General features: G+C 37.1%; 21 protein-coding genes and 6 long non-coding RNA genes across 48 annotated transcripts; 18 read left to right on the top strand and 9 right to left on the bottom strand.

The window, feature by feature from the left end:
* The first annotated feature begins 1,975 nt into the window (after nucleotides 1-1,975).
* On the top strand, nucleotides 1,976-2,699 carry LOC118438078. The gene is made up of 2 exons (XR_004836587.1): nucleotides 1,976-2,283; nucleotides 2,357-2,699. It is a non-coding gene; the product is annotated as an uncharacterized LOC118438078 (long non-coding RNA).
* A 3,637-nt stretch (nucleotides 2,700-6,336) lies between these two features.
* On the top strand, nucleotides 6,337-7,882 carry LOC110857169 (zinc finger protein 160). The gene is made up of 3 exons (XM_022105774.2): nucleotides 6,337-6,719; nucleotides 6,785-7,192; nucleotides 7,257-7,882. The coding sequence occupies exons 1-3, from the start codon at nucleotides 6,600-6,602 to the stop codon at nucleotides 7,629-7,631; spliced, it is 903 nt and encodes a 300-aa protein (XP_021961466.1). The 5' UTR covers nucleotides 6,337-6,599; the 3' UTR covers nucleotides 7,632-7,882.
* A 574-nt stretch (nucleotides 7,883-8,456) lies between these two features.
* LOC110857171 (zinc finger protein 99) lies at nucleotides 8,457-10,033 on the bottom strand. Of its 2 annotated transcripts, none has more exons than XM_022105775.2 (4): nucleotides 9,917-10,033; nucleotides 9,522-9,647; nucleotides 9,056-9,463; nucleotides 8,457-8,992 (listed from the first exon to the last, which is right to left on the bottom strand). In XM_022105775.2, the coding sequence occupies exons 2-4, from the start codon at nucleotides 9,633-9,635 to the stop codon at nucleotides 8,738-8,740; spliced, it is 777 nt and encodes a 258-aa protein (XP_021961467.1). In that variant the 5' UTR covers nucleotides 9,636-9,647; nucleotides 9,917-10,033; the 3' UTR covers nucleotides 8,457-8,737. The 2 variants fall into 2 exon arrangements, with proteins under 2 accessions (XP_021961467.1, XP_035713714.1); XM_035857821.1 differs by having other exon boundaries at nucleotides 9,803-9,933.
* Nucleotides 10,034-10,694: 661 nt separating this feature from the next.
* LOC118438077 lies at nucleotides 10,695-11,511 on the top strand. The gene is made up of 3 exons (XR_004836586.1): nucleotides 10,695-10,824; nucleotides 10,895-11,031; nucleotides 11,111-11,511. It is a non-coding gene; the product is annotated as an uncharacterized LOC118438077 (long non-coding RNA).
* An 11,613-nt stretch (nucleotides 11,512-23,124) lies between these two features.
* On the top strand, nucleotides 23,125-24,021 carry LOC110857117 (oocyte zinc finger protein XlCOF15-like). The gene is made up of 3 exons (XM_022105720.1): nucleotides 23,125-23,244; nucleotides 23,335-23,742; nucleotides 23,803-24,021. The coding sequence occupies exons 1-3, from the start codon at nucleotides 23,125-23,127 to the stop codon at nucleotides 24,019-24,021; spliced, it is 747 nt and encodes a 248-aa protein (XP_021961412.1).
* A 6,326-nt stretch (nucleotides 24,022-30,347) lies between these two features.
* LOC118438125 lies at nucleotides 30,348-32,487 on the bottom strand. The gene is made up of 2 exons (XM_035857910.1): nucleotides 32,295-32,487; nucleotides 30,348-32,014 (listed from the first exon to the last, which is right to left on the bottom strand). Exons 1-2 carry the CDS (start codon nucleotides 32,353-32,355, stop codon nucleotides 30,348-30,350), a joined length of 1,728 nt encoding a protein of 575 aa, XP_035713803.1. The 5' UTR covers nucleotides 32,356-32,487.
* Nucleotides 32,488-39,465: 6,978 nt separating this feature from the next.
* On the top strand, nucleotides 39,466-41,013 carry LOC118438069. The gene is made up of 3 exons (XR_004836583.1): nucleotides 39,466-39,834; nucleotides 39,899-40,086; nucleotides 40,165-41,013. It is a non-coding gene; the product is annotated as an uncharacterized LOC118438069 (long non-coding RNA).
* Nucleotides 41,014-43,799: 2,786 nt separating this feature from the next.
* On the top strand, nucleotides 43,800-46,004 carry LOC118438067 (zinc finger protein 184-like). Of its 2 annotated transcripts, none has more exons than XM_035857777.1 (4): nucleotides 43,800-43,932; nucleotides 44,728-44,934; nucleotides 45,012-45,419; nucleotides 45,485-46,004. In XM_035857777.1, exons 2-4 carry the CDS (start codon nucleotides 44,809-44,811, stop codon nucleotides 45,866-45,868), a joined length of 918 nt encoding a protein of 305 aa, XP_035713670.1. In that variant the 5' UTR covers nucleotides 43,800-43,932; nucleotides 44,728-44,808; the 3' UTR covers nucleotides 45,869-46,004. The 2 variants fall into 2 exon arrangements, with proteins under 2 accessions (XP_035713670.1, XP_035713669.1); XM_035857776.1 differs by having other exon boundaries at nucleotides 43,827-43,975.
* A 1,633-nt stretch (nucleotides 46,005-47,637) lies between these two features.
* On the bottom strand, nucleotides 47,638-49,207 carry LOC118438071. The gene is made up of 4 exons (XR_004836584.1): nucleotides 49,147-49,207; nucleotides 48,765-48,924; nucleotides 48,287-48,694; nucleotides 47,638-48,229 (listed from the first exon to the last, which is right to left on the bottom strand). It is a non-coding gene; the product is annotated as an uncharacterized LOC118438071 (long non-coding RNA).
* A 169-nt stretch (nucleotides 49,208-49,376) lies between these two features.
* Nucleotides 49,377-51,857, top strand: LOC118438068 (zinc finger protein 596-like). Its single transcript, XM_035857778.1, has 4 exons — nucleotides 49,377-49,531; nucleotides 50,505-50,631; nucleotides 50,854-51,261; nucleotides 51,334-51,857. Exons 2-4 carry the CDS (start codon nucleotides 50,512-50,514, stop codon nucleotides 51,715-51,717), a joined length of 912 nt encoding a protein of 303 aa, XP_035713671.1. The 5' UTR covers nucleotides 49,377-49,531; nucleotides 50,505-50,511; the 3' UTR covers nucleotides 51,718-51,857.
* Nucleotides 51,858-58,192: 6,335 nt separating this feature from the next.
* Nucleotides 58,193-60,300, top strand: LOC110857115 (zinc finger protein 816-like). The gene is made up of 3 exons (XM_035857779.1): nucleotides 58,193-59,057; nucleotides 59,155-59,562; nucleotides 59,621-60,300. The coding sequence occupies exons 1-3, from the start codon at nucleotides 58,959-58,961 to the stop codon at nucleotides 60,002-60,004; spliced, it is 891 nt and encodes a 296-aa protein (XP_035713672.1). The 5' UTR covers nucleotides 58,193-58,958; the 3' UTR covers nucleotides 60,005-60,300.
* A 52-nt stretch (nucleotides 60,301-60,352) lies between these two features.
* On the bottom strand, nucleotides 60,353-62,560 carry LOC118438040. Its single transcript, XM_035857727.1, has 4 exons — nucleotides 62,354-62,560; nucleotides 61,562-62,181; nucleotides 61,087-61,199; nucleotides 60,353-60,779 (listed from the first exon to the last, which is right to left on the bottom strand). The coding sequence occupies exons 2-4, from the start codon at nucleotides 62,172-62,174 to the stop codon at nucleotides 60,504-60,506; spliced, it is 1,002 nt and encodes a 333-aa protein (XP_035713620.1). The 5' UTR covers nucleotides 62,175-62,181; nucleotides 62,354-62,560; the 3' UTR covers nucleotides 60,353-60,503.
* A 952-nt stretch (nucleotides 62,561-63,512) lies between these two features.
* Nucleotides 63,513-65,431, top strand: LOC118438147 (zinc finger protein 525-like). The gene is made up of 3 exons (XM_035857961.1): nucleotides 63,513-63,866; nucleotides 63,945-64,352; nucleotides 64,796-65,431. Exons 1-3 carry the CDS (start codon nucleotides 63,768-63,770, stop codon nucleotides 65,177-65,179), a joined length of 891 nt encoding a protein of 296 aa, XP_035713854.1. The 5' UTR covers nucleotides 63,513-63,767; the 3' UTR covers nucleotides 65,180-65,431.
* A 7,170-nt stretch (nucleotides 65,432-72,601) lies between these two features.
* LOC110857114 (zinc finger protein 431) lies at nucleotides 72,602-73,970 on the top strand. The gene is made up of 3 exons (XM_035857672.1): nucleotides 72,602-72,785; nucleotides 72,906-73,313; nucleotides 73,376-73,970. The coding sequence occupies exons 2-3, from the start codon at nucleotides 72,936-72,938 to the stop codon at nucleotides 73,757-73,759; spliced, it is 762 nt and encodes a 253-aa protein (XP_035713565.1). The 5' UTR covers nucleotides 72,602-72,785; nucleotides 72,906-72,935; the 3' UTR covers nucleotides 73,760-73,970.
* Nucleotides 73,971-74,044: 74 nt separating this feature from the next.
* On the top strand, nucleotides 74,045-75,858 carry LOC110857307 (zinc finger protein 816). Its single transcript, XM_022105922.2, has 3 exons — nucleotides 74,045-74,246; nucleotides 74,323-74,730; nucleotides 75,228-75,858. The coding sequence occupies exons 1-3, from the start codon at nucleotides 74,127-74,129 to the stop codon at nucleotides 75,609-75,611; spliced, it is 912 nt and encodes a 303-aa protein (XP_021961614.1). The 5' UTR covers nucleotides 74,045-74,126; the 3' UTR covers nucleotides 75,612-75,858.
* A 652-nt stretch (nucleotides 75,859-76,510) lies between these two features.
* On the bottom strand, nucleotides 76,511-78,525 carry LOC110857212 (pancreatic triacylglycerol lipase). The gene is made up of 6 exons (XM_022105824.2): nucleotides 78,334-78,525; nucleotides 78,113-78,258; nucleotides 77,784-78,038; nucleotides 76,984-77,232; nucleotides 76,735-76,912; nucleotides 76,511-76,662 (listed from the first exon to the last, which is right to left on the bottom strand). Exons 1-6 carry the CDS (start codon nucleotides 78,441-78,443, stop codon nucleotides 76,617-76,619), a joined length of 984 nt encoding a protein of 327 aa, XP_021961516.1. The 5' UTR covers nucleotides 78,444-78,525; the 3' UTR covers nucleotides 76,511-76,616.
* An 11-nt stretch (nucleotides 78,526-78,536) lies between these two features.
* On the bottom strand, nucleotides 78,537-81,519 carry LOC110857355 (zinc finger protein 724-like). Of its 5 annotated transcripts, none has more exons than XM_035857611.1 (7): nucleotides 81,379-81,519; nucleotides 81,229-81,304; nucleotides 80,619-80,815; nucleotides 80,321-80,548; nucleotides 79,963-80,255; nucleotides 79,163-79,183; nucleotides 78,537-78,651 (listed from the first exon to the last, which is right to left on the bottom strand). In XM_035857611.1, exons 3-7 carry the CDS (start codon nucleotides 80,736-80,738, stop codon nucleotides 78,570-78,572), a joined length of 744 nt encoding a protein of 247 aa, XP_035713504.1. In that variant the 5' UTR covers nucleotides 80,739-80,815; nucleotides 81,229-81,304; nucleotides 81,379-81,519; the 3' UTR covers nucleotides 78,537-78,569. The 5 variants fall into 5 exon arrangements, with proteins under 5 accessions (XP_035713504.1, XP_035713503.1, XP_035713505.1 ...); XM_035857610.1 differs by having other exon boundaries at nucleotides 80,619-80,803; XM_035857612.1 differs by having other exon boundaries at nucleotides 80,619-80,755.
* A 67-nt stretch (nucleotides 81,520-81,586) lies between these two features.
* Nucleotides 81,587-86,248, top strand: LOC110857364. 11 transcript variants are annotated; one of them, XR_004836530.1, is made up of 6 exons: nucleotides 81,587-81,646; nucleotides 82,753-82,802; nucleotides 82,973-83,071; nucleotides 83,249-83,334; nucleotides 83,422-83,596; nucleotides 83,696-86,248. It is a non-coding gene; the product is annotated as an uncharacterized LOC110857364 (long non-coding RNA). The 11 variants fall into 11 exon arrangements; XR_004836532.1 differs by having other exon boundaries at nucleotides 81,595-81,630; XR_004836534.1 differs by having other exon boundaries at nucleotides 81,595-81,630; nucleotides 82,753-82,806.
* Nucleotides 86,249-86,955: 707 nt separating this feature from the next.
* LOC118438005 (gastrula zinc finger protein XlCGF71.1-like) lies at nucleotides 86,956-88,626 on the top strand. Its single transcript, XM_035857660.1, has 3 exons — nucleotides 86,956-87,275; nucleotides 87,356-87,763; nucleotides 87,824-88,626. Exons 1-3 carry the CDS (start codon nucleotides 87,156-87,158, stop codon nucleotides 88,046-88,048), a joined length of 753 nt encoding a protein of 250 aa, XP_035713553.1. The 5' UTR covers nucleotides 86,956-87,155; the 3' UTR covers nucleotides 88,049-88,626.
* An 887-nt stretch (nucleotides 88,627-89,513) lies between these two features.
* On the top strand, nucleotides 89,514-104,282 carry LOC110857113 (putative agmatine deiminase). Of its 3 annotated transcripts, XR_004836562.1 has the most exons (8): nucleotides 89,514-89,625; nucleotides 89,712-90,094; nucleotides 91,849-92,192; nucleotides 92,649-93,245; nucleotides 93,562-93,840; nucleotides 103,088-103,250; nucleotides 103,373-103,481; nucleotides 103,560-104,282. XR_004836562.1 is itself a non-coding variant. In XM_035857649.1 (4 exons), the coding sequence occupies exons 1-4, from the start codon at nucleotides 89,562-89,564 to the stop codon at nucleotides 92,689-92,691; spliced, it is 834 nt and encodes a 277-aa protein (XP_035713542.1). In that variant the 5' UTR covers nucleotides 89,514-89,561; the 3' UTR covers nucleotides 92,692-94,378. The 3 variants fall into 3 exon arrangements, 1 of the variants encoding a protein (XP_035713542.1); XR_004836561.1 differs by having other exon boundaries at nucleotides 92,649-93,840; XM_035857649.1 differs by lacking the exons at nucleotides 103,088-103,250; nucleotides 103,373-103,481; nucleotides 103,560-104,282 and having other exon boundaries at nucleotides 92,649-94,378.
* LOC118438001 (zinc finger protein 135-like) lies at nucleotides 94,422-96,492 on the bottom strand. 2 transcript variants are annotated; one of them, XM_035857650.1, is made up of 4 exons: nucleotides 95,748-96,492; nucleotides 95,433-95,543; nucleotides 94,942-95,358; nucleotides 94,422-94,878 (listed from the first exon to the last, which is right to left on the bottom strand). In XM_035857650.1, the coding sequence occupies exons 2-4, from the start codon at nucleotides 95,472-95,474 to the stop codon at nucleotides 94,504-94,506; spliced, it is 834 nt and encodes a 277-aa protein (XP_035713543.1). In that variant the 5' UTR covers nucleotides 95,475-95,543; nucleotides 95,748-96,492; the 3' UTR covers nucleotides 94,422-94,503. The 2 variants fall into 2 exon arrangements, with proteins under 2 accessions (XP_035713543.1, XP_035713544.1); XM_035857651.1 differs by lacking the exon at nucleotides 95,748-96,492 and having other exon boundaries at nucleotides 95,433-95,718.
* Nucleotides 100,289-102,333, bottom strand: LOC110857351 (zinc finger protein 749). Of its 3 annotated transcripts, none has more exons than XM_035857646.1 (4): nucleotides 102,230-102,333; nucleotides 101,794-102,002; nucleotides 101,307-101,714; nucleotides 100,289-101,234 (listed from the first exon to the last, which is right to left on the bottom strand). In XM_035857646.1, the coding sequence occupies exons 2-4, from the start codon at nucleotides 101,911-101,913 to the stop codon at nucleotides 100,848-100,850; spliced, it is 915 nt and encodes a 304-aa protein (XP_035713539.1). In that variant the 5' UTR covers nucleotides 101,914-102,002; nucleotides 102,230-102,333; the 3' UTR covers nucleotides 100,289-100,847. The 3 variants fall into 3 exon arrangements, with proteins under 3 accessions (XP_035713539.1, XP_035713538.1, XP_035713537.1); XM_035857645.1 differs by lacking the exon at nucleotides 102,230-102,333 and having other exon boundaries at nucleotides 100,289-100,569; nucleotides 100,893-101,234; nucleotides 101,794-102,207; XM_035857644.1 differs by lacking the exon at nucleotides 102,230-102,333 and having other exon boundaries at nucleotides 101,794-102,206.
* Nucleotides 104,283-105,545: 1,263 nt separating the features above from the next.
* LOC118438002 lies at nucleotides 105,546-106,482 on the top strand. Its single transcript, XM_035857652.1, has 4 exons — nucleotides 105,546-105,756; nucleotides 105,894-106,059; nucleotides 106,145-106,253; nucleotides 106,344-106,482. Exons 1-4 carry the CDS (start codon nucleotides 105,689-105,691, stop codon nucleotides 106,421-106,423), a joined length of 423 nt encoding a protein of 140 aa, XP_035713545.1. The 5' UTR covers nucleotides 105,546-105,688; the 3' UTR covers nucleotides 106,424-106,482.
* Nucleotides 106,483-107,721: 1,239 nt separating this feature from the next.
* Nucleotides 107,722-108,444, top strand: LOC118438004. The gene is made up of 3 exons (XR_004836563.1): nucleotides 107,722-107,872; nucleotides 107,992-108,223; nucleotides 108,318-108,444. It is a non-coding gene; the product is annotated as an uncharacterized LOC118438004 (long non-coding RNA).
* A 1,750-nt stretch (nucleotides 108,445-110,194) lies between these two features.
* On the bottom strand, nucleotides 110,195-112,325 carry LOC110857325 (oocyte zinc finger protein XlCOF19-like). The gene is made up of 4 exons (XM_035857648.1): nucleotides 112,152-112,325; nucleotides 111,587-111,756; nucleotides 111,107-111,514; nucleotides 110,195-110,881 (listed from the first exon to the last, which is right to left on the bottom strand). Exons 2-4 carry the CDS (start codon nucleotides 111,695-111,697, stop codon nucleotides 110,480-110,482), a joined length of 921 nt encoding a protein of 306 aa, XP_035713541.1. The 5' UTR covers nucleotides 111,698-111,756; nucleotides 112,152-112,325; the 3' UTR covers nucleotides 110,195-110,479.
* Nucleotides 112,326-113,021: 696 nt separating this feature from the next.
* Nucleotides 113,022-115,126, top strand: LOC118438003. Its single transcript, XM_035857653.1, has 4 exons — nucleotides 113,022-113,414; nucleotides 113,546-113,708; nucleotides 114,793-114,901; nucleotides 114,985-115,126. The coding sequence occupies exons 1-4, from the start codon at nucleotides 113,365-113,367 to the stop codon at nucleotides 115,062-115,064; spliced, it is 402 nt and encodes a 133-aa protein (XP_035713546.1). The 5' UTR covers nucleotides 113,022-113,364; the 3' UTR covers nucleotides 115,065-115,126.
* A 9,378-nt stretch (nucleotides 115,127-124,504) lies between these two features.
* LOC110857111 lies at nucleotides 124,505-125,676 on the top strand. The gene is made up of 4 exons (XM_022105715.2): nucleotides 124,505-124,763; nucleotides 124,914-125,076; nucleotides 125,187-125,298; nucleotides 125,384-125,676. Exons 1-4 carry the CDS (start codon nucleotides 124,714-124,716, stop codon nucleotides 125,458-125,460), a joined length of 402 nt encoding a protein of 133 aa, XP_021961407.1. The 5' UTR covers nucleotides 124,505-124,713; the 3' UTR covers nucleotides 125,461-125,676.
* Nucleotides 125,677-126,517: the final 841 nt, after the last annotated feature.

Below are 126,517 nucleotides of genomic sequence, written 5' to 3'. Positions count from 1 at the left end.
TTTACATACGTAAAAAAACCGAATTTTCGAATTTTGAAACTCTTGATGCATCAAAATGTTCGTATTCCAGGGGGAAGTCATATTGCAAATGCAAGTATAGGTCTAACTCTTGTTCTACAAGATCTACATAGACTTTCTCATTTTTCCAAACTTTCTTCTTTTATTTTTACAGGGGGTGTGGTTGTACATTATTCAAAAAATTCTATGAGACATTACTCATTGTACCCACAATTTCATTTACAATTAATTTCATTTAATTCAATGAAATCGATGCGAAAAGCTATGGAACCTATCCGTCATTTTATCTGTACAGACATCAAGTACGAACTTCAATTTTTAGAAATGTTAATTTTTAAAGATGATTAAAATATCAAACTCATTCCGGTATTTTTTTAGTGAAGCAAATTCCTAGCAGCGAGAAAAGTACTAAAAATTGATTGTCCTGAGGTAGGTATTTCGGATTTTGACCTGACTAATTTTAAATTCTTCACGCTCACAGATAAGAGGAACTGTTACATTATTACTTGTTTTCGCTTGTGGCAGAATTTGAAAATAAAATTTCACCAAAATCAGTATTTTTCAAAACGCTCTAACTTTTCTGATCATTTTAAAATAGTTTTAATTATTTTCAATGCTTTTTGTATTGTTAATGATGCAGATATAGCATGAAAATCTCAGATTTTAGAAATTTTAAAATGAATTTTAATAATTGCAGGGGAGTAATTCTGAGCAAGAATTGTGCTTAATTTTTGAAATCGGGTTAAAATTCGAAAAGTGTATTTAATAAATTTAATAATTCCGCTACAGGGGAAAATGAAATACAAATTCTAGAAAACAAAAAAAATATTGGTCAGTTTATGTTGATGCTGCAACAATAAAAATTAGTCCGGTCGAAATAGGAGATAACCAACTTACAGCTCTGCTCTGTAATCCCAAGTCGATAACACACAATTCGATTTCTTGGCCATTTATCTAGCGATATTGATTAAGTTTTGAACAAGGCCAGTGGGAAAAATGTATGAGCCAAATTCCATTTTCCTGGTAATGTGAGTTTCTACCAGTCGAAACCCTGATTTTGGCCGGACAGGTATTAAATTATAATGGTTATAAAAAAGGCCGTACAATTCTTCAAAAATCCAGGCCCATCATTGGCTTGTCGCGGCACTGTAAGTATTGAATACATATTTTAGTGATTTTTTCTAATTACATATCCGCCCTCTGCATATTATGCAACTAGACGTAAAATAGTTTGGCTTAAAGTCCACCAGCCAATTCTCTGGAATGTTTCCTTTGTTATACAATTAATTCAAATAGGATAATAAATTTGTTTGGTTTTAATTTCATCCGGAAAGTCACGTACATATTTAGTTCGCCACATTTTTTTGCCCTTTTGACTTCTTTTGTTTTCTACAGAATGGTATATGTATAAATAAGCTACGGTGCAAATAAAAAGCAAAAACAATGTATCTTTCGACGCAGTGTCGAACTTATATAAACTTAGGCTGTATGTATGTAAATACGTGTAACCACCGTGCACATGAGAAGGGTTCACGCCAAGTGGACACGACCCAGTTATGACATGTGTCATCTGGTGTTTTTCAATTCGGCCAAATTACGAGAACATATTAAATCACATGAAAACGCTCCACACCACCAGTTGCGACATTTACCACCCGGTGTCCTCCTCCACTACAAATTTGCCGATGGATATTGAAGCTGTCCACAACACGGGGGAACGGCCTCGTTCCCCATGTTCATTTCCCGGCTGTGAAAAATCCTACCTGAACAAATACGACGCTAAGAAACACCTGAGAATTGAGCATTCAAGAAAAGATATTTTAAGGCATTGGCTATTTTGGTCTACAGGATGGTAATAACTATTTTTCGCTCAGTTGTACACCTGTTGGTTCTAATTAAAAAATCAACCTTTTTCGTGCCATGCAGCCCACTACTCATTTTATTTAACACGCAATCTTCCTCTGAGCACTGCCAGACTGATGTGGCCAAAATAAAACCAGTAATCTGTAACGCATTTTAACCCACTTAATTATTTATTAAACACTTTCTCACAAACTCGGAAATATATTTATAGATTGAACTCTGGCCGTTTTTACTCAAAGTTTTGGACTAGTAAATATATATTACATAACAACCCGAATACAGATGGATTATAAGCCTGAAACGAATTGAGAACGTCTCAAGTGCTCAAAAACGGTCAAATCTAATAAGAATTGTGCTCAGCGTCCCGTCACGCATGACCCCGACACAAAGCTGGAATGTGAGGTGAGGAATTAAATTTAGAAGACGGACGCTTATTTTATTTTTACTTATCTTCACTAATCTTACAAACCTCTAGTTTAGATTTGCAGCAATAGCCCGTCTACCTTATGTGCTCACATGGAAAATCTCCACACCAACGGGGAACAACAAAGTAGCGACATTTGCCACCAGTTGTGTTTGTCCACCACAAAATTACCGAACATGAAACCCGTCCAAAGCACGGTGGAACGACCCCGTTTCCCATGTACGTTTTCCGGCTGTGAAAAATCCTACCTGAAAAAATCTGAAGTTGCAAGACACCACTTAAGAGTTGACTATATTTTATGTTAAACCAATCCTCATAAATCACATAGTGGCGAAACTGACGAACTCGGTGGGGTATAAAGTTCACAAGTTTCGGTGGGAATTTTGAATTTTTTGCAAAAAACTGCAAATACCATCTGGCATTGTTTATGTTTTTAGTGGTTTCCAGTGGGAAGAGTATGTGTGGTGGTGGCTTCCCACCACGCATACTCTTTGACAAGTTGAGACGAATCAGGAAAAAATGCATTTTTTGAGCTTCTCAATCTTATACCGAGATTAAATGTGCACTCAAAAATGTGAAATTTGTTGAATTATAACTATTGATAGTTGGGCAACAAGGGAGCAGGCCCTTTAAGGAATTAATATGCTACTTTTATTTATATTAAATGACGAACTCGAGAGTAAACAAAATTTTGATGGAAATTGATATTCGGCATTTAATATAAATAAAAGTAGCATATCAATTCCTTAAAGGGCCTGCTCCCTTGTTGCCCAACTATCAATAGTTATAATTCAACAAACTTCACATTTTTGAGTGCACATTTAATCTCGGTATAAGATTGAGAAGCTCAAAAAGCTGTGCAAAAAATTATGCATGTTGTAAACATACGGAGAAATATTGAGCGAGAGACTGTATTGGCTGATAGAGCGGCCAGAGCAAACTATCACGCCCCGTTAACTAAGCATTCCGAGATTCCTGCCCGATTTCCATGCACCGTTTGCGGGAAAGAATTCAAAACGGAGTCACATCTTAGAAAACATAGTTCCATCCATACGAAAGAGAAAGTTTACAAGTGTGCCACTTGTGGGAAGAGTTTCCCGTACAAATCGACCCTGACGCGTCACGAGGTAAATATTTTATCCGGGAACAATGACCCAGCAAATTATGGCTTGAGTGTTTACACGCATGGCAGTGTCTTCTTTAAAAAATCAAATCAGACCAATATACATATGTCTAAATATTTACAGATTTACAGATTTCACACCTTGAAAAATCTAACGAGAAGCCGTATAAATGTGCCACATGTGGGAGGAGTTTTGCCCAAAAATCGGGCCTGAAAAATCACCAGGTAAATCAATATTTTATCCGGGAATAAATGATAGCAAAATATGGTTTGATGTTTTAAGTTAGAGACTTTTTACACGCATATCTTCTAGCGGTCTCTTATTTAAGAAATCAAATCATGCCGCCCCATGTTTATTTACAGATGACATACTTAGGAAAATCAAGGCGGGAGATTTTCAAGTGTCCCCTTTGTCCAGCGACTTTCTTCCGGAGATTTAATTTAAAACGCCACATCCGAGCTGCGCATGAAAAGGAGAGGAATTACCCGTGCTCATTTTGTGACAGGAGATTCTCCAACGCATCAAATTTGAAGGTTCACGTGGAGATGAAACACTCCGAAAACGAAGAGTTTCATCATTGCGATAAATGCGAGTACAAAAGCCACTCGAAGCATAATTTAGCACAACACGTGAGAAATCACCATCCTCTCGATTGTTACTTCTGCAAAAGGAGGTTTCACAAATTTGATTCTTTTGTTTTTCACTACGGGAAAATGCATACCAAGGAAAAGCAAGATTTAAGTTTAGACAAGTTGGTATGTTTTGAAATATAATTAAGATATTTTCAAGGGATGTTTGTTTTCTTCAAACGTATTTTTATATTAAATAGTTCTGACTTTCATAATCCCTTGAGCAGCACAAGGCTATGTACTGGTTGAAGGCAAAACTAATTCCTATAGCCCACAAGTTGTGGGCCACAACGGACATAAATATTATCAGATGCATATACACATATCTTTATTTTGAACTTTTTCATTTGATGACAAACTTTGTGCGTATGTTGTCTAACTCTTGCAAGTAGATCACAAAAATTTCAAAACATGTTTAGCTATTTGTTATATATTTCTAGGTTTTCAGACATTTATTAGAGTAGAGTAGAGTAGGGTTTTTATTCAAAGATTGATGTAGCGTAAGCCTTTACAATCATACTCATTCATTCGTTTCATACAAAAATGCCTTCATGTACATACATAGTTTCATTTTATACTACACAAATCAATCAATTCAATAGAGTATGTCTCTAGTTGAGGTCGTGATCCTCAAGTAGCACCCGGCATCCCAATACAGGCTAGTTGCATACAGTAACAAATAACATGACAAGTATATAATTAATGATAATATATATGTATAAGTAGTACGGATGCAGAGGGAAAACCGAACATTGTGGGTTCGGAAAACCCCTACATGTCCTGGGAAGGTTGCCCAGAACACCATTTGGTCCCTGCTACATATTCACCCAGGTAGGAGAATGTATGGCAGAGATCATAGGCGGATTCCGTGGGGTTGGAGATATCCAAATGAGGACGGAGACGGCATGGCGAAGCAGATAGTTGAAGGTTGTTGGGCGGGGGCTGTCCACGGACCGCGGGATCTTGCCCACGTCCCCCATGGAAGCCGTAGCCGGGACCGACGACACCCCCACTTGCCCCTTCCCCCATCTCAACATAACCAGGTCATGGGACCCCCGTAGACCCAACTATGCTGCCCTCCGCCATGCACGACCCCCCCGTCACTCTTCCATCAACCACTCCCCACGGTCACCACCCCGATTTACCAAACAAAAAACCTACCTGGGGGAGTCCCTCCAAGGCGTAGATCCTCCTGAGCACTGGGTCCATCGAAATCCATCTTCGCCTGGTGGCTCAGCTTGTCGTTGCTGGGACGGGTGTGGCAGGGGGTGTCACTTGGCACGCAGGTGGGAGTGTGAGTGGACGAGGCTCACTTGGCGAAAAGCCTTGGACACACTTTACTTGCCCTGGCACACCCGCGACCCAGATGGAAGAGGATCCAGATGCAGAGCGAGAGAGATACGTGGTGCCCAAGAGGAAGCCAAAGAGGAACTTTCAGACATTTATTAATTGTTGCTTAATTAATTAATTAATTGTTATAATTAATTGTTAATTGATTAATTGTTAATATTACCTTGCATATTAGATACAAGGTAACTAAATACGTAAATCTTTTAGATTAGCTTTAGCTATATTTTGGTAATACTCTGGCGTTTTTGTCGTAAATATTAAATTCACATTTCAGCGATTTTTCTTAAATATATTGCCGTCCTCTGCATATTATGTCTTAAAGTTGGTCGGCTTAAAGTGTACCAGGCAAGCAAGCCCCTTAACTGAAATTATTCACTAATTATACAAATTTTATTTTCGCACGATAATAAATATTATAGTTTTAATTTCATCCTGAATGTCACATATTTAGTTCTTCGTATTTTATACCCGTTCGATATCACTTTTTTGTATGTACCCACCTGTAGAAATAAATACCGTACTTTGTCTTTCTCCATAAGGTGTTGAACTTGTGCATACATATGAAAATATTTACATATGTATCCACCGTACAAATATTTATTTATTTACTTATGTATGCATGTCACCTTAAGTTCGCATAATCTCAACCACCAATATTTTAAAATATTTGTGAACAATGTTTTCACATCTTTACACATGTTGATCCATCCATCCATCCATGAAAAGTATTTCATTATTTAGAAATATGTAATAAACAAAGTTTTATTTTAAGTAATATCCCTCGAAGTAGTCAAGGTTCGAGTCTTTAGCATGCTAATTTTAGCTTGAGACGATAAATCAGGTTGGTTCAGGGTAGTGGTTTACGTATTGTGTGGTTAGTTATTTTTATTCCAAGCAGGATCCCTCAGTCCACGCTATCGCTAAAAAATCCAACCTTTCTGTCAAACATACCAGCCACCACGCACTTAACCATTCACGCTCAGTCAATAAACTCCAAAATTATACAGAAAACCTCGAACACATTGTAGTCAATCAATAACTGAAGCAAATTAAAAATATTTGGGGGAATATATTGTTAATTTTCGCCACTGCTTTCATAATTCTGTGAGTACAAGTAAATTTCTCGGACCTATACAATAAATTTCAGCCGAAACCCATAAGCCAACGTGTTGTATAATACGTCGAATCGAGATGGATCTCACACCAAGGAAGACTTTTAAATGTTCCACGTGCTGCAAAACGTTCAATTTCAAGTCGAATCTTACCAAGCACGTGGTCACGCACGATACTAACGCCCAAGTGAAACGCAAGGTGCGAGATTATATTTGCTTCAATCCGTGACCATTCTAACTTTACCAAATTTTAATTTTTTTTAGATGTGCGGGAAAATTTCGAAAAACTCAGTCACCCTATATCGACACATGGAAAGACTTCACACTACCCGGAACCGACCCAGGTGCGACACGTGTCACCGGGTATTTTCTAACTTAGCCACTTTACGGAGACATACTGAAGCCGTCCACAACACGAGCGAACGACCCCGTTTGCCATGTGGATTTCCCAGCTGTGACAAAACCTTCCTGAGCAAATACCATGTTTCAAGACACGAAAAAACTGAGCATGCCGAGAACCCGGTTCGATTTCGGTGCACACCTTGTGGGAAAGAATTCAAAATAAAGGCACATCTTGGGCAACACATTCCCACCCACACGAAGGAGAAGCCGTACAATTGTGCCACTTGTGGGAAGAGTTTTTCACACAAGGCAACCATGAAATTTCACGAGGTAAATAAGCATGTTGTGGGGAAAACCTGGCAAAAAATTAAAAATATTCATACTAATTTCACAGGAAATGCATAAATCTACCCGAGAGGTTTTCAAGTGCCAACTTTGCTTTAAACTACTCTCCACTAAATTATGTTTGCATCGCCACATCAAAGCTGTCCATGAAAATGAGAGGAATTATCCGTGCACATTTTGTGACAAAACATTTTCTCACTCATCACACGTGAAACGTCACGTGGAAGCGAGGCACCCTGTGGACAAGGAGAAGATTCACTCCTGCGACAAATTCGAGTACAAAAGTCACTCGAAAGTCAATTTAGCTCTGCACGTGAAACGTCACTTTTCTGGGAAGCATGGATGTTACTTTTGTGAGAGGAAATATGTCACTTTTCCTGAATTGGTTAAACACTGTGGTCGATTTCATACCCTCGAAAAGTGAAAATACTATGTACGTTTGTAATAAGCTAGCAAATTTTTCTAAATTTGCGACATTTAGCAACTCGGCTAATGTGTCTAAAATTCCGTTATTATCTATTGTTATCTACACCGTGGGAATCTGCACGAGCGACATCATGGCTTCTTGTATATTTGGCCAAATATTTTTTTAATTTTCAAATTTGTATCCGTTATTTAACATTTTAGATAATTTCAACACAATGAAATCATGTTAATAAATTAATTTTAATTGATCGTGTGTGCATTATGTTTGGTCGTGAACAATTCCGGCGTAAGAGTCAAAAAATCGAATGGTCATTTCCATTCGATTTGTGACCCGTGAGACACACCCCCCGGAAGAGAGTATTTACTGCAATAAAATTCGTTTACACCCACTCTGAATGGTGTTCATCCCTTGTCCAACGCTGGGGTAATCGTAAGTTGTACCTGAGAGTTACTTATGTATGTATGTACATATAGCAGGTTTGGGTTTTGTCTAGATTTCTGTTTGACTTCATATATATGTATGCGTAGAATTTGAAGTTATGCATGCATACAAATATTCATCGCCATACGGTGAATCTTGTCATTACCGATTCTGGTGGCGTTATATATGTATACCGACTGGTAATGATTTCCTACCATATAATTTAGTGCGGACAATGCTCACGCAAGAATTTATCTACAAACATATATGTACATATTTATTATAACCATAGAAATGCTGACTAATAAAGAAAGACAAAATCATGTATTATTTGCTACAATACATGTGTAAGCAGTACTGCTTAATACGGTATTTATAAATGTTACGCAAAATCCTAACACGTTTAAAAGGAACGTACTTGCAATATTGTGTTTATTTTGCATATATCAATAGAATAACATGTCAAGTTACTAGGTACTTACATAAATTTGTTAATAAAATCCCATTTCTTTCTACCACAAAGTTTCGCTAAATTTCTCATAGTTAGTGAAAATTCGTAAACTTTTCTAGTGTATGAACTCGACCACAATGTCTCACCAATTCGTGAAAAGTGTAGAATTTCTTCTCGCAGAAGTAACATTTATGCTTCATTGCATTGGACGGATTCTGTGAACGACCAAATATTATTTCGAGTGGCTCTTGTACTCGCATTTGTCGCAGGCATGAATCAGCTGTCTATTCGCGGCATGTCTCGCATCCACGTGACCTTTCAAACTTGATAAGTAGCAGAATCTCTTATCACACAATGAGCACGGATAATTCTTCTGATTTTCATGCACAATTCGGATGTGGTTTTGTAAACCTTCCCTACGTAAGAAGGTCCGAGGACAGAGGTGACACTGCAACAAGTCTCGGCTGGATTTGTCCAAATGTGTCATCTGTAAAATGAATATGCACATTGGTAATTTTCACCTAGTTTTTCCCTTAAGAAGCTTATTTACCTCATGGCTTTTCATGTCAAATTCCTGGGTGAAACTCCTCCCACAAATGGCACAATTGTACGGTTTCTCCGTCGTGTGGGTGGAAATGTGTTTCCTAAGGTCATTCCTCGTTTTAAATTCATTTCTGCAAAGTCTGCATGAAAATCGAACCAGATTCTCGGCATGTTCAGTCTTCGCGTGTTGCGAAAGGTGTCTCTTGTTTTTGTAGGTTTTCTCACATCCGGGAAATTCACATGGAAAACGGGGTCGGTCGATCAGACTGTGGAAGGGGTTAACATGTTGGCGCAAAGAGACGAAGTTGGAAAACTGCCCGTGACAAGTGTCACAACTTGGTCGTTTCCGGTTGGTGTGACTACTCGACATGTGGTCAGATAAGGCATGAGGGTTTTTCGAAATTTTGCCACAAACCTAGACAACAGAGGGTTATACATAAACCTAGTTGCGCTTTGCAAATTTACCCTCTCACCTCACATTTGACCTTGGCATCCGGATCGTGCGTGACCATGTGTCGAGTTAATGATCTATTGGTTTTAAACGTTTTTGTACACTTTGGACATTTCTTTCCTGGGTTGTGATCCATCGGATTTCGTATCTGTTAAGTTTGTAGATTTATACAAAAAGTATTTAGTTTGGTATCTCAAGAAAAACTCTATATCCGCACAATAATTGTACAATTTTTTGCTAATAATCCAGACATTTTAAAAGGATTGAAGAACAGGAAGCACATTTCCAGAAATGCTTACTTACAGGTAATAATATGTAAATATTATTAATACTATTAATATGACAACAAATAAAATTTGTACTATTTTTTTAGTCATTTGCCCAACTGTTGTAACCGTAATGTGTTAAACTGCTTACCGTACGGTGTGTCGGATTTCTTAATTATTACTCATTTATAAATGTATGGAGATGTAGCTTAAGAATAACATAAAGTAAATGTTGATTCGTGGCGTGTGAAAAAAGGTTGCGTTTTGTAACCATAGCAACGAGTGAAACCTTGACAAAAATAACCATCCCTTGGGGGTCATACATACATAAAGCATGCGATTAATTTTGAGTTTTTGGGAGGAGTTTCGCCCACACGAAAGTTTAATCACGAGGCGTTATTTATTTTGTACAAAATGAATTGTATACAGAGGAGCTTCTCCAATTATACCGTCGTTGAATTTATTTGTTCGTAGTAGTCTCAATTTGCCATGATAGTTTCATTTAATTCTGGCTGGCATTTTTAATTTTAGCATCCCAACCGGCTATCATGTTGAAATTGATAATTAGATATGCACATGAGACATATAAAATTGCCCTTGAAAATTTTAGTGTCCCGTAAATCACGCCATATTTTCCGCCGCTGTCCAAGTCCTGCCTACATATATTAGAATTAGACGCAATTAACACATGTCGTATAATCCAAGGGGCACTAGAATAGAATTGTCTAAATATATTCATTTCAGATTTACATACATATGTGTATGTATCAGGGTAAGACAGACATGGGTCCCTAAATTCTCCGAAAATCGGACACATGCTTTGTGCATGAGTTATTTTTATTCAAAGCAGGGTCCTACATTGGATGGCATCGTTAAAAAATTCAACCCGAACACTCGAACCACCACGCACTTCACCATTCACACTCACTCAATAAACTCCAAAATTATACAGAAAACCTCGCACACACAGTAATCAATCAATAACTGAAGCAAATTTTAAATATTGGGAGAAATATATTACTAATTTCCGTCACCGATTTAAAAATTGTGAAAGTACAGGTAAAGTTTTCCTGTGCGATACCATTAAAAGAGAAGTCAAACCATAATTTTTCAAATTGAAACTCAACAGGTTTTAAAATATATCGAACCCAGATGAATCTCACACCAAGGAAGACGTTCGAATGTCCAAAGTGCTTCAAAACGTACAAATTCAAGTCGAAATTTACCTCGCACCTCATCAGACACGAACCCAAAGTGAAATGCAAGGTGTATATCTTTATGAAATTTAAAATATTTTCCATCATCCGCGATCTCACTTTAGCAGGTTTTACCTGTTTTTTTTTAGATATGCGGAAAAATTTCGAAAAACCCAGTCGCCTTGTCCAAGCATATCAGAAACCTTCACACTAATCGGGAACGTCCTAGTTGCGCCCTTTGTCGCAGGGAGTTTCATGACCCCGTCGCTTTACGGAAACACATTAAAGTCATCCACGGAACGAGTGAAAGACCCCGATTGCCATGTGGATTTCTCGGTTGTGAGAAAACCTTCCTGGATAAATATCAAGTTTCGCAACACGTAATAACTGACCATGCCGAGAACCGGTCCGATATCCGTGCACACTTTGTGGAAAAGAATTCAAAACGAAAGGACACCTTGAGGGCCACATTCCCACCCACACGACGGAGAAGCCGTTTAAGTGTACAAACTGTGGGATTAGTTTCCCCAGCAGACGAAACCTTAAAGGTCACGAGGTAAATATTCAAATATTTGGTAGGAAATATGAAAAAATTAAGTTACTAAAAAATTTGTTTAGAAAGTCCACCTGGAAAAATCTACTCGAGAAATGTTCAAGTGTCAAGTTTGTCGTCGGACATTCGCAAGTAGACCTGGCTTACAATACCATATTCGTGTGAGTCATGAAGATCGGAGGGATTTTGCCTGCCAATTTTGTGAAAAGATGTTCGCGAATTCTTCAAACTTGAGGCGTCACGTGGATGTGAGGCACGCTGCGAACAAGGAGCAGATTCATTCCTGCGACAAATGCGAGTATAAGAGTCACTCGAAATTCAATTTAGTAGAGCACACGAGACGACACAATGTTGCGAATTGGCGAGAGTGTTACTTTTGTAAAAAGCAGTTTGCCACCTTCCAAATGTTGGTCAGACACTGCGGCAGGATTCATTGCCTCGAGAAATAAAGGAGTAAAACTGTTTCGGTGTGAGTATAATTTTATTCGCATTTTGTATTGTCCAATCCTTCAATTATGCTTTGTTTGTGCTGCCGAAAGGTCTAGAGACTTGAGAAAGCTTTCACAATTTTGTCCACGTTTATCCGTTTTTAATTGTTTTAGAAATTTTAATAAAATATAAGCGTGTTAAAGAATTAATTTTAATGGATAGTTTACATACATAATGTTTTATCATGAACAATTGAAGCATGATAATAATTCCGATTGATTTTTCACCCATGGCACACACCATGTTAATATATGATAAGATTGTTACTGCATGCAAAATTCTGTGCCAAGCCCTGAATGTATTTATGAATCTAATTGTCCAACGCTGTTCCAAATTTCTACCTGAAAATTAGCAGCCTTTTGTGCCTCCTGGATTTTTGTGTGACTTCATATTTCCATACACGTAGAATTTGAACGAATAATTTTTAGAGTTATTCTTATTCCGTTTTAAAATAAAATTAACTTTTCTCCTCCAGCTTGAAAAGGACGTTGGACAAGGACTTGGCCAAATTTTATGTGCCGGTGTAAATGAGTAGGGGATGCTCAAAAATTCGTACTTGTCATCCAATTCATTCATATTTAATTTTACAATACTCTTGACAAAATTAATGAGAGCTTCGTAGCAAAAAAGGCTTCATAGCTTTTCCCAAGTAAATTATGCACATCATTTGCACCACAGTTCTTAAAAACGGTATCAAATTTGATAATGAAGGATTCAAAGTTGATCGTCCAGTGGTTGCCAGCCAACAGATTCAGGGCAAATTTTTGCATAGAGCGCCGTTGTGGATTTTTGCGAAATTAATTACAGTGACACGTTGTACCAATAAGAACCCAAAACAATAGCGAAATTTTTCCAAACTCTCAAGTTATGTTTGCAATAAAATACTCAAGCAAATACACTCATATACCCATCGAATATACTCATATTTTATGCTTAAAACATTATTTATAATGCGTTTGTCCTCAATTTAAATAATTATTCTGGTAAATTTTATCTCATTTCCCCTTTCCGTCACCTTCTTTATGGACGGATTTTGACCGATTTTTATGCATGCAGGATAAATTCGAGCCTTTTCCCGAAATTTCACAAGAATTGGGAGAAATTTGATATTTATAAAATTTCTAGAAATAAAATAAACATTAATTTAGGGTTTTGATGCAATTAACTTTCCTTTTCTGCATGACTAACTAATACCTAGTCGTAATTTAGTCTGTAAGATAATCCACTTATTTTTTATAATGTGATAAATTGTGATAATATAAAGTTACGTATAGATTTTACTATTTTTTGATACAATTTGATAAGATTAACGATATTTTATGAATTATGAAACTGTCCAAAATAACCAAAAAATTGTAACCTTTTAAGAGGCAAGAAGATAAATAGCCAAATTTTGCCAAGCTTCCCATGAAGCCGTGGAGGCGAGGCACCCCGCGGACAAGGGAACGATTCACCCCTGTGACAAATGTGAGTACAAAAGTCATTTGAAAAATTGAAAGTGAATGTAGCATCGAAGGCGTCACTTTTCTGGGAAGCATGGATGTTACTTTTGTGGGAAGAAATTTGTCAAGTTCACAGAATTGGTTAGACAATGCAATCGAGTATGGTATATTCTCGAAAAGTGACAATATGGCAAATCTGCTGAAATTGGTCACACCTGTGAAATCTTCATGTGTGACATCCCGGTTTCTACCGCGGATACATTTTAACCTACTATTTTTTAAATTTGCAAATTTTTATTGATCTTTTAGCATTTTAGAAAATTTTAACACAATAATTAGAAGCATTTTAACAAATGGATTTCAATTTATCCCGTGCATAATGTTTACCATGAAGAATTCCGGCGTAATAGTTCCGTCCAATTTTTTGACCTATGGCACAACCCGAAGAGCATCTTTGTTTGTAGCACATACATACACCGAAAAGATCGTTACTGACTGCACACGAAATTCGGTGCCACTCCCTGAATGGTATTTATCTCCAACGAGGAAACAAATTTCTACGTCAAAATTGCAGGCTTGGATGTTCCCTCAACTTTAGTTTGACATTGTACTTCCATCCGCGTAGAATTTAAAGTTATTTCAGAACACGGATTTACCTGCGGTTACGAAAATTGGTAAATCACAAATCCAGAATTCGTAAATCGCACATGTACTGACCATGCACTCAGCATTATGTTAAGTTTGGAACTGAAATTATTGTTATCCAGATTAACCATATAGTTGCATAGTACACTCTTAACAACTTGGTAAAGAATTCTTAATAACCGTCTTTACCGAGCTCTTGGTAATAACGCGTGCTACAAAAATTATACGGGGTTATTACCGTATCAATACCAAACGGGTAACTAGCCTTCCACCGCAATGTTTTAAGTTATCTTTATAATTTTGGTAATAAATTCCTACGAGCCGGTAATTATATCCTACAAATTTAGATAACACTCTTTACCATAATTTTCATTAAGTGTAGTAAAAAATTTTCCCGTTGTGGTGCTGATGAGATCTACATTTTGGTGTAGTTTATTACCATAGAGTCGGGCATTTTAATACATCAGAACCAAGAATTGTGCAGTGGTGTGTGTTACCAGTTGAACTTGGCGCTTGGTTACACACGTGTCTCACATTGTCCAAGCCACCGTCACCTAGCGGCAGTATGGGCACTATCTTGCATTTTCCGTTTCTAGAGGGCGTTTCTCGCTCAAGTGCTAAAACGTTTCTAAAACGATGACGAACACTAGGAAAACGAAACACACCCATTAGATCTGCCTACACTTGATCAAATGAACAGGCTCACCCCCTGGAGTTGACATTTGACCTGTGACATGCGCACACCCCCTAAAATTGACACTACCTATGACCGGGGTACACCCACTACACTTGACATTTGCCCTATTCCCTGGGCACACCCACCGTACTTGAGATTTGACCTTTGACCTGGGCACACCCACTAGACGTTAGAACAATGGCACACCTTAGAGTTGTGACCGAACGTTTTTCGTGGTGACACCCTTTAGAGTCGTGACTGAACGGTTTTCGTGGTCACACCCTTTAGAGCCGTGACAGAACGTTTTTCGTTGTCACACCCTTTAGAGTCGTGACTGAACGGTTTTCGTGGTCACACCATTCAGAGTCGTGACAGAACGTTTTTCGTGGTCACACGCTTTAGAGTCGTGACTGAACGGTTTTCGTGGTCACACCATTAAGAGTCGTGACTGAACGTTTTTCGCTGTCACGCCCTTTGGAGCCGTGACTGAACATTTTTCGTGGTCACACCCTTTAGAGTCGTGACTGACCGGTTTTCGTGGTCACACCATTCAGAGTCGTGACAGAACGTTTTTCGTGGTCACACGCTTTAGAGTCGTGATTGAACGGTTTTCGTGGTCACACCCCTTCGAGTCGTGACTGAAGGTTTTTCGTGGTCACTCCCATAGGGTCGTGACTGAAGGTTTTTCGTGGTCGCACCCTTTAGAATCGTGACTGAAGGTTTTTCGTGGTCGCACCCTTTAGAGTCGTAGCAGGACGTTTTTCGTGGTTAGACAAGTTGGAATCGTGACGTGACGAACTCTATTATTAAACGTCGTGCTGTACAACGTGACAATCAGGTCAACGCTCCTTTGCTCTGTGTGACTGTAAATATGTAACAATTATTCATCAGACGTTTGTATCGCTGACTAAATAAAATCGTTTTGCTTAGAGCCCGCATTGCGGGCTTAAGAGACTAGTTTGGTATGAATTGTGAGACGCTACTCAGTGGCGCATTTTTCACTTTTAGTTTTCGCTCAGCTCAACTCGAGTCAACATGGCGAAATTAATTCGCGTGTCCAATTCTGCCAGTGGAAAAAAACTGATAAAAACATCTGGAAATTATACGGAATTTTTGGAAACAGGTAAGTATAAAATTATCATATGTATACACCATCTTAATAGGTAGTAAAGTAAGCAAGAAAATAATCTCTAGTAAATAACAATATCATGTTTTTATTTTTTCAGTGAGCCAAAAATTTGAGTTGGAAATTGGAACAGAGATTTTTCTGCAAGACGACCAGGGGGCGGAGATCGACGACGAAGCTTTCCCTATCCTTGCTGAAAGCCTTATCACCCCAAATATTGAATTCTTTGTGAAGGGCGAAACACAAACCGAAGTAGAATTGGATCCGGCCTCTCCAGTTTCATCAATAATTTACGGTGAGCAATTTATCAAATTTAAATTATTTCTAGTCTGCAGCTTAAACAATTTATCGTATCTTTTTAGTTGCACGTCCTGATGAGTCGCCGATGTCCAGTAATGGTTTCCGAAGAACACAAATTTTCTGTTAAATCTCATTTTAGTTTAGCATAGAGTAAGAATTTGAGCTTCGTTTCAGAATGAGAGTGCAAAGAGTTTTTGGTGTGTGTGAGAGAGAGAAGGCATGACCGTGTGTAATTATTTTAATCTCTTCTCAATTTAATAAATAGTTTAATTAATTTTCGTGATTAGTGGTCACTATTAAATGATAAGTCAGCCGATTCATGTTATATATTTGTTGGTGGAATTTGGACAATAAAATCAGTTTAAAGTGAGCTAGTCATCGAGTCTTGTGTCACTTCATATAACGACAGGATAAGCCAATTTTCCGAGACGGGTCCCAACGGGTAGTTGGATAAATCGCGGTCTCAACATTTTCAATGAAGTTGATATTTTCACACAGGTTACAATCAGTTAATGATATTTATAGCTGTCTGAAAATAATTATCTAAAATTTTAATTTTTGAAGATTGTGAACGCTGCAGTGACTGAAAGCGCCGAGATTTCCCGTTTAGTTGCAGAGTGCAATGAGAACAACTGCGTCGATAAAACGTCGTCGACAACTTTAATTAATGAATTTGTTGCAAAGCTAATAGAGGTGAAAGGGTGAGTCGCTAAAGCATTCTTAATATTTAATAATAGATTTAAGTTGACAAATTTAATTTCAGGCTTTCTCCTACAACCTCTGACCAGAAACACTTAGCAGCTGCAATAATTAAGCTACTGCCTTCATTGAGATATTCCAAGTCAGTAGAGGGTCTGGTGAGTGAAGATTTCGTGAATTATTTAAATGTGCTCTTGTATCGAGAATTTTTAGAAATTCTCAATACAAGAGCATTTTTAATCTGCAAGACATTTTGTTTGATGACGTCAACCGATGTGGACTCATCCAAAATCGACTGAAGACGATTCATCGGAATTTGAAGGGGGAACAGAAGAGTGTCAGTAAAAAGCGGGAGTCGACTACTTCAAATTCCGGCCCTAAAAAGAAATTCTCAAGACCAGTTCCCGAGAATTTCGAATTTAATCAGGAACTAGTCGACGAGCTCAACTCTACTTGCACAAAGGACGGAGTTGTGAAAATAAAGCAGCTGATGACGGATACGCTAGGTCATCGTAATATTTTAAGAAGCGCTGGGGATAAGTCCATCTTAAAAATTTACAGAAAATTTTCCGAATGTAACTTCATGGTATTTACATATTTTTGGAAATTTCCAAAACAATTTGAGTTGACTATTGTCTAATTTAGCACTTAAATAATTTCGCAGATTAACTACGAGTTTTCTCTGCTACATTCTGATGCAGAGAATCTATTTATCGAAAACTGGCCTGGATTAGCAGAAGGAATTGTCAAGAAAGCCAAGGAGATCAGCAAGTCACCAGCGCTTTTAAAGTTTTTGTCGGAAGAACACGGTATTTTTTAAATATGTATTTAACGTTGGATTAGGTGACTCTTCGCCTGTGACGTCATGTGTGTAAAAATCTGCACATTTTTACTCATTTCTCTGTTCTGGGATTTTATATAAAAATTCTATCAAGTGATTTCGTAGTCAGCAAGCTGATTAATAGAATGGCGATAAGATTTTTAAAGATGATAAGCCAAATCTGTTGAAACCTAATTTTTCTCCTCCTTCAGAACGTATTAAAACCTAGAGTGCATATTTTTAATAAATTGGTGCTGACTTGCTCTACAAAATGACCTGATAGAATTTTTAAATAAAATCCGAGAACAAAGAAATGAGTCAAGATTTTTACACCAGTGACGTCACATGCGATGTATTACCTAATCCAACGTTAAACAGCTACTAAAACTACAAGAGAACACTACCAGTACTGGGACAATTAATTTACGACGTCTCTTTTCAGGTAATTGGGACAAGAGCATTTTTGGCTTTCTGACTTTGTCGTACTTGATCCCGCGCACCGCACAAGGAAAAGGGAACGGAAACCGTTGCAAAACCAGTGACGCTAAGGGTCGAATTTTATCTTTCTATAAAGTATGCTAAGTAACTAAGGAATTATTCATTAATTAATTCCATGTCATAGTCAAAATGTTTCTTCTGGTCAGACTGGAACACCTCTTCACTCAATTCTTGACACGTGGAATAAGGAGACAACTCAGCCGAACTTACTTTGCATTGGAGACGATTCAGCAAATCTGACCAACTTTTTCATCGTCTGCGATGGCGTAAGTCTTCCGCTGGACTCGAAAAATTCGACAGAAGCCATTGACTCCCTTTTCAAAGCCCATTATGTTTTTGGCACAGATTATGACGTCAACCTGAAGGGTTTGTGGAAATTCGTCCAAGTATACATTTACAAGTTAGAGGCGGATTCGCAGCTCCCAAGAAGAGTCAAGGAGGTCTTCAGCCAATTGCAGCAGTTATTTTAGTGTGAACTTTTGGAAATGTCTGTCTGTTGATTGTGACAAGGTAGTGTTAGGCAATAAGGAATTTCAGGCACATGTTAAATATGTACATAACTATGCGGAATTTAGTTTTAGGAAAATTGTATGTCCTCACGCTAATTGCTTTATAGAAATTTTTACCTGGAGTGGGTTTTTGAGGCATATTAAGATGCACAAAGATGTCAATCCACCGATAGAGATTGATATCCCAGTAGAATCAAATGTTAGTAGTCAATTAGGTTTGTTCGGTGAAGATGAAAATGAGGATGTAGCCGGAGGTATCGAAAATATTTCCGTAGAGACAGGAATCGAATTTATGATAGAACAACTTAGTGAATTTTGCTCTTCGTTACTTGCAACTGGCCTTACTAATTCCAGTATAGACGTCCCAGCAACGACAAGCTGAGCCATCAGGCGAAGATGGATTCGCCGGACCCAGTGCACGGGAGGATCTACGCCTTGGAGGGACTCCGCAGGTAGGTTTTTGTTTGGTATATCGGGGTGGTGACCGTGGGGAGTGGTTGTTTGAAAAGTGGCGGAGGGGGTCGTGCATGACGGGGGGCGGCATGGTCAGGTCTACGGGGGTCCCATGACCTGATTGTGTTGTGATGGGGGAAGGGGCAAGTGGGGGTGTCGTCGGCCCCGGCTACGGCTACCATGGGGGACGTGGGCAAGATCCCGCGGTCCGTGGACAGCCCCCGCCCAACAACCTTCACCTGTCTACTTCCGCATGCAGACGCCACCCTCATTTGGATATCACCACCACCACGGAATCCGCCTATGTGTCACTGCCATACATTTTCCTACCTGGTGTCGAGCAGTTATGGGCCGAATGGTGTATTGGGCCACATTCCCAATACATGTAGAGGTTTTCCGAGACCATCTCCGGTTTTCCCTCTACACCCATACTGCTAATATCTACTGCTAATATCTACTGCTAATATCTATCTAAATGTTTTGTATGAAATGAAAATGATGATTGTAAAAGCTAATGCTACATCAATCTTGAATAAATACCTACCTACCTACCTACCTACCTTGTTAAACAATTGTCACACACCTTTTCTCAGAGTTTTGATTTAATTTTAAAAATTGTGAAGCCATTTTGTGAACAGGAGTATGACACACTAAATTTGAAAATAAGATCATTGTTGCAAGCTTTCCTGAAGGTAAAATCTGTCTATCAAAGGCAAAAACTGTTTGCAGACAAAGATAAGTTACTTTTCCCTGTAGAAATTTCGTTGGGCTGTAGAGAGGAATTAAGAATTAGTAATTATAAAAGGAAGCAAGTATTTGTAGCTGAAACATTTATGTACGTACCCTTACTCAAAACTTTGGAGAAAATTCTTTCTGTTCCACATTTCAAAAATTATTTTCAGTCTGATCAATGCTTAAGTGACAAAAATTATTCATGCTACAGTGCGTCTCAAAGTTTTAAAGAAAATTTAGTATATTCAGGTCACCCAAACTCTTTACAACTTCAAATTTTCTACGATGACTTTGAAACTGTCAACCCGTTAGGATCTAAGCGGGGTGTTCACAAATTAGGGGGGATTTATTTTGTATTACGAAATCTACCAGACTTTTTGAATTCTGAATTAAGCCAAAATAATTTATTAGCGCTTTTTTATTCTGAAGATGCAAAGAAATACGGAATTAATTCAATATTTAAATATTTGCTTCCAGATTTGCAAAAGCTAGAGCGTGATGGAATTACGGTAGCAGGACTTGGGACAATTTTTGGTAGTTTGTGTACATTAGTGTTTGATAACTTAGGGGGTAATTCTCTTCTAGGATTTTCAGAATCTTTCAATTCAAATCACTATTGTCGAATCTGCTGTATTTCCAAAGACGAAGCTCAAAAAAATTTCAGACATGAAGACATGATAGTTAGGAATAGAGAAAATTATGCTTATCATTTATTGCAAAAAAGTCACGGGGTACAACGTCCTTGTATTTTTAATGAGCTGCAATATTTTAATTTTCTCGATTCTCCAACTGTTGACATCATGCACGACCTGTTAGAGGGCGTAGTGCCTTATGAAATTAAACTTGTTTTGCAAAAATTAATAAATTTAGGATGCTTTACAGTATAAATTTTGAATCAACGGATATTAGCGTATAATTTCGGATATATTGACTCAAAAAATAAGCCCAGTCCCATAAGGCTAGATATGGTAGGGAACAAAATAGGTCAAAAAGCTGCGCAATCATGGTGCTTGATTCGCCATTTGCCAATTATTATCGGCGATCTCATTTCCGATGAAAAGCATCTAAAATTTTGGGAATTACTTCTACAACTTTTAGAAATAATGAGTTTGGTTTTCTGTAGACAATTTTCTGAGATAAGTTTGGATACGCTGAACAATTTAGTGTGCTCCCATCACAAATTGTTTGTAGAAATTTTCCCAGAAAGTCGTCTAATTCCCAAGCACCATTTCATGTGCCACTATGCATATGTAATTAGACGCTCTGGGCCACTAATTTCTCTTTGGACTATGAGGTTTGAAGGAAAACACAATTATTTCACACAGCTTGCAAGTAATCTCAAAAACTTCAAAAATATTTGTTATTCTTTGGCAATGCGGCACCAGCAGTATAGCTCAGTTATGTTCAAAAATACTGCATCTGAAGAAATAAGATGTGACAACATTTATTGTGTAAAATTATCCCATTTTTCAAACTCATTTGACGTAATTGAGTTGTTAAGAAAGGTTCCAGAGTTTGTAAATTGTGATTTAGAAACTGATATATTTACATCAAATCAAATATGGTACCGACATTATAATTATAAATTAAACTTTGTGATATGTCTTAGCATGGGAGATATTTATCCAAACTTTGCATTAATTTCTGAAATTATATTAACAAACGATGACAATTGTTTCTTCGTCGTCCAGGAATTGCATGTAGATTACTTCGATCGACATTATTTTTCATTTAAAGTTAAATACTCGGATTCTATGTTTAGTATTGCTAACGTGAAAGAGTTATATATACATGATTGCTTTGAAATAATGCAAAATTGTAAAACGGTTGGTAATTATATAAGTGTACGACAAAAACTCTAAAATATTTAGCTTAATTTAAATTTTATGTAAATCTGTATACATGTGTATGTATGTAACACAATAGTTTGCATTATACTTTAATTTTATAATTTAAGTATTTTATAATTTGAGTTTTTTAATTTAATAATTTAATAATATATGTAATTATGCAAGCATGTTTCAAAATGATTTTGCAATAAATATAATTGATTGAAAGATTATTGTAAAGAGAAACAAAAAAAGCTATTCTTTTCGGTGGAAATCTGTACAACATTTGGTAATAATGGGGTATACGTAATACAAAGCATTAATACCGGGGTGAATAGCACACCGTGCACAAAGTGGTATGGTTTATTACCAGGCGGTAGATATTTTACTACATATTGTAGTACATCTGTCATACATCATGGTATTAATTTTATCCCAAAAAGTGTTCTTTATTACCACTTCGGGTTCAATAAATTTCTTTACCAGCCGATGGTTATTATTACCGTTTCTGCAGAGTCATATACGTGTGCATTTTGGTAATGATTTGGTAATGATTTTATTTTAATTATAATTAAAATTTTCATCGCATTTGTAAAGGCAAAAATTTCAGCGTAGTTTGTTGACGATCTGTACTTTTTAGGAATTTTTTATCGCGTTTCTTGCGAGAGCAAATCTCAAATACTTTTTTGTCAGACTGAGACAGCTCTCCCTGAACGAGCCAAAATTTTGCAGTTTGAGTTCTCGTCCTCCGGAATTGACATTAAGGTCTCCCAAGTTTGTAAAAAAGATCTAAAAAAGCGAAAAGCTAAAAAATCTGAAATCCGCTTTTTCGCTCAATACTTGACTGTCCCGATTTTTTATCGCTTGAATACTCAGGAGCAGAGAATGGGTGGTCAGGAAACTTTCGAGTTTCTTTTAAAATTTAAATTTGATTCATGTTGGATATGATAAAACAACTATCTAAGATCATGTAAATCCAAAAATTACCAAAATGGAATGAAAATAGGATTTTTGGCAAAAGGTTTGAATGCGGTAGTTTTAGTGGTCGCAATGCTTTTCAGGGGGTGTGGCGGGCGCAGGTGGAGCCATGGAGTAAAATCCTCCTTCACTTTTCATACACTCACCTGCTATTGCAATATATTCCATCAAAATCGGGTGATGTCCCCTTATACATGTCTCTGAGAGACTGATTTTTCACTCAAAGTAGTAAAAAGAGCGAAAAAATCATCTTAAAGTAGATTTTATTTTTGAGCAGAAAAAGCTGAAAAAAGATCGGAATTGCATGCGCAGTGCGGTTTACAAAAAGAGCGAAAAAATCGTGAGCGGAAAAAGCGATTTTTTTTACAAAGTTGGGACACCCTATTATTCTACTTTGTATCCATTTTAATCGAAATGGATCCAAACCCAGAAAAGAAGTGGAAATGCCTTCATTGCTCGTTGGCATTTAAAGGCAAAGGGGACTTTAACCGTCATCTCGTGACACACGACCCTAACGCAAAAGTAAAATGCAAGGTATTTCTTTTTTAATTTAAACATATTCTAATTACAAAGCTACAAACTAATAAACAAATCCTCCTCCTTTGTTGCCATGCATTTATTTAGGATTGTGGGAAGATTTTGAAGAATCATGTCACCTTATCTGCCCACGTGTCACATATGCACACCAACCGGATCCGACCCTCTTGCAATATTTGTAGCGACACGTTTTCGAATCGTGCCCATTTACGAAGACACATTAGCACCGTCCACGCCAAGAAGGAGAGACCTCGTTTACCATGTCGATTTCCTGGTTGTGACAAAACCTTCCTGGACAAAGAACATGTTTTGAGACACGTGAGAACTGAACATGACGAGAATGCTGTCCGATTTCCGTGCACGCTTTGCGGAAAGGAGTTCAAAACCAGAAGTGAACTTGGACAACACATTCCCACCCACACGACGGAGAAGCCATTTAAATGTGCTACTTGTGGGAGGAGTTTCGCCCACAGGGGAGGCCTCAAACGTCACGAGGTACTTATTTTACAAGAAACAAATTAGTAAACAAAACATTAATTCATACTTATTTTATAGAAGACACATATTGAAAAGGCTGGTCGGAAAACCTTCAAATGCCAACTTTGCCTGCAGACTTTCGTCACTAGAGACGGATTGCAGGGCCACATTCGAGTTACTCATGAAAATCAGAGGAACCATCGGTGCACATTTTGCGATAAGCGTTTCGGGAGTGCCACAGATTTGAGGCGTCACGGGGAAGCAAAACACGACACGGATAAGAAGGTCAAGATTTAGGAAGAAATTTGTCACTTTTTATGAATTAGTAAAACACTGTGGTCAAGTTCATACCCTCGAAAAGTGAAAATACTATGTATGTACGTGTTTCAGAAAATTTCATTAAATTTGAGTAAATTAAATTCCAATTAAATTTCGGTCAGTTTGGTGTGCATTTTTTACTTCTTCATGAGGCAACTAAATACGTGACTTGAGAAATAGTGACCCCCTCCCAGTGAGGACTGAAATATAGACTTAAGATATACGCACATGTCGTACATATAATCTAAGGGGCACTAGAATGGTCTAAATATATTCATTTCATATTTACATACATGCATACAAGTGGCAGCAAGATAACCTTACCCCGCCGAATCGCAAGTTTTTGAACGCACAATCTCAGGCTGAATTCCGCACACATCGCCTAAAAATGATGGTCTCGTTTTTACACTCTGACCGTAATATTTGACCGTTTGAGGTCATATTTGGCACACATATTGTCAATCATATTCTCCAGGGTAGTTTTCAAGGATCTTGACCTAGGTCACCTGCGTGACCTTCCTGAAACCACCAATCCTGCAAAACGCACGATATTTAACACACTGTGGTCAAGACTTTGCAGTAAAATAATAACTGACAGTGCAAAATTTAGTCTCTGCTGCTATGGTTAAAAATTCGTTTAGACATACGTGTTTCGTGTTCGTGAATCCTTTAAAACCGTGTTGAAATACTTCTTGAACACACTTACGATTAGTGAATATGTATATGTTCGCATAGACACCAAACCATTTTTTTAAGCGTATCAATTCTTTCAACAACATATACCGAGCTCACATGGATCAGAAGTCAGGAAAGAAATGGGAATGTTCAAAGTGCTCTAAAACGTTTAAAAGGGGTATAGATTTGACTAACCACATGCTGACGCACGATCCCGATGCCAAAGTCAAATGTGAGGTGAGCGTGTAAACTTGTAAAAGAGGAAGGCCGAGTGTACTGTACAACCCCTTTTCGCCTCGATGTCACCGAATTTCGCATAAAAAATTGGAACCTTATATTTTGGTGAAAGGATCAATATAACGTAGCTATTATTAATTTATATGCAACCACACCCCCTTCAAAAATTGCGGAAGAAAATTGGGAAAAGTGAGAAAATAAATGTACACTCGGTACAAAAAGATTTAGACCCCAAGTTGCATTTGACATTTGACTTCCCCCTTGAATACGAACATTTTGATGCATCAAGAGTTTCAAAATTCGAAAATTGGCGGTTTTTTCACATACACATAAATCGTTAAAAAAATCATGGTAGCGGCCATTTTTAGTCTGACAACCTGATGCCAGATTTTTCTTCATGAGAAGAGCTACATTTTCAGCCTTGGTTGTCCGACTAAAAATGGCCGCTACCATGAGTTTTTTGGGGTCAAAGTTTCTGGGGGAGGCGCTTCATAAGGCAAGAGCCGTAGCAAGGCAGCTTATGCAATAATGACATGTATATAATAAATAGCCAAAAAATTTAAAACTTAAGCTTTTCTGAATATATAATGATAATGTGCACTCAAATTTTTACGCTACAGTGCTTATCAGTGCACTTATCAATTTCTAAGATAAGCAAATTTAGTCTGTCCAAACCGCCCCAAATTTAAAACTTAAGCGTTTCTGAATTTATAATGATACTATGCACTCGAGAATTAACGCTACAGTGCTTATCAGTGTACTTATCAATTTTTAAGATAAGCAAATTTAGTCTGTCCAAACCGCCCCAAATTTAAAACTTACGCGTTTCGGAATTTATAATGATACTATGCGCTCGAAAATTAACGCTACAGTGCTTATCAGTGTACTTATCAATTTTTCAGATAAGCACATTAAGCACATTAAGCACATGAATGCATTACATATTACATTAAATGAGATGCTCGTTGGTAAGAAAATGTTCACCATAAAATGTTTGTCAGAGAGAGACAAAGACTGGTGAGTTTCATACGCCCCTTCTGCGAGCGGGTAGTGACACCTGCGAGAATCAGCCTGAATCTCTGTCTCTCTCTGAAAAATGGAATCAGGGAAAGTTGTACACATCCAGTGGAATGCCTCAAAAGTGAAAGTAATAATTTTGCAATCTGCATTTTCCCACTTCTGTCTTGCTTAGGTTTGCGGCAAAATTTCCAAAAACGAAGTCACCTTATCTTCCCACATCCGGTATATGCATACGAGTCGGAAGCGCCCAAGTTGTGACACTTGTCACCAGATGTTTTCCACCATTGGTACGTTAGGACGACATATTGACGCCGTCCACAACACGAAGGAACGACCTCGCTTCCCATGTACGTTTCCCCACTGTGAGAAAACCTATCTAAACAAGGACAAAATTACGTGGCACGTGAAAACTGAACACGCCCAAAATCCGGTCCGATATCCGTGCACCCTTTGCGGTGAAGAGTTCAAAAGGAGGGCTCACCTTGAGAGCCATATACCCACCCACACGACGGAGAAGCCGTACATGTGCACCACTTGTGGAAGGGGTTTCTCCCAGATCACCGCCATGAAACGTCACGAGGTAAATAAGCATGTTGTGGGAAAACTATAATTTAAAAATACTAGAAAAGTGTGTGAAAAATTCGAAATGTGCTGATTGATTTTGCAGATGACGCATTTGGAAAAATCTGCCCGAGCCCGGTCAAAGTGTGACGTCTGCCCTCAGGCCTTCTTAACTAGGGCCGGTCTGCAAAACCACATCAGAATTGCACATGAAAATCAGATAAAACATCCGTGCTCATTTTGTGATAAGAGTTTCTCGGATACCAGAGACTTGAAGCGTCACGTGGAGGCGAGACATGCCACGAATAAAGGGCTGAATATCCATTCCTGTAAGAAGTGCGAGTACAAGAGCCACTCGAAGCACAATTTTGCCACGCACCTAAGCCGACACGAAGATCCGAAGCATGAATGTTACTTTTGCTGGAAGAAATTTGTAATTTTTCAAAATTTGGTACGACACCTTAATTGCACTCATACGTTGGAAAAATAGGAACGATTTTTATTTTTAGGTTGGGTACGATTTAGTGCGTCAATCTTTAAATTGTAATAAATAATATGCATTATGTTTTAGTAGGTAATTAATAAATATCGACACAATATTTAAATGGAATTTTGACAACCAAATTAAGTCTCGCCCCGCGGGAGACGCGCTTATTCGCTATATATTAAATAATGTGCACCATGTTTTTAGTAGGTAATTATAAAATTATCGTTTCTATTTACATCAGTAATAGTGGCGGGGCCAGCAGTAGGCACAAGTGGGCCGTGCCTCGTGTAATTGTTACTCGATATTATTGAAATTGGTTCAAACGCAAATGACATTTTGTACTAATTATTACGGCAAAAAAATGAGTTAACCTTTTCTGTGCTCGCTCACACGCAGTATAAATAGATCTGGGAAGACTACATCGAGAATTGAAACTATCTGTTAAAATGTTAGAATAATAAATTTCTTTAAGAAATTCAAGCATTTGAATAGGTAATTCCGTTTTTTACAAAATTAAAAAAAATTGCTCTTTTGTGACAATTTAACAAAGTTTCAGTAATTGTGAAATTATTGTTATTGTAGTCAAATGGCAATGAAAATGCATCAGCCGAGTCGAAATTATGGAAATTTGGTTAGCTAAACAGTTAAAATATGACATTTTCAAAATTCTGTGAAACCGTAGTTTTTTTACTAGCGCATTATTTACAAATCCATGCACACAAATGTAATCTCCCATTAATTTTGAGAGTTTTGTTTTGTAATATCAAAAAATTTGTAAAAACTTTTGTTATAACTGCAACTTTTCCGTCGGGAAAGCTGTAAAACCACATCTCCTCAATCTCCTCTGCACGATTGCTCTTTACACCATTTGCGTAGGATTAACCGTTTAGGCTCTAGCCTTGTCAACAGTTTCAAAGGGTGTATACGAAAGCATACTTAGGCTTCGCTGTAACCATGGTGACGCTTTTTTTATGGGCACCCATTGTTACTTTTGCCTCACCTAAGAATAAGGGATAATGACGAATGTATTGGACCGTCCTTTAAGACGCGCGTTGGGCGGGAACACAGTGAAATTAATTTTCGAAAAAATTATTTTTGAATAGACCAAAGTATAAGCTTTCCATTGATATATGTCACCAATTATTGAGTCATGGCTAAGACTAGAAAAACTTGGGTTGAAAGGCAAGAGTTGGGAAAAAGAGTAATTGAGTTTCATAAAAATGACGCAAACATTGATTCCAAAACTACGTGGCATTTTTTTAAACAAGAAAGTATTTCTGAATCCAACATCTACTAATACGTAAAAAAGTGTCATAGTGTGTCATAGTTTTTAAACCAGTTTTGTAAACTGATAACTATTAACACGTGAATAAAGGTTTAAATCAAAAATTAAATCAAATCAGTACGGGAAATCCAATGACTTCAAATTCAAAGTCCCTACTGGTCGACGTGTAAAGCCAGCGATGACAAGAGTCACTCGAAATTCAATTTAGTAGAGCACAGGAGACGACACAATTTTGCTAATTGGCGAGAGTGTTACTTTTGTAGTAAGTAGTTTGCCACCTTCCAAATATTGGTCACATAATAATGGTCACTACAGTAGGAGTCATTGCCTCGAGAAATAAAGGAGTAAAACTGTTTCGTTGTGGGTATCATTTTATTCGCAGTTTTTATTCACAAATCTTTCAATATTGTGTTGTTTGCTTCAATTTACTTTGTGACCCAGGCGGAAGGTCACTTAAGAGATTTGAGGAAGCTTTCCCAATTATCTTTAAGTCTCGTTAATCCATTTTTTAACTGTTTAAGAAATTTTAATGCAATAAAAACCTGTTAAAGAATTTATTTTAATGGAGAATTTACATTATGTTTAATCATTAATAATTCCAGCATAATAATATATCCGATTGAATTTTCACCCATGGCACAAACAACGAATAGATTCTTGCTGCACCCAAAATTCGGTGCCACGCACTGAATAATAATGTTTATCCTATCGTCCAAAGCTGTTCCAAATTTCTACCTGAAAATTAGGAGCCTTTTGTGCCCCCTGGATTCTTGTGACTTCATATTTCCATACACGTAGAATTTGACCGAATCGTTTTCAAGAGTTATTCTTATTCCGTTTTAAAATTAACTTTTCTCCTCCAGTTTGACAAGGAAGTTAGACAAATGGCTTGGCCAAATTTTATGTGCCGGTGTACGAGTAGGCGATTCTCGAAATTTAGGACTTGAAAAATCTGGCGAATAAGCTAATGCGTAATTCTCATCCAATTCATACAAACTTAGATATGTACATACAAATATTTACTTCAATTCTACAATACTCTTGACTAAATAAACTGCGGCAACGCAGGGTACACAAGTAGCGCAAGAGTGCTGAGAATGCGATACAAAATAAAGGAATCTAAATTATTTAAAAATAACAAAATAATTGAGATTTCCTCATTCTATGTTGCTACTCTGAAGAATTATGCATCTTACATGTTTTACTGTTTTATCAATCCTTATTAATTAATCAATCCTACTGTTTCATATGTCCTACATGTTAGTTTCAATTTTTGAAAATTCTCATTTTGCTCCAACCACACCCCCTGGGTGCGAGGCGGTGTGGCACAACTCGGGGACACTTAATTTAACTCTATTTCATACATAGATCCAACTTTTGTAAAAATCTTATTTTCCCCCGACCACACCCCCTGACGCCCGAGGGGTGTGACACAACTCGGGAACACTTAATTCAACTCTACTTCATCAATAGATTCAATTTTTCTAAAAATCTGATTTTGCCCCAACCACACCCACTGGGCGCGAGGGGGTGTGGCACAACTTGGGAACACTTAATTTAACTGCCCTTCATCCATAGATTCAATTTTTGTAAAAATCTCATTTTGCCCCAACCACACCCACTGGCACCCGGGGGGTGTGGTCCGGCCGCCCCCAAAAGCTTAGGGGATCCTCCCCCTAGGGTCATACGTATGATGGCGAAAACCGATTTCGATTATCTGGATCCGTTCTCCTGTTATCGTGTTGACGGACAGACAGACAGACAGACAGACAGACAGACTAACTAAGTCATCGCATAAAGTAGCTTGCGCTACTTAATAAATGTATGCTTCAAAACAAATGTTCCCCTAAGTGAATTATGCACACCATTTACACCACTTGATAGTTCTTTAAAACGTTATCAAATTTGATTATCAAGAATTTTTAAAATTCTTCAGTAAAATATTTAGATATGTAAATTATCAAATGACAAAATGACTTCTATCTTACACACAAGTACATACATAGATATGATATTGATTAATATTGAATATACATAAAACTATGCCTCGATAAGTATTCTATCTAAAAGTCCATTCCCAAAAACCCTCCAAGGATCATACCTCTCTAGAATCTCGACTCCTAAATTCCACTCTGATAGTTCTTTCGAAGACGAAAATACGTAGGGAAAGGTGTTAAAAATTGTCCTATTATCCCACGCCTGTTCCCCCGTGTGAGCCCACCCCTTCGCCCACTCTGCCCTCAATACGCCATGGACCTGATGAATATCACGATATAAACGCGACTGCAAACTCGCCAGAAATTCCTGAGCTTTTCTCGTCTCAGGAAACGTGGCAAATTCGAACCAAATCACGATATCATACTCGGGATGACTTGGCACTAGTTTTGCCGGTGAAAAAATGGGTGGTTCTGCATCTGCCCCTTCTGCCAAAATATTTTCGGGATCTTCTACCCCCGAGACTCTAATATCGAACGTGCCCGCATTCGGATATTCTCCCCGGACATGCCATTCCGAGGCCAAATCGTCATAATCTTTCCTTATTATTGAGACAACTGTTTGAAAATTTTGGCGGGATGTGACCACCACGAAGGAATTTGCCCTCAAGATTGGCGAATTCTTTGGAACGTATAAAAAATGGTTTTTTGACAAACCCCAATAATCCCGGGATCCATTGAGATACGAGACAACAACAACTACACGAAATACTAGACGAGAAAGAAACTCCCAAATGTGCGGAACCCTGGTGAGCACCAACCTCAAAATTGTATTAAAAACTGGGGGATAATTGTCGAAATGGTAATTATACGGTGTATCTTTGAATTTTGACGTGGTCTGCTTTTCTGGTTCGGAATGCCACGCAAACAGAAATGCATTTGAGTCACCCCCTGTTCCCAAGCTGAAAGCATGTATTCGTCCATACAAGTCCAAAAAGTCGGCCAAATTTGGTTTATCGTCATCTCTCACAGTGCCAAATAATTGGCGAACAGTTGTGAAAAAAGTTTGCGATCTTAACATCTGATCTGCACCAACTCGTATTTTCACCCTGGTTACAAAAGTTCTCCCCAAATTGACGAGGAAAGCTTTCGTGTCGGGATGCGATCTTGGTAGAGTTTTGACGACGTATTTTCGAGTATGGTTGTCCCACGCGATGACGTCCATCTCGAGGACGAGGTTGCTAAATGTTCCGTATGCATGGCCCAAAGATTTGGGGTGGGTGGCTGTCTTTATGCCGGATCCGTGCGCCCCAACGGCCAGCATTCCGCCGACGGTAAGGTCATCGTGCGCGGGACAGGAGAAAAGTCCGAGTTGATGGGATTCCAAGGTTTTTAAGAGGCGTCCCAATGTGACCCCTGGGCCAAGAGTGACGCTGTGGAGGGACGTGTTAAAATCAGTCGTGACTTTTATGTCGGTTAAATATTTGGTGGTGTCGACTAGGAGAAATTTGGGACAAATGTTGCCTGGCTCGTATTTCGAGAGGGTGATGGGACTCCAACTGTGCATCCGGCCCACGCCACGGACCCGATAACCCGCATTCTTCGCCCAGTTGGCGAGACTTAAAACTTCAGGAGTATCCCGTGGAGAAGAAAAATAGCAGAATGGGATGACCACGTCGGACGCGTAGGTTTTGAAGGGTCGTAAGGTATAGGTGGAAGTTGGGGGGAAATCTGGTAATGGGGGACATGGACCCAAACTGGTGGCAGTCATTCCTGCAAACCGGTTAATTTGGTAATATTGAGTTAAGCAGTTACATATATATTAAATATGCATGTACATATCTGTATGTATACATATACAGTGGAATTATTTGTGCGTGTCACCTCATTTGCATAAACCTCACTATGTCCATTTTCAGTGATACGGGCTTTCCATGTTGAATGAACTCTATTTATGTCTCTAACGAATGCGTCAAATGAGGTGACCAGTACAAATAATTCCACTGTACGCACTTGTGTTGCTTTGTTTGAATAATGTAAATAATGTAGTCACCCTGCGATTGAAGCCCACGTATTACAGCAAATGTTATTATACTTATCACGTTCGGTTTCATTTTTTATGAAATTAAGATTGAAATACGTATATATTTCTCTTGCACTTGTGATGCGTAATTCCAGGTTATTCGCGGTTCAAATGAATAGAAAGTGAAATTTGAAATTTGTGTAATCTTGTAGCCAAATAAATATGTACTAGTTCTTAAGGCGAGGAAGTTTGTATATGAAGAAAAATACGAGCAGGAATTTATTGAGAGCAATAATGGCAATAAATAATCCTCAGGTACCCTCAGTGCTGCAGAAAGGTATCGGGTACAACTTGATTTCCGTGATAAAGATTTTGTAGACATACTAAAAATGTTAATTACTTCATATTATGTATGTAATATTTCAGGTGCAACTACTCCGTGGGTATTCCCCAGAGGTTTACATCGTACGAGTACTTATAGCTTCATTGTTTCAGAATACATGATTATCCAGTGTTTAGGTGAAAATCCACAATATAATATATCCACTTTGTAATAGTTCGAGAGATGGGATTTCAGATAAAAATATATTATCAGTAGAAATCCCCAACACAAAACAACCATCTTATAATTAAAATATGGATTTGTGCAAACTATGGAAATACATATTTATCTCTGAACATCTTTTGTATATATGCACGAGCCAGTTAATTAGATATAATTTTGTATATCAATTCGGCTAAGGTGGTCCCGAACTCATCCTGATATTGACCACACTACGCGATAAATAGATTGTGATTCCTCATTTTTTCTAAATACATGCATTGTCAAACATATGTACAGGGTGGTTTAAATGTCAGCTTACAATTGAAATATTTTCAATGGGAAAAATCGTAAATTTCCATAAGGTACGGATTTGGGATTGAGATTTGTATCAAAACTTATGCAACACTGATGACAAAGTTCTTAAAGTATTGAATTTCACAGGCAAAATTTCAGTAACTAATGGAGATTTGCGAATTTTTCTCATTGCAACCTGACATTTAAAGACCACCCTGTACATGCATATGTAACTCCACTAGATTCTTAAGAGTGTAGTGGTAGAATACATAAAAACGTAGGGATTAAATTGTAGTCGGTTTTTGCGATATCGTGCATTGTATAGTTTTGATTTTTTGATGAGCATAAATCGGACCCATATATGTATGTGTTGCTTGACTATATGCAACATTTAAAATTCCCCGTTTACAATGGTCACGTCAACTTTCTCATATCGCGCAGATTGAGCACAGGATGTCAAGTTGTGAGATTTCGCATAACCTTTGCTGGAAAACCATGAGATTTTCTTTGCAAATTTACTCAGCGAGGCCTTCACGCTTGTTTCCTTCCCTTTTTCATCATCAAGAAAAGAAGTTCATTTATGTAAATACACTTATGTAAAAACACACATCTGTATACACACATATTTAGATACATACATAAACATTCTGAAAAATTTAAATAAGTACCTTATAGAATATCCGGTAGAGTCATACGAGAATATTTGTACGGGATCATGCATAAAGCATGTGATCTGTTGGAGTTAGGAATCCAAAAATAGCGTACAATCTATGTGTGTACATACATTTATATACATACATATACCACCGCACCCCTGGAGGGTCAAAACCCTTTAACAATGTGTGCTTTTTATACGGTTCAGCGAATGTGGTTAGTTATTTTTATCCAAGGGAACTTTTGTAACCGACCCTTCCTTTGTGGCATGCAGCTCGATGACTTATTGTGTCATTTTCCAAATCTACCATTCACTTCACCAAATGAGTAACTTACACATTCAACATTCAACATATTGTGAAAAATCCTTCGTGAATATATTGTTGCGCTTTTGCTACCTATTTCAAATTTGTGAGAGTGAACACATACACAGGAGCAATTATTTTAAGTAAATTTCTCCAATTAAGGGGGTTTGAGAAATATATAACTAGCTTAATTTAGTGAAAAGAAATTATTTACCCCTGATTTGAAATCGGAGGAATTATCCGTGAGCATTTTGTAACAAAAGATTTTCCAACTCATCAACCTTGAAGCGTCACGTGGAGGCGAAACATGTCACAAATAAAGAGCTGATGCATTCCTGCGACGGCTGCGACAAATGCGAGTTCAAGAGTCACTCGAAAGCCAATTTGGTAGCTCACAGAGTACGGCACAACGCAGCGAGGCAAGAATGTTACTTCTGTGTGAAGAACTTTGTCACTTTTCCTGAATTGGTGAGCCACTGCGGTCGGATTCATACTTCGGAAAAGTTAAAATATTAATGCATGTAAAACTATGTATATACTTATTTATGAATCTAAACTATATAAAGCAGGCGAGTGTATCGCTGCTGGGTCGGTGGCTTAGTTGAGAAGTTAGCCTCTCCTTTTCTCTCCCCACGCTGCAGAGAGAACAGGAGAGGCTAACTTCAATAATGTTGGGGTAACGGGCTTATCGACGGGCCTATTTTGCACGTCAATTGACGGGCTTCTACACTTGTGTAAACATAATTTGGCGATGAACGTAAAATGAGGCAAGTTTGTGAATTATGAATGTTACGTATCTACTTCTGTCGGAAGAAGTTTGACCTGGTATGACACCGTTTACAAATATCATTATAGTTTTTAGTATTATAGTTTTTAGCATTATAAAATAAGTTCGCATTTAAGTAAAGACATTTAAATACGTACATATACAGTCAAAAATGCGTACAATCGCCAAATTGATTTTATTTGGAAGATGTTAGGATGACCAAGTTTTATCAACATAACATTATTTTGTCATAGCTAAAGCTCATCACGCGTTCATTATTTAGTAAATGATTCTCAATACGTATGTATGACAGTAACAAATCCTGTAGCTACATATGTATGTAGGCAAATATGTATTCGCATACTATGTACGAGATACGGATACGAGATACTATACGAGATACTATATACGAGATACATACGTATGATGTCTATAGCACATAATCAATTAAGTATATGTATAAAGGTTGTATTGTACAATGAAAATAGCCTTATTTATGAAATAAACTTGTATATATATGTACATATATTTTATTAAAGTATGTATGTATTACCAGACGCAGCCAACCTCTCACCATCCAGCCAACAAAATTACTGTGGGTTTCTATATTTCCCGTAAGACGAGACATGGTGAAGTGAGATCAAGTTGGCCTTAATGGATGATTTGCTGGATGGTGAGACAATGGCTGCGTATGGTAATATATGTGCATACAAAAAATTACATTTCAAAAAATTAAAAATACATATTTCACACATGCATGCTATTACAGGTTGTGTCAGTTTTTCGAGTTCTAAAAAAACTAAAAAATCCGTACATGGAAAATTCCTCAACTTACACTCTATTTGTTTATGTTGTCATAATAAGTTAAAAATTACTTAAAAATAGAGGGTAAATTTAGTGTACTCACTCAAGAATTTATATATATACATACCTACTACCTACATATATTTATTTACAGACATTATAATCATACAAATGCTTACTAATAAAGAAAAGCCAAAATTAATATTTGCTAAAATACCAATGTTGGTCAATTAAAGTTATTAATTTTGTTGAATACGGTAGTTATCAATGTTACGCATGTATGAATGTGTAAGGCTGACACGTTTAAGAGGGACGTACTCACAACAACACCTTATCTTTAGCACATCAATCGAGAAACATTAGTAAGTAAGTAGGTACAGAAATTTGTTAATAAAATCCCATTTCATTCTACCACAAAGTTTTACGAAATTTCGCAAATTTAGTGAAAATCCGCAAATTACTATATAGTATGCTCATTATAAACGTGAGTATTTCAACTTTACTAGAGTATGAACCCGACCACAATGTATTACCAATTCGTTAAAGGTGTGGAATTTCTTCGCACAGAAATAACATTAGTGCTTCATTGCATCGTGACGAATTCTGTGACGGACCAAACAGGCTTTCGAATGAGTTTTACAAAAGGCGTTAGGACATGGTTTTGACGAATTCATACTTTAATTGCGGGATGGTTTTTAGTCGTAGAGATTTCTAACTTGTTTTATGTGAAAGCCCATGTCTCAAACTATAGGTAAGCATATCTGGCTTCCGATTTTGTGTACTCTGCGAAATGAGGCAAGGTCAAATTTGGAGAGGTGTCCTTTTTTAGTTTTCCAAACCAGTGTTCTTATAAAATGGCGTTGAACTAAGTATTTTTTTCTTAGGTCCTGATGCAAAAATCGTCTTTGCGACTATTTTTAAGGGACTTAGCATGCTTTTCACTATATAAAACCACGTTTGCCTTATGCGTATCTTTTAAGTCCGTTTTGCAGTCTAATTTCATACTTGTCTTAATGGAATGCGCTCTTTAACGCAACTCTTCCACTTTTAAGGCCCCATCATTTTACGACTTTGATGCTAAAAATCCCTAACGTGGTTTTTATCCAAGGTACATATAGTATATTGCACTGTAAGTACTTTTGACAAAATTTTGATAAGTGGTTATACCCCACGGACTGAGTTTTCATCAGACCTTATAAAATTTTTGGAAAAGTTCCCGTCGTTTTCGATGTCGAACTTCAGAAATAATTTAACTAACCAAAACGCAATAATTTTATTATTTTGTCACTTGTACCTTGTAGATAAAATAGTTCTGCAGTAGGGGACACAAAAAGATTAGTAAAATTTATTTTCTAAAAAATTTGACCATTAATTTTCCAAATAAGTTCACGAGTTTTTTAGGATTCCGCGACAGCTGATTAGCTAGGGTCGTTCTCCAAAACTGTTTACACAAAATCTTCACTGTTTAATTTAATATTATTAGGGACACTTAGGAGGGGAGCTTGCGAGGTTGATAATAACAGATCTTGATGCCCTTTGGATATGTGGTAGGGTCCCATGAGTGAACTAAAACCCTGAAGTGGTTTGACTCCATGGCCCCATTTGCGCCCGCCACACCCACTCAAAAATGTCCAAAAAACGCTTTCACTCCAGTTTTCACTCATTCAAATCCACGCCAAAAATCCAATTTTACTCGGATTTTGAAATTTCTTTCACCATTACACTCCCAGATAGTTGCTTTCTGCAATCCAATATCAAACTCAATTTTGCTGATGACTATTTCGCAGGCATAATTTGCGTTGTTGACTACTACAACAATCCTCATTCCGAATTGCAATTTTTAAAAATACTAAAAATTTCGAAAAAATGCCCCGGGTAGTGGCACTACCCGGTACCCGGCTACCCGGTACTCGGCCTAAACTTTTTGCCGGGTACCCGGCTACCCGGCCGGGTACCGGGTAATTTTTAAATATTAAAAATAAGGGCAATTTTCTACTTTTTTTTAGAATTTGCAACAATTTTATAAGTTTTAAAAATTACAAGCTAAATTTCTACAGTGCAGATATCATTTTTACCCTCCGTACCAAATTTCAGGTGAAAGTAATTTATTGTAAAAATTGGTACGGGTCGCATTCTCTAATGTTGGATTCACTATGGTTACACTTTGCTCCAATACGACCCCCTACCAAAGGCCAACTTGGTGACCGATGTAGCCTATCTTTGAACTTGTTTGCCATGTCTTTGTCCAATATGCATGTGCTAAGAATTTCAACTTCTCAGACTAATGAATCGGGCTAGAAAGTGGATATTACATAAATGAAAGAATCATATTTGACACCCAAAGAGCGTACCCACGACAATGTCTTGTTTATCATCGCAATCATTTAGCAAGCTTGTTAGGCGTCACAAAGTTATTTCTTAAGGGTTTACCTCACAAAACAAATTTTGCGAGACTTTCAATGTGATATCTTGCGAATCGATTAGCGAGATAACACTTCGAAAGTCTCTCAAATCAACTAAATCTATTTTGATTTTTTAGTCATGGGGTTGGCAATTTCTCTCGCTGATGATCACGAGGATGAGTCTGCGAAATAATTTTACGAAAAAACAATGGCTTTTTAGCAAAAGCTTTGAGTGATCTTGCAAATTTCTAAAAACTTCGCAAGTTATGCTTAATGTTCGAAATATGCAAATTCACTGATTGATAATTCGCTCACGTGAGTGCGCTCAAACTAATTTTGAAATTTGTATCATAATTTCCAAATAAGTGTTGGCCAAGGTTGTACCCATTGTTTTCAAATATATTATTTTATACCAAGTAGAAAAATGAACTCCGACGGATTATATTTTTTGTAAGATTTTTGCATTTTAAGTAAGAAAATTGAATATTTAAATTACCCGGCCGGGTAGACCGGGTACTTAAGTGTACCCGGCCGGGTACCGGGTATCCCAAAACAGGCCGGGTATGCCGGGTACCGGGTAGTTACCCGGTACCCGGGGCAACCCTAATAATTTGACCCACCTCACATTTGACCTTGGCGTCGGGATCGTGCGTGACCATGTGTCGAGTCAACTCGTAATTGATTTTAAACGTTTTTAAACACTTTGCACATTCGAATTTCTTCCCTGGCTTCAAATCCATCGGATTGCGTGGCTGTGGAGCTTGTAGATTTGTACAAGAATTATTTAATTTGGTATCTGTAAGAAAAAAACTTCTTATAATCGCACAATAATTCTACAATTTTTTGCTAATAACTCGACTGAAAACCCGTTTAAATGTGCCAAATGTGGGAGGAGTTTCGCCCGCAGGGCAGACATGAAAAAGGCTAAAAATAGAGGATTTAAGGTATTATTAATTACCTTTTCTAAAGTATGAACTCTTAAATGCTGGACCAATTCTCGAAAAGTGAAGAATATCTTCGCACAGAAGTAACATCCATGCCTTGCTGCATTGTGACTCATTCTATGACTTGCTCTTGTACCCGCACTTGTCGTAGTAATGAATCTTCTCTTTGTTCGTGGGATGAAGAGGTTATGGACTAAAATAAGGTATACATATGAACCTACATATGAGTAAATACATCCGTACACATGTCGCATACATACATAATCCAACGGGAACCAGCATGGGCGAAATACGTATACAGATTTTATATTTATGCATACATATCACGATAAGAGATGAGTGTGTCAAAATTCTCAGAAAATCGTTCCCATGCTTTTTAATCAAAGCAGGATCCCTAAGTGCATGGCATCGTTAAAAAATGCAGCCTTTTTATAAGGCATACAAGCGTAAATGTACGTAGGAATCACATCATACACCATTCACACTCATTCAGTAAACTTCAGTAATACGTACCTTAAATATATGTACATATTTACTAGATGAACTTGAACACACAGTAACCAATCAATAACTGTAGACAGAATCTTAGATACTAAAGAAACACATTATTAATTTTCGCCACCGATTTTGAAAATTCTGATTAATTTTCCCTCAACGATACATACCTATTAAAGGGAAATCAAAAACGTACTTATTTAATTTGAAACCCAGCAGGTTCCATAATACATCGAATCGAGATGGATCTCACACTAAGAAAGACGTTTGAATGTCCAAAGTGCTGCAAAAAGTTCAATTTCATGTCGCAACTTACTAAGCATCTCTTCACACACGATCCCGACGCCAAAGTGAAATGCAATGTTTGTGAAATTGATAATATTTTGACCATCCGCGTTCTAACTTTATTAATTTTTGCTTGCTTAGATATGCTTGAAAATTTCGAAACACCCAGCCGCCTTGCATCAGCACATGTGGAGTATTCACAGTAACCGGAAACGCCCCAGTTGCGACATTTGTCGCAGGGAATTTCATAACTCCGTCGCTTTACGGGGACACTGAAGCCATCCACAGCACGACTGAACGACCCCGGTTTCCATGTGGATTTCCCGGCTGTGAGAAAACCTACAAAAGACGATTTCCATGAGCTATCAGCAGTAAAAAACATGATATTTTATTTTACGGTGTTTTAGCTCAAAAACCTGTTCACCAGGATTGAACTATTCGATTTAATCAGTTTTTAAAATTTGCATGACCCCCTACATGTAATGGCATGGGAGACAGCACTACCTTTTTCGATAAAACTTGTCAACTTTCTCCCTTCGTTGTAAAGCAACCAAAAGGCCCACTGCGGGCAAACTTCGCATGGACAATCCCCAGGGCATGCTTTTGGGTCGTTCGGAAGCGCCAGGCCCTATTCGTACTCTATGACCTTGAAATGACATGAGGTCAACTTACAAAGTTGACTCGTTCATAACTATTCTTTAAATCGCTACTATTTCTTCAATCGTGGACAGATTTTCTTCATATTTGGTACAAACTGATCTGAATGGATTGTATTATCATATTCGTCAAAAATTTTGAACTTTTTCCAAGGTCAAAAAATTTTGCGCACTAACGGAAAAGGTTAGTAGGTCAAGTCTCACATAACCCCATAAGTGGGGTATCGTTGGAAAGGTCTTGGCGGGAGGATTCAGAATATATCAGATGCATATGAAACCTTATTAAACCTTAAACCTTATTCTGAAAATATGCATCATATTTTCAGAATAAGGTCGGTTTAGCTGATCATGGGAAACGTCACTTTTCTGGAAAGCATGGATGTTACTTTTGTGGGAAGGAATTTTTCATCTTCAAAGAATTGGTTAGGCATTGCAATCGAGTTCATATTCTCGAAAAGTGAGGAGATAGCAAATCTGTTAAATTTTTTTGGAAATCTGCATCAGTGACATCGTAGGTTTTGTATATTTTAATCGAATATTTTTTTGGTTGCAAATTTATTTCCCCATCTTTTAACATTTTAGAAAATTTCAACAGAATAAAAGCAGGTTAACGAATTACTTTTAATTGCCCATTAGGTTCCAGCGTATTAATTCTATTTGATTTTTTACCCATTATTTACGAACACCGACACGCATCTCAGTATACCACACATGAAATTAGGTGTCACGCACTAAATATTTATCCCTATTTGGGGAATCGACATCCGCCAAATCCTGCGACAAGTTGGTTCCGTTTCTCTGTAACTTGCATAACTAAAAACTCCAGGGAATCGGAACTTTTGGGTGACGTTTCCCCTGAACTAACAATGGAACCTTTTTTCAAGCTACATCGGAATCGACTAGCGAGCTATGTCAAAAAATCAAGCCAAAACTTGGAGTCACGTGACACTTCTCCTTCCGTTGAAGGGCCCTTTTGAAGAAAAATATTATCGGTCCGATTTCCATGCCCACTTTGCGGGAAAGAATTAAAAACGAGGGTAAAATTTGACAATCACATTCCAACCCACAAGCCGTTTAAGTGCGCCACTTTTGGGACTAGATAAAAACCAGGCCAAATGTAACACAAAATCATTTCCCATATTTCGCAGGAGAAGATGAGACAGAGTGAGAAAAGTAGTTGGCGGTGGGTATCCACCACCATCGTGCGTTAGGATCGTATGCGCGATCCATTTTCTCACTCTGTTTCTCTCTCTCTGTACTCATTAGTGGCCAGAGTTTGTTATGGCTCTTGCTGTATAAGCCCCTCCCTCAGAAACTTTGACCCCAAAAAAGTCATGGTAGCGGTCATTTCGCAGCGGACAACAAAAGCGGAAAATGTGGCACTTCTGACGAAGAAAAATCTGGCATCAGGTTGTCAGCCGCAAAATGACCGCTAAGGTCACTTTTTTAACGATTTATATGTAGGTCGAAAAACCGCCAATTTTCGAATTTTGAAAGTCTTGATGCATCAAAATGTTCATACTCATGAGGGAAGTCAAATGTCAAATGCAAGTTGGTATCTACTTCTTTCTGTACCGAGTGTACATTGACCTTCTCATTTTTCTCAATTTTCTTCCCCAATTTTTGAAGGGGGTGTGGTTGAATATAATTCAAAAAAGCTATGCTATATTAATCCCCCCACCCAAAACTGAATTTGTAATTTTTTATGTGCAATTTGGTGAAATCGATGCGAAAAAGACTTGCACTTTTGGCTCATTTTGTACCACTAGTTTCACCCGCAGGAGACTCATGCTACTTCACGAGGTAATTGATTAAATGTAAAACTTCGATGAAAAAAAGGCTGAAAATAATTTGCTCTTCAGGAAGTTCACTTGGAAAAATCTACTCGAGAAATGTTCAAGTGTCAAGTTTGTCCTCGGACCTTGGCATGAAGAGATGGCTTACAAAATCATATTCGTGTAAGCCATGAAAATCGGATTATGCTTGCGCATTTTGTGACAGATTTTCTAGGTTTTCACACTTGAAGGGTCATCTGGAGGCGAGGCACCTAAATGAGAAGAGTCATTCCTGTGACAAGTGCGAGTTCAAAGGTGGCTCGAAACTCAGTTTGGCTCGACATGCGAAACATCACAAGAATACGAATCGATACGAATGCCATGCACTTTTGTGGGAAGCAGTTTGTGTACCTACTTTGGTCAACTGGTCAATCACTGCGATCGAGCTCACACTCTTGAAAAGTTAAAATGAAAAGTAGTCGGGGTTATGAAATATGAATTTCTTTCGGTTGACCGCAGTAATTTTATTCACCAAGTAAAATCGTGGCTTTTATTAGAGTAAGTAAATTTCATTGAGCTGATCCTTTTTCGATTATTGTAAGTAATCTTTGAGTCTATCAGATTGAAATCTGTGGCGGCTTCAGACAAGTTTTTGGTAGCTCATCACCATTGCAGTCATTAAACGTGTGGTTAAATAAAATTTCACGTAATTATTTAGTAGTGGATTAATTAATGATTTGTTAAAATAATTGGTTGTGTTATTATTCTTTTTAAATTTTAATGTATTAATAATGATTACAAATCTGCAGTATTTTCGCCATTAAAATATCTTTATGAAATTAGTATTACTCCCATACATTTTAAATATTACGTAATCTTAACTTAGTGTATAGAGTTATTTATTTAAATACCTTGTTTACCCCATTTTAGTCTGAATGTACGTATGAATTTAGTGATGTAGTGGTGGACACTCATAATGTTTTTTTTTAAATTGTCACTTGCCATGAATTTAGAAATCATGATGGATTTACTTATTAAAGAAGAATTATTACTTTATTATTTTTTCTAAATAATTCATTAACTCATTTTTGTAGAAGAGCTATAACTACTCGCTTTTAAAATAGTGTTTTATTTACTTTCTCCAACTTTTTAGGAAGTCGTGCACATGGCTTGGTACAATTTTATGGTTGGAAAAATCTAATTTTAATGATTAAGATAGGCCATTCAAAAATTAGTTTAAAAGTCGGGCGAACGAGATACCTAATGCGTACTTATTGCGGTGCATCGAAGTCAACCGGATGGATTTGATTTGAATTTCGGCCCGCCTCCAATGTTAATCAAATGGGCACGTGATTTTGGCGCGTAGAAATTCTGTCCGGTTGACTTCGATCCACCGCAATACCATCCCATATATACATACAAACGAATGTATATATTCTATATACATAGAATATATGAAGGGAAAAAGACTGAATGGCTGAATTAGGTAAGTAATACATGAAGGGCCCCATATTCCTATTAAATATTATCTATTTAAGTCCACCTTAAGGGAACCGAAGGGTCAACTGGTGACAGAAATATGCTTGTGCCCATGCCTTGCTACCCTGTCGTGAAAACCATTCCTCTGCATTCGTTTCCGGCCGTTAGTGATCCTCGACCTTCTCTCAATAAAAATATGTACCCTTTGTCTTAAATGGGAGAGAAAAACTGGTTTATTTCCAATTTGAACTCGAACAAGATAAACGTGAGTAATCAGCTAAACAAAATCACTACAGTTTCTCCATTTCGTAAGATTTTATAATTTTGCTATCCATCCCTTGTCAATTTGAAATTTCACGATTAGCATAATTTTTCTAACTTTTCTGCCTCGTACGGTACGAGTTGTATCTAACATTTAAAGTGACTAGAAAACTTCTAGAAGACTGTTTAACAAAAATTAATTCACGACCTATTTATTCGCGTTACTAAATACCTCTTCATGCTTCTCACCAATTACCCATACATAAGCGTTAAAGAAGAAGCTAAGTGCGAAACTCGTGCATTCCGTGCAGTATACTTTTTTGCATAGCTTATAGTCTAATTAACACAATACTATCGTGGAAATTTATTTAATCATTGCAACATGAACCAAATTCAATGAGTAGTATTCGAAAATTTCAAATATCTTGATAAGTATGTGCATATATATTATATACAATTTGCTTACAAATCTAGGAATAAGTACGTCGGTAACCCAATAAGTATCTACTGTTCATCCAGTATTATTAGTCGCAAAAAATTCTGAAAGGTTACCTGGCAGGTAAAATAAAAGTTTGTGAACAGAAATTTGTACATCATCCTCTTCTTTTTTATTTTACAACAGTCTTGCTATTGTCGCAAATGACGAAATTATTTAAATAATATATGGCCAAATAACTTCTCAGAAAAATTATCGGCCTTTTGCGACTAATAATAATGGACGAACAGTAGTTGAAGTTTGGCGATCAATTATGTACATTTATTTGTGTATATGTAATTTGTGAAATTGGTATACTTCCAGATATCCGAAAGTTTTCACTCCCTCTGACAAAATCTTGTGCACATTTAACGCCTGAATTTGTTTAGTGGAGGCCAGTCGAAAATGAAAATGGATCTCCAACCAGGGAAGACATGGAAATGTTCCAAGTGCTCAAAAACGTTCGCACTCAAATGTAATTTTACGAAGCACGTGATCACGCACGACCCCGACGCCAAAGTGAAATGCAAGGTGTGCTATTACATTGCTAAATTGAAAATATTTTCGACCATCCGCGTTCTCAATTTGACCATTTTTTATTTGTTTAGATATGCGGGAAAATTTTGAAAAACCCAGACACCTTATCTCACCACATGACGGGCATTCACACTAACCGGAAACGGCCCAGTTGCGACATTTGTCACCGGGTGTTTAATAACTCTGTCACTTTGCGTAAACACACTGAAGTTATCCACAGCACGAGTGAACGACCCCGTTTGCCATGTGGATTTCTCGGCTGTGAGAAAACCTTCCTTGATAAAGGCAGTGCTTCGAGACACATAAAAATTGATCATGCCGAGAATCCCGTCCGATTTCCCTGCACACTTTGCGGAAACCAATTTAAATCGAGGGCCGACCTAGAGAAGCACATTGCGACCCATACGACGGAGAAGCCGTACAATTGTGCCACTTGTGGAAGGGGTTTCTCCCAGATGGGAAGCATGAAAAGTCACGAGGTATTATTTCGTATTTCGTAGGAAAGATATTGGAAATATTAAATTTCTGAAAATGTGATTTTCAGAGGGTTCACTTGGAAAAATCCACTCGAGAAATTTTCAAGTGTGACGTCTGTCCTCAGACCTTCTTAGGAAGGGATGGCCTACAACGCCATATCCGACAGGTGCATGACAATCAGAGGAATTATCCATGCGCATTTGGTGGCCAGAGATTCTCATGCGCATACAATTTGAAGCGTCACGTGGAGGCGGTACATGCCACGAATGAAGAGAAGATTCATTCCTGCGACAAATGCCAGTACAAGAGCAACTCGAAAACAAATTTAGCGCAACACGTGCGAAGTCACAATGTTGCGAATTGGCGAGAGTGTTACTTTTGCAAGAAACATTTGGCCACCTTCCACACATTGGTCAGACACTGCAGTCGTATTCATTGTCTCGAGAAGTAAAGCATTACATGTATTTCATTCTGCTTATAATTGTATTCGCAGTTTATTGTAGTAATTTGCATGTGGAAGCTATGTACAATATTTATAGATTGGGTGTGATTACTACTTTAAGGCGATTAGGCTTTAGCGATTATATGGAACGAAGTAAAAAAAAATATGGTACTCAAAAAGGTGTTTCCCAACCATTTCTGCTTCACTTACGAGCCTATGTAGCTGCGTGGTTGTTCGTTCATGTGCGCACATGAGCCACCAGTCACTGATCTCCATCTTGAGCACGACAGTAATAAGAAAACAATCCTTAATACTATTTAACGATAAGCGAAATGGAGTGATAAATAAACAGTGTTTATTTAGAGCATACAAATTTGTGACTAAATGTCGGTGCATATTTTTTGCAAATATTTTTAAATGATCACCAATGTATGCAAAATACAATTTATTTTCATTGAGCATTTTCCTTATGTTTTATCATGAAAAATGCAGGCATGACAATACATAACTCGGTCTGATTTTTCACCCATGGCTCACACCCTTAGAGCATAATCTTTACTGCACGCACATGAAATTTTGTGTCACCCAATGAATGATATTTATTTCATGTTCAACACTGTTCCAATTTCTACCAAAATTTTCCAGCATCCTATTTCTGTCCCAGCGTGAAGAAAGGTTCACTCGTGGAAGGGATATGTACAGGGTGGTTAAAATGTCACGCCACAATGGAAAATTTTTCGATGGGAAAAATTCGTAAATTTCCATTAGTTACCGAAATTTTCTCTCTAAAATTCAATAATTTACGAATTTCGTCATCAGTTTTCCATCAGTTTTGAAAATAATTATAAAAATCTCAATCCAAAATCTTGTAACTATTGGAGATTTAGAGGGCTTTCCCCTTAAAAAATTTTCCATTGTAGCGTGACATTTAAACCACCCTGTATGCACATGTATATTTTTATTTTTAAGGTGGTAAATTGTTTTAACAGTCTGCTGCACTCCCTCAAGACTTTCCTAGTACAGCAGACTGACTGATTCATTTTCGACCCTTTTCTCGCCATAAACTTTTCACGTGGTCCTAAATTTATCTAGTGAAACAATTCGGTTTAAATTCGTAAGGTTGAACCAGAACCATTAACTCTAAATAAAATCTCACCTTGAAGAAAAATTGGTTTTTACATAGTTTAAAGAATCATTAACAAATTAGTTTGATGAATATTTAATAGTTATCACGTATCACGGGAGGGAATTTTTCTTAGGGTCCGGCGTGAATTCGGACGAATTCAGATTTTCCACGAATGCATGATTTTTTGTGACCTTTTGACTGTTCCCTTAAACTTTTGTTTAACTCGTCAACACTGCTAGTGTCCATGGATGATTTTATTGTGCGATCGACCAGCTTGCGATCAGTTTCGATTTTAATTGAGCAACTGAAAAATGACAAATTTGTTTGTTTACCAAAATGTTGCTGAAAAATTGCAATACGTTGTTTTTGACAAGCCATCATTTTGCCACCTTGGGTTACAAAAAATTTAGAAACATGGTTTATGACAGACAATTTCATGGGGATTTCGATAAAAAATAGTAAAACTCTCTTAAATAAGTCTAAATAATTTTATCTTCTAGCGGAAGGCGTTGGACATAACAATTGGCGGTACTGGGTAATGCCTGCATTCTTGAACGACTTTTGCATAAAGCTGTTCATATCCTTGTTTGCCCCAAAGGTGCCAAAAATGAACGATGGGACCACGTTGGTTTCATAACAAGAACCGCTCTGACCTTTATTTGTCCCAACAGGACTTTTCACTTGTATTTCCCTAATGTATAAAATAACATGTCCAGTTAATAGGTATGTACATACATACTACATAACTAGTTAACGAAATCCCATTTCATTCTCCCACAAAGTTTTACTACAAACACGTCGCAACTCTACAGATAGTCACAATACTTGAAATATTGGCATGCTCATTACAAACGAAAGAATTTTAATTTTTCTAGAGTATGAACTCGACCACAATGTCTTACCAATTCGTTAAAAGTGTGGAATCTCTTCACACAAAAATAACATCCATGCTTCGCTGCAATGTGACGTATTCCGTGGTTGGCCAAATAGCGTTTGGAGTGGCTCTTGTACGCGCATTTGTCGCAGGAATGGACCAGTTCTTTATTCGTGGGGTGTATCGCCTCCACGTGAGCTTTTAAATTTGATGAGATGGAGAATCTTTTGTCACAAAATGCGCACGGATAATTCCTCTGATTTTCATGCACCACTCGGATGTGGCTATGTAGACCAGCCCTACTCACAAAGATCTGAGGACAGACGGCACAGTGGACCACGTCTCGTGTAGATTTTTTCAAATGCGTCATCTGTCATATGCACATTGGTAATTTTCAAACCAGTTTTTCTACAACAGACTGACTTACCTCATGAACCTTCATACTTCTCATATGGGCGAAACTCCTCCCACAAGTGGGACAATTGTACGGCTTCTCCGTCGTGTGGGTGGGAATATGTTTCTCAAGGTCAGCCCTCGTTTTAAATTCCTTTCCGCAAAGTGTGCACGGGTATCGGACCGGATTCTCGGCGTGTTCTTATTTCACGTGTTGCGAAAGATCTCTCTTATTTAAGTAGATTTTCTCACATCCGGGAAACGTACATGGGAAGCGAGGTCGATCCATCGTGCTGTGAAGGGCGTCAATATGTCGCCGTAAGTAAGACGAACTGGAAAACTCCCGGTGACAAGTGTCACAACTGGGTCGCTTTTGGTTGGTGTGAAAACTTGACATGTGGTAAGATAAGGTGCGTTTGTTTTTTGAAATTTCGCCACAAACCTGAGGAAGACGGAAGTGAAAAAGTCACTGTTGTAAAATTAGTTGTACTTTTGCAAATTTATACCCTCACCTCACACTTGACCTTGGCATCTGGATCGTGCGTGATGATGTGTCTAGTCAATGTGTGATTCGTTTTAAACGTTTTTAGACACTTTGGACATTCTCGTTTTTTCCTTAGCTTCAGATCCATTTGTATTCCGTGGTTACTGAGGTTGCGGATGTATATGCACCTATTTACAAATGAATGTATATTCATAAACAATTAAGTTAATTTGGTATCTGCAAGAAAAACATATCTTATGTCCACACAATTTTGGAACATTTTTTTGATACCAAAAACTCAAGCATTTTCAGAGGATTGACGGGTACGAAACACATTTACAGATATGATTAGTGATAATCATATACTTATGGCAACAAATAAAGTGTGTACTTTTTAGCTATTCATTTACCGAACTGCTGTAACCGCAGTGTGTTAAGCTTCCTACGGTGTGTGGTGTCGGATTGTTTAATTGTTACTGATGTAAATATGTAGGTGCAGCTAGGAGTAAGTGAACAAGTAAGGTAAATGTGCATCGTGACGTGTGAAAAGGGTTCGTTTTGTAACCATAGCAACGAGTGGAGCCTTGAATTCCTGGATAAAAATAACCAACCATCCCTTCGGGTTCGGAACCATAATTTAAGTCTAAAGTCGCTGCCCTTGTGTTAAACCATTCACCTCGGCTCGGGCTTTTACCACGCACAGTTCACCCTCGACCTTCTCTAAAAAAATACCCTCGGTCTCAAATGTGAGAAGAAAACTGAGATATCTCTGATTTAAACTCGAACAGGATAAACGTGAGTAACTTGTTAAATAGATATTCATTTCATTATATATTCATTTTGTGGTAGCGATTATTTTCTAGTTTTTTTAAAGATTTATTTCTCGTCAAGATTTATAATCCGATGAGAAGCGTAATTTAACCCTTTAATCTGTAAGGAAGACAATTGCCGTTTAAACAATAAGAAATGGTTTAATTAGGGAATAAGACAAAAGTCGTCCTAAAAAATCGTGGTCATGACGAGGAAGGAAGACAATTGTCGTTTCTAGGAGATCATTGATTTTCACCATTTTCTCTCCGCGACCTAAAATTTGTTGCAATTTTGAGGGATTTCTCCTATGGCAACACAATGCTAAATTTGAAGATTTTCTTCCCGAAAATTTTGATATTTCCCTATACAACGCAATGTTAAATTTTTGATTTTTCAGTTTTATTAAAACTCTTGAATTTCTCCTCCCGCGCCATGACCACAACATACTTATAGCGTCCCCGATTTAATGCATGTTCTTGCTGTTAATCATACACGTTAAGGGGTTAAGTCGAGATCATTTCTCACGTCCACACTTCGGCCTCGTAATTTGTCATGTAACTCTATAATCAGAAGGCGGAATATATTTTTTTTCACTTTTACATTTTATTTATGACAACCAACGGTCAAACTTTGCATGTGTGTTCTTTAACTCTCATTCATGCATCTCAAATATTACATACCTTTCCTAGGTTTTGCGATACATACTCTTGAAAAATGCATATTTTGTAGATATTTAAACGACTTGAGAAAAAAATTCTTATCTATGTATTTTTTCGTATTTCATAAATATTTTAGAATTTTTACATAAATATTCAATACATACATACGTCAAGAATTTTTCGTAAATGCACACTTCAGTATTTTCACCATTTATTTATATAAGCTCTAAATAGCTACACGCTCATGAAGATGGCAGGTACATAATATTTTACACCGTCATATTTAATCGATTTTTTAGAATCCAAATGGATCCATCAAGACGAAATTTATTGGAATGCTCCAAGTGCAAAAAAACTTTCAAAACTAACCACGACTTCAAAAGACACGTCAAGACGCACGACCCCGGTGCCAAAGTGAAATGCAAAGTGAGTACAGCGTAGAATTGATTTACGTATTAGTTTGTGATTTTAGGATATCTATTTGCGAAATCATAATACTACATATGAATTCCTGGCGATGTTTTGTTTTTTATGGAAACGTAAATATTTCCATTCATCAATTTTAATTCTATTTAATTTATGTAGTGAATTTGCATCCATCTGAAAATAATGGAACCTTAATAACCGAATCAAATTAAAATTATCTAGGTCTGCGGAAAAATTTCGAAGCATCCGGCAACACTTTCTCGCCATATGGCAAACATTCACGGTAAAAGGGACCCCTCAATTTGCCACATTTGTGAAAAACCTTTCTCATCATCTCAACATCTGAAAAGACATATCAATGAAATCCACAGCACCGTGGATCGACCCCGGATGACCTGCATATTCCCCGGCTGTGAAAAATCCTACCTTTGCAAATACGAAGCTATGAAACATCATAGAATAGAGCATTCGGAAAATCCTATTCAATTTCCGTGCATACTTTGCGGAAAATGGTTTAACCTTAGGTCGAAACTTCACCAACACATTCCCACCCACACAACGGAGAAGCCATATAATTGTCCCATTTGTGGGAGGAGTTTCCCCCACAAGGCGTCCATGAAACGTCACGAGGTACATACATAGATAAGCATAGAGTGAGAAAAGCTAGTGCAAAATTACCAACATGCATATTTATTTTTACAGAAGACGCATTTGGCGCAATCTGACCGGGACGTGTTCCAGTGTGACGTCTGTCCTCAGACCTTCGTACGTAGGGATGCTTTACAGCACCACATCCGAGTTGTGCACGAAAATCAAAGGAATTATCCGTGCTCTATTTGTGGTAAAAGATTCTCGGTATCAGCCGAGGTGAGAAATCACATGGAGGCGAGACACTCCGCACACAAGGGGAAGATTCATTCCTGCGACAAATGCGAGTACAAAAGTCACTCGAAAGCCTATTTAGCTCGACACGTTAGAAATCACAAAATTGGGAAGAGGCACGAGTGTTACTTTTGCAGGAAGAAGGTTGCCAGTTTCCAAATTTTGGTCAGACATTGCAGTCGATTTCATACTCTTGAGAAGTAAAATAATAAATCTGTTTCAAAAATGGGTATGGGTATTATGACCATGCGATTCAGTTGATGCATTGATGATTGAACCCTTTAATTTAACTTGCCCGTAATATTTTAACGCTTTCCAAAGTTACAATAAAATTTAAAAAATGTTCACGAAAAACAATAAAAATTATTTTACTGTAATTGTGAAAAAGTTGATATTATCAAAAACCTTTCAGGTACTTCGCCTGCATTTTGATTGGTTTTGAACACATGTCGACGAGCTATTATTGTTCACTTTTTAAATAGAAAAAAGGTACCCACATCAACAAAAAAGGTCCATTTTTGTTACCCTTTTTCCTACTGTATCAATACGACTTTGGACAAAGGGTTTGGTAAAATTTTATGCATCAACCTTTTGGAGGTGGAAAAATATCTATGTACCACCAGCGCATTGATATTTGGAAAAGAGTAATTTACCTGATTAGGCGCCGTTCAAAATTTAAGGCTCCAAAACTCTCGCGAATAAGATAACAATAATGTGTACTCTCCTCGTCCTCGTCCCACGTATACAAACGTACAAACACTCTTAGCAAAATAGTGTTGAATCATCACCGATCAGACTGCATACACTTCACGGTAATAACGGGCATTACCGTGTAGTAATAGAAGTACACTGTTGTAACGATGTAAGCTGATGAAAATCATTCTGAACCAAGCTATGGGGGACGTTCTCACTATTACGGAGTGATAAATTTGAAATACATTAATCTAGAAACATCCTCTATAGAATCCAAATGGATCCGTTAAGACGAAATTTATTGGAATGCTCAGAGTGCAAAAAAACGTTCCCGACTACTCATCAATTCAAGCAGCACGTCAACACGCACGACCCCGATGCTAAAGTAAAATGCAAAGTGAGTAACTAAATACATACAGATATAGCATAGAATTGGGCATAACATTACATACATACGTACGAACTCTTTGACATGTTTTGCTCTTTCATCCCAATGTAAATATTTCCACCAGCAATTTCATCAACAATAATTGCGAATTTCCATCCTTTTTAACCAGTTCTTAACTTATTTAATAAGCAATTCTAATTATAATATTTTCCAGGTTTGCGGAAAGTTTTCAAAAAATCCTGCCTCCCTTTCTTGCCATATGACAAGAATGCATCGCAACCAGGTTCGCCCACTTTGCAATATTTGTGACAAGACTTTTTCGTCATCCGACCATCTGCAAAGGCATATTAACCACGTCCACAGCACAGTGGATCGACCTCGGATAGCCTGCACATTTCCCGGTTGTGAAAAATCCTACCTCAGGGAATACGAAGTTACGAAACACCATAAAATTGAGCATTCCGAGAATCCTGTCCGTTTTCCGTGCCCACTTTGCTGGAAAGAATTCAAAAGGAGGGCAGAACTTGAGAGTCACATTTTCACCCATACGACGGAGAAGCCATTTAGGTGTACCATTTGTGGGAGAAGGTTCGCCCAAAAAGCTTACATGAAACGCCACGAGGTAAACAAGTAAATACATATTTTAATGAGTAAACCAAGGTAGCTGATTGATGTATTGTATAGGTGACACATTTGGATAAATCTAGCAGAGAGACTTTCACCTGCCAACATTGCTCCCTGACTTTCTTAAGTAGAATTAGTTTACACGATCACATTTCGGTAGTGCATAAAAATCAGAGGGATTATCCTTGCAGATTTTGTGGTAAGAAATTCACGACATCATCCTGTTTGAGATGTCACGTGGAGGCGAGACATCTCGCAAGTCAAGAGATTATTCATTCCTGCGACAAATGCGAGTACAGGACCCACTCAAAGGTCAATTTATCTCAACACGTGAGACGTATCCATTTTGCGATTTGGCACGAGTGTTACTTTTGCAAGAAACAGTTTGCCGGATTCAAACGATTGGTACAACACTGCAGTCAACATCATTGCCTCGAGAAGTGAAAGAGTGAATGTGCTTCATTGTGCTTATAATTTTACGCTCAGCTTATTCTACTAATTTTCATGTGCATGCAAAGCGATGAATTATTGTCGAGGCATTAAAATTAAGCGCATTTCTGTATAATTTTTATTTTAAGTATTTTGTTACGCAAACCACATCATTTAAAATCTAATTATTCCGTTATGTGTAGTAAATAAATTGGTTGGACCTTTTATGATTGGACGAATTATTAATTTCGGTTGGGATAAAATACATTTTTGCCGGCCCGTTAAATTGGCACCCTTTGGGTTCATCGATACCTTGATTTAACCTTCGGAAATTTGCCGATAAATGCATATTTTAAAAATTTCCAAAATTGTGAGTGAGAGTAAAAGAATGTTGAGGAAAGGAAACAATGATGATTTTATTGAAGTATGTAATTTCATCGGCATCGGAACACATTTCCTCGAAATATGTGGTTTATTGCGAGCTATCTTTAACATACGTGAGCTTCGTCAGGCAAAGTTAAAATAGAAAATTCTATGATGATGCTGATTTTAATTTATTACAAGCAATTTCAAACATTTATCCAATCTGATTTGATTTACAAAAATGTCAAATCTTAGGGAATACAAAGACGGTTTTCAAGTTCTACTTAATAAAACAAACCTTCTCGGAGCCAATAATAAATGTTTCTTATTGTTAAGAGAGGAATTATTTGCTCTGAAATAACTACCTTAATCATTCCAGAGTTTACATTTAATTTGGTTTTCTAATGAATTTCAGCTTACTGTTGTTTCAAGCCTTGAAACCTTGTTTCAAGTAGCAGTTAAACTGATTTAAAACCAGCTTTTCACAGAATCTAAAATTGGTTTACTAAAAATTGGTTTGTACCAATGCGTCATAAATATGTATGTCGACTGGTAATTATTTCTTACCAAATAACTTAGTGCGGATAATGCTGACCCAAGAATTTATATACATGTATTTATTTGATATTCTATGTGGAATAATAAAAAAATTATTTGCTAAAATACCTGTTTTTGTAAATTACAGTAATCAGTTCGCTTCAATACGGTATTCATCAATGTTACGTATGTATGTATACGCCTAACACGTTTAAGAGGAACGTACTCACAACATCGTATTTATTTCGCATATGAATAAAATAACATGCCCAGTTACTAGATTCCCATTTCATTCTACAACAAGCCTTTGTAAATGTCGCAAATTTAGTGACAAATTTCTAAATTATTGGCATTCCCATTACTTGCGCAAGGATTTTAACTTTTCTAGGGTATGAACTGGACTACAATGTCTGGCCAGTTCAGAAAAAGTGAAGCATTCCTTCCCACAGAAATAACACTTATGCTTCATTGGATTATGACGACGTGTTCTGTGAGCGGTCAAATTGGCTTTTGAGTAGCTCTTGTACTCGCATTTGTCGCAGGAGTGGACCAGATCTTTATTCTTGGCATGTACCGCCTCCACGTGGACCTTTAAATTTGATGAGATGGAGAATCTCTTGTCACAAAGCGAACACGGATAATTCCTCCGATTTTCATGCAATACTCGGATGTGGCGTTGTAGAGCACGACTACTCAAAAAGGTCTGAGGACAGAGGGGACAATGTGACACGTCGCGGACAGATTTTTCGAAATGCGTCATCTGTAAACATACCTAATATGCACATTGGTAATTTTCAAACCAGTTTTTCTACAACAGACTGACTTACCTCATGAACCTTCATACTTCTCATATGGGCGAAACTCCTCCCACAAGTGGGACAATTGTACGGCTTCTCCGTCGTGTGGGTGGGAATATGTTTCTCAAGGTCAGCCCTCGTTTTAAATTCCTTTCCGCAAAGTGTGCACGGGTATCGGACCGGATTCTCGGCGTGTTCTTATTTCACGTGTTGCGAAAGATCTCTCTTATTTAAGTAGATTTTCTCACATCCGGGAAACGTACATGGGAAGCGAGGTCGATCCATCGTGCTGTGAAGGGCGTCAATATGTCGCCGTAAGTAAGACGAACTGGAAAACTCCCGGTGACAAGTGTCACAACTGGGTCGCTTTTGGTTGGTGTGAAAACTTGACATGTGGTAAGATAAAGCGCGTCGGTTTTTTGAAATTTCGCTACAAACCTAAGGAAGGCAGAAGTGAAGAAAAGCCTCCGTTGTAAAATTAGTTTCGCATTTGCCAATTTAAATTTGACTCACCTCACATTTGACCTTGGCATCGGGATCGTGCGTGACCATGTATCTGGTCAGCGTGAAATTGGTTGTAAACGTTTTTGAGCACTTTGAGCATTCCCATTTCTTTCCTGGGTTCAGATCCATCTGGATTTCTTACTTGTTGAGTTTGTAAATTAATATAAAATGTATTTAATTTGATATCTGTAAGAAAGAACTCTATTATAATCGCACAATAATTCTACAATTTTTTGCTAGCAATTTGTAAAGGAGTGACGAACACCAACAAACACATCTCTAGACTTTTAGGGGTAATAGTATGCACTTATTATAAAGACATATAAAATTTGTAGTATTTGCATAGTTGCTCATTTACCGAACTTTGGTAACCGTAATTTGTTAAACTTCTTACCGTGTGTTGTGTCGGGTTGCTTAATCGCGAAGCGAAGTCTGACCTTGCCGGCCACATTATCACCCACACGACTGAGAAGCCATTTAAATGTGCCACTTGTGGGAAACTTTTCGCTTTCAGGAAAACCTTGAAAAATCACGATGTAATTATCTATTTTGTAGCAAATAAATTAGTGAGCAAAAAGATAATGCGTATTCATTTTGCAGAGGAAACATTCCAAAATCTAGCCGAGAAACATTCAAATGTCAATTTTGTCTACAGACTTTCGTCACTAGAGTAGGCTTGCGGAAGCACATTCAGGTAATTCATGAAAATCAGAGGAACAACTATAAATGACTAGGTTCAGAAAAACCGGTACGCACTGGTAGCGGCACAATGTTTTTTCCCAGTATTTGGGGCGAAATGAAAAATTTGGGGCACCTTGAGAAAAAACGCGCGAACACGTGTACCTGTGTACGTGTAATTTTTGATTCTATTAGACACGTGTAAGAGCGTTTTGAGTTTTGCGACAACTCGTCCAACACCATGTACCGGTTTTTCTGAACCTAGTCAAATGCACATTTTGCAAGAAGGGTTTCTCGAGTCATTCAGATTTGAAGAATCACGTGGAGGCGATACACCTCGTAGACAAGGAGAGGATTCATTTCTGCGACAAATGCGAGTACAAAAGCCACTCGAAACATAATTTAAAACAACATTTGAGACGTCACAATGTTGCAAATTGGCGCGACTGTTATTTTTGCAATAAACAGTTTACCAGCTTCCAAAAATTGGTCAGACACTGCAGTCGCGTTCATTGTCTCGAGAAGTAAAAGAGTTTAACTGTTTTTCATTTTAAAAATAAATAATTTGATTCTTGATTTACTCAACCAATTTTCATTTGGAAATTTTTTTTAGATTGGGTTGAATATTATATTCAACCCAATTGTTCATATTTGAGTTTGTTTTCAAAATTTTAGAAATACAAATCACGACCGCTGTTAGTTAGTGCAAAAGTCGCCGGTTGAGAAAGCCAGATGGAAACATAAGTTGTCGGTTCCTAAACATAAGTTGTCGGTCGATTTTATGAAATATGAGGCTGCGTAATTATAACATGGTGTCTCATTTTTCCCACATTTTCATCTTGTAATCAACAACTCTTTCACGAACAGGGACGAAATGCATTTTTCTAAAACAACAAAATTTAATTTATTTAACCGCACCCTCTGAAATTGTAATTTCTGGAATATTTAAAAAGCTCAATACAAACATAGAATACAGTTACACTGAAAAGACCAATCTAGAAATGTACCATGCTAATTTTAGCATAACAAGTTAAATCATTTTTGCGCTGGCTGGGACTCAAAATTCTAAGAAAATCCATGTATATTTATTACTAAATAGAAATACAGCGACAATAAATTGTGGCTATTTGTATGCATGCCTCTTGGTTCTGGTTGAAAAATGTAACCTTTTTCTGACCACATATTTTCAAACCACCATTCACTTACTTCTCTTAAAACTTTCGTAGTTAAACGATACTATGTAATAAACAAGGCCCCAAAAAATGGGAAATCTTAGTGAGTCAGAGCAATCACAGTTAATAAATAAAATTAGATTGAATAACTTTTTCATCACCGCTCATTTTTCCTGGAAGCATTAATTAATCATTTAGAATAATTGCCCCCCCCCTCAAAGGGTCTGGAGATTTCATCAGAATAGGAATTAATAGGATATCCAAATTTATATATCGAAATTGTAGATTTTCAACTCTACTTCAACTTTTCAACTCTCAAATTCGCAGTTCACAATTATATTTAATATCGATTAATTTAGCCAACTCTCGTTCAATAGTAAAAACGTCATCTTGTAAGCTCAATTAATTTAATGAATGTAAGAGTTCATGCGTATGCAAAACTAAATTTACAATGGACCCAGTAAAAATTATCCCGAGAGCGGTGATGCAAAAGTTATTCAATCTAATTTTATTTATTAACTGTGATTGCGCTGACTCACTAAGATTTCCCATTTTTTGGGGCCTTGTTTATTTAAAACTTGTAATTGGTTGTCAAAGACATTATTTTTACTGCACAACCGCCGTTATTATCGGCACCCTGAATATATTCATTAAATTTTTGATTTTCAAACTTGAATAACGCCGTTATTTCTCAACCGATTTAAGTCATTTTGCGCTTAAAATGTCCGGAATGACTTTGACTAAAATATTTTCAATAAGCGAGCATGCTGAGATGCACCACTTATGAATCATAAAAATAAATATGTTTTCAGGGGAAAATTTTTGCACATTTTGGCACATAACTTGGGTAAACATCAAAAATTCGCCAAGTCGACTAGCAAATCTTTTCTAAATTACCTAACAATGATCTGTGCAAAATTTCATCACAATCGGTTGAGAAACGGCCGAGAAATCGACTTATATCGCTTTTTTTGGGTGGGGTAAATGCATACTTAGCAATTTTTTTTCGTTGTCAGGTATTTGCCTCACTAAGAAAAACTGGACATAAATGAGTGGACACCTTCTCCCCGTTTTTATATTTAAATAAGCCAGATTCAAACTATTGCTCAAAGTTTATTGAAAATAAATTAGTACAGCTAACATGCGAAAGTGGGAATTTGTGCTTCCAGATTCCAAATAAGGTTCGGTTTCGAGAAGTATAATTTTTAACGATTACTTAGTAATCCGTAAGTTCATAAACTTCCGTAAAACTTTGTCTACATGGATATTAAGCCAGTTAAAAAATCCGGATGTCCCAAGTTCTCTAAAAAGTCCAAAGAAAAGGCGGACGTTGCCACACTTGCGAAACTGAAATGTCAGGTGAGGGTTTAGATTTTAAAATTTTAAACTTATTCCATAAATTCAAGTTTCCACATACATATGTAACCAAGTCACAATTTGCACATGTTTTGCTCAGATTTGCAGGAAAATTTTTAAAAATCCAAACACCCTACGCCTTCACATGGCGAGGATTCACACCAGCCGAGAACGACCCAGGTGTCCCACGTGTCATCGCGTGTTCTTCATTTCTGGCAACCTACGAGAGCATATTAAAGCCGTCCACGGCACGAAGGAACGACCTCGTTTCCCATGCACGTTCCCAGGCTGTGACAAAACCTACCTACAAAAGAGTGAAGCTGTGAGACACGCAAAAATTGAACATGCCCAAAATCCGGTCCGATTTCGGTGCACACTTTGCGAAAAAGAGTTTAAAACTAAGGGAAAACTTGGGAGACATATTCTCAGCCATACTACAGAAAAACCGCACAATTGTGCCACCTGCGGGAGGAGTTTCGCCGAGGTGGAAACCCTGAAATCTCACGAGGTAAATATTAGTTAAAAAAAACGTGCGTTAAAATTAAATACGCATTATAAATTTGCAGACAACACATTTGGACAAATCTGCCCGAGACGTGTTCCAGTGTCGCATTTGTCCTCAGATCTTTCTAACTAAAAGTGGACTACGACGCCACATCCGCGATGCGCATGAAAATCAGAGGAATTACCCGTGCGCATTTTGTGACAAGAGATACTCGTGCGCATCATACTTGAAGGGTCACGTGGAGAGAAAACATGCCACGAATAAAGAGCTGATTCATTCCTGCGACAAATGCGAGTACAAAGGTCATGCAAAACGCAATTTAGCTCAACACGTACGAATCCATAATGTTGAGAGTTGGAGGGAGTGTTATTTTTGCCAGAAGAAGTTTGCCAGATTCGCGGATTTGGTCAAACACTGTAGTCGAATTCATTGTCTGGAGAAATGAGAGAGTTAATTTGTTTCATTTGTGCTTATACTAAAGTTTCCTCTTGGTTTATTGTAGTAATTTTCATGTAAAAATGTGTTTTAGCTTTAGTTTGAATATTACGTTTTTGTAATTTTTGAGTTAATCCCATTCAGAAATTGGCGACATCCCCCATTCTGTATTTTGTATGGTAGTCTGAGTCAGAATTTCTGCTCATAATTCGGCTGGCGCATCGAGGCGTTTATTTGACGGAAATTTGCCCATGAATACTTTAACGCTGTCCAAAAATTGCAACAAAATCAGAACATATTTATTGATTAAAGAATTACAACTGATTTGAATTTCATACAAATGTTTATTATCCATAAATTTTATTACTTAATCTGCTATGACTCCTACATAAATCTCACTCATAACTTATGAGTCCTAAGTAACTATGTACACATGGACGACGCGGAATCTAAGTATGTAAATTTAAATTGAATAGCGTTTAAATGTTCAATATAGTTATAACATGACATCAAAGGTAAATTTGTATCCGTTGTGTAATTGCTTTACGACAAATGGGACAATTTGACAATCCCACGGAGCACCTCGTACAGCAGAGATGTCCACATTGAAAGGCCATATTTTTCCTGTGCACCATGCAGATGGGGCAAAGAGGATCCACTTCTTTGACGGGTGATGAAGCTTCCGGTACGTTTTCGTTCGTTGATGAAGTGGGCGTTTGACGATCGGGGGAAAATTCGGTTCCACTGCTTTGGAAAGACAAGTTGTAATTTTCTCGTGTTGCTTCCTGTTTGCAATGAAGGATAACATAATATCACAACTTGTCATTGATCCCAGATAAATTACTTTTGAAATTTTGATTAATTAATTAATTTATTAATTCATCCACTAACCAAACTGCCCTGTGAAAGAAAATTTCGAAATGATGTACTGAATTTTAGAAGTAGAGGTGGGACTTATGTTTGTCATAATAAATAGTTAACTAGGAATACGATTATTGACTCGTAATATATAGGTGCAAACTTATCAAAACTTTGCTCATATATACACGCTCACTTGTCGTCATATTTGTCTTGCGACAAATATTTTCATACCTGTCTCAGCCTCCTTGCCTTTCGATCGAGCTCCGCGTAATCATTGGTAGGAAACATGATAACAATGAATTTCCTTATGTCCTCATTATACTGTTCCGCAAAGGCGACGAGACCTGAAAGATAAGTTCATATGTAAGTGGGTGCATGTACTTAAAATGTTTCAATCCTTTCTTGTGAATAAACACGTATGATGCATATGCGCATTGGGTATATACATAGATTTAGGTATAAAATCAAAGCTATTTTACCCTATGCCACCCTATGCCACTACGATCTATTACGATCACCCTGGAATTTGACTACTCAAATACCCAGGCTTATTTTTATTGTTAAATGATTTTAAGATATCTTTTAAAATATCCACAGAATTGGAATGAAGATAATTTCAACCCTTCATAGTGACCTTATAGTGGCCATATCTTTCACCGAAATTGGTCGCAAATCCTTCGCATATCAATAATAAAAAATTGTTCACCTTTTCCCGCATAGAATGACGCTTCCGACGATGGAGGCTCGACTTCAAACGGAATTTTACGATCGTCCTTAGCGTATGCCAATCCACGCCCAACGATAAAACCAGCATTTCCATTAGTTTCAAACCCATGGACCCCGTTTGCCAAGGAAATTGTCCCCTGGTTAAAGAAAATCTTTCCAATGGAGCACGACTCTCCGAAAGCGATCACTTTTTCGTTAAAATGAACAGCTTCTATTTCGCACTCATTTGAAATAAAAATTGTCCCTTTGTTGTTTGCAATTTCAGAAATTTTTGAACCCGTTCCGATACTGATAACGGCCTTGTTTGCCTTCATATGAACGATCTTTACATTATTTTCGGTATTAATTATCCCAGAGTTACGATAACACGAGGCTATCGAGGAACCCGCACCAACAGTTATGGTTCCCTTGTTAGCTTCCATATCCGAAATTTTACATGCCCCCAGGAACGTTATGGATCCCTCGTTATAATTGCAGTACTCTATAGAACATCCAGCTCCAACGATGATGTCGCCCGAATTTACGTTGATCGTGCGGATTTTAGTTTTTGGGGGAATTTGTAAAGTTGTGGTGTTTCCGTTGTACGTGGCCATGATGTGTCTAGATAAATGCGATTATTAATGTGTTTTTTTTAATTTCTTAATAACCTTAGAAGCAAACACAAAGTGATACACAATTTCACTACAGCCCTTGATCACAAAATTCTTACCAATGTGTTTGCACTTATAAATATTAAAATGCTTTCCTGAAATGTCGATGCAAAAATGCTTACTAGAATTTTGTAATTCCAATCTTTTAATCGGCGTTGTGTTTCATAACATAAGCAAATAGATGGCTATATACCAGCACGACACGATGTAACTAAATGTGGTAAAACGTAAAGAAATAGGTGACCAAATGTATGCAGGTTGTACAAATTTCTGAAATATAAAACGGGTTTGAAAGTTAGAAAGTTACATTAACTGGAATTTTTATTATGTATATGCTGTGACGGTGGAGAATCGATTAATTTAAAACCATTTGCACGTTTACATACATATGCACATAATACGCATTAAATGTTACATTAATTAGCTTTGGATCAGACAAAATCTATCTCTCACAAGTGCTAAGCATTGTATGTATTTAGCATGTGGTCCGATAATAATCAATACTTGTGCCTGATTAGATAGACCGTGAACGTCACTGTGTTCTTCAGATGATACGAAACGTGACTAACACACAAGTCTGATGACATATAATTACTCACGTCAACTTTTTGTTTAAATTCTGTAAGTTTAAAAAGTTGATAATGAGTATGACTTATACATATACACATAAATTATGAACTTTTGAAGATTTTGGGTCTGACTCTTTTGCAAGCTATGAGGGTTGCAAATTCTTAATTTGTCATTCTTGAGAAGCAAATATTTCGTTATGAAAAGGCTTTATTAATAACATTAGGATTATATGAGTTGCATGTACATAACTAAATGATTAACCATTTCATTTTCTGGAGATATGAGACTACCCCGCAATTTCAATTTCCGGCTGGTTTCTCAACCGACACATCTTGCACGAAACAGCGACGAGATGTATTTTTGTACAGAGACAAAGAAAACTTGATTTATTTAACAACATCCGCTGAAATTTTAGTCTTAAAATGGTAACAACCACAAGACCAATCTAGACATATACCATGAAAATTTAATCGTGAGCAAATCAATCACTTTAGGGTTGGTTGGTCAAAATTCTCAGAAAATCCATGAAATCCATGCTCACATTTGTATGTATGTATATGTGTATATACATAGGTATGTATATAAATAGAAATATGGCGTAAATAAATCGTAGCTATTTTTATGCAACGCGACATGAATTTGTTAACCATTTCTGTGCATTCCTCTTGGTTCAGGTTAGCAAGCGCAACCTTTTTCTCACTACAGACGAACCCTCACTCTCTTAAAACTTTCGTAGTTAAACGATACTAAAAAAAGCGACGTACTTAATGAAAGGATACGCATGTACCCTCTCCATATTTTAAAATTTAAATAAGCTAAAACAAACTTGATAAAAGTTAATTGGGCAAGTTAACCAGATTAACTTGAAATTTGTGTCATTCAACGTTTACTTTTTTTGAGAAGTCAAATTTTTTAATAATAATTAGAAGTCTGTAAGGTTAATACTTCAGTAGAACTGAATCTACGATGGATATTCAGCCAGAGAAAAACTGCGAACATCTCAAATGCCCTAAAACGCTGAAAACAAAAATCAGATGCGATCCCGATGCGAAAGCGAAATGCCAGGTGAGCGTTTACATTTTAAAAACTAAAGCAGATATTCCAATTTCCTCATAACTCATAATTTGCACATGTGTTGCTCAGATTTGCGGACAAATTTTAAAAACTTCTAGAATATTACGCACTCACATGGCGAGGATGCACACCAACCGAGAGCGACCCAGGTGTCCCACGTGTCATCGCGTGTTCTTTGATTCTGCCAACTTACGGGGACATATTAAAGCCGTCCACAGCACTTCCGAACGACCTCGTATCCCATGTACGTTTCCCCATTGTGAGAAAAGCTATCTACGCAAGAACGATCTTGCGAGACACGTACAGATTGAACATTCCCAAATTCCGATCCGATTTCGGTGCGCACTTTGCGAAAAAGAGTTTAAAACTAGGGCAAAACTTGAGAGACACATTCTCACCCATACAACAGAGAAACCCTGCAAGTGTACCACCTGCGGGAAGAGTTTCGCCTGCATGACGGCCATAAAAGTTCATGAGGTACACATGTCTGGAAAAATTAGTTTACAAAAAAACATGTGGAACAATTAAGGTTCCCATGGATGACGCGTTGGCGCGTAATCTCACTCTGCCCCTATTCAATGTATTCAAATGCAATTTCTAAAATCGGATCAACTCCATGAGTTTTGAGATAAATGCAACGTTTGATATTTTAATGTAAAGCTAATTTTTGGTACTACAAAACCTTGGTGTTTTGAAAAATTAGAAAATACATTTTTGAAAAAAATTAGTGTGCAAAAATAGCAAATGAATACCAAAAATTAGCTTTACATTAAAATATCAAACGTTGCATTTATCTCAAAACTCATGGAGTTGATCCGATTTTAGAAATTGCATTTGAATACATTGAATAGGGGCAGAGTGAGATTACGCGCCAACGCGTCATCCATGGGAACCTTAAACCATGCATTTTAAATTTACAGATGTCACATTTGGAAAAATCTGCTCGTCCAAGGTTACAGTGTCGCATCTGTCCTCAGACCTTCTTAAGTAGTCGTGGCCTACAACACCACATCCGAGTTGTGCATGAAAATCAGAGGAACTATCTGTGCAGATTTTGTGACAAGAAATTTTCCACCTCACAAAACTTGAGGGGTCACGTGGAGGCGAGACACCTCACGGATAAGGTTTGGATTCACTCCTGCGACAAATGTGAGTACAAAAGTCACTCGAAAGTCTATCTAGGTCAACACCTGAGACGTCACAATGCTACGAAGAGACACGAGTGTTACTTTTGCAAGAAGCAGTTTGTCATGTTCCCAGAATTGGTCATCCACTGCAGTCGAGTTCATTGTCTCGAGAAGTAAAAAGAGTAAATTTGGGTTTCATAACTACTTTTTTTATTTATTTTTAAATTAATCCCATTCTGACATTGGCGGCGATAGGCGAAATCCACCAATCTGTTGTTTTGAGTCAGAATTGTTAACAATAATTTAGTTATTAATAAAGAATTGAGGCATTTCACCTGTCGGAAATTTGTACATAAATATTTTAACCGTTTCCAAAATTGTAACAAAATAAAAGCATATTGATTAAAGACATAATAAACCGTAGTAACGTTAGAAATAGCTCGCCCTGGAAGTATAACTTTGCACCAAAGGCACAGAATAAACGCACAGAGTGGTCAGAATTGGGATTTCGTTTTGCGTCAAAGGTGCAAAATAAGCCGACAAGGGAGTAGGGAGATACATAGTTTCGACACAGTTTGGTATCAATAGTGGAAGATAAGCGTGGAAAATAGATAAAAAATTTCAACATAATTTTTACACTTATCCATCCCCGATGCAAACGCGGTGTCAAGATTTCCCAATTGTTCCTGCCAGTTATTCTGTAATTTTGGTGCGCTTTTCATCGATTGACCCAATTGTTTTGCACCATACAAAATAGACAAACTACCTAAACATAATTTTGATACAATTATGCATCGATGGTGGAAAATTTTATTTAAAAATCAGTACGAAAGACATTAAGAACCGCACTTTACAAAAAACTATATAAATACGTACGAATAAAAAATATATAAATAAGTATTATGCATTGATGGAACTCTCGTCAACATTTGTGCATTTTTATTATACTAAAATTCCACCGGAAAAGTTCAAAAGTTTTTTCGGGTTCAATAATAAAATCCACTACGATTAAAGAATTTGGGTCCACGCTAAATGTCAGGCTTATTTACATGGAAATATGAACTGATTAAATTTATCTTAATTTAGAAAAAAATTAGTGCATACGTAGGTATGTATGTATGGCTTAGCAATCAGCCCTTTGTTACGTATACAGGCCCTAAACTGGGGGTGGGCGAGCAGGGCATTTGCCCGGGGCGCCAAGTTGTCAGGGGGCGCCGGCAGGCGCCCACACAAGCACTAGATAAGATGGGTTATTTCGGATTATACAAACCCAAATTTTGACGGGAAAGTAAGGAATACACACAGAATTTGTTGACATTAATTCTAAATTGCAAGTTGTTGGAGGACGGAAAAGCTCCTTATAAGTTACCAAGTTTTATTTCTGCATTGTGGAGAAGTACACTGAAGGCCCGTAGATATGATCGCTAATAACCCCATAGCCATTTCGATCAAATTCTCGATTTATACACTAGCCTTTGAACTGGTACACTCTTAGAAACTTGGTATTGAAAAAAACTTAACGGTATTGATACGTGACTCTACCGCCTTGGTATTAAACAGTTATACCATATTGGTATAGAACCGGTATTGAAATTATACCCCATGGTAATAATTTTAATACTAATTGGTATTAATTTTTTTACCACGTAGTATTAACTCAATACCGGATCAATACCACGCGGTAGAGTCACGTATCAATACCAACGGTTATTGATTTTTTTAAGAGTGTAATTGCGTCCCAGAGCAGGTATATTTTTTATACGTCATTGAAGCCTTGCAAACAGCTTTCACAGTGCGGAACACTTTGGGGTCAACTTTAGGACTAGGACCTATCCAAAATTTAGGAATTTAGCAAGCGGACCCACGTCGCAGGTATAATCGAACTTTCGTAAATGTTTTGAGTATTTGTAATTTCAAGTGTCAATTGTTTTGCCAACTTGTGCACAGAGGTCGACGCCATCTACTACACACACACACGGTACTACTTTAGGCGCCGACCCTGCTGGGTAAAATTCTCGTTACGCCGTCGCCGAGTAAAATTTGGCGCCGATTTTAATTCGGGCTGAAGATTTAGATTTTAGTCTATATTCGCACATGTCGACAATCCACATAACAAAGATATTTACGAGGGTTACATTCAAGGAAACGGGCCTTCAAAATTAGTCCTTTTCAGCTACAATCACCCCGATTCGGTGTTTATCCCATGTTTACTCTGTCCTTCCAAGGTTGGTGTACACACTGAAGAAAAATTAACCCCGGCGGTCACCCTCCGTCAAATTGACGTGGCGTGGGACGCGCTAAATTTGAATCTTCAGGGGAGAATAATGCAGCAGTTAGGTTCAAAAAGTATCCAGCAGAAGGGTGAATGCAGCCCAGCTTTAAGACATTTCTATACCATAGATTCATCTGACTTTTGCCCGTTGTCCATTCTCCGACAAAAATTCAACTTTACTTATTCTTACTGGAAGCTAATCAACAAGACAGTTAGCACAGATATGATCGGAACTATTAGCTTCAGCACAATTCTTGCCGATAAAACTTTGCGCCATATGCTAAAAAATAATTTAGGGATTTATAACGTGAATATTAAAATATTCAAATTTTCCGTCGTTGCCGTATTTCCATCGGTGACGAATAGCTTTGCAACATATTTGCTACCATTTGATTCAGCAACGTGGATTCTCACTGTCATTTCGTGCATACTAATTTCAAGCTTAATTTCGATTTCGGTTTATGATTCTGGATTCAGTTATCGGTTTGGGTTGAATGAATACATTTCCAAAGACCTATTTGAAGTTGCCGCAATGCTTTTGGGGCAAAGTGGAAGGGGTGATGCCACAACAATACTTGGTAATAAAAGCGTCACTCGGATTATTTCGACCGTTTGGTTGTTTGGGTGTTACATTCTAATGGAAAACTTATACCAGGGGGCAATGTTTTCATTTTTGACGGTTCCTGAGATGCCCAAAGTACCCCGAACGATGGAAGAGCTGATATCTTCCAGGGTCCCAGTATTAACGACGAGCGGTTTCGAAGACTATATCATTCCCCTGAACCGATCGACGCGCACCGTTGTATACGCCTCGATCCTTAAGGGTATCCTGATACCAGAATTGAAGTCGGCAATGGCGGCAAATCCAACGTATCAAAGGCCACTCGATTCCTTGGATAAGAGACTTACCTTTATCAACCTCATGAAAACCTTAGTAGAAGAAATTATTCGAAATATTTCAAATTCAAAACCTCTACAGAAAAATTTCGAAACGAGTGAAACATTTGCAATATTGAATGACGCAGAAGATTTAAGATTTTTTTCGGAGCCGATTAGATTTCTGGGTAAGCGGTTTGTCATCGATGGTCAGGGTGACGCAAGGTTTCAAACGATCATTGTAATACGCGGGTACAGAAATTTCATATTTCCCCAGTTTTACTCTACATACAATAAACTGGTGGAATCAGGGTTAATTGAGACATGGAAGAACTTATACTGGAGATCACGTCGACTAAAGCGAATGAGAAAGTATGGAAGTGAAATGTTTAAAAGGTACTACGCCCAAATTACCAGTGATATTCAGTTTCAACCAGAGTTTGACGAGCTAGTCTCCTTGGAAGCCTTGAAGTACGCGTTCGCCATATGTGGGACGGTTTTGTGTGCAAGCGTGATCATTTTTGTAGCCGAGTGGAGGGTCAAAATTTCCAAGATTTTTGCAAAGTTGAAAACAATTTTTGGCAATTTTCTGACCAGGTGGGTAGAATGGTTTCGTAAAGTGGCTAAAGATTTGGGTGTGTCTATCGCTCGAAAGTTTGCCAGAATTCAAGTGTACGTATATTTAAATTCAAGCACATAAATAATTGTGCGACCAAAAAGAGTGGTAAAATAACTTGTAACGAGTGATTTAGGTTGTTTCCTAAATAATTATGATTCTTGTACTAATTTGCTTTCATAGCTTCTGCAGAAGAAGTTCTTCTGACATTGTTTCAGAGTAAGCCAATTTACGTAGATAAAATTACATCTCGATGTCTTGTGAATATGTTTCTATGGATCAAGTTTTTAAAATGGAATAAAAATGAATTAAATTAATCACATATTGATTTAAACCAGTTTACCTGCATAATTTCCCAATTTTCTTACTAGAGACTTGAATTTTGCTGGGTTAATTTTTTAGTGAATAACAAATTAAAGTTATTCACAGGACGGAAAGTTTGTTTTCAGATACACAATCTTGAAACCATTTATTAAGCAATTAAGTATAGGTAATAATTTAGAAACTGTAGAAAATTTATGTAACCATTACATACAGTGCTGGCCACGAAATTACGACACCTAAAGTTTTTATGATCATTTTGCGAACCTGCAGACCAAAAAATCTAAAATTTTCAGAAAATGGAGATTTTGTGTCTGGGGTATGTCAAACAATTCATTTATTTCTGACAATTATGTATCTCTAGAGTTAGGAGCGAAATTCCAATTTTCAGGTTGGACACGAAATTACGACACCTAAAACCCGTTACGCTTCAAAACTTGATTTGAAAATTTCTAGAAAACTTAGCCATGTGCGGATTTTTTTATGCAAAACTACAGCCCATATTACATATTATAATGCATCATGTATTTGTAGGTTTCCGGTTTTACGTATTTATGGAGCGATTTAATAGAAAACTACTTTAATGATTTATGGAAGTGTCAAAATCGATGTCTTATGGGAAAATGGCAAAAATTTAAATCAAATTTCTTTCGCCATTGGAAGGCCTCGTTGTGTAGTCAAAGTTACCAGGAATTAGGTTAAGATTATGGCTTCAAGTTGTACAAAAAGGGGGAGGGATCGGTAAGTGACATCGTCAAATGAGGAGTTTTTGCTGAAGGAATCACTGCTTTGAACCCATCCAAACAAAGCATTGACAAATCAAGACTTTCATAATCTCGTGGGAGTGTTTTAAGGGTTTTGACATGGCCAAAACTGTTAAATAATTGACATATGAAAACAAAATCACCCCTAACTGAGAAGCCCGAAGTAGCAAGACTCGGGTGGACTAAAGATAGCCACGGCATTGATCCAAATGAAGACCATCTTCAGTGACATCGCATTCAGCGACGAGGATTAATACAATTAGGACTGTCTCAACTGATTCGGGATATCGGTAGGGATATTGGGATATTGGGATATCGGGATATCGGTAGGGATATTGGGATATCGGGATATCGGTAGGGATATTGGGATATCGGGATATCGGTAGGGATATTGGGATATCGGGGTATTGGGATATCGGTAGGGATATTGGGATATCGGTAGGGATATTCGGATATCGTGATATCGGTTGGGATATCGCTGTATTAGGATATCGGAATATCAGCTGGGATATTGGGATATCGGCAGGGATATTGAGATATGGCGGTGGTCGTTAACTGGATTTGGTAAGCCCCCATACCTCGATATCCCAATATCTTGATATCTCGACCAATATCCCAGTATTATATCAAGGGTATCAAGATACCGAGATATTGGGATATGGGGGTGGTTGTTATCTGGGCATTGTGGTTAACTAGGTTAGGTAAGCCTCCCAACTCGATATCCTAATATCCCGACCAATATTTCAATATCCCGTCCCATGTCCCCGTATTCGAATATATTATCCGATCTTAAAATACTGGGGTACTTCCGTGGTTCAACTCTTTTTGGATCTAAGGATACTAGGATATTGGAATTAGGACTCCTAGATATTCGGGTCGTATATTGAGGGATCGGATCACGAGTCATGCAAGGCTTCAGCCCAGCCCAATCGCTAATATTGAGTAAACTCTGTTTCAATTCTGGTAATTGCAGCGGGAAAGCCACATGCCCAGTTACTTAACATGGGCACGTGACTTTCCCGCTGCAATCACCAGAATTGAATAGTTTAGTAAGGAATAACTGATCGCAGATTTAAATTGAATTTCATCCCGCCCAATGTAATCAAGTGGGCACGTGATTTTCGCGCGAAAATATCCTGCGATCATTTATTCCATAATAATAGCCAAAAGCTAGGTAGTGAGTAGTATACGACCGCAGACGAGGGGAATCTTGATTTTTTTCACTTTAACGTTCGTCTCAAATTCCTTTCACTTCCACAGGCGACAAAGAGTTGCAGTTAATATTTTCAAAAATTTAATTGGTGGAATTTTGAAAATTAAATATACTGTTGCCCGGCGGGAGACGGCTTATACGCTAGTACAAATATATGAAGCAGAAGCATGCTTATAAATTCATCTTATACCCTTCACACACATTATCATGATTTTGTTGGAAGATTTAGTTTATTTACTGCAGCTTAATTTTAATGAAGGACGTAACATTGCCAATTTTTTGGGGGTTTGAGCGAAATAAGTAAGTTATACAGATGGGGAGCTCGCTCCGCTGGATACGAATTTGACCTTAGATAACCCCGGAACGGTTTGTCGTAGAGGGTCAAAATTTTGAACAGACGAGCATGTTGTCCTCAACAACTTTTGTGCAAAAGACCAACCCTCTACTTTCAAAAATGCCTCCCCCACAGCCCCTAGAAGTTGAGAGAGTCATTTCAACTTGTTCCAACAAAAATCTCACCCGTGTTTGCAAAAAAATTTATTCAAATTTTCTGTTGAGGAATGAGAGTGAGTTATTAGTGCCATTTGACGAAGAACTAATTTGTCTACAAGTTACTAATTGGGTTCGAAGAGCTTACTATACGACAAATGCCGAAAAAAAATTCACGAAATTTGGTGCTTTCCCGTGAGGAGAACTTTTGTAAACAGTTTATGGTTGTGTGTGCAATGTCCGGTCGTGGTGTCCTCCCACTTATCAAAGTACCCAAAAAAGTGAAGGAATCTGTAAAGTATTATGTTGACCGTGTATTGAAACCACTTTTAGAACAACAGTCTCCTAATTTGCGTGGTAAAAAAAATAAATCAGGTGATTTTTCATGATCACGCAATGTCTTCCCAGACGGCAAAGTTCACCCAAGATAATGCAAAGAACCTTGAAGCTAGATTCGGAATAAAAATCATTTCGAATAGTGAAATACCTGTACAATCCCCCGATGTAAGTCAAATGGACTTCTTTGGGGTCGGATACTTGAAAAGAAAAAATTTTCTGGGAGACCGGATTTTTTAGACGGAGTTTGGAAAGAGTTGAAACGAGTGTCTCAACTTCTGTGGGCTGTGGGGGAGGCATTTTTGAAAGTAGAGAGTTGAATTTTTGCACACACGTATTTGAGAATAACATGCTCCTCTGTTCAAAATTTTGACCCGCTACGACAAACCGTTCCGGGGTTATTCAAGGTCAAATTCGTATCCAGCGGAGCGAGCTCCCCCTGTAGTAAGTACGGACGTCTTAAAACCTAGCTCTACCACTGCATGATTGTGGGAAAGAGGTGTAGAATTACTTAAGTAGCTAATCCCACTTTTTCCAATAAAATCTAATTCCAAAATCTAAAATCCATCTAACATGAAACATCCGAAATAAATTGATCGACCATGATGATGACCCGTCGTCTCAAAATCTCAACGCACAAACTTTACGGAGAAAATACATATTAGGTACTTTTACAAACCTTGTATCGCATTGCACCCCGGCCAGAGCCAAACTATTTACTTGTCGGCTCTTCCTGAACGAGCCAAAATTTTAGCTGTTGAGTTTCTGTTCTTGTCCTCTGGAATTTAAATTATTATTTTGAAGTAGTTTTACTATTATCACGTCACACAAAATGGATTCAAGCCCAGCAAATAAGTTCAAGTGCCTTCATTGCTCATTGACGTTTAAATACAAAAGTGATTTTGACAAACAAACTGTACTCGCAAATATGCAAATTGATAAATAATCGGATTATTTATCAATTTGTATATTTGCGATTATTATAATTCCCCCCTTTTTCTGATTATGTTTTTTAGGTTTGTAGTAAGATTTTGAAGACCCCTTACATGTTGTCTCGTCACGTGGCACTAATGCACACCAACCGGATCCGACCTGCTTGCAATATTTGTAACAAGACTTTGTCGAACCAGAAAAATTTACGGAACCACATTGACTTCGTCCACAACAAGAAGGAACAACCTCGTTTTCCTTGTGGGTTTCCTGGCTGTGAAATAACCTATCTTTACAAGAGTGATGTTTTGAAACACGTGAGAGCTGAACATGCCGAGAATCCGGTCCGATATCCGTGCACACTTTGTGGAAAAGATTTCAAAACGAGGACTGACCTTGGGCAGCACATTTACACCCACACGACTGAGAAGCCTTTTAAGTGTGCCACTTGTGGGAAGAGTTTCGCCTTCAGGAAAGTCTTGAGAAATCACAAGGTATTTGTTTCGTTGGAAAAAAATAGTAAACAAAATATTTATAATGCATATTTATTTTATAGAGGACGCATATTCAAAAGTCCAGCCGAGAAACACTCAAATGTCAGCTTTGTCTGCAGACTTTCCTCACTAGAAACGGATTGCAGGGCCACGATCTTGTTATTCATCAAAATCGGAGGAATTATCGCTGCACATTTTGCGACAAGAGTTTCGGGGGTGCTACAGATTTGAAGCGCCACGTGGAAGTAAAACACAACACGGATAAGGATGTCAAGATTTATGCCTGCGACAAATGCGAGTACAAGAGTCATTTGAAACGGTATCTAGCAAAACACATGGGACGTCATAATATCGAGAATCGGATTGATTGCTACTTTTGTGCGAAGCAGTTTGTCCGTTTCCAGGAATTAGTGCAGCACAGTAGAGTTCATACTTTAGAGAAGTAAAAATTAATAACCTCTGATGAAATCTGTTCCCTAAAAATTATGTATGTTCTTTCTTGGTACCTGTAGTAGTCGTAGTAATTGTGACGCGTTGTTAAGATAATTGATGGTTAGCTTAGATTCTATTACCCAGCATTTCAGTGAGAGATATATGTGACAAATTTTATAATGCTTTTCCAAAATTGTAATAAAATAAAATAGACGCAGAACTTTATCATTCAGAATATTTTTTTTACAAATGTTGTATCGCGTTTCCCCGAGAGCCAAACTCAGAATTTGTGAGCTCTTCTTCCAAAATTTGGCTGTTGAGTTCTCATTCTTGCCCTCTGGAATTGAAATTATAATTTTGAAGTAGTTTTACCATTACCAAATGGCTTCAAGCCAAGAAAATAAGTGGAAATGTATTCATTGTTCGTCAACGTTTAAATACGAAGGTCAATTGGATCGTCATCTCGTGACACACGACCCTAACACAAAAGTCAAATGCAAGGTAAATGTGTTCCTTAATTCTAATTACAAAAGTACAAGTTAAGAATGAAATCCTCCTTTGTTGACTGTGTATTTAGATTTGTGGGAAGATTTCAAAGAATCCTGCCACCTTATCTGCCCACGTGTCATACATGCACACCAACCGGATCCAACCTGCTTGCAATATTTGTGACAAGCCGTTTTCGAACCTTGCCCATTTACGGAGACACATTGACACCGTCCACAGCAAGAAGGAACGACCTCGTTCACATTGTGAATTTCCTGGTTGTGAAAAAACCTACCTGGACAAGGATGCTATGTCGAAACACGTGAAAACTGAACATGCCGAGAATGCTGCCCGATTTCCGTGTTCACTTTGTGGCAAAGAATTTAAAAGCAGAGGGGACCTTGGACACCACATTTCCACCCACACGACTGAGAAGCCTTTTAAGTGTACCACTTGTTGGAGGAGTTTCGCCTTAAGGAAAGGCTTGAAAACTCACGAGGTACTTATTTTGTAGGAAAATAATCCGTAAACAAGGGTGTTCTCTACTATGTCTCTCCGTTGCGAAACGCAGCCAAAGTTGCCGTACCGGAACTATGAACTTGTACCCTTGCCGGGAAACATTCATAATTTTGGCTGTAGGCACCTGTCTCTGGCTTAATTGACAATTCTTATTAAAATAATACACTTTTGTAGTGTTTAAAACATATTTTTAAACACTAACTGCTATTTTTTTATTTATTTTTTTTCGAATTAAAAAAATTGTTCTCAAATTTCGAAGTTTATACTTTTTACACACTACAAAATTGTATTATTTTATTAAGAATTGTCAATTAAGCCAGAGACAGGTGCCTACAGCCAAAATTATGAATTTTGGCCCGGCAAGGGTCCAAGTTCATAGTTCCGGTACGGCAACCTGGCTGCGTTTCGCAACGGAGAGACATAGCAGAGAACATTTACGGACCGTAAACAAGATATTCATGTGCATTTATTTTACAGATGACACACATTCAAAAGTCTAGCAGAGAAACCTTCCAATGTCAACTTTGTCTGCAGACCTTCATCATTAGAGGAAGCTTGCAGAGACACATTCGGATTGTTCATGGAAATCAGAGGAATTATCGGTGCTCATTTTGCGACAAGAGTTTCGCAAGTGCCTCAGGTTTGAAGCGTCACGTGGAAGCGAGACACACGGATAAGAAGGTCAAGATTTATGCCTGCGACAATTGCGAGTACAAGAGTCACTCAAAAGGCAATTTAGCTCAACACGCGAGACGTCACAATGTCTCGAATCGAATGGATTGTTACTTCTGTGGAGAACGGTTTGTATATTTCCAAGCATTAGCCAGGCACTGTAGTCGAATTCATACTCTAGAGAAGTAAAAATGTAATTGACAGCAATTTCCCGATGAAATCTGTTCCCGGTTTTAAAATTATGTGTACTCTTGTTACCTGTAGTTGTAGTAATTTGTGAAGCGTTGTTTTGATAATTGATGACTAACTTATATTTTATTACCCTGCGTTTCAATGAGCGATGAGAATTTTTTTTCGACAAATTGTTTTATCCATTTCCAAACTTGTAATAAATAAAATACAAGAATGTTGACTAAAAATGATTACAATTACTTACTTACAATGGAACCTTTTTTCAAGCTACACCGGGATCGATTAGCGAGTTATGTCAAAAAATCAAGCTAAAAATTAGGAGTTACATGACGCTTATCTTTCCGTTGAATGGCCCTTTTGAAGAAAAATATTAGAGGTCAAAGTTCACACGAGCGCCTTGGTTTTTGCCCCGTGGAGGAAAAAGCAAGAGAAAATTTGCTCAAAAATCGAACTTAACCGCCAATATTTTTCTTCAAAGGGGCCATTCAACGGAAAGAGAAGTGTCACGTGACTTCTGATTTTTAGTTTGATTTTTTGGCATAACTCGCTACTCGATCCCGGTATAGCTTGAAAAGAGGTTCCATTGTTAGTACTGATTTAATTCATTTGTTATCAGTACGAAATAATTTAAGATGAACAAGTAAGCCTGATTTTTTAAACGAAATAATCTTGCATAATCTATCTATCCACCACGATAATAGATAAGTACACATTTGTATGTAACATGTTAATTATGCTGATAAAATTACAGAAAAAATAATACACAAAGAAACAAGCAGCAGAGTAAAATTTATTTTGTAGGATTGCATATTTAGAAAAATGGAGGAAAAGAGGGACAAACTGACCAGACCAAATTGACACCGCATTGAATATTGAATTTCTACACATTGTCACGATTTTGCTTGCAGGTTTAAGTAGTTTATTTCGATTTAATTTTAATCAAGTAACATTGCCAATTTTTTGAGGTTTCAACTAAATAACTAAAATCGTGATCATCCATAATTATTGGAATGTATCCGTAACGGTGACGTGATAGCTCCCAGTCGTTCTAAAGAATAAATCGTAGTTAGTAAATAAAATTATGAATAATTTCATAAAAATATGCAATTAAACTACCCACCTTGGGAACACGTAATGTCCGAAACTTGCCATCTTCCACCAACAAAAATCGTTGCAACTAGGGTTACAGAAACATGTCGGGCTTGCCGCAGGATCCGTAGTTGAACATGGACAGCCAAATTTCAAGCCGGAAATTGTAGCCGCATAAAATTTCCAGGAATACGAATGGCTGCAATATCCTGCAAACAATGAAAATAGTCTCATTTTCCCTATATCGAAAACCCCCCAATATTTAAGCTCCTTTTTTTACCTGGGACGATCTCCACAAAATTGCATCCAGGTTGATTATTCCCCCCGTTGATGTACACATCCAAATCGCCCGATCCCGTTCTCGCCTCTCCTAAACCGCCACGATTCGTATGGTAAAGATCGACAAGGTCAGCGTCTGTTTTGTAGAGAACTAGAGAGGTGGGATAGGTGTCCGCGTTGGCGGGATCGAGACCCGTCAGACGGCCGATTGGGGTGTAAACGACGTTAGAATATTTTCCCGCATTCCCAGCTTTATACAAAATTAAATAGGTTATAGTTCTGTAACGTTTTTCCCCATTTATAATTCAGTAATAATATTTGTTTCTTATTGAACTCCATAAAACTTAAGTCAAATTGCTATATTTTGTCATAAAAATTCGACAAGCGTCTATTTCTCTATCATATCCTCACCCAAATATGCACAAATAATTACCCAAAAATGAGGAAATTATGATTGAAATTGTTTCTACCAAACAATGGCGGCGGAAGATGACGTCATCGGGGGGACATTAGCGTTGCAGGATATAAGAAGGCGGGACTTCTTAACATTGACAGAATACCAATGTCCCCCCGATGACGTCAACTTCCGTCGCCACTGCTACCAAATATAGAAATCCAATGACTTTTTGTAACTTTTATAAATTGATGAGACCAAATTCATGGCATCAAAATAAGTAAATATAATTCTGAAGTTTGACACTCCTTTTTAACAATTTTTTTTTGTAATTTCACACCAACGACGGAAATTTGTAATGGTTTTCTTGCATACGCTGTAACTAATTATGTTATCAAATTAATTACCGATATGTGCTCCCATACTGTGACCAATGATGTGGACGTTTTTCCTCTCGATGCGCTTATTAACGCGAAGAAATTCCACAAATTCGGCAACTCGGACGCCTACGGGGGGAACGTTTGCTGCCACGATGGGCGCCAAGACGTACATCGCGTAGGGCAAATTCCCCGCCAAAAGGGGCGAATGACCCCCCGACATGGACCCCCAGTCGAGCACGATTACGTTGGTTTGACTTTTACCCCAATTTTCTCCCACGAGTGCTGAAAATTTGAAGGATTTTTAAATATTTTCAAATTTCCACTTCATTTTTCATGTAAATAATTCTTCTATTTACATTCCATCAAAGTGACGGACATGTTGGACGGATAAGATGACAAGAATCCATCGATAAGCAGCGTCGTGGGGCGTCCTTTCTTCAGCTTTGACGCCTTTAAGGAGTTGGTATCTCCGTAAACGATTTCAACTTTTTCATTCGCATTCCTGCAAAATTTACATTTGTACAAGTTTTAGGAAATTCATAAACCAAAATTTCTTAGAAAATATTTTCTGACTTACCGGAAATAGTAGAATTTCAAGGTGTTCACATCGCTGGATACGCCATACTGGTCACAACGACACGACGCCACGAAACCGGCGAGAAATAGGGAGGCGATTTTCAGAAACATATTTTGGCGCAATTTGCAAATTAAATTTGCAAAGTTGTAGCAACCGAATGTCACCCAAAAATGAATACTTGTCCAAAGTGTGTATGTAGTATCTTTATAAGCATTTTAATTTTACAACTTGGCCGCTTAATCCGTTTGTCTCGCCTCGAGATTTAACAAACTATACAGATTTGTTTTTCTGAGGATTACAGTGATATCATTGTTACCACTGTGGATAACTTAGGATTAGTTCTAATGGAACTTACAATGGAGGTTTCCCAACATATGCTCACGACTTGGACCAAACTGGTATCAATCGATCACAAATTTAATTGTATGAAATTTTCAAGTTCCACCGTCTGCGAATGTGCAAGTTTTAGCAGATATATTTGCATTCCAAAGAGGAGAAAACGTCCAGTAAATTTAGAAAAATTTGTCACGTTTGGGGCGAATTCTATCCTCTTTTTTGCAAATATCCTGGCCCAACCTGCGCATTGGCAGATAGTGCCATTTGAAAATTGCATATTAATTAAATTTGTGATCGATTGACACTAGTTTGGTTCAAATCTGTGAGCATACGTTGGGAGACCTCCATTGTCGGTTCCATAAACGGAATGATTTGCATATACAACTTGTACATATGCAAATCGTTCCGTTGTAATAAGTTGTATAATACAACTTATTTTTGCACAGGTTTCACAAACTTTTATCGTTTTATTGCACACTGTAATACCACTTACTTAATTAGTTCGGGATACACTCTAAATAAAACAGTGGTAAAATTAGGTACATAACTAATTGACATCCTCATGAAGTTGGTAAAAATGGCTGCATGCTATTCATTTCTGTTATCAAAATTAATTCCGCAAATGCCCTTATCTATCTAATAGGGAGGGGATACGCTTAAATTGCGAGTTACGCAAAGCAAAGTTTCCCTGGAGTTCAATGTAATCATCCAATATTGCCCCCAAAATTAAAATTTGCGTTATTTGTTAACCCGAAAAAATTGATCCTACATTATTTCAAGTGCCCACGTGTCGTGGATTTAACGAATTTATTTACACTGCTGCACAGAGTGCAATCACACCATGACAATTTTGGATCGATTAGTATAACTCTTCAACAATGTGACGCCTGTAATTTGATCCATGATAATCCTGCAAAACTCACTTAACCCAGCCTTTTAAACCTAATGTTTATTCAGTGCAATCTGTCAAATTTTTGCACACCTGAGTCATGCACTTATAACAATGTATAACGTGTATTAATTACAATACCTATTAGAACATGTGAAAGATATATTTGTGAATGCATAAGAAATTTGTTCTGCTCTTGTACGCGAGCTACATATAATAAGAATGATTTTCTTGCAGAATGTTTATTAGGATTTCTAAATTTGCACTTGAGCAATTAAGAATTAAGCCCTATAGATGTCCATTACATGCATAATTATTTTGACCCTTCGCGAGTATGAATTCCACAATGTTCCACCAATTTGTAAAATTTGATGAATTTCTTCCCACAGAAGTAGCATCCATACCTCGCTGGATTGTGCCTAATGCTGTGATTGGCCAAATTGTGTTTCGAGTGACTTCTGTACCAGCATTTGTCGCAGGCGTGGATCCTCTCTTTATCCGTCTCATGCACCGCCTCCACGTGACGCTTCAAATGATACGAGTTGGAGAATCTCTTGTCACAAACTGTGCATGGACAATTCCTCTGATTTTCATGCACACGTCGGATGTGGCGTTGTTGCTCACTCCTCCCAAAGAAAGTCTGAGGACAAACGTCACACTGGAACACGTCTCGGACAGATTTTTCTAAATGCGTCATCTGTAAAATTATTATGTCCTTGAGTCACCAAGTCTTCCTCACAAAATGCTATTTTTTTTACATACCTCGTGAAGTCTCATGCCTGAATTGTGGGTGAAACTTCTCCCACAAGTGGAACACTTATGCGGCTTCTCCGTCGGATGGGTGAGAATGTGTTGGTCAAGTTCAGCCTTCGTTTGGAATTCTTTTCCGTACAGCGTGCATGGGAAACGACGGCGACCCACCATTGTGTTATGAAGTTTTGACTTGTGGGTAGATAAGGCGAATTTGTTTCTGTAAATTTTACCGCAAACCTACGTATTATAGAAGTGGAAAGAAGTGGATCATAAAATTAGTGACACCTTTGCAGGTTTACAAGCTCACTTCACATTTGACCTCGGCACCGGGGTCGTGCGTGACCATGTGTTGAGTCAACTCGTAATTGGCTTTAAACGCTTTTGAGCACTTTGAGCATTCGTATTTCTTCTCTGGCTTCACATCCATGAGGGAGGATTCGGCATCTGTTGAGTTTGTAGATTTGAGGTCCTTAAACAAATCTAATTTGGTACCTGTAAGAAATGCTTACACAATATTTCATCAATTTTTGTAACAATTCATGAATTGAAAAAGATTCCCGAACACATTCCCAGAAATTTTTAGCAAAACTAATTTGTACATATGTAATTATTCATATTTACTAAACTGCTTACTTTATTTAGAAAGAGTGTATTATCTACTTGTCAAATAGGTTACATCATTTTTTAAATAAGACTGCAGTGCAATTTCTTCTCAAAATACGAAATACAACTTACAAATAGAAATGTTGACCTCAGAGAAGGACTAATCTCGAAAACCCTCAAGCTAAATGTATACGATTTCAAAATACCATGAAAATTACGAGAATAATTACTTCGAGAAAAGTTGAATTTATTTGTGAAAGCTTTCATCAAAATCAGCGGTTTATATGTTGCCTAAACTAGTGTGTTTGCCTCACGTTTTCATTCCGCACACCCCACGCGCTCTTTCGTCAGGAAGCATATCTTTTCCACGTCGCACGGTGGGCCAGGGATCTGAAAATATGCCATTAAGGCAGTTCTGCTATTATGTATAAACCAATAAATAGGTCGAATTATTAAATGCATACCGTAACGGTACCGCTCTCAGATATTATTAAGTATTTTTTTAATCGAAATTGAATTTTGGACGGCTAATTAACTTATTTCAGGCCGAATTGTATTTTTGGCTGAAAATTTTTATACATGGCCCACAGTGCGTCGCTTCCTTCTTTGTTTGCATTGGAGGGATTTACACAAGAAAAAGCTGCCACTCACTACTTCGCGATTTCTTATTCAGTCCGAGTCGAACCTCTCTCCGTGTTTGATGCAGGAAGGGAATGGTGAGGAAGGCCAAGTGTACTGTACAAATCTTTTTCGCATCGATGTCACCGAATTTAATAAACAAAACTCCAAATTTAATTTTGGGAGAAAGGATTGATATGACATAGCTATTTTTGAACTATGTGCAACCACTCCCCCTTTAAAAATTGGGGAATAAAATCGGGAAAAATGAGAAATCAAATGTACCTTTGGTACAATAAGAATAAGACCTCAACTTGCATTTGACATTTGACTTCCCCCTTGAAAACGAACATTTTGATGCATCAAAAGTTTCAAAATTCGAAAATTGGCGGTTTTTTTACGTACGCACGAATCATTAAAAAACGCATGGTACCAGCCATTCACTTCGGACAACCTGATGCCAGATTTTTCTCCTTGAGAAGAGCTACATTTTCAGCTTTTGTCGTCCGAAGGGAAACGCTGGTACCATGAGAAATTTGAGGTCAAAGTTTCTGAGGGAGGGACTTATTTTGCAAGAGCCGTAACAAACTCTGGGTACTAATGAGATATGTAAGTCAATTACCCAACTTACTAAAATTTGTGATATTTTAATTACCTAATCACCCCAAATTTAAAACTTAAGTTTTTTTGAATTTATACGAACGTGTGTTTCGTGAATTTATACGGCACTGTCACAACGACAGCCAGCGGTGGTGGTGGATACCCACCAGAATCCGATTCTCACTCTGTCTCATGCTAAATATGGAAACGAGTTTTGTAGTACACTTGGGCTGGCTCAGTTCTGGTTTAAAATTTTATAAAACTGAATTTCCTTACACATTTAATTTGAAATAAGGCCGATTGGAATTTAAAAATTTGATAGCTAACGTTGAGTAAGTTGCGATAAAGTAAATTGTTTAGATTAAATAAGGGAATTTGCTAAACTACGTTAGATTTACATCGCATTCAAGGCTTTTGTGTGCAGTCTTTCTGAGCTGCAGTTTTCGTCACGTGATTGCCCGAAGTGCACCCGAGTCATAGCTCGGGTGCGCCACCACCGCACGAAACCCGTTCCTATTGGTGCTCGTCGGATCACATGACGAAAACTGCAGCTGGGAAAGACTACACACAAAAGCCTTGATATCGCATTAAACTAAACTTAATTTAAACTGCAACCAAAGATTTGGAAAAGAAACACATCGACATAAATCAGCTGCAATTCATTAGACAAGTAAGTATTTCAATAATTATTTGGTCTTATCCAGTGAAGAATAAATAATTAAAGGTGTTTTTTAAATCCAATATTTCTCGTCGAGTGAGAATCAAGTCACGATATTTATTTAAGACTTAATCAAATTATGATTATAAATGGGCGGATTCTAAATGTCTTTGTAATTACAGAAAACTCTGCACTGCACCGATCAATTAACTGATTGTTTACACTTCAATTTTTCCTGATGGCGAACAGTTGTTCCAATTTTACTTGGTTTCTTGGAGCAGGTAAGTAAATTCTACATTTCATTATTAATTAAGAAGGTTTATAATAGAGCACAAGATTTATTTATCGACTTATTTTAATCCTCTCCCCCCCCACCTTCCCCCATTCGATTATATCATTTTGCCCAACACAACATGTCACAAAAGTAGTTAATTTACATCATTTTGTTTGTTTTTTAGGTCGTCAAAATTTCCTGCTTCCGAGTTTTTTCTAATTTCTTATCTAACCGTTTGATTCTGGACACTTTCCTAAATTATTATTCCCAGTAAGTAGATCACCTGTTTTATTTATGTATGGATCGATGTATTTATGTATTTATCTAATTTTAGTATTTTCGTTACTTTTTGTATAGCCCGCAATGCACTTTTAGTCTCCACGAATTGCAATGGAACTTCTACCACGGGGAGGATCAAATATTCTCCTAAATTTACAACTGTAGCCTCAATTTCCGTCATCATGACCGGACTGCCCTTCAGCCTCGACCTCGTCAGCTTCCTTCCACCGTTCCATTCTACTCGACGACACAGGTAAATAGTGCATATGGATCACATGGTTTAATAAATTATGTATGAAATATGAAACATTATTAACATATTTGTATAGCTTTGTTTTTATTTACTGTTCAGCCTTGGCGAACTTTTAATGGAATCTTATTTTCTGCGATGTGGAATCCAATATTCTCCCAAATTTACAACTCTATTCTATTGCAATCATCGCAACTGGACATCCCTCCGCCAAGTTTGTCGACCTCGTCGCCACATCGATAAGTAACCTCCTCTCGTCCACATTGAGTTGACATCGTTTCATAATAATCTATAAGCTAATGTATTTAACGTGTAACTTTCAGTTTAGAAATTCTACTATTTTTTAAGTCCAAATTCTCTTCGCAGTGAAATTTATGTTAAAATTATTCAATCCTTTAAACTTTCTCACAATCTTCACATTTCGTTGGTCAGTCTGTTTACTATCCAGTCTATGTTATCCAATGATCCTAATTTTAACACATTTGTGAATTTCTTCTTCTATTTCGTCTTTCTAAACTATGGCTTCTTTCGTATACTTCGTTTTTTAGTTCAATTCACATAAGTATGCCTTAACGAAATGAAGTTCGGTGCATGGTTAGATATCTTTATTAATCAAGCAATAATTTTCGTTCGAGAGCCCTTAAAGTCATTTTAGAAAATAACAATGTAAGTTATTATTCTACATATTTCAAGATATCGGGATGTAGAAAAAAGATGCAAATCTTGCTTATCAATTTTGAACTTAAGCTGGATGTCAAAGCAGTGAAGTAGACCCTTAGAAATAATGGTGCAAAATTTGGGGAACTTGTAAAGCCCAAGTTGGTTGTCCCAGTTAAGGTTCTCTGATTTTGTACATAACTGAAAACTGATAAAACTTACTTTAATTACGTTGGTCTTTACTAGTCCCCCAATATTTGCATGCGTATTTTATCTATAGGAGAAATAGCAATCAAACGACGCACTGTTCAGAAACTGAATTGTACAAGAATGGTAAATTTGTATAGTAAGTTTTTCACAGAAACATTTCATTTCCAATTGTATAATATATTATCGATCTGAAATTTAAGAGGTTCCTCATAATTTTTTTGCCTGAATATAAATCTCAGTGGGAAGAGAGCGATGGTTTTTATTATTATTTTGTAAGCCAAATGTACTGGTATGAAAATATGGTTTGGAGAGACGAAGTTCAAAATTATTTAAAACCAAAATATATTTTATCTTGTTCATATAACAGTTGGATAGGTCGGCATTATTTGTGACTAAAATATGCCTATTCCAGATTCCTCAAGAAATACTTTCTTGCGTCATTTATTTATGACAAACTCCCGTTGATTGCAAAAATGAGTTTTCTGACCGGGTTTAGAACGTTAACGGATAATTTATTACTAGAATATATTTTCTGCTTGTGTTTCATTATTTTGTCTCCAATCGAGCTTAGGCTAAATTTCGAATGAAAAACGAGTGAATTTATTTTAATCAATTTTGCTGCAATTTGTAATTTGCATTTTCTTATCAACATTTTTGGCTCTATTGACTTCCGTAATCTTTGGTTTGTAATTGGACATTTAGCTTTCGTAGTAATAATTAGCTAGTAGTGTAAACAAATTAAGTGTACGGTTAGAATGTACATATTCATATGAAACTTTGTAATGTTTCCACGTTTTGTAATGTTTGAATTGAATTGATTTGATATTTATTATTCAAAAACATCACGCCACAATAAAGGTAGGTCTAATATAATCTAGAAACTAGAATGAAGTCAAGGAATGTATAATTAACAATATTGTTGTAGTAATTAATTTTAGAAAATCTTTATCCTAAAATGGGAATGATTTAACATTTGTCAAATTATCCGTACAACTATTCCTTAGACAATTGTAATGTCTCTCAGAAATCATTATTTAACAGGGATTTATGTGGTTGCTAAAATTGGTAGGTTGCATATGGGGAATTGATATATCCCGCATGTACTGAGCTGTGATCCCGTTAATATTTTTCAACACTGTTTATCTTAACTATTTCTTAAAATCTTCATCAATTTATTACTGTTCTACCAAATGTATCGGTGAATAAGTAGAACCCAATAATGACAATTCTGCACATAGCTTAGCTCAGGGCATGACATCCTCAAAAATTAATTTTAGGATCTCTAGTTGAATGCATTCTTTCCAATTGTTCAATCTTATTGTAGGCTAAGGGCCAACTTAATGAATCCCTTTTGATGGAAGGGTCAAACGCTGTCATTGTTACAAGCTTTGTAACGAATCAAATTATCGCAGAAATCATGACACAAATTTATGCATTAGATATTTTGAAAAATCAGGTCTCCGTCCGAAATTTGTAACATCTGTGGCCACTATTTTTATACTTATTTATCATGGTAATGATGAATAATTTATTGAATTCCGAGCCAATTTTTGTCTGAAAATTTGCTACGCCAAAAATTTACTATACAAAATGGTGAACTTTGTTAATGCGGAAATGAAAAACAATTTTGCCCCCAGATCCATTGAGTTACATGATCGTTAGTGATTGCAATTGTTTTCTACTTTTCAAACAGTTTGTGGGAAATTGAGCCCTAAAGTTCATATCGTTGAGGCACGCTCGTCTAAAATCTTTAACACTAAATATTTTCTCCTACATTTTTTTATACGAGTTACGTACTATTCTTTTGTACTGCTTTACTATTATAATTAAGCTATAAAAATCTTAATAGTAATTTTTTAAGTCTAGGTAATTACTATAATTAGTTATATTTTGAACTATAGGTAACATAATGTACTAGTTATTTAGTTTTAAAATTATTTAGAAAATTATTACATGTTTTTCGGTATTAGTTATTTTTACAAATTAAAAATTATTCTATTCGCTTTGTATTCCTAAATATTTGATAGCACATTAATAAACAAAATCAAAGAGGCATCCAAATCTGTGTATCTTTTTTATTAGAATTTCGACCAGTCAAATGTGGATTAACGTGTTATCGACGCATGTAGTGGTGAAATTTCGTTATCAACCCGACCAAGTCATAATTACAAGTCTTAAGTATTGTCGCGCTTCAGCTTGTTGCTTTTTCAAATCACCTTCAAATTTCGTTTTTTTTGCTCCTCCGTCTGTGGAAATTACAAAAAGTATCCTATCTCATAAAATGAAACTTTGGAACTTACAATGTTTCCAAGGATTTCACTTCTGTGGCCCATTTGCTTCAAGGAAGACCTCGGAAATGCATCACATCGCTTTTTCATGATATTGAGAAAACGGTTTAGAAGAAACGTTTAGTAAATCTCGCTTATCCCAATAATATGAAATAAATTTGACAACCATGATGACCTTCACACTGCATTGATACGTGTGACCTTAATCTTCACAGCATTTGTCGTCGCAAGAATTTTAAAATTATTTTTATGAATCTTGTATCATTTTTCCCCATTATTTCCAGGTCAGAGCCAAACTCAGAAATAAATCAGCGCTTCCTGAACAAGTGAACAACCCAAAATTTTGCAGTTGAATTCTTGTCTTCGGAATTGAAAAACTATTTTTTCGTAGTTCAACGTCACACAAAATGGATTCAAACCTAGAAAAGAAGTGGAAATGCCTTCATTGTTCGTCGACGTTTAAATACAAAGGTCAAATGGACCTTCATCTCGTGACACACGACCCAAACGCAAAAGTCAAATGCGAGGTGAGTAGGTTTTTAAGACAAATTCTACTTACAAATCTACAAATAAATAAATCCTCCTCCTTTGTTGACTATTTATTTAGGTTTGTAACAGGATTTTCAAGAATCCTCCTTCCTTATCTTCCCACGTGTCACACATGCACACCAACCGGATCCATCCTGCTTGCAATATTTGCGTCAAGCCGTTTTCGACCCGTTCCCATTTACGGAGACACATTGACGCCGTCCACAACAAGAAGGAACGATCTCGTTTACATTGTGAATTTCCTGGTTGTGAAAAAACCTACTTGAACAAGGATGCCGTTTCGAAACACGTGAAAACTGAACATGCCGAGAATCCAATCCGATTTCCGTGTTCACTTTGTGGCAAAGAATTTAAAAGCAAAGGTGATCTTAAGTACCATATTTTCACCCACACGACGGAGAAGCCTTTTAAATGTGCCACCTGTGGGAGGGCTTTCAGCCAGAAATCGAGCGTGACGCGTCATGAGGTACTTATTTTGTAGGGAAATAATTCGTAAACAAAATATCTATGTGTATTTATTGTACAGATGACACATATTCAAAAGTCCAGCCGAGAAACCTTCCAATGTCAGCTTTGTCTGCAGACTTTCATCAATAGAAGAAGCTTCCAGACACACATCCGGGTGATTCATGAAAGTCGGAAGAATTATACGTGCCAATTTTGTGACAAGAGTTTCTCCTCATCAACCAATCTTCATTTCCACCTCATCAACCTTGAAGGTTCACGTGGAGGCGGTACACGTCACGAATAAAGAGCGGGTCCATTCCTGCGACAAATGCGAGTACAAGAGCCATTCTAAAGTCTATTTTGCTCAACACGTTAGACACAAGGGTGCGACTCATGAATGTTACTTTTGTGGAAAGAAATTCGTCACTTTTTCTGATTTGGTAAGACACTGTGGTCGGCTTCGTACCATGGAGAAGTAGGAAGTTTGTTGAGTTTTGTTCAATTTACACCATTAAATTCTTCACGATGATAGAGAAATTTTGCTTTTTTTAGATTTGCAAAGATTTAGATTTTTTTGCGATATTACATACTTTATTTTATATTTTTTTACATGAATTGTCTACTATTCTTTTGTATTGCTTTACTATTATACTTACTTTATAAAAAAAATCTTATGATAATGGTATTAATTTTTTAAGTCTAGGTAATTACTATAAATATTTAAATGTTTGAAACATTTTAAGTATGCATTATCTGTAACATAAAAATTAGTTAACATTATGTGGAAAATTAATACGCATTTTTCGATATTACTTATTTCCAAAAATTATTGTATGTCATATTTGTACTCCTAAATATGTAATAACACGTTAATGAACAAAATACAAGAAGTATTTACGTACATAAACATGTATATCTTTTCTATTACAATTTCGACATGGGAAATATTTGGAAGATCATATTATTGTCGCGAAATTCTCCGCAGTTTTGGGGAAATCCGTTTTTTTGGCGAACGCGTTTTCATGTTTGGATTAGAAATAGCAAGCACATTAGGCATGATATGCATGTTTATTTGTATCAAGCAAGATATTTAAAATTGAAACAAATAAAATGACGCCGTGCCATTTTCGTCAATACGTGATGCAGAATAAACTGGATTTAAGATGGTTCGTTGCTCGTGAAGTGAATTGCATAGGATAAATATGTACGCGTATTGCTTACCGTGTGCAAAAAATACATACATATGTACATACCACCTTGTTTCGTGCAGTATTCCACATAATTCTGTGGTTTAATTAGTTTTTAAATGAGCCGGATGCACAATTATGTATGTAAATATGTGCATGTTTGGACTGACACTTTAATGTAGCGGATGAAAAACTAACCTATTATGCTGTCTAAACTATTGTCGTTACTTTTCTTAATTGCATGCCTTGTTTTTGTGGCTCCGTCTCTCCTCTCCTGGGAACATTCATAAATTATGTCATGCAAAAATCCCAATTTTTCAGTCCTTCCCTCCACCCTTGTTACGCTTTTCACACCCATTTTCTACACGTGGCGCAAGTCGGCCTATCAGGAAAAACTGCTACTCTCAAATCCCCTTCAGCCCTGCCATAATTTATGGACATCTCCTTTGTAGTACGTATGTACTTTGTAGTTTGTACACAAATGTGCATTCATACGATGTACGAAAATATGGTGACCAAAAACTATTAAAAAGTTAGCTATATAATTTGACTCATCGACTACAAACCCAGTATCCTCTCCGTTCTTACAGTATTTAGCAACTTAGCAAAACTAAAGTGTAATTCGCAAAAATGATAATTTCCAACCTTTTCCAGACAAGTATTGGTATCGTCGTTAGCTTTCTGTTGTGCACAGGTAATATTATCATTTATTTTTAAAAAACACTTACACAGATTTCGAAATTCTTTAAATTTCCATTTAAAAAAATAATTAATTTCCAGGAATGTCATCTCCTAAGATTCATATTCCTCCTGAATGGGAACCTCACTCACATACTTGCATGGTTTGGCCGGCATCCGCGAGAATTTGGAGGTCGTCCAGCTACCTGGACAAAGTTCGCCAGGACATTGCCCGCATTGCGAAGGCAATATCGCCCTACGAACCGGTCACTCTGATTGTCAACCCGGATCAAGTATCCTCAGCAAAGTCGGCTTTCACGACGACTGACTTGAAAAGAATTTCAATCGTACCAATGCCCGTGGATGATTTGTGGGCGAGGGACACGCTTCCGGTATTTGGAATCCAACAGGATGGGAGTTCGTCACCTGGGTCAAATACCTTGGTCGGGATTGACTTCAACTTTAATGGCTGGGGAAACAAACAGGTAAGTGTTTCGTTTCTTCCTGGTGAGTTTGCTACATTTCTTACCAGAGTCCGGCTAAATATGTTCTTAAAAACCCCGAAATATTTATGTAAAATGTTCAATCAAATCGCCAAAATATGTATATAAAACATATTTTTAATTCGCTTTAAATTGCCCCAAATTTAGCTTATTTGACTTCAGAAATGCCAAAAAATGCTTTTACATTTCAAAGTGACAAACTAAAAACATTTGAATACAGAGAGTGAATCAAGATACAAAACTCACTTTTGTTTATTTTTCTACAGCTTTATTTTTCGTTTGTGAATTTTATAAATTGCTTCAATGGGTAGCCCATTAGTTTGTCTAACGAGGTGCAATCGCTTTTTCTACGCCATTATCACCTTTGACACTTTTTTGGAGTGATTTTGTTCTACCCGTTTTGAAAAGTTTTCCAAAACCCACTTAGCGCCCGAGCCGTCAGCTTGAAAATCTCTGCTTCAAGTACTCAAATCTAAAATAATCCATCCGAATAATGTCATGCGACTCGCCAAGAGTAATTGCAGTTAAAAATTTATTTCTGGAAAATAAGTTTTCATGCAGTTATCGCGAATTTGTTTCGAAAAACGCGATGTAAGACGGCGTGGGGGCGTACAGCGGGTCCTCCTCCGCGTTAATATATTTAGGTCAAAGTGACTGATCCTAAAAACTATTGCCTGACTCACCCCCAACATTTTGCATACTTTTCTGTGGTGACGGATGTTCCTTATTGATGAAATTTGCAATCTAGTATAACTCATGCTCGATCCTGACTGATCTTGAACCCCACTTTGGTGGAGGTGGAACTCCAGCCAATGATTTCTGCCTCTTTATGATAGTGCCATTTAATACAATGGAAACATGGCTTTGACTGGTACTTGAATTCAGTTGTCGCCAGTTTCTTAAAAAAAATTTATGGTACAATTCATCTTTGGAAACCTCTTTTACGGCTACCTCGCACTCCGTGGGGGGGAGTGGGGGCATGTTGCTGCACAGAACTAAGAGTGATTTTGCAAACTGTTCCTTGACTATCTGGGTACGACACGTGCAAATTTCAATAATCCCAAGTGTCTCTAACACTTGTTATCTCAAAAATAAAAGTGAGTTTTGTATCTTGATTCACGCTCTGTATGCTCTGGTATTATTTCTACGATGATCGGAATTTTTTATGAATTGTGAATTTCTGAGGTTTCTCTAAAAGAATATATTTTTTTTCGAAAAAATCGCTGAAATATGTAAAAACATATTTATGCGTATTAAAAATAATATATATATTTTCGAAAAAATCGCCGAAATATGTAAAAACATATTTATGTGTATCAAAAAATGCGCATTTTCGGTAAAAACCTCGAAATATGTTAAAACATATTTATATGTACCAAAACCTGGAAATATGTAAAATATGTGAAAACATTTTTTTGACCGTGTGACCTATGCCTGACCAGGAACAATATCCCAAAGTTTCAATCCGATCGGGTTATTATTGAAAAAGTTTAAAATACATACATATCCGGACTCTGTTTCTTACACTGCAAAGCAAAAAACGTAAGAAATGCGAGGTGCAAAAAACTGCAAAAAAGGCAAGAAATATTTATAGCGGTGGGAAGTAGTTTCTTGAACCTTGCATTTCTTGCATGGCAAAATACTTGCAATTAGTTGCAATAACCCTTTTTCTTTTTCTTACGGTTATTTCTTGCAAGTGGATATTTTACACCCGAAATATTGAAATATGCATGTAGGTCCATACAAAGGATGCCAAACTGGCTGAAACTTTCTTGAAGTACTACAACATTACGAGGCTGACGTCTAAAATCGTGGGAGAAGGAGGAAGTCTCGAGTTTGACGGGGATGGAACCTTGTTAGTAACGGAGAGCAGCATCTTCAATTCGAACAGGAATCCGGGCTATAAAACGAGACGAGACCTCGAACTGGATCTAATATCGGTTTTCGGGTTGGAGAAAGTCATCTGGTTCAAAGGAGTTGTCAACCAGGACATTACGGACGCCCATGTCGATTCTTTGGTCAGGTTTGTCCGCCCTGGCGTCGTCATATTGAACCGGCCACCGAAAGGGAGTACGTTAAGGTAAGGCCATACAATTAAAAATCTTACAATGGGGAGCGAAACCTTGTTCAACCCAGATTATTTTTTTGATCGTCTCACCAGTCTCACGACGTCAGCGTCGATTGAACGCTAACTCTTTAGAAACAACATTTAATGCGACATTTGGATACGAAAATTCAGATGCGAAAATTAAGCAAGCTTATGAGCGCCGCAAGTTCGCAAAAATGCTCGGTTTTACAGCAGAGGCTGTGTTTTGCGGCAGCACCTCAGACTTTTTGTCAAACTGGCGGACCCCGTAACTTGCTGAGTTTTTCGCATCTGCGCAAGTTCCGCACTAAATCTTGTCCCTAAAAAGCTTTCTTTCGAATTGGGATGACCAAAACATTATCTGGGCTGAACATGGTTTGCGTCCCCATTGTCAGTTTTATTTATATGAACGTATCTAATAAATATCACAATCGAGTAATCGTTCGCTAGGACGTATGGTCGAAATCTTCCGACGAAGCAAAAGCTGTCCTAAAAAATTCCACGGATGCCAAAGGACGACCTTTCACCATCGTCGAACTCTATGAACCCGATCCCTACAAGATTGTCGTTCCTCCGGGGACAGAGGACGACTTTCTGTCCTCATACCAGAGCTGGGTGATTATTGGTTTTTGAGGGTGGATTAAGGATTATGGATTAACCACAAAATAATGTGGATTGTGATTAAATTATTTTCGTCAGATTAATTCATGTCAGGATTAATCCGGATTAATCCATAAATTCTGGAAATTTCAGGATTATGGATTAATAATCCGGATTAATTTGGTGATTAATGATTTTACACTACCTACAGATATATCAAGCGCAACAAATTTCAACTATGTGGTTCCACATAAAATATTTAAAACGCCAGTTTCAATTGATATACAGTCCATTTATTTACGATACGACCCTCGACGTCACCACTGCAATGCTTTTAGTAATGAGAGTGATGACGTCGAGGATCGTATGGTTAAAAAAATAGAAGTATGTAGCACAAGGCAGCGAGGACATGTTGACTCTTCAAATAGTAGCTGACAGGACAAAGATGTGAGAACTTGAGACTTCAAGCTACACAGTGGGATAAAATGGAACTGTGGAAATTGAACTGAGTAATCCAGATTGAGAATTAATCATGAATAAGTAATCATGATTAGTAATCATGATTGGGATTAATCAGGATTAGTAATCCGTAATCACGATTACGGATTATGACATCTAATGGGATTATTCCCGGATTAATTCTAATTCCAGAAAAATCGGGATTATGGATTGAGATTACTTTACAAAAAACTCTCATTGCTGGATTAGGGATTATGGATTAATAATCCATAATCCGGGATTAAAATCCATAATCCTTAATCAGGATTATCCCAGCTCTGCCTCATACGTCAACTACTTGGTGGTCAATGGGGCCGTGATTATGCCGCAGTTTGGAGATAGGCAAGCAGATGAGGAGGCTAAAACAATTTTGGGGCTGCAATACCCTGGGAGAAATGTGGTTCAGGTGAATATCCCGTATTTGGCGTCTGGTGGGGGTGGCATTCACTGGGCGACGCATGATGTGCCGAGTGTGGCTGGAAGAACGGGCGTCTAGATATCCACAAAACATCGAAATTGGAGAACTTTTCGACCTTACTTCTCGGTAAAAATTGATTGATATTGACCGACTTTACTTGCCTCTGAACTATTTACCATATCACTTACACTTTTGCAAGGGTACACGCTTCATAATTTTACCTGAGCACTTTTTTCTTCACCTTTCATCTTCATTCTCCGCTCATTCATCAAGCCATTTTAGTATCGCTTTATTACCGTCGACAAATCTTTGTTATGCTTTAACTTTGCTTGATGGAAAGTTGAAGACTTAATCTGTAATTCACTTTCACAAAAAATAGTGTGAAATAAAATCCTGCATTTTAAATTGAAGTTTTTATCACTTATCTACATATGTATGTCATCATGATGTATTCAAAATTGGTACATGCGTACATATGTATGTAGTGAAAACAACTTAATATATATATATATATCTTCAAATTATGAAGTTAAAGTGGCCTCTCTCCTCCTTCAAAAATTGTGGAAGTCTGGAGTGTATATTTGTGATAAATTGGTGACGTCCTGCACTACAAAATTGTGTCCTTTTATGTATTTAAATAAAATCTTAAAGTCGCAAAGTGATTAAAAAGTAGCTGATTATAAAGACAAGTGAAAATTATTATTTTTAAATTTTGCCAAATGTCGCAAATTTAATGAAAATTCGCAAATTATTGACATGTCCATTACACATACAACATAAGTATTTTAGCTATTCTAAAGTATGAACTCTACAATGTCTGACCAATTCGTGAAAACTGAAGAATTTCTTTTGACAGAAGTAACATCCATGCCTCGCTGCATTGTGACGGACTTTGTGACTGGCCAAATTGGATTTCGAGTGACTCATGTACTCGCATTTGTCGCAGGAATGAATCTTTTCCCTGTCCGCCTTGTGTATCTCCTCCACGTGCCTCTTCAAGTTCGACGATTTGGAGAATCTCTTGTCACAAATTGCGCACTGGTGATCCCTCCGATTTTCATGCGCAGCCCGGATGTGGTATTCTAGGTTATTCCGGCGTAAAAAGGTCTGTGGACAGAGGTGACATTTTAACCTGGCACGGGTAGATTTTTCCAAATGCGTCTTCTGTAAATGAATAAGCTTATTTGTAATTTTTCCATTAATTTGTCACACAACATGCTGATTAACCTCGTGACGTGTTAAGCTTCCCCTGTGTGCGAAACTCCTCCCACAGGTGGCACAATTGTACGGCTTCTCGGTCGTGTGCGTGGGAATGTGTTGCTCAAGTTCAAACTTCGTTTTGAATTCTTTCCCACAAAGTGTGCACGGATATCGGACCGGATTTTCGACGTGTTCAGTTTTCACGTGATTCGCCACAGCGTACTTGTAGCTGTAGGTTTTCTTACAGCCGGGAAATGTGCATGGGAAACGAGGGGGAGCCGACCTGCTGTGGACCGTGTCGCTATGTCGCCGTAAACTGGTAAGGCTGGAAAACACCCGGTGACACGTGTCACAACTTGGCCCAGTTGGTCGCATCCGGTTTCTGTGAAGTTTCCACATGTGGGAAGATAAGGCGCGCCTACTTTTGGAAATTAAGCCGGAAACCTATGTGTGAAAGACAGAAGTGAGCAAATTAGAGTTGTATAAATAGTTTCATTTTTGCAAATTTGCACCCTCACCTCACACAACTTGACCTTGGCATCCGAATCGTGCTTGACCATGTGTCTAGTGAACTCGTTATCGGTTTTAAACGTTTTCGAGCACTTTCAACATTCCTATTTCCTTCCTGGCTTCAGATCAAGGCTTTTGTGTGTAGTCTTTCCCAGCTGCAGTTTTCGTCATGTGATCCGACGAGCACCAATAGGAACGGGTTTCGTGCGGTGGTGGCGCACCCGAGCTATGACTCGGGTGCACTTCGGGCAATCACGTGACGAAAACTGCAGCTCAGAAAGACTGCACACAAAAGCCTTGGACTTGACTGGATAATTTGAAACCTTCTATTTCCAAATTTATTACGTGGATTAGGTCGAAAACCGGTGCCAGTGACAAAAATAAAGTAAAAATAAATTTTTAAGGTCACCAGACCCTTAACGTGAGACTCGTGTCGTCACTACCAACGTCATAACAATGACGTTATAACCCTACATTTTCAATTATTTCTCAGCTACCAGAAGGAATTTTGGAATTCTTTCTACGGCTATTTTAGATAATTCCGTTGTGGTCATACTCGAAGAAGAAATTCAATATTTCGGTAGGTTTTGAAAGCTGAGGTACAAAAAGTATGTAAAAAGCATAAGACCAAACGTTATATTAAATTTGTACCTCAGCAAAATTGGCCAATCGAAATTGAAAAATTTCAAAAGAATCTTATTAAGCAGCTAATTATCTACAATAGCGGTAGAAAGAATTTCAAAATTCAATTTCAAAGTCTCAGAAAATAGTTTTAAAAATTGAAAAAAATTGAAATAACTGGTGTGATCCAGACTTGTTGTGCGAGGGCCGTCCACTAACTGCGTATTGCATTCGATTTTAGTGAATTGAGTAAAAACATGAATTAAAATGGTTTTACAAGAAATGCAATACAGTACATAGTGAATGCGTGTCCCCCCACTTTCCTTTGTAAACAAAAAACATATGGGTTTTGGGAAAAGTAAAGCATGGTGAAAAGATTTCGCGCCGTATTTTTCCTGTGAGATTTTTTTGAGACAACTACGTCATCGAAAGGGAGCTTAAATTTTGAATTTCAAGTCGATCGCGCAATTTTATTTTGTTTACATTTGGGAACAAAAGTTGAGTAGTCCTAGTAGGGAACGTCCATATATTACATCATCATTCTTAGGTGAGGCTATAGTTACTAAAAAATACCTAAAGCTGTATCCATAGTCCGTGATTTGTTCATGATTTCGTCATGATTTGATGGTTTATCGCATCCATACTCCATAACTTTCCAAAAATTATTTTATTCCGATTTTCTGATTGGTCGATTTTTTAATTGTTATGGTGATTAACATGCTGTAATTATGAACCCGTGAAAGCATCACCAAATCACGAACAAATCATGGACTATGGATACAGCTTAACTAAGCATTCAGTCGGGTTCTAAAAAGTGACCAAAGCCCATAACTTTATTATTTCTCAACCGATTTCGATCAAATAAAAACCCAGAGTCAATTATAATCATGAAGAATCTAATTCTCAGCTGCCATGCATGAACTGTTCTTATTTTGTGTTTAATCGTCCAAAAACCACTTCTATGACAACATTTTGCCTTATTATACGGAAGTGAAGCATTTAACAGAAAATGTGCGTGGATGGAAATGTGAGACAAATAGCTATCTTTCATTTAAAATTTTAATCATCAAAATCGGTTGAGAAATGAAAAAGTTTTCCCTTTGACGAAAAATGAACCTTTGGGTTCAGGGCCGCGGTAACTGAAGGGGTCAGGTTCCCTAGCAATTGAAAAGCTTTGATTCAAATTTTTAAAAAGTGCAGGTGTAAATATCATTTAAAATGTCTTAACATATATGGCCCGGGTTAGGACATTTTACAATTTGGCATCCGTCAGATAATTTTCATAATCAACTCAAATCAATTTTGTTAACAAATTTTCAGCACCTATCTCAAATATTTGAACCAAACTTTTGTTACTGATTCATCGCGATATTACCAATTAAAAGCTTAAAATAAACTAAACCCTAAAAAGGATTGCTTACCTAGTACCCGCTAAAATTCTGTTATAAGATTTCCCGGGTAAATTAAGCAGGCAAACCAATTTTTTAGAAAGTTGTAGTATTTTTTATTGAAATCTCCATGCAATTGTCAGTCAGAAACCATGTTACAAAAATTTTTGTGACCCAAGGTGTCAAAATGATAGAGCAGCGAACATGGCCTGTTTCAATTTTTCAGCAACATTTTAGTGAACATAAAAAATCGACAATTTTAAATTGTTCAATAAAATTCGGAATCGATTGCAAGATGGTCGACCGTACCATAAAATGATGCAGTGACACTGGCAGCCAGTGGCAGCGTCGACGACCGCAAAAGGAGTGGAAGGGAACAGCCAAAATTCACCAAGGCGCGAAAAAACTGGATTCGCTAAAATCAATGCCGAGCCCTAAGAAAATTTCCCTCGCAAATGAATGGATCAAGTAAAAATAAAATAAAAAATAAAATAATCCTTTAAAGTCAACAGATATCAGTTAAAAGCAAACTGGTTTCCAATCTATGACTGTCCTTCTCACCATATAACTCTGGTGATGAGTTGACGAGTTGAAAACCATTTCCCGGGCCCATAAACTGGACCTTGGACTTATCCCATAAAGACATGAGGAGAAATACTCCCTAACTACATGGCAAGGAAAAACAGGCCCGACAGAACCCGGGCGCTGATGATGCGGTACGCGTTTGAAAAATGGAAACGGATATTTTCAACAAATGAGCCAAACTTTATGGGTGATGCCAAATAAAATAGCAAAAATACCGTTTCTACACCCCATCAGTCTTGACTATTCGTAAAAGTTTCAAAAATGTTCATCGTACTTACCATTCCGATTTTATGATTTTTTTATTGGACATAGGTTGGACTGGGTCGAAAAAGTGAATTTTCTTACTCTGGGGGTGAAATTTGGTATCAAAAATTATTTTTTTCAGTTTTCAAGTGAATTGTGACACCCGTGAACCATAACCTGTTAAAAAAGAGCGAAGTGACATTCAAGCAGGGCTCAGGTCCTGCTCAAGTGGTCAAGATGGTAATTGGGTGGTTGAAATCCCAAATTCCTGACTCCGTTTCGGATCAAGAAAAAAATTCACTGTCGCAGAAGCTTAGGCTTCTGAACTATGAAATATTTTCCAAACTGGAGCTAGATGTGTGTGCTAAACCCCACACAAGTTTGGAATCCATAAAAAATTCAACGGTATAGAAATGAGTCCAGTCTCCCCTGGAACGCGAGCGTACTCCGATCGAGTGGTGGATACCAAGACTCCTGGCTCGTGTCGCCTTAAAAGATTGACATTTTGAAAAGTGAACAGTGTTTCTTATACGAAATTTCATTGGCTTTTCACTTATGTACTTATTTTTTCGAAATTCAATAAACTGGGTTCGCTACAATGGCTTTTCCTTATAACAGTTCTTTTGCGGGTACTGGGTAGGTTAGACTGGAGTATGTGCGATTAAAAGTTTGAAATAACCCCCTCCCTCCTCCCACCCTCGAGAGAAAGTGATGGTAAAATGAGCATCACCGCCCTGGGAATAATTTTTGAATTGTGCAAGTTTTTGCAGTGCAAATATAACAAAGGATTAACATAGAATTTACGTAAACATACCCAAAGAATGGCTGATTATCTGTTACTTGACTGCGCATTCAAAGTGAAATATATAAGCCACAGCCCATGTCTTATTTTACTTACCGAATGAACTTGTCTTCAATAATATTACAGTACATTATTAACGAAAAATCAACAGCCGCCAATGGTCATTCCAACGATAAAACTAGTAGATGCGTAAACTGCTAGAATTGATTTAATGTAGACCAAGTACATGATATTTTGGGACGAAATTATTTAACCGTGATGAAATTATTCCAGGGCGGTGATGCTCATTTTACCAACACTTTCTCTCCAGGGTGGGAGGAGAGAGGGGGTTATTTCAAACTTTTAGTCGCACATACTCCAGTCTCACCTAAGCAATCCTTTTTAGGGTTTAGTTTATTTTAGTAGGTGGGTGGTTTAGGTTTCGGTCTTCCTATCTTTCCCATGTTAAAATTCCCTATCCCTTGATGTTGTTTACTTTGGGTGGGTGGTAAATCGAAAATTTTTGATGACGTAACATATGGATGACCCCCTATTGAGATAAATGGATCCAGGGTGGAGTTTCAGACCATATGATTCTTCAGTCTCGAGATGATCGAATGCATATCGAGTTAACTCTGTGAGTTTGCCATTTAGTTAACATTGGGGGCTTCAGCCGACCTCTCAGAGTCGCATGGGAGAATCATCCACCTTGCTTGACAAAGACGACTTTCTGTCCTCAATATCATACGTCAACTACTTGGTGGTCAATAGGGCCGTGATCATGACACAGTTTGGTGATAGGAAAGCTGATGAGGAGGCTAAAACAATTTTGGGGCTGCAATACCCCGGGAGAAGTGTGGTTCAGGTGAATATCCCGTATTTGGCGTCTGGTGGGGGTGGAATTCACTGTGCGACGCATGATGTACCCCGTTTAACGAGCGGGGCTGGCTTCTAAGTATTTATTTACAAAACATCGAAATTGGATAACTTCTCGTTAAAAATTGATTTATATATTGGCCGACTTGACACTTGCCCCTGAACTACCATATCTCTTACAGTTTTGTAAGGGTATACACCTCATAAGAGCACTTTTTTCTTCACCTTTCATCTTCAATCTCCGCTCATTCATCAAGCCATTTTAGTATCGCTTTATTACCGTCTACAAATCTTTGTTACTCTTTAGCTTGATGGAAAGTTAAAGAGTTAATCTGTAATTCACTTTCACAAAAAATTGTGTGACATAAAATCCTGCATTATAAATAGAAGTTTATTACTTATCTACATATGTATTTTATCATGATATATTCAAAATTGGTACATGCGTACATATGTAGTGAAAACAACTGAATGTATATATATTATATATAATTTGAAGATATATATAATATATATCTTCAAATTATGAAGTTTATTAAAGTGGCCTCTCTCCTCCTTCAAAAATTGTGGAAGTCTGGAGTATATATTTATAATAAATTGGTGACGTCCTGCACTGTAAAATTGTGTCCTTTTATGTATTTAAATAAAATCCTAAAGTCGCAAAGTGATTAAAAATGAGCGGATTATAAAGACAAGTGAAAATTGTTATTTGTAATTATTATTTTTACATTTTGCCCAATGTCGCAAATTTAATAAAAATTCACAAATTATTGGTATGCCCCAAGATTCCTAAACTTTTTAGCTTGTTTCCGTGGAGTGAATTTATTAAAATTATGTAATGTCCTAATTACATAATCCTAATACATTCCTAATTCACTCCACGGAAACAAGCTACAAGCTAAAAAGTTTAGTAATCTTGGCTATGCCCATCACACACGTAACTTTTCTAAAGTATGAACTCGACAATGTCTGACCAATTCGTGAGAAGTGACGAATTTCTTCCCACAGAAGTAACATCCATATCTCGCTGCATCGTGACGCATTCTGTGCCTGGTCAAATTGTGTTTCGAGTGGCTCCTGTACTCGCATTTGTCGCAGGAGTGGATCCGCTCTTTATTCGTGACATGTATCGCCTCCACGTGACTTCTCAAATTTGCTGACTTGGAGAATCTCTTGTCACAAAATGCGCACGGATAATTCCTCCGATTTTCATGTGCAACTCGGATGTGGCCTTGCAGGCCATTTTTAGTTAAGAAGGTCTGAGGACAGAGGTCGCACTGTAACACGTCTCGGACAAATTTGTCCAGGTGCGTCATCTGTAAAGTTAATATGCATATTGGTAATTTGTCAACTAACTTTTTCCCACAACATGCTTACGAAGTATTTACTTCGTGACGCTTCATGGTTCCCTTCTGGGCGAAACTTCTCCCACAAGTGGCACAATTATACGTCTTCTCCGTCGTGTGGCTGAGAATGTGTCGCTCAAGGCTATCCCTCGTTTTAAACTCGTATCCGCAAAGCGTGCACGGAAATTGGACGGGATTTTCGGCATGTTCAGTTTTCACGTGTTTCACAACATCACTTTTGTTTAGGTAGGTTTTCTCACATCCAGGAAACGTACATGGGAATCGAGATCGTTCCTTCGTGCTGTGAATGGTGTTAATATGTCGGCGTAACTTTTTCGAATCGAAAAACACCCGGTGACAAGTGTCACATTTCGGTCGCTTCCGGTTAGTATGAAGTCTCGACATGTGGAAAGATAAGGCACGCCTGTCTTTGTAAGTTTTACCGCAAACCTAGACAAGACAGAGGTGAGTAAATGCATCTTGTAATATTATCTAGTTTAGTTTCATTTATGCAAATTTACACGCTTACCTCACATTTGACCTTGGCATCGGGCTCGTGAGTGACCATGTGTGTAGTCAACTTGTCATTGGTTTTAAACGTTTTTGAGCACTTTGAATATTCCCATTTCTTTCCTGGATTCAGATCCATGCTTATTCTCGGTATTTGTTGAGCGTGTGGATTTAAATATTTGTGTATCCACAAAAAATTGATGTGGTTATCCAAATTTAATTTGATACCTGTTAGGAAATATTTTCTTATCATACAATATTTCAAAAATTTTATGCCAATAAGTCACACACACGTTTTAAAAGGATTCATATGCCTAGAAATTTTTAGTGATAATAATTTATCTTGATTCTAACACCAACAAAAAGTTGTACTATTTAAATATTCATTTACCGAAATGTGTCAAAATTTGACACATTTGGCACACGAAATTTGACAGTCAAATATCGTTGCTTACCATGTCTTGTATCTTGTGTACTTACACATGTATGCAGTTGTTTCTTAGAAGTAAATGCATAAGTTTTGTTATTGTATAGTGGTTCGCGTCGTGTTAATTAAAAAAGGTTGCTTTTTGTAACCGGAGCGACGACCTCAAAGTGACGAATTCCTGGATAAAAATAACCAACTGTGCACCCTTGGGGATCAAACATTTGCATACATATGTAAATATATCATGGATGACTATAGTTGATATCATGCGATTCATTTTGAAGCTTTGGGAGGAGGTTGATCCAGTGAATATGCTGCGTTATTTATTTTGTTTATGTACATAAATACTAGTCTGACGAAACCCCGTAGTGGTAAAAGGGCACATTTATTTTTAATTTAGGGTACTCATTCAGCGCACTCTCAAATTCCGCAATGTTTCGCTAAAAAGGGAGAGAGAGGTGAATATTTCTAGGAATTTTATTTCCAGCATCGAAATTCAACCCTTCACCCAGTGAATGTTTTTCTCCTTCGGTTCTCATTGGCACTAAGCATTCTGCACTTTAAACATCTCAACATTTTCAACCTCGCTTAACGCCACTTAACAAATAAATTTGCATAATTCAAACTGCATTTTGAAAAACTAAGGGAAACTTAAATATTTTAAACCTAAATAATACTAATTAGTGAAATTACAAGCCAGTAAATAAATTACCTCTTCTAAAATGAAACGCACTTTCACCTTTCCACAAATAAATTCGGCTGGACGTTTAGAGTGAGTAGTTTTTGAGTTTCATTGCAAATATTCAAAGTTTGTTATTGATCTGAAATAATTTTAGGTACGATTCTCGCTAAATATTAATTATTGAATTTACAATTTTTACCTTAGATCCAGCTTCCTAGCCGAAGTTTGTTGCATGGAGGAGGGATTTTTGGAATCTGCTCGACCGACGCCATACCTTCGAATCATGCTGACGCAGAATGACGGGGCGACAGTTATGGTTGCTATAGCGACCGGAGATTTTTACGACGTGGCAAAAAGTCTCTATGAGGTTCATACATACTTAATTGGAAAATTAAAATAGATATTTAAATGAATGAATTAATTCTGATGTAAAGTTTCCAAAATTTTGGAATATATATAAATTACAAGTTTTTTGATATTTTTGGGTAGGTCGGGAAGGCTTCCTGGTTTCCACGCGGCATGTTCGAGATCCGTCCTCGTACATCGCAAGACTCGTGGTCAACTTATCCGTACGAGTTGTGGTTTCTGAACGATTCCGGTAAGAAATCTTCCCTTAAAAATTTGATGGAATATTATTCGATGATTTTTTGCTTTTTCATGATATTTGTTTTGGTAGGCACAGTTGAGGAGACGAGTGATAAATCCTGCCAGACTTCAGAATGGGACGAGTCGATGCAAGACATGGGCATTTTCTAAATATGGATATTAAACTAACGTGAATTTTATTACACATGTACAGACGTCGTATATGAATGACCGATAAAGCCTCAAAATATGAATGAAAAATGACCGCAAAAATCCCCAATATATGAACATAAAAATGACTTTATTTTTTTAATTTTTGGCTTAATTGTTTGGTATATTTTCTTGTAGTGCTCAATTTTTATCAATTAAACAAGTTCTGGGGTGCTTTAACTCATTCCCAATGAATTAAATCACCTTAGGCGAAAATGAATGTAAATTTCTGCAAGTTTTTCATAATGGTTCATTGTGAGAAAACTGAATTTTTTGTCATTTTCTGTCGATTTGGTTGCCAAATCTTAGAATTTGGGCAAAAATGATAAAATGCACGAAAAAACCCCGAAATATGATCGGGAATATGAATATGTCCCAAAACCCGAAAATATGACCAATATGAGAAAATATGCTTTGACCTACGTGACCTACTAGTGACCATAAACATTCTCAGAAAGTTTGGCGACTGTAGGTCAATAAATGGAAAAAGTCATTTTTCATTCATATCCGACGTATGCACATGTACTATGTACTGGTAACATTTTTTACATCTCTGCGAATACAATTTGTACCACAATGAATAAACAATTGTACATTTTTTATCTACACAAATATCGTATTTTGTTTTATATTACATATTTACTAATTATTTAATAACTATTATGATTTTCTTCTTGCTTGTAATTGAATATCTGTACAAATTATGCCTTCATAACAAAATGCACAGCATGCTGTATTCGCACCGTAACCGTTTGCGAATTATTTTGGTTAAATATGTATGGACATGCCCAGTCACCATTATTCATTCAAAATTAATATGCAGTAAAAAATCTGAAAGGTTATTTGGCGGATGATTGGTTTCGACCACTTAATATTATCTAAAATTACACCAATAATGAAATTAATATATAAATGCTGAACGATTTAATATATAAACTTGTAACTAAAATCCTCAGGTTTTCTACCAAACATTTTTGCCAACAATTCCCAAATTATTGATATGCCCATTACGAACATATTTAAGTCTTTTAACTTTTCTAAAGTATGAACTCGACAATGACATCAATTCGTAAGAAGTGAAGAATTTCTTCCCGCAGAAGTAACATCCACGCCTTCCTGGATTGTGACGAATTTTATTCTTGGCGTGGAAAAGGTTGCGTTGTTTACCAAAGAAACGAGTGACAATTGACAAATTCCAAAGAACCAACGATTTATTTATGTATGGTCCGTAAATAAATCATGGGATTAATTTTGAAAATAAAAATCGAATTTTAAAATTCGTTTATTTATTACTATGTTTAGTTAAATAAGTCTAAATAAATGTTTGCTTAGGCTAGGCAGGCTGCCTAAATAAGCCTTTATTTCCCAGTTGATATTATTGGTAGAACAAATGACAATATATTGAATATTACGAAACAACACTAAATTTATGATTACACGTAAATATGCTCATATTTTTTCGTATCAAATTAAGACCTCATAATGGGAATATGTAACGGTGTAAGTAAACATGCATGATTCCACACATACTTACATATATACATACACACCATTATTCATGCCAATTTTAAATAATAGTGTGGTATCATAAATATCTATGTGAACCTCGTAATTATTTTCCATACGATATTAAGCCCTATGAAACAGCATGGTGGAAAAATACCATATTTATTTTAAAAATAAATGTACCTCACTCGTTGCACGATCACATTACAAAGTTTTCCGCAACACCAAAGGAGAGAGATGAATATTTCCAGGAATCTTATTTCCAGCGTCGACTTGAACCCTTCACCACTGGTCAAACCATTTATAATGTAAATGTTTCTCGATTTCGGTTCTCACTACCACTCCGCATTCTGCACTTTAACCATCTCAACATTTTCACTTAACACGACTTAACAAGTAAATTTCCGAAATTAAAGCTGCCTTATAAAAGACTAAGTCAAACTTCAATATTTGCAACCTAAATAATATTAACCTGTGAAATTACCAGTTCGTGAATAAATAAACATGAATACCTCTTCTGCAATGGAATCCGTGTTCACATTTGACCAAGCAAACTATGTTGGACGTTTAGAGTGAGTAATTTTTTTATGATTTTCATTAAAAAGTTCTAAAATATATATGTTGTCTGTAATAATAATTATTTTAGAAAAAACTTAGTACGTTTTTCCACACATGCTAATTAATTATTGCATTATAATTCTTAATTCAGATCCAGCTTCCTCGCCGAAGTTTGGTGGACACAGGAGAACTTTTTCGAGCAATTTGGTCGACCAATACCTTACCTGCGCGTCACGATGACGCAGGATGACGGGGTGTCACATATGGATGCCATTGCCTTCGGGAATTCTTACCACGTGGTGAAAAATTTTTATAAGGTATGTATTTAATTTATGTAACTGATTGTGACGTGAATTTTGTATACAACTTACAACTTGACGACATTTCTGTGTTGTTCGTTAGCTCGGAAAGGTTTACTGCTTTCCACGTGGCATGTTCGAGATTCGTCCTCGTACATCGAACGACACGTTGTCAACTTATCCGTACGACTTGTGGTTTCTGAACGATTCTGGTAAGAAAAGCTTCCTTAAAAAAATTGATTTCTTAATTTCCGATGAATTTTTGCTTTCTCTTTTTAACAACTTTATATTTATTCCGATAGCCACGTCTGATGAAACGAGACCCAAATCAAGCTGGACATCGCAATTGGAAGAGTCGATGCAAGATATGAGCATTTTATAAATTCGTGTATTTAATTTAATTTTTTAAATTATTATGTATGTACTTCCATGTTATTTAATACACAAATATCGTATTACATCATCTTTAATATTATAAAATTAATTAGTAATTCAATTCCCGTTCTGTATTTTCATATTTACTCCTACATACAATTAAATAATTCACATGTATGCGCTCATAATCAAATACATAAAAAGTTAAAAATATAGTTGTCGCTATGTAAAATTCTCACATAATCACGCATAATTGGTAATTGATATTTTTACTCCAAATTTAGTATCATGTTTTTTCACGTGGCTTTCGAACCCTATTTTAATCCTTCTAAACTTGTCAACTATTTTAGTAATCGAACGATGCAGAATATATTTTACCCCTAATGTACGTAGAAACGTACATACATAAATACGCCGATTAAAAAATATAAAATTATTATTTGCTAAAAAACTGAGCTTTTTGATGCTTAATTAAACTAATCAATTCGGTAGTTTTCAATTTTAATTAACCTGAACTTATTTAAGTGGATGTAGGCACAAAAAGCTGTTTATTTGCATAACACCACAGTTGACGAAGCGTTCTAGGGACATAAGAGCTTGTCCAGTACTCAGATCCCTTGATTTTCTACCAACAATGTTTGCCAAATTCGAAAATTATTGATGCGCCAATTACATAAATAGGAACCCCGTAATTACTTTCCATATGAAATTATGTAAATACTTAAACCTATGAAGCATCATAATGGAAAAATACTACACTTATTTTTAATATTCGGATTACTTCAGTCGCTGCACGATCGCATGACATGAAAAATTACTCACCAATACAAAAAGAAAGAGGTGAATATTTCCAGGAATTTTATTTCCAGCGTCGAACTTCAACCCTTCACCACTGGCCATGCCTTTCATAATGTCAATGCTTCTCTCCTTCGGTTCTCATTATACCACTCTGCCTTCTGCACTTTAACCATCTCACCATTTTCACTTAACTAGTAAATTTTCATACTTTGAACAAACTAAGCCAAACTAAAATAATTAAAACCTAAATAATATTATATAACTTGTGAAATTACAAGCTAGTAAATACATAAATTAACATTATAAATTCTAAAATGGAACCCATCTTCACTTTTCACCAAGCAAACTATGTTGGACGTTTAGAGTGAGTAATTTTTTTTATGATTTTCATTAAAAATATCGAAAATATGTTGTAGATATGTAATAATTCTGGAGAAATTTCGTATGTTTCTCGCTAAATACTAAATATTGCATTTACAATTTTAAATTCAGATCCAGCTTCCTTGCTGAAGTTTGTTGGATGGAGGAGGTAGTTTTCGAGCAATCTGCCCGACCAACGCCATACCTTCGAGTCATGCTGACACAGGATGACGGGGAGACAATTATGGTGGCCATTGCGACCGGGAACTTTTACCACGTGGCTAAAAGACTTTATCAGGTACATGTTTAGATATTTAATTGGTAAAATCTAAATGAAATAAATGATTGCGGAGCAAAGTTTGCAAAGTTTTAAATGCAAACAAATACTTCATCATATATTTCTGGGTTGCTTGTTAGGTCGGGAACGTATACTGCTTTCCAAGTGGCATGTTTGAGATCCGTCCTCGTATAGTCTATCCACGGCAAGTTGAACTCGGAGATATGGAAGACTAAATCCCGGCCCATGCTTATTAACGTTGAACTGAGTTAGTCTCCCATATCTCCGGGTTCAACTTGCCGTGGAAAGAGAGTACATTGCAGGACTCGTGCTCAAGTTATCCATACGACTTGTGGTTCCTGAACGATTCTGGTAAGCAGGACTCCCTTGAATAAAACATTGATCTCATAATATCTGATGAATTCCTGCCTTATGTTTTTAATAATTTGATTATTTTTTCCGATAGCCACATCTGCTCAAACGAATGACATATCCTGCCGCACTTCAACCTTGGAAGAGTCAATGCAAAACATGAGCATATTCTAAAATTTTTGTATATTTTATTTTATATTTTGTTTTATTTTATTATGTACTCACCCATTTATAATATCTTTTTATCTACACAAATATCATATTTGAAGTATAACGTTTTTTATTATTGATTAACTAGAATTAGAGTGCGATTACAAAAGAAAGAAACTTTTTGAAAATGTATTTATTCATATGGAAGAAAAATTGCCACTGAATTGAAACGCCGTAGTTTTGTAGTCCATACGATTAGTTACCCAAATCAGAAAACCGGAAGTCGATATCTCGACTAGTTCCAAAATGATAACAAAAAATTCAGAGCAACTCGCAAAAAAAATTTGCCACTACTACGTAAAAGTGTGCGAGCGCGCCCGGATAATGGTTAATAGCCACTTCGAAAGAGAAAAAATTTATAATGGGACAATTTGCAGAGTTTTAGATATGTATGAGGAGAGCAGGAATGCGGAATTCAAAAAATAAAAAAATCGTCCTGCTCGTGTAGCGACCCCCAAAGTGATACGTAGACTTCAGCAGGAATGCCAAAATAACCTTGGGATATCAGATGGTAATTTGTGCTACAAATTGAAAATAGCTAAATTAAGTTTACATGTCATTAACCCTACGAAGTTGGGGGTCAAATCCTATAAGGCGACACCTGCACCAAAGTACAACCAAGGTCAGCAAAAAAGAGCAAAGCCCAACTCTCGGCAGATTGCTGAAAAACGAGTCAAGCAAAACATGCCCCTGATTCTGGTCATGAATGATGAGACCAAGTGCTCAACTGATCCAGATGAAGTCCTTGCGAGGAAGTACTACTCGTGTACTAATAAGAACACGTTTAAAGATTCCTTCAAATACACACCGAAGTCAAAATTCCCCACATAGCACATAATCTGGCAAGCATTGGACTCATTGGGGGACGTCTCTAAGCCGTTCGTGACCACAGCCACCATGACCTCGGGGAGATATCTGAACGATTGTGTAAAGAAGATCTTGATCCCCTTTAACAATAATCGTAATGTACTTTTCTGACCGGACACAGCAACATTTCATTATTCCAAAGTTGTTCTGGACTACATGCGGTCGAAAAAAATCGATTTTGTTGCAAAAAAGGAATATGCTCCCTACGTCCCTCGGGCAAGACCAATTGAACGATTTTGGGCATTATGCAAGATAGAATATAGTTGTCCAACAAAACCAGCCAGAAACTTGAGAGGATTCCGTCAGATTTTGTCACACACCTCAAAAGAGGTTGCGAGAAAGAGTGGCAAAGCACTTCTGGCGACCGCGAGAGAACAAATTCGCCAGATATGAAGGATGGGGGTCTATGGCTCGTATGAAGCAAAAAATTGAATAGTAGAGACCTTGTTTATAATCCCTGAAAATTTCATTGGAATTAATTAATTTTTTTGGAGTTTACAGGCTTTTTTTCAAAAGTTTCTTTCTTTTGTAATCGCACTCTAAGTATATTAACTATTTATTGTGATATTTATCTTACATACAGCTAAATATTTTTGTTAACTATTCAAATGAGTTCATAATAAAACATAACTATGTTGATCAATATGTTTGTCACTTCAACTTAATAAGAGTAAAATTTAAAATTTATTTAAAACTTAAAACGAATAAAATATGCCAAGCGTTGCGTATAAAAGAGAATGATACAATAACGGGATGAATCTTATCCAACCATTGTGTAAATGAGTTTAAACAGTGCGAATATTTTAGAATATTAATTCAGTCAGCGAAATTGGAACCTATTCATTAACTGAAATCTCATGACTTTCTATGAAAAGGTTTGTGCAATATCGAAAATTTAGTAAAAATCCGCAATTTATTGGTATTCTCATTATAATTTGCACAAGGTTGCATGATGGTTGAGCAGAAAAAAGAGGATGGCACAAAAGCTGGTAAAATTTATCCAACCGTCAACCGTTGGATAAATAGTTTGCAAAATACACATTCAAGCGAAATATCTAGGAACTTGTAAGGTTACTAAGGCCTCTGGTTGATTTGTATAATTTATTTTGCATACTGCATGGTTTTGTCAAATGTGGAAAATTTAGAAAAATTCGCAAATTACAAATACTGAAATCCCCGTTACATAGATAAGTATTTTAACTTTTCAAAAGTATGAACTTGACAATGTGAGACCAATTCGAAAAAAGTGTAGAATTTCTTCCCACAGAAGTAACATCCATGCCTCCTTGCCATTGTGTTGTGACGAACTCGATGATTGGCCAGATTGGCTTTCGAGTGACTCTTGTACTCGCATTTGTCGCAGGAATGGATCTTCTCTTTATTTGTGGCATGCACCGCCTCCACGTGACGCATCAAGTCTCTTGAGGTGGAAAATCTTTTGTCACAAGATGAGCACGGATAATTCCTCTGATTTTCATGTCCAACTCGGATGTGGTGTTGTAGCGACGTTCTATTTAAGAAGGTCTGAGGACAGACGTGACACTGGAACATGTCTCGGGCAGATTTTTCCAAATGAGTCATCTGTAATCAGTATAAATATCGTCGCAGTTGTTGGAAAAGTTGTCGATTGAGAACCCACTCGGAAACATGAGTTTTAGGATGAATTTTTAATTCATATAAGATTTTCGAACTACATAACATGGTGCCTTTCCGAATTTTAATCTGACAACTTCTGTTTCCAACAGAGTTAAATAGCGACCATATTGATATTTTTCCATCTATTCTTCGCAAACCGTGCTTATTTACCTCATGACGTTTCATGGTTCCCATCTGGGCGAAACTCCTCCCACAACTGGCACAAGTGTACGGCTTCTCCGTCGTGTGGGCGCGAATGTGTTTCCCAAGTTCTGTCCTTGTTTTGAAGTCCTTTCCGCAAAGTGTACACGGAAATCGGATCGGATTCTCGACATGTTCAGTCTTCATGTGGGTGGAAACTAGATATTTATTTACGAAGGTTTTCTCACAGCCGGAAAATCCACATGGGAAACGGGGTCGTTCACTCGTGCCGTGGGCGTCGTCAATATGTCGCCGTAAGTTACATGAATTGGAAAACACGCGGTGACAAGTGTCACAACTTGGTCTCTTCCGGTTGCCGTGAATTCTCGATATGTGACCAGATAAGGTGTCTCTGTTTTTGAAAATTTTGCGGCAAACCTATACAAATTAGAAATGGAAAAATGTGGACAATTTTGTTATCATTTCACTTTTTCAAATTTACACCCTCACCTCACATTTGACCTGAGCATCGGGATCGTGCGTGACCACGTGTCTTGACAAGTCGCTATACGTTCTTGAGGGCTTTGAACATTCCCGTTTCTTTCCTTGTTTCAGATCCATGTGGATTCGGTATTTCTTGAGGTGGTAAACTGATGTGCATATGTCCACAAAAAATTGATCTGCTTAAACAAATGGGCTTAAAATGCGATGACGCCAGCGGTCTCGCTCCGATTTTGATGTAACAGCAATAATTAAGTATGTAGCTTTACATAAATAATTAAACACGTGTTTCAGGATTTTTCATATCCTCAGTTTAATCGAAATTATGTATGATGAGATCGGTACTCGAAAATTTGCATTTACTCGCTTACGACAAAAATTTCACGAGAAAAATGCAAATTCTTGAGTACGAATCCCATCATACATAACTTCGTTTATGCAGAGCATTATGAAAAACCTGAAACATGTGTTTAATTATTAATGCAAAGTTACATACATAATTATTGCTGTTTCATCAAAATCGGAGCGAGACTTCGCACTATTATAGTTAAGGATCTGTAAAAAAATCCCTTACCCGTATTCACACAATATTACAACCACTTTTTGCCAGCAATTCAATCAAACGTTAAAAAAATCACGAACTAGACACACATTTACAGCAATTTTTGCAAAGCAAAATGTGTGTATTTGGTTCTTCGCTTCTTACCGTGTGTTAGGTAGGAGTGCTTAATTATTACTTATGCGGGTGGTACTTAAGAGTAAGTAACCACGTAAGCTTAATGATGGTCCTCGTGGTGTAAAAAGGGTCGCATTTTTGTAACCTTAGTAACGAGCGAAGACTTGTCAAATTCCTGGATAAAAATAACCAACCATTCATTGGGGACCAGACACAAGTCATGTCGTTAATTTTGAATTTTGAGGAGGAATTTCGCCTATTGGACGATTCAATCACGATGTGAATATGTTGCGTTTTTTAATTTATAAATAATATAATAAATTTGAAAAAAATGTACAAAATTTTTACCAGTAATAACATTTATTATAAAAACTACGGTATATCGCACTACTATTACAGCGTGTCATCTTTCGTTTCTTACCGGGTGTTCTGCTGGATTGTGTGAATGTTACTTATGCAGGTGCTATTAGCACTAAGGATAAGTTACCACGTGGAGTTAATGTTGGTTTGTGTGGTGTGAAGACTCGATGGATTCGATTATCCAATTTTTCCTCTGCACAAAATTGGAGAGGAATTTCCAGGAATTTTATTTCCATCGTTTCCATTTAGGTATGCTAAATTTAAATAACAATATGGCATCATAAATACGAATCTCGTAATTATTTTCCATACGATATTAAATGCTAAATAGCCTTATGAAACATCATACTGGGAAAATGCTACATTTATTTTAAATCTAGGTTACCTCGTTCGTTGCACGATCACATTGCAAAATTTTCCACTAATACAAATGACAAGAATGAGAGAGGCGAATATGTATTTCCAGGAATTTTATTTCCAGCGTCGAACTCAACCCTTCACCACTGGCCAATTCTTTCATAATGTGAATGTTTCTCCCCTTCGGTTCTCATTACTGCCTAGTATTCTGTACTTTAAACATTTCAACATTTTCACTTAACGCCATTTAACAAGTCAGTTTTCATAATTCAAGCCCAATTTTAGAAAACTTACCGAAACTTAAAAGTAAATAATAAAACCTAAATATTATTTAACTTGTGAAATTACAAGCTAGTAAATACATAAATTAACATTATAAATTAACTCTTCTAAAATGGAATCCATCTTCACTTTTCACCAAGCAAACTATGTTGGACGTTTAGAGTGAGTAATTTTTTTATGATTTTCATTAAAAATTTTGAAAAAATTTGTGTTCTAGATATGTAATAATTTTGGAAAAATTTCGTACGTTTTTCGCTAAGTACTAAATATTGCATTTACAATTTTAAATTCAGATCCAGCTTCCTTGCCGAAGTTTGTTGGATGGAGGAGGGAGTTTTGCAATCTACTCGACCGACGCCATACCTTCGCGTCATGCTGACACAGGACGACGGGGAGACAGTTATGGTGGCCATTGCGACCGGCAATTTTTACCACGTGGCAAAAAATCGTTATCAGGTACATATTTATATATTTAATTGGTAAAATCTAAATGAAATAAATGATTGCGTAGCGAGGTGTGCAAAGTTTTAAATAGAAATTAACACTTTGGGTTACTCCATGAGTTATGGTAATGGACCTAATGTCAAAAATTGATTTTTTTGAAATCCTTCAAGTATGTGTTAGAGGACCTTAAAATATGCAGAAAAGTCATTTTCTCCGAGTTTTTGCGGTTTCAATGGGGCTGATAGGAGGGGGTGTGGCTTCCGTTGAGATACCACCTTTTCGCAGCCGCTATTGCGCGTAGGGGCTCCAAATTTCACATCAACTTACCATGGGCCAATACAATTGCGGGTCTTCTCTTTTTTGGAAATTAGGTCACGGTGACCGTTTTTAGGTCAAACTCCACAGCATGTTAAATTTGCCTGAGAAGTCAAAGTCTCGCATGCCCCATAAATGGGGTATCGTTGGAAAGGTCTTGACAAGAGGATTAAGAATATATATACTTTGTGGGGTGTATGACCACTCCTTGGTGTTCCAGAGTCAGAACAATATTTTTGAGTTTGTCCCATCTATTTCTGTTAGATCCCCAATCTGCTGCTGTGTTGAAATCTGTGGAGACTGAAAATTCACATATTCTGCCTCTAGAAGATCAGGGGGTGGTCATATACCCGACAAAGTATATATATTTAGAATCCTCTTGACTAGACCTATCTAACGATGCCCCATTAATGGGGTTATGTGAGACGATTTTCGAAAAAATTTGAAATAATGCACATTTGGACCTAAAAACGGTCACTGTGACCTAATTTCAAAAAAGAGAAAAAGACCAGCAATTGTATTTGCCCATTGTAGGTTGATTTGAAATTTGGCGCCCCTGCGTGCAATAGCGGCTGCGTAAAGGTGGTATCTCAAGGGAAGCCACACCCCCTACTATCAGCCCCATTGAAACCGCAAAAATTCGGAGAAAATTATTTTTATGCATATTTTAAGAACCTCTAACACATACTTGAAGGATTTTAAAAAAATCAATTTTTGACATCAGGTCCATTACCATAACTCATGGAGTAACCCTTTATGACATTTCTGGGTTGCTTTTTAGGTCGGGAACGTTTACCGTTTTCCACGTGGCATGTTCGAGATCCGTCCTCGTACATCGCAAGACTCGTGCTCAAGTTATCTATACGACTTGTGGGTCCTGCACGATTCTGGTAAGCAGGACTCCCTTGAGTAAAACATTGATCTGATGAATTCATGTCTTATATTTTTAATAACTTGATATTTATTCCCATAGCCACATCTACCCAAACGAATGACAAATCTTGCCGCATTTCAAACTTGGAAGACTCGATGCAAAACATGAGCATTTTCTAAATTTGTATGTGTATTTAGTTAGATTACATTTTATTGCGTACTCACCCATTTATATCTTTTTATCTACACACATATCATATTTTAAGTATAATGTTTTTTTTTATTTTTGATTAATTAGAATTAAGTAAATATATTAACTATGTATCTATTTATTGTGATATTTATCTTACACACAGTTAAATATTTTTGTTAACTATTCATATGAGTTCATAATAAAAGTTTTATTATAAAACATAACTATGTTGATCAATAGATTTGTCACTTCAACCAAAAGGAATAAAATATGCCAATATGATAAATCGTATCCAACCATTGTGTAAATTTGAGGGTTAAATTTAATGCACCACCGAATTAGCTGAAATTAACCATAAATTTTAGCTGAATTCGCCACCGGATGAATTTTTTCCAATTTTAGCCTTTTCAGCCACCGATTTAGATGGTGGTTACCACAAATTTAAATGAACTGCCATCACCATATTTCATGATAAAACATGGGTATACATATGTATATATTTGTATATCATTGACAAGACTGGGTAGGAGAAGTATGTATTACCTTTCGGCTGGTCATCACTACTCCCACAGTTGTGCAGTTAAAATATATCTATCTGAACAACGTTTTTTAAAACCAAAGAAATGACGTGTTCGCAAGTTATTAATTGGACCAGTGATACCGTATTCTCTCTTTCTGAGGAAAATTCTCCCAAATTTTAGAAGCTCAAGACCAGTTGCGTCTAATATTCCTTTAGAGAGTAGTGGGATATCAGGCTTAAATGGATTAGTTGGATCGGATCGAATCTGATTGGATTTTTTATGACCCGACGAAGTCGGATCGGATCGGATAGGATATCAAAAAACATAAATCCAACTACACTATGTATATGTAGAAAGCAGTAGGAAGTCGAATTTAATCCGATTAATCCAATCCGAATCCGACAGACTCGGATTGGGTCGGATTATTTTAGGATCCTACCAGGTCGGATTGGATCGAATTTTTTAAGGATCCGACCAAGTCGGATCAGATCGAATTTTTAAAAAAACATCGATCCGACTACACTCTAGTTTCCTGTGCTAGTAGTGGGTGTCTCTTAAAAAACCGAACTTTTCACCCAACCAGTATTGCCGTCATGGCTAGAGAGGAATGTAGCAATTTTAAATTTCTGTTGGAATTCCTGAAATAGAGGACGAAAGGAAATAATTGGTTTAGAAATTCAGAATACGCTTTATGATGTTAGACCGGAAGCCAAAACCGTTCCATTTGGTCAAAAGCGTAAGAATGGTAGGGTTGCGAAGGCTAAAAAGCGCTCATTGTTATTTAATTTCAGGTGTATTTTAAAAAAAACATGTATATAGACGTGTTATACAAATAAATAAATCATATTCATGTAAATTTTATTGATTTTGTAATCCTATGCTCATTAAATATGGTAATGGCAGCTCATCTAAATTTGTGGTAACCACCATCTAAATCGGTGGCTAAAAAGGCTAAAGTTGGAAAAAATTCATCCGGTGGCGAATTCAGCTAAAATTTATGGTAAATTTCAGCTAATTCGGTGGTGCATTAAATTTAACCCTAAATTTGACATGATGGTTGTAAACAGTTTGAAATATTTTACATAGAGTATGTATTTAGTCAAATAGCGAAATTGGAACTTGTCCATTAACTAAAATCCCATAATTTTCTCTGAAAAAGGTTTGCGAAATATCGAAAATTTAGTAAAAATCCGCAAATTACATATTGAAACGTTCATTATACACATAAATATTTTTACTTTTCTAAAGTGTGAACTCGACAATGTCTGGTCAATTCGTAAAAAGCGAGGAATTTCTTCCCACAGAAGTAACATTCATATCTCGCTGCATCGTGACGTTTTCTGTGGGCATCCAAATAGACTTTTGAGTGGCTCATGTACTCGCATTTGTCGCAGGAGTGGATCCGCTCTTTATTCGTGACATGTATCGCCTCCACGTGACGCTTCAAAGAATCGCCTGTCGTGAATCTCTTGTCACAAAAGGCGCAAGGATAATTCCTGGCATTTTCATGTACAGTTCGAATGTGGGATTGTAGACCTTGTCTGCTTAAGAAGGTCTGAGAACAGACGTGACACTGGAGCACGTCTCGGGCAGATTTTTCCAAATGCGTCATCTGTAATCCGTATAAATATCGTCACTGTTCTTGGAAAACTTGTCGGTTCAGATTCCACTCGGAAACAGAAGTTTTCGGATGGATTTTTAATGCACACGAGATTTTATAACTGCACGACATGGCGTCCGAATTTTAATCTGACAACTTATGTTTGCAACTGGGTCCTCATTAGTTCTCAACCGACAAGTTTTGCACGAACAGCGACCATATGCACATTAAAATTTTTGCATCAATGTAGTTTTCGCAAACCATGCTTATTTACCTCATGGCTTTTCATGTTAACCATCTGGGCGAAAATCCTTCCACAAGTGGCACAATTGTACGTCTTCTACGTCGTGTGGCTGAGAATGTGTCGCTCAAGGTTACCCCTCGTTTTGAAGTCCTTTCCGCAAAGTGTGCACGGAAATCGGATCGGATTCTCGGCATGTTCGGTCTTCACGTTGGTAGAAACTAGGTATTTGTTTAGGAATGTTTTCTCACAGCCAGAAAATCCACACGGCAAACGGGATCGTACCTTCGTGCTGTGGATGACGTCAATATGTCGTCGTAAATAAGCCACGTGGTAAAACTGTCGGTGACAAATGTCACAACTACTTCTCTTCCGGTTGCCGTGAATTCTCGATATGTGGATAGATAAGGTGCCTCTGTTTTTGAAAATTTTGTGGCAAACCTATACAAATTAGAAATGGAAAAATATGAAAAATTTTGTTATCATTTCACTTTTTCAGATTTACACCCTCACCTCACATTTGACCTTGGCATCCGGATCGTGCGTGACCATGAGTCGAGTCAACGATCTATTGGTTTTAAACTGTTTTAAGCACTTTGGGCACTCCCATTTATTTCCTTGTTTCAGATCCATGTGGATTTGGTATTTCTTCAGTTGGTAGACTGATACATATACGTATATATCCACAAAAAATTGATCTGCTTAAACAAATGTGGTTGAAATGCGCCAGCGGTCTCGCTCCGATTTTGATGAAACTACACTAGTTACATATGCAGCTTTACATACGTAAATTATTAAACACATGTTTCAGGATTTTTAAAGATGCCCAGTTTAAACGAAATTATGTATGATGAGATCCGTACTCGAAAATTTATATTTACTCGCTGACGAGAAAAATGCAAATTCTCGAGTACGGATCCCATCATAATGTCGTTTAAATACAATATTAAAAAACCTGAAACGTATGTTTAATTGTTTATGTAAAGCTACATATGAAATTATTGCTGTTACATCAAAATCGGAGCGAGACTGCTGGCGTCTTCGCATTGTTAGATAAAAATCTGTAAAAAAATCGCTTATATTTCAACCATTTTTTGCCGTCAATTAAAACATTAAAAAATCACGAACAAGAAACACATTTACAGAAATTTTTGAAAAGCAAAATATGTGTATGTGGTTCTTCGTTTCTTACCGTGTTTTGTGTTGGAGTGGATAATTGTGTATTTATTAAGTACCTATGCGTGTGGTACTTAAGGGTAAATAGCCATGATGGTTCGCGTGGGGTAAAAAGGGTTGCATTTTTGGTACCATATGTATGTATTTATATAGTAACGAGTGAAGACTTGACAAATTCCTGGATAAAAATAACCCATTTTCCACTATGGGACTAAACATAAGTCATGTGGTTAATTTTATATTTTTTGTAGGACTTTCGCCCAAGGGACGATTCAATAATGAGTTGAATATGTTGCGTTGTTTGTTTCATATATATGTAATAGATGTTTCAAAATGTACTTTAAGGATATAATTTTGTTACCTTGGACATGTGAATTTTTTGCACATGTAATGACAACATTTTAAAATGTTCAATTATATATTTCGTTAAATTGTGTACTACAGAGAACATGATTATTTATTTATTCTGAAAATGCATGTAATTTTTAAGCACATGAAGGAGTTACTAACAAATATATTTATGAGTCCCATGGTGCATTTTTTTTAGATGTATGAATTAGTATCTGCTAAAATTGAGAAAACTGTGTGTTACAGCTTTTAGTGTTTCCGTTCTAACGCACGAGCTAATGTCTATTTTATAATTCTCGCCGCAATCGAAATTCTGCTCAAGAGATTGAATATTACAATAAGAACAAAATATAAATAGATAGAAATCTTAAGCACATTTTTAAGAATATAAAAATATATGTATAGTACATGTACATGCACCATGCATAAATAAGTATGTAGTAAATATTACTTCCCGTTGATGTTATTGGCATGACGTACATTCGATTGCCCATTTTTTCGCCGACATAAAATTAGGTGGGATTTTCCAGGAATTTTATTTCCATCAAAACCACTTAACAGACTTCAAACCTTTCCTGTTTTTTAACCATTCGTAATTCAAGTCGACCACCTTAAACCATGCATTCACAACAAGGGTACTCGGACCACAAATCTGACGAGTAGGGGATTTTTGGTTTTAGGTGGGTTTTGGGTGGGTGGTTTAGGGTGTGGGTCGAATTAATATAATAATTATATAATTAAGAACTTGGTAGAGTTTTATTCCAAATTCACTATCTTTTTACTCATATTGCGTGGCCTCCGAGGCGAATTTTTTCCCCTTCAAGCTGGTCAACTCTTGGAATGACCTCAATCTTGGAAATTACATACCTCTATGTAAGTTCAAAACCGCTCTGAAACTGATGCTACTTTCCTCCAACGGCCAATATCGAAGTACAGAGGCCTAATTACATGATGACTACTGCTTCGAATCGTTTCCTTCATTTGTACATACATAAATATATTGAGGAGGCCAAAACCCGTAGCTTCTTGTTCGATTTATGTCGTATACATAACCGGTAATTTTTCGGCAATCAATCGTAAAAATGTTTAAGTATATGTATGACCCACATACAAATAGACATAAAAGTGATAGCCATGCAAAAGTTTAAGAAAACAATTAGAAGTATCAGGGTCTCTTTAATTACAACATGTCATTTTAAATTGATGTGCTGGATACACCTTGAAATTAAATGTTTATGATTTATCCAAGACATTGTCGGACATAAAAAAGTACTCCATGGTCGGGAAAAAACTTTAAATACAAGAGGGTTTAATTTGTTGTCGCTTTTAGAGACACTGTTCAGTTAGATGCTCTTTGCAAATTTCTGAATAAGAGTACGCATAGCATTTGGGATCCAATTAAAAGTTTTTTTCGAGAAATGTTAAAAAGGCTGACGTATGATCATCGTATCCACGGCTTTGTACTTTTTTATTCTGATTTGACCGTTTTATTTACCCCTCTGATGCATGTACATTACGCAAATACTTGGTCTTGACTCACTAACTTTTTGCTCCACTAATTGATCTGTTACATATGTAAACAGAACAAGTAAACTGTTGCAAACGAAATGTTGCAAGGGGGTGAAGGCAAATAGGGTGACCGTGCTTTACGTCGCCTTCCCTTAACGACTTCGAAACTAAAAATTTTGAATTTTCAACCTCTGGCCGAGTCTGGCCTCATTTATCTAAACTGTCACGGGGTCATCGTGATTAAATTATGTGGGTTTCTGAAACGCCAAAAAAACTAGTCCAAACCTATCCCAAACAAAAAAATGAGATATTTTTCTTGACTGTTGACCTGATTGCCATGACGCCCGGACCCTAAGCCATATTCGGACGTAAGTCCATCCCAAATTTTCTAAATACATTGATGAAAACCTCAATTTCAAAGTTCGAATCTGTTCTGGATGCGGACGGACGGATGGACAAAACACTTTCATAAAGAGCTTTTTACCGCTTAATATATATGTACATAATGTAGGTATATTACCCGATTACTTCTTGACTAACTCTTTGCTCTACTAATTGATCTGTTATGCAGCACAAATAAAGAAATACGCTTACCTAGAAATGTACATGTGTAATACATATACAAACACATAGCGATACGATACATGTGTACATATTTATATAGAGGCTGCAGTAACATAGATATTTACCAGGCATTACAACCTTATAATTACGAAGTCAAGGATATTAGCTCATTAAGTTCATATTATTTCGGACCCTGGAATTATGCTATGAGAGATATTCAATGCTGTCATGAAAGCGATTTGATATTGATATCACTCATTCGCCGTACATGCACGTAGGTATGTATGTACAAATGTCATTATGTGCCTGAAAGTATAATAAACCGTTGCAAACGAAATGTAGCAAAGGGGTGAAAACACACGGAATTGTCTTTGTGACACGCCCACAACGTCTTTCAGCACTTTTCCGTCATTGTCTCGCATTACCCCACGTCTCATTTTGCTCCGTTGACACCCCCACCCGCGTACTTCAAACGTACACGACAGTACCTTTCAATAGACATCCCACATGACAAAAGTCATTTTTTCGACATTCGACACCTCCCACAAGGTCATGGAGTCGTCGCACGTCGAAATGATGATGATTTCTGAAATCCCCGCAAAAAAACACGTCTAAAACGGTGGCAACAAAAAATTCGACAATTTTCGACTTTGGCGTCGTCTACACGGTCACACGGTCATCTCATGTCGAAATGATGGCGATTTCTGAAATCCCCATCCAAACATACGTCTAAAACGGTGGAAACGAAAAATTCGACATCTTTGACCGTTGGCGTCATCACCGTGGCGCCGTGACCTTATGACCTACGACGCCCATCTTCGAACTCATCCATACTTTAAAAATTAGAAACACGTTGGCGAAAACCGGATGTCGAAATTCGAATCCGTTCTAAAGTTATCGTGGATACAGACGGACAGACGGACAGACGGACGGACGGACAGACAGACAAGACATTTCCATAAAGGGGTTTTCACCCCTTAATAAAGGATCGATCAGTTTATCAGTTTACATATACGTATGTAAACTGGCCGATCATATCTTAGCACAATTTATGCAATCTTTCAGTTGTTTAAACCAATCCTTTTGTCCAAGACGGACACTGTTTCATATTCAATTTTAGTTGAGCTTACATAGATTTATGTACCTATTTGCTACTGACCCTTCACATTGTCGTCATGCATTTGGACCAATCTATAGAAATTGGACTAATGACTTGGAGGTGTCATTTCTGCAGAAAAACTTAATGCTACCTTTGAAAATTATAGCAGAAAAATGAACATTGTGCCACAAAAAAGTCTGAAACTTATTCAACGGAGCGTTAAATTTTCCTTGATTTGCAAAACCCTCCCATTTCAGAGGATCCAGGTGATATTAAGTATATTCAAGGATGTGTAAAGCATATTAATTTCTCTCGAAAATGTCTTTTAGGTTGGGAATGTATCAATTTACAAGACATGTATTCGCCGTCCTTCTCTTAAAGGGGGCGTTCCCGTTCGGATGTTCTTGTGCTGGATGAATTTACTCTTTCAACTGTTTGGAGGATCGTTTTCAACGTATCGCATGATTTGGGCCATGTTCTTTCTCGGAGGGTTTGAGCACGTATCTGTCCTTGACATAGGTGGGTGGCCATCACTAAGCTAATTAATGTCTTCTGGAAGTACTTTTTAAAGGCCTGACATGCCAATAAGTTTCACTCAAGTGTCAAGCTTAAATGTGTTATGACTTCCGGAACACCATTTTGACATATCTGTGAACACGCGTATTTAACCATGTCCATGTCCTTCAGGTTTTGTTACCTATCAATCCGTCGGGTTTGGAATTGCTGCCGTTTTTCTGATCACAGTTTGGAGAAAACATGACGAATATTTGGCATTTCTCAATTTATTAGTGATGAACCCTGCCAAACCGAAAGAAAAGTTGGAGAGTACTTTCTCCAAAATGATTCCCTGGCTAATTCCAGCCGTGTATGGACAATCCCTCTGCAATATTCTGCTCTTTGTGAGAAGACATCACGGGGTGCAGTATATCTGGGGGATGTTGGACCTGGCGTGGCAAACGAGCACAACTTTTGCGATCCATATGCTATACGAATTTCTGATACCTATGAATTCATGGAATGTCGTGCTATTTGTTTTCTTCACATACTCGTCTTACACGCATTATCTTGGAGTGCATTTGAAGAAATTTGGGTAATGTGCTAAAGAAAATTGTTTACTACTGCTCATCCAATATTAATAGTCGCAATTTCTTGGAAAATTTTCTGAGAGGTTATTTGGTTGTTAATTGAAAAATAAATAATCCACCAGGTAACCTTTCAGAATTTTTTGCGACTAATAATACTGGACGAACAGTAGTTCATCTCAGCTTGACTTCTTTACATTTTGCAGAAAGAAACGAGAAATCCTGGTATCATCAAATTTGAAAGCATGTCGGACTTATTCGTTATCCTATCGGCAGCTACAAATCGTTGATAAGTTGTATCACTCCTGTTATGGGGCTTATATTATACCGATGGCAAATTCAGTTTTACTATTTCTTGTGTCCTGGATGAGTTTTGCGACGTTTAAGTTGTCAAAAAATGGTGTACTGACGGTTTCTCAACCTTCGTCGTTTATCTTCCCTCTTGGGACTTTTGCCTTGAGCATTATGGCATTCTGTATTAATTCTGAAGGACAATTGCTTTTTGAGGGGTCCAGATATTTGATTACAGAGTGGAGGAAGTGTAAGATTATGAAGAGAATGAGACTAGTTCAAAGTTTTGCACCATTAAAAGCACACATTGGGAGTTTGTACTTTCTGAAGAGAAGTTCTCCACTTACATTCATATCCAACACAATGGGGTTAACGATCAATTTGTTACTAACATTCTAGATCGATGTTGCAAAAACATTAAGTGGCAATTTTTGTGTGAATTATGTAATAAATATTTAATAAAATGTGGAGCAGTATTGCTGATATTTATCTTTATTTGTTATTTACTGGCTATTAGCATCATCAACGAGACAAATATTTTTGCTACAATAATAAATTATTTAAAAAATTATTACGTTCTGATGCATGCAATGTAAACTTAATTTAGTTCAGATAAACTAAATTATGCATACGTATGTATATAAAATCTAAGGAGTTGTACGTGTTAGTTTTGTCCTTAAAACAATTTCATGTGGACATATTTACCTTGTAATTTGAGTGCATTTATTTTTCCAACGGGTCAGACTATTTTCTTAATGCGTAATAGAAACCTCGGAATTATCTTTCATTTGATAAGTTGCTAAATATATAGAGTTATGCAACCCGTTCATAAAAATCGTAGTGGAAAAATACTACGAATGTTTTTATGTCATGTTAGATACTTTATTCGCTGCACACAATTTTTCACCAACATAAATAGAAAGGGATTTCCGGGAATTGTATTTCGAGTGACCATAAAGCCTCGGATTTCAACCCTTTAACATTTCTCCTCTCGACTTCAGTTCTCATTACCACTCTGCATTCTCGACTTTAAACAACTCCATATTTTTAGCATCTCGCTACGTTACACGCAAACTTGTATAATCCAACATTTACTAAAAACAATACTAAATCAAACTTAAATATTTACAACCTAAATAAAATAGCACATTTTATCTAATTTGTGGAATTATCTGTAAAAGTACGTGAATAAGTTATCTTGTGAAATGGAATCAATTTTCACCTTTAACCAAGCAAATTATGTTGGACGTCTAGAGTGAGTATTCTCAATTATTTGCATTTTACTCAAATTTGGAAAGTTTTTTTATTTATGTCCTTTATCTGTAATAATTTTAGACAAATTCAGTATTTACATTTTTGTGAAATACTAAATATTGCATTTATTTATGTACTATTTTAAATCCAGGTCCAGCTTCCTTGCTGAAGTTTGTTGCATGGAGGAGGGAGTTTTGCAATCTGATCGCCACACGCCATACCTTCGCGTCATGCTGACGCAGGATGACGGGGCGACAATTATGGTGGCAATAGCTATCGGGAATTTTTACTACGTGGCAAAAATCCTATATCAGGTACATTACATTTGTAATTAATAACATCAAAATGAGCTGATTGTGATGCGAATTTTCCGAAATTGTGAACACAAATTAAAATTTGATGACATTTCTGGGTTGCTTGTTAGGTCGGGAATGTTTACTGCTTTCCAAGAGGAATGTTTGAGATCCGTCGCCGTAATCTACAGTTCCGGTCTTGGTCAAGTTATCCATACGACTTGTGGTTTATGTACGATTCTGGTAAGAAGACCAACCTTAAAAATTGGTGACTTAATAAACCATGAATTTGTGCCTTGTTTAAAAAAAATGATGTTTATTCTAATAGCCACATCTGATGAATCGAGTCCCAGATCCTGTCGGACTTCAGACTTGGAAGAGTCGATGCAAAACATGAGCATTTAAATTTGTATATTTAATTTAATTTTGTGATGTAGATACATATTTATAATATCTATTTATCTACGCAAATATCATATTTTACATACATATATTGTTTTATGTTATGCACTGATTAGTAATGATTGTAATATTTAAATATGTTTACTTGTAATTAAATACTTGCGTTATGTAATTGTTGGTACGTCTTCAACCTTCGTAATAAAACGCGTTATGTACATACCATGGCGATAAATATACTTGTCAATACACAGATTCATAAAAATTCTGAATCCTGTCGTATGGCGTGCCATTGCAGGGGTATTTGTTTTCTTTTCAAGCTTGTCAACTCTTTTAGTAATCCAACTGTCCCAAATATATCTAGTTTACCCCCTAAGCACATATATATGTATGCATATTCCTACGTCCATAAATATTCGTGTCAACAAGTAATCAAAGTTGATTTACATGGTTTCAAATGGTCGTCCTTCAGGATATGATTTGACAGTGATCTGAAAAAATAGATACTGTAAGTTAAGAACTCTTCTAGTACACAGATAAGCGACTTTAATTCAAAAATACCTTTTGATTCCGCACGATTCCTTGCATTCCACTGCACTCCTAATAATCTGATGAGCCACGAACATAAGAATTTCTTCATTTAAATTTTGCTACCGTTTGATGAAATATTCTCACCAGCTGGCACACTCTTAAAAACTCGGTGTTAATCGTCACCGAACGGTGTGCATATGTGACTTCACCAAATTGTGCTAACGTCTTTCACCGCAGGGTAAACAATCTAGCCGGGATGGAGACAAATTGTCACTGGTTGGTGTTAATTTTATCACTATTAGGTGAGAAACATTATCACCGACACACAGGTAACACCAACCACCACCAATTCCTATACATATATTTGCTGTCATTATACATATGTACATATGTATAATAATAATAAGGATTTATTCATTCCATTAGTCAGTCCATTACATTTTCAAATAAGATCAAACCCTATCTAGTAGGAAATACTTGATCTTACACTTTTATCACATCATTCAATGATTAATATAGCTTAGAGCTTTTT

Source organism: Folsomia candida, unplaced genomic scaffold, assembly GCF_002217175.1.
Source record: "Folsomia candida strain VU population unplaced genomic scaffold, ASM221717v1 Fcan01_Sc018, whole genome shotgun sequence".
NCBI lineage: Eukaryota > Metazoa > Arthropoda > Collembola > Entomobryomorpha > Isotomidae > Folsomia > Folsomia candida.
This window is presented reverse-complemented; position numbering and strand designations above follow the sequence as displayed.

Coding starts and splice junctions, on each gene's coding strand:
- LOC110857117 (XM_022105720.1), top strand. CDS start 23,125: ATGGATCCAAACCCAGAAAAGAAGTGGAAATGCCTTCATTGCTCGTTG. Junction 23,245..23,334: donor ACGCAAAAGTAAAATGCAAG/GTATTTCTTTTT, acceptor GCATTTATTTAG/GATTGTGGGAAGATTTTGAA. Junction 23,743..23,802: donor GAGGCCTCAAACGTCACGAG/GTACTTATTTTA, acceptor CTTATTTTATAG/AAGACACATATTGAAAAGGC.
- LOC110857307 (XM_022105922.2), top strand. CDS start 74,127: ATGGCTTCAAGCCAAGAAAATAAGTGGAAATGTATTCATTGTTCGTCA. Junction 74,247..74,322: donor ACACAAAAGTCAAATGCAAG/GTAAATGTGTTC, acceptor CTGTGTATTTAG/ATTTGTGGGAAGATTTCAAA. Junction 74,731..75,227: donor AAGGCTTGAAAACTCACGAG/GTACTTATTTTG, acceptor TTTATTTTACAG/ATGACACACATTCAAAAGTC.
- LOC118438147 (XM_035857961.1), top strand. CDS start 63,768: ATGGATATTCAGCCAGAGAAAAACTGCGAACATCTCAAATGCCCTAAA. Junction 63,867..63,944: donor ATGCGAAAGCGAAATGCCAG/GTGAGCGTTTAC, acceptor TGTGTTGCTCAG/ATTTGCGGACAAATTTTAAA. Junction 64,353..64,795: donor CGGCCATAAAAGTTCATGAG/GTACACATGTCT, acceptor TTAAATTTACAG/ATGTCACATTTGGAAAAATC.
- LOC110857111 (XM_022105715.2), top strand. CDS start 124,714: ATGGAATCAATTTTCACCTTTAACCAAGCAAATTATGTTGGACGTCTA. Junction 124,764..124,913: donor AATTATGTTGGACGTCTAGA/GTGAGTATTCTC, acceptor TTTTAAATCCAG/GTCCAGCTTCCTTGCTGAAG. Junction 125,077..125,186: donor TGGCAAAAATCCTATATCAG/GTACATTACATT, acceptor GTTGCTTGTTAG/GTCGGGAATGTTTACTGCTT.
- LOC110857355 (XM_035857611.1), bottom strand. CDS start 80,738: ATGGATGTGAAGCCAGAGAAGAAATACGAATGCTCAAAGTGCTCAAAA. Junction 79,184..79,962: donor ATTAGGCACAATCCAGCGAG/GTATGGATGCTA, acceptor TGTTTTATTTAG/AGTGTATCCCGAACTAATTA. Junction 78,652..79,162: donor GTGTATCCCGAACTAATTAA/GTAAGTGGTATT, acceptor AGTTATCCACAG/TGGTAACAATGATATCACTG.
- LOC110857325 (XM_035857648.1), bottom strand. CDS start 111,697: ATGGATCTGAAACAAGGAAAGAAACGGGAATGTTCAAAGCCCTCAAGA. Junction 111,515..111,586: donor ATGCTCAGGTCAAATGTGAG/GTGAGGGTGTAA, acceptor TAATTTGTATAG/GTTTGCCGCAAAATTTTCAA. Junction 110,882..111,106: donor GAACCATGAAACGTCATGAG/GTAAATAAGCAC, acceptor TACTGATTACAG/ATGACTCATTTGGAAAAATC.
- LOC118438068 (XM_035857778.1), top strand. CDS start 50,512: ATGGATCCATCAAGACGAAATTTATTGGAATGCTCCAAGTGCAAAAAA. Junction 50,632..50,853: donor GTGCCAAAGTGAAATGCAAA/GTGAGTACAGCG, acceptor AAAATTATCTAG/GTCTGCGGAAAAATTTCGAA. Junction 51,262..51,333: donor CGTCCATGAAACGTCACGAG/GTACATACATAG, acceptor TTATTTTTACAG/AAGACGCATTTGGCGCAATC.
- LOC110857113 (XM_035857649.1), top strand. CDS start 89,562: ATGATAATTTCCAACCTTTTCCAGACAAGTATTGGTATCGTCGTTAGC. Junction 89,626..89,711: donor TAGCTTTCTGTTGTGCACAG/GTAATATTATCA, acceptor ATTAATTTCCAG/GAATGTCATCTCCTAAGATT. Junction 90,095..91,848: donor ATGGCTGGGGAAACAAACAG/GTAAGTGTTTCG, acceptor ATATGCATGTAG/GTCCATACAAAGGATGCCAA.
- LOC118438125 (XM_035857910.1), bottom strand. CDS start 32,355: ATGAAACCGAACGTGATAAGTATAATAACATTTGCTGTAATACGTGGG. Junction 32,015..32,294: donor ACGTGGGCTTCAATCGCAGG/GTGACTACATTA, acceptor ACCGGTTTGCAG/GAATGACTGCCACCAGTTTG.
- LOC110857212 (XM_022105824.2), bottom strand. CDS start 78,443: ATGTTTCTGAAAATCGCCTCCCTATTTCTCGCCGGTTTCGTGGCGTCG. Junction 77,233..77,783: donor CAGTATGGGAGCACATATCG/GTAATTAATTTG, acceptor TTTTGTATAAAG/CTGGGAATGCGGGAAAATAT. Junction 76,663..76,734: donor GGACATTACGTGTTCCCAAG/GTGGGTAGTTTA, acceptor TTTATTCTTTAG/AACGACTGGGAGCTATCACG.
- LOC118438002 (XM_035857652.1), top strand. CDS start 105,689: ATGAATACCTCTTCTGCAATGGAATCCGTGTTCACATTTGACCAAGCA. Junction 105,757..105,893: donor AACTATGTTGGACGTTTAGA/GTGAGTAATTTT, acceptor TTCTTAATTCAG/ATCCAGCTTCCTCGCCGAAG. Junction 106,060..106,144: donor TGGTGAAAAATTTTTATAAG/GTATGTATTTAA, acceptor GTTGTTCGTTAG/CTCGGAAAGGTTTACTGCTT.
- LOC110857351 (XM_035857644.1), bottom strand. CDS start 102,027: ATGATAAGAAAATATTTCCTAACAGGTATCAAATTAAATTTGGATAAC. Junction 101,715..101,793: donor ATGCCAAGGTCAAATGTGAG/GTAAGCGTGTAA, acceptor TGTCTTGTCTAG/GTTTGCGGTAAAACTTACAA. Junction 101,235..101,306: donor GAACCATGAAGCGTCACGAA/GTAAATACTTCG, acceptor TTAACTTTACAG/ATGACGCACCTGGACAAATT.
- LOC110857114 (XM_035857672.1), top strand. CDS start 72,936: ATGTTGTCTCGTCACGTGGCACTAATGCACACCAACCGGATCCGACCT. Junction 73,314..73,375: donor AAGTCTTGAGAAATCACAAG/GTATTTGTTTCG, acceptor TTTATTTTATAG/AGGACGCATATTCAAAAGTC.
- LOC110857115 (XM_035857779.1), top strand. CDS start 58,959: ATGGATATTAAGCCAGTTAAAAAATCCGGATGTCCCAAGTTCTCTAAA. Junction 59,058..59,154: donor TTGCGAAACTGAAATGTCAG/GTGAGGGTTTAG, acceptor TGTTTTGCTCAG/ATTTGCAGGAAAATTTTTAA. Junction 59,563..59,620: donor AAACCCTGAAATCTCACGAG/GTAAATATTAGT, acceptor ATAAATTTGCAG/ACAACACATTTGGACAAATC.
- LOC118438003 (XM_035857653.1), top strand. CDS start 113,365: ATGGAATCCATCTTCACTTTTCACCAAGCAAACTATGTTGGACGTTTA. Junction 113,415..113,545: donor AACTATGTTGGACGTTTAGA/GTGAGTAATTTT, acceptor TTTTAAATTCAG/ATCCAGCTTCCTTGCCGAAG. Junction 114,902..114,984: donor GTGGGTCCTGCACGATTCTG/GTAAGCAGGACT, acceptor TTATTCCCATAG/CCACATCTACCCAAACGAAT.
- LOC118438001 (XM_035857650.1), bottom strand. CDS start 95,474: ATGGTCAAGCACGATTCGGATGCCAAGGTCAAGTTGTGTGAG. Junction 95,359..95,432: donor CCAAGGTCAAGTTGTGTGAG/GTGAGGGTGCAA, acceptor TTTCACACATAG/GTTTCCGGCTTAATTTCCAA. Junction 94,879..94,941: donor GAAGCTTAACACGTCACGAG/GTTAATCAGCAT, acceptor ATTCATTTACAG/AAGACGCATTTGGAAAAATC.
- LOC110857169 (XM_022105774.2), top strand. CDS start 6,600: ATGGATCTCACACCAAGGAAGACTTTTAAATGTTCCACGTGCTGCAAA. Junction 6,720..6,784: donor ACGCCCAAGTGAAACGCAAG/GTGCGAGATTAT, acceptor AATTTTTTTTAG/ATGTGCGGGAAAATTTCGAA. Junction 7,193..7,256: donor CAACCATGAAATTTCACGAG/GTAAATAAGCAT, acceptor CTAATTTCACAG/GAAATGCATAAATCTACCCG.
- LOC110857171 (XM_022105775.2), bottom strand. CDS start 9,635: ATGGATCACAACCCAGGAAAGAAATGTCCAAAGTGTACAAAAACGTTT. Junction 9,464..9,521: donor ATGCCAAGGTCAAATGTGAG/GTGAGAGGGTAA, acceptor TCTGTTGTCTAG/GTTTGTGGCAAAATTTCGAA. Junction 8,993..9,055: donor TTGACATGAAAAGCCATGAG/GTAAATAAGCTT, acceptor TTCATTTTACAG/ATGACACATTTGGACAAATC.
- LOC118438005 (XM_035857660.1), top strand. CDS start 87,156: ATGGATTCAAACCTAGAAAAGAAGTGGAAATGCCTTCATTGTTCGTCG. Junction 87,276..87,355: donor ACGCAAAAGTCAAATGCGAG/GTGAGTAGGTTT, acceptor CTATTTATTTAG/GTTTGTAACAGGATTTTCAA. Junction 87,764..87,823: donor CGAGCGTGACGCGTCATGAG/GTACTTATTTTG, acceptor TTTATTGTACAG/ATGACACATATTCAAAAGTC.
- LOC118438067 (XM_035857777.1), top strand. CDS start 44,809: ATGAAAATGGATCTCCAACCAGGGAAGACATGGAAATGTTCCAAGTGC. Junction 44,935..45,011: donor ACGCCAAAGTGAAATGCAAG/GTGTGCTATTAC, acceptor TTATTTGTTTAG/ATATGCGGGAAAATTTTGAA. Junction 45,420..45,484: donor GAAGCATGAAAAGTCACGAG/GTATTATTTCGT, acceptor TGTGATTTTCAG/AGGGTTCACTTGGAAAAATC.
- LOC118438040 (XM_035857727.1), bottom strand. CDS start 62,174: ATGGCCACGTACAACGGAAACACCACAACTTTACAAATTCCCCCAAAA. Junction 61,200..61,561: donor GTCATTCTATGCGGGAAAAG/GTGAACAATTTT, acceptor CTTATCTTTCAG/GTCTCGTCGCCTTTGCGGAA. Junction 60,780..61,086: donor AGGCAAGGAGGCTGAGACAG/GTATGAAAATAT, acceptor CATTGCAAACAG/GAAGCAACACGAGAAAATTA.